Below are 104,984 nucleotides of genomic sequence, written 5' to 3'. Positions count from 1 at the left end.
TGTTTTGGATTTTACTTGTTTTACTTAACGGGCCTCTCCACATAAAAGCATTTTTGGCAAGCACACTAATAGTCATTCAAGTAAAGGACTGATTTAAAACAGCTGATTTTCTTTTCACCACCACCTGCTGCAACAGTGCAACATGATACTGACAAAAAAGCGCGCAGTTTGCAGCGCACGGGGTGAAGTACCCACTACTTAAATTTTTATTATCCTACTTTTCTAGTTGGTGTCAAAGGTTTTCCAGAGCCACTCAATAAATGAATTCACTGGATTTTCTGGCAAATAACGCTATCTATGAGATACAAGGGAAAGCATAGGAAAAGGGAGAAAAGATTTATTGTGAATTGTTGAACAGTAAATACTGGGAACAAGGAGAAGTTGAAAATGAAGTTGTAACAGCTAAGCCATGAACAGGTGTAAGAATAAGCTGCTGGGAATTCTTTTCAGCTGTGGTGGGAGAAGGAGCTGGTTGAAAATTTCAAGAAAAGGCTGTCGGGTTGGCAAGCTGAGCAAGCAAAGCCCGTAGCAGCCAGGTGCGTGCTCGGAGGGTTTGCACGGTGCAGAGGGGCTACACCTGCCTCCCGGTATGGCGATCATTTCCCACGCTGCTCGTCAGCACTCGCCCGTCACCCGCTCCCCACCTGCGTGACCCAGCCCGGGGCCGCTCCCCCGGCTCCTGCCGGGCTCCCCGCGTACGCTCCGGCCCCGCTTCGCCCCAGGGAACAGAGAAGCCGCGTTCCAGCTCAGGCAGCCCCGGTGCGGGCGCGGTGCCCGGCCACCCGGCGGCTGCGGGCAGGGCTGGGGCGGCGCACAGGTGCGCCCCCTCCCTCCGCCGCCCCCGCCGCGGGGGCGGACCCGCGCCCAGCCCAGCGCGGGGGCCGGGCCGCCGCCGCCCCCTGGCGGAGCCTCCCGCCGTGCCGTGCCGTGCCGAGCCGCGCGGTGCCGTGCCGTGCCGAGCCGCGCCGGGCGCCGCCGAGGCTGGAACTGGTACCGGTGTCGGTCCCGCTGCCGCGGCCGCGCCCGCCGCTGCTGGGGGAGGCGGTGTCCGCGCCGCGCCCCCGCGCCCCGCCCGCCCCCGGCAGCAGCAGCGGCGGCGGCAGCAGCGGCAGCCTCAGCACCTCCAGCTCCGCCAGCAGCTCCAGCGGCAGCACCATGGACCTCTCCTTCATGGCCGCGCAGGTGGGGCGCGGCGGCGGGGCGGGGGGTGCCGCGGGGCGCGCAGCCCCTCAGCGCGTTCTCCGCTCGGTGTCTCTCCCTCCGCTCCCAAGTGGCGTGGGCAAACCCGGGGGGCGCGGCGGCCTGGGGAGGGGGCGGGGAGAAGAAAGGGAAAACTAAGGAGAAAAAGGGGGGAGGACCGGTTAGAATGGGAGGCGCAGCGTGAGAACTTGGCGGGCGCAGCACCTGTTAGCGCCGAGCGGCGGGGCCCCGGCCCGGCCGCTGCCCACCCCGGCCGCTGCCCATCCCGGCCGCTGCCCATCCCGGCCGCTGCCCGCCCGGTGCCCGGCTGCGCGGGCGCGGTCACGCCGCCCCCAGGCCGAGGAGCGGGGAGGCAGCGGCCCTCCTTGCCTTCGCAGGCAGGCGGTGAATAGAAATCGGAAATTTCGGTTCTTTTCCCGCACTCCATAGTGCGTTTTTTTGTACGTGCACCTGTGTAAGTTGTTGTCTTTGCACGCAGAAACTAGCTCAGCGTATACAGAAATACGCTTCTATTTGCATGAACAAATAGTTTAAATTGCAGTGAGGCCCTGGATTTCAGCTCGAGGCGCAGTCGTGGGTGTTGTTGTTCAATGTGTTGATGCTTAATACGGTGGAAAGTGTGTAATGGCTGTAAGCCACCCAAAGCCAAAACCCGTCCTGGTGGATCCAGGTGAATTCAGTTATTAATGACAAGTAGTGCTGTGCTTCAGAAAAAGCCATTCTCACTGAGCATCCGTTTCATGTTTTTCCGGGATAATTTCTTCTGTTTGTGCAGATACCTAATTCTATGTACTTAATAGGGTTTTTCAGCAATAGTTTGGATCCCAGTTGGAGCTTTTGCCAGGGAATGCCACCCGCTGTGTAGCGGGGAGCAGGGCCCGGGAGGCCCCTCCGCGATGCTGCTGGCTGCAGCCGGGGTGGCAGGGGGAAACCGAGTGTCATCCTTGCAGAGGTGTTCTGTTCAGTTAATGCTATGGCTCTTCTGTCTTGTTCCCTTCCTAAAGTCTGCTTCTGAGGGGGTGTCAGGCTCTGCCTTTCTGCAAGTAGCCGTCCGAGAATCTCTTCTATTTGGAGGTATTTGTAAGAAGAATATATTTTTAAGGAAAACCACAATGGAGAGGAGGAAAGCCTCGTTTCTATCAATCTGAGGTCTTCCTGGGAACTGGAATGTTCAAAGGAAATTTTGTGTGTTTCAAATAATTTTCCTATGGTCCCTCTCAGCGTGATCAGTGAGCTCCCTGTGTCCATCTTTTGTTCCCTAAGCACTGAGTTGGAAGTGGGATGCCCCTGTTGCACAGAAGCAGAGGTGCCAGCTGGCAGCAGGTTTTACCAGTAACCAGTGGTGTGTGCCAAAGCTGGGACTAGTGCTGCCCTTTCTCTTCCTTATTCTTGCTTCCTATATTCCATGTGTCTTCTACCCTAATTCTGTGCATTGGAAGAGTCACAAACCTGGGTGCTTTAGCCCTCTCAGAAAAGTTCCCTGTACAAACATGTCTTATACTTACTGGTGCAACAGTTTACAGTGAATTGTGTGCTTTTCTTCCTGATCCTCTGGGGTTGGTTTATTTGGCACAACAAGTGACAAAGAATAATTTTTTTCGATGTTACTTTGGTGAGTTTGGGGAATCTGCCTTTCCTTGGGTGACATCTTTTTAAGGAAGAAAAGCTTTTATGTTAAAACCCTGCCTCAGGGAAAGCTATCTGTGAAGTGAGGTTCATGCTCACCAACATGGGTATGCACCTCCTGTCCCTGAGGCAAAGAGACAGAAACTTCTGCTGCATTTCCCCTATATCTCTCTGGACGCTAGCGAGCAGCATGGAGGTAGGGACAAGCTGCAAGAAGGCTGGGGTGCAGTTACACACAATCCTCCTTCCTGTGGCCCGATTGCCTTGGGAAGAAAGGGTGCAATACCTTGGAGCTGTTTCTGCTACAAAAGCCTTTGGGTGGTGATGGGAAGATGGGAGACAGTCAGGGCTCCTGGGTGGCTCTCCCAGCAGGGGCATGAGGCTCATTGGCTCTGCACAGCACCTCTTTCTCGGAGCATGTATGAGAGTCTTCTGGGGGACATTTGTGTAATTAACCTTTAATGAACTGTAGGAGAGGATTTCTTGGGCTCCTCTTCTACTGAGGGAAATTAATCCAGTTGTTAGGTTGCTGTGTACAGTAGATGCTATGCTTACCTCTGTTACTCCCCTGTCACATGTCTTTTGTACCTTTCTTTCTGAACTGGGCAACCCTTTCCATTCCTGTCACCACAGTGGCATTTAAGCCCCAGAGCGTCACTCCTCTAATTTAGGTATTGCTTTTCTTCATCTTTCTTTTTCATGCTATATCTTTTTGTCATCTTTTTTTTCTTTTCTTTTTTTTTTTTTTTTTAATCATCTCTGGTGATGTGGTCTGTTGAGATGACCTTCAGTAAGGGGTATGTGTAAACAGAAGATAATTATTGACCAGGGCTTTTGGCTCATAACTGCTTTTAAAGATGCTCTGCTATCACTGTCATTAACATCCTTGTGACCTACTGTGGGGATTGAATTTTACTTGATGAATACCAGGTACATTAATACTTAATATGATGATAGGTAATGCCTTAACTGAAATGCTTAATGATGGTAAAAAAAAAAAAAAAAAGTTAATTTAGTTTCTATAGAATACTGTAGACTCTTTATATTTCTATAAGTTGCTTTTGTGTATTATTCTTATCACACCTTTGCACCACTAGTGGACTCAGGTTGGCTCTGCTAGATGTCTTGTGAGACACCATACATGGTCTGTACCTTAGAGCCCCTCTGATGTATGCACAGGGAACAGGGACGGAAGGTGTGTGTAGGTTAGGTTACCACTTCCAGCCTCAGTGATACTGTAGTGTGTTATGGAGGCTTAAAATCAGGCCTCTTCTAAAGTGCACAGGGTGAAAGTGTAACGCCGTAGTTAAGTGTCTTACGTAAAGATTTGGCACATTTGCTAAAACATTCAGTGGGTGAGAGTTTGCACAGCTGGATAATTGTATTGGAATGCTCACCTCTTCAGATACCTGAAACAAGGAACTCTGCTTTATGGAAGCATTGGGTACACAAAGCTATACAAATACAGTACAGCTTTCATAATCAGTAGCTCCTCTCCTTCTTATGATGTCAGTGAGATGGTTTATGCCTTCGAGGCCCTGAAACTGTTACATGTGCCATCAGAAAGATAAGTGAAAAGCCCCCCCAAATCATAAATTTGATGCTGTAGAAAGGATAACATTTTGCTGATTAAAAAATTGTTGTGGAACAGGAGATTGTCAGGTAGTAATGCTAACAGGTTTGTGCAGTGTAGATACAGCATGAAGGTTTGGATGCCCAGCTTAAGCAACCACATCTGAACGTCTCAGCTGTACTACAATTATTAGCAATGTTATGAAGAACAGCTTTCAACTGTGACAATGACATCTGTTGTTAAAAAAAACCCACCCTTTTTGCATCTGTGTGTTTATTGGTAGTTGGTTGTGCAGGCTTGGGTGTTGTCTGTTCTGTGGGTGCTCTAATTGATTCTGGTTAAGGTAATTTGTGCTCGCACCTAGTCAAAGCCTATTAGCTAATACTTTTTTTTTTTTTCATTTTAAATCTGTATTTTAATTAAAGCAGTCCTGAATGCCTCAAGATGCTATGCCAAAGATGTTCAGCCGCTGCTGAGCTGTATGACTGGCTCATTTCTGTGTGTTGCTCAGTGATTTCAGAGTGCTCTTGTAGTCTAGGTAACCTCAGAAATAGCCTCCTCTTATAGGTAGAGACTTTTGCTTCCAGCATAAAAGACTGGGTTTGGGGGGTGCTGAGCGCTGGGTCCAGACTAAGAGCACTTGGTGCTTTTCAGCAGGGGTTAGGGGGTTGCTGTCAGGCATCCAGCAGTGAGCTGCCCCGCTTCTGACACACTGCAATTCATATCCATTTAACAACTGGCTAAATAAAGCATTTCTGGTGGAAAAAATGGTAACAATGAAAATTGCATCTGGGTTAATGGGAGCAGGGTTGAAATGTTTATTCAACTGGAAAGAATAGAGGCACATAGTGGGAAAAACTGGGAAGCTAGAGAAGGAAAAAACTTCATGTTCTTCAGTATGATACAAATCTATATGAGCTGAACAGCACCTGCCATCATAATGTCAGTGATGTATTTTTCAAGATTTGTGTTTGCAATATAACTTTTCCTTAAGTGATTGCTGTAACTTTTGTTTCATATTGAAAACGAGGAATGGATTTCTTCAATTTGCAATATTTTTATGGTTAGATATATTATCTTACAGTAAAAATATAATTTTAATTGTCAAATAAATGATCTTTTCTTCCTTTAGATATAGAACAGGGGAAAGCTAGTAAGAGCCATTTCTGTGGATTTTTTTGTCTTAGTCATATATAGTTTGCATATGAATAATCTGTTGATTCTACATGTTCAAAAGCTCTTTGTAAACAACTCCTGAGGATTTGAAGTACAGTAAGTTGAAATCCTTGTGTTTAGTTTCAATGAGTAAAAGTTGTGGGTTTGTAATCTTTAATTTTTATTGTAGTGTTGAGGATTTTTTCTTTTTGGTAAAGCTAGGTAAACAAATGAACAAGTTCGCCACAGAAAGCAAAACCATTTCAATGACAAAGATAATTGAAATTTCATTGGGGTTTGTGTTCTGTATTACTATTCTAGGATTTCAGGCCTGGTCAGTGATCGTTCAAGTCACACTAAACCTTTCATTGCATTGGCAGTAGTTCAGGTAATTTTCCCCAAAACAGGAGTGGTCCTTGGTGTACCTTGAAAGAACCCTATAGCTACCTATAACCATGTCAGAATAACAAGTCCAAGACTCCCATGCCTCCACATGAAACATATATTATTAAGACCTATGTAATTTCTGGAAAGCAGTGGAATACACAGAGTAAACAGAGTTCATTTAGGACATGTTTGACTTAATACTCATATTACCCAGAAGACGCGGACTGCCCATGTCTGTGCTACGAGGCTGGTGTGTGCATGGAGGCTGTTGCTTGGCATTTTTTGACAAGCAGCCACCAGAACAGATCTGCTGCGTTTTCAGAAATCCCAAACACAGGTGCAGTGTCGTCTAATTCTTTTCTAATGTGATTTCTGGATGCTAGAGGATGCACAATTAGGATCCGCTGTACTCTGTTGTATCAGCACAGAGCAACCAGAGTTCAGGATAATTCTGCATCTGTTTTCTCACTTTTTCTTTGTGTATTCTCCATCTCAGAGTTCAAGAGGGATTCAAAGCCCTTATTAGCTGTGTTCTCTTAGTACAGCAAAGTTTTGTCAGTAAACTGAAGGTACTAAAAGCAAGAAGGTGTAGGTTTGTGGTTTTGGTAGGTTATTCCTGCCAGCTCAAAACAGAATCCAGGCTACTTGCTCAACATGAGCTTGCATGTGTGCCTGCACACACTACATGTGTGCCAAGAAAGCTGAATTCATTGCCTGCCTCTAGAGAGGGACAGGGTCGTGTTTATACTCTGAGAATCTATGCGTGACAGTGCTGGATAGGGTGGTCGTTTGGAAGCTTTGACATTGCTGGTGTAAGCTTAGGAATGATTTATTCTACTTTTTTTCCTTAAAAAGCATGATTGCCAAAAAATAAGCTCCAAGCCAAACCACATGGAGAATCGGGATTTAAAGATGCATGAACCTCTCTTTGTCAAAAGCAGCCTTGATTGTAATCTAAGAAAAAAACATCTCCTGTGGAGACAGGCTGAGAGAATTGGGGTTGTTCAGCCTGGAGAAGAGAAGGCTGCAGGGAGGCCTTACAGCGGCCTTCCAGTACCTAAAGGGGGCCTACAAGAAAGCTGGGGAGGGACTTTTTTACAAAGGCATGTAGCAGTAGGACATGGGGGAATGGTTTTAAACCAAAAATGGGTAGACCTGATATTAGGAAGAAATCTTTTACTGTGAGGGTGGCAAGACACTGGAACAGGTTTCCCAGAGAAGCTGTGGGTGCCCCATCCCTGGCAGTGTTCAAGGCCAGGCTGGATGGGGCTTTGAGCAACCTGGTCTAGTAGAAGGTGTCGCTGCCCATGGCAGGGGGTTGGAACTAGATGATCTTTAAAGACCCTTCCACCCCAAACCATTCTGTGATTCTGTTTCTCTTTGATCCATAGCATGAAACATTAATAATGTTAGTTAGAAGGATGTAGGCATTCTCTTACATGACCAGTTCAGTGCTCACTTACGTACAGCATAATAGGGCGCTGACCATTACTCTACCAGCTCTGCTTTCTTTCAAAGGTTAAAGTAATTTTTTCTGGCATCCTTCATTCCTTCTGAATGTCTTTACGTATAATAAATAGAATCAAAGCATCGGGAAGCTCAAAGAGCAAAGCTGAAGCTTAGAGTCCTTATGCCTTGTTATGGTATGGCACAGCCACAGGGACTAGCTGCATAATCCAGATGTTGCAGAAATTCTGTGTGCATAAATCAGTGGTGTCATCATCCAGAATGTTGCCAGAACTTTCTGGAGAATTTTCTGCTAGCTGCCTGGCACAACTGAATTAGATTAGGGGAACATGAGGAATCCCTGTGCTTTTCTTGTCACTGCAGTAACACTGCAGACTGCATTTCCAAGTCTTGTATAGTAGAAATTTCTGTTCCAGTGAAGCTTTTGACAATTCTGCAGAGATTTGAGCATACTGGCTTTGTAAAGTGTTGATACTGCACTTTGGAGGAGGCTATTGTCCCAGGATTGTGCTTGTAATTGCTGTCAAAGATGCTAAGAGCAGTGATTCCCATCCAGCAAAACACTTAAGCACTGACTGTACTTGGAGCACATGTATATGGTTCCAGTAACATCAGCAGGACTTTCCACTGCTTAAAATGAAATATCTCAAAGCCTGGCACAGATGGGATAAGAATGTTCTGCAATTCATAGGAAAAAGTCCTAGAAGAGCAAGAGGAGACTGTATTATTAATCCAGGAAAGGCTGAAACTATATGTTTTGGAGTGACTGTATTTCCTATCAATTAATAGCATGAACAATTTCTCATAGGAGCTGCTGAATGTTAGAGGAAGACGACGTGGTAGGAGAGGAGTCGTAGGGAAGGATGTAGTTTGTGATGCATGTGTGTGTGTATGCAGTCTAGTTATGTACACCCTTGCACAGGGAGAGTTAGAGGTACTGGAAATAATTTTTTTGTGTTTCTTCTGCCAATGAACTAAGAGTAATTCTGTGAAGTGCTAGTTGGATTTTTGGTCTGTTTTGTTGTGGGGTTTTTAATTACATGATTTTCAGCAGATACAGGCTAAAGAGTTCACAAAGGGAGCAGATAGCACATATTTCTGTCTGCTGAATGTGGAAAGGAGGTTTGTAAAATGACTGCAGACAGACACATTCACATGCTTTACAAAGAGCCTTTCACAACACAGTTAATAGCAGCAACAGTTGGGGTCCTACTGTACACAGAAAATGACTACAGATGGCAGGTAATAGGAACAAAGACTGAAGCAGCTCTATATTTACGACAAACATCTTGCTGGTATTGAGTAGTAAGAGCATAACACTGTTGTATACTGAGCAGTAATGCTCTTGGCAGAGTTGATGAGAACTGAGTTTCTGGGTAGCAACTGGGTAGCCCAATGGTACTGGGTCCTCAGAATCCATAGGCTAGAAAATCTAGACTGGTTATAGATTATTATTTTTATTTAAAGCTTGTTTTTGGCTAATCTAGGCTGAATTTCTTAATTCATTGATCAGCTGCAAACATGGGGGTGGAGGTTCTGTTTTAAGTTTTGTTGGAAATGGGATGGATGCAGGCCATTAGGAAACTAGTTTCACCACCTTCCTCATCTTATTTCCATACTGGGCAAAAGCCAAAATACTCCAAATGATTCAAAGGCTTGCACAGGATTTAGTAAAGCAGCGTGATGTTTTGGTGACCATTGATACACCATCAAATTAAATAACTTTTAATGTTTTCTTTGATCAGAGCATTCAAATGGAAAGCAGAAGATTAGTACAGCAACTCTAGTAAATTCAGCAGTGACCAGCTCTGTTAGCTTGCCACGTCTCTCTGCTGGGGCTTAACTTCCCTTGAAGGTATTCTCTGTCATGAACTGCAGTGTCTGCCTAAGCCATCGAGGTCTGTTGCAGTCCTCTGTTGTTTTGGCAGGCTTCTTGGTTTGATGAGTGTAGAATCCTAAATGAGATTAGTGATAACCTCTTCCACTGTTTGCAGGAGTGATGATTTTTAAAGCTGTCTTTTGAAATAGTGATGGCTCTCCATTGTTCTTTTAAGTGCTTTTTTTTCAGATACATGCTCAAGTGTGAAAGGAAAGTCCTTGAAAATTGGCTGTAAACTGATTGTAGTCATGTCACCCATCAGTGGCTTGATCTGCTTCTCATGCCAGTGGATATGTCAGGAGTCGCTCAGTTTCCATGGGGTAGCAGCAGGATAAATGCAGTGAAAGCCTTTGGCAGACAAGATCATGACCTTGCATATGCAAGTTGTTAGCACTTCGGAACAAAGAGGGTCAGAATGAAGTGTGTGAACTCCTTGTCACCTATTTTGAAGGTGCTGAGTGGCCAGGGTGTGCTCTTCTGTTCCCTCTGGTGCTGCAGTGAACAATCGCTGACCCTACACTGGGCACTGAACAGGAGAGAAACCTATGGCCAGCTGTGACACCAAGACCAGGAGCACTGAACACTTACTGAATGTACCCTCTGCAGCTTTGGAAGCGTTACAGGGAGCAGAGGCAACACTGGGTGGAAGATCTCTTCCTGTAAATATGACCATGCAGCGGGTACCCGGCCACCAGAACTTCTGCTGTTAGTAGTCACCAACCACCCTTTCCCTCGCTGGCTCGCACACCCACACAGTGCTTTCAGGTCTGTCTCGGAGCACTGGCTGTTTGAAATGACACGTACTCGTAGGCTCAATCTTCAATCTTTTTATTCTGAAAGCTGAATTCCATACTCCTTGTAGGTGCCAGAACTAAAACCTGCCAAACAGTAGCTAATTAAAAAACATTAATGTCACAGTTGCTTCAGAAAAGCTCAGTGCCTCTTTGCAGCAGGCTGTTGGATACAGGGCCAATTCCTTTTGTTTTGCAAAGAGATTATCACCAGTTTGGAAATGTTTTTCAAAAATTTTTTAAAAAGCAGCTTTTAACCTCAGCTGGTTCTGTCTGTTGCAATTTTGCTTTTAAGCCTTTTAAATGTTGGGAAAGGGGGAACAGTCTAGGTAGGGATGAGCTGTGCATGGCTAAAGCAAAACCAAACTTCCATCAGCTTCCACTGTGGCTTTTTTATCCTTCCAAAACAACTGGATGAGCATTTGCAAGATGTGGGAAGATGTGCTGGGCTCTGTGGCCGATAAAAACTACCAGCCCCACAAGGCTGCTGCATGGAAGGAGAAAGGACAGCCATGTCTCTTCAACACCTGTGTAGATGTGTTGAGGTGTATATTCAAGGAGAAAAGTAATGGTCAAACTGATAAGGAAGCAAAAGGATTAAAAAATAAAGTTTCAAATTATTTCTGAAAGTTCAGCTGAACCCAAGGACTTGGAGCAGCTGATCATACTTAAATTCTCTCATCATCCAATTAAGTGTATCCTTAAAGTATGTGAGTAATCCTCTGAACTACACCTCTGTTTAAATGAAGTATATAATTAAGTGCCTTGATAATCTGCAATAAGTGGCAAAGCATTTTGAGGTATTGTAACAGCTTTCTTAAAAGTGAGCTCCACACTCCTGTTGTCTTTCTGCCTTACCCTTCTCAATGCACCACGTAAGTTTTTATGGACCTTTCTCAGGGCTTTTCTCCCAACTTTTCCCTTGTATGCTGCCTTTTTGGGTATCTTCTTTCTATGTCTCTCATACCCTCCATCCTTACCTTCTGTAGATTGAATCAGATGCTATAATTTCACCAGCTCAAGTCCAAATCCTACAGATACTTAAGCTTAGACCTCAAAGATGGGGACCAAAGAGTGAACGTTTCTTCTGTTCAGGGACAGGAGATGCATGTGGGACGGAGCAGCAAACTAAAACGCTACAGTCACTGAAAGCGTAAGCAACACAGCAGAAACTTTTTCAGTTGCCTTACTAAGGACAGAAGCATGTTAGTATGTCTGCATAGTCTTTGCTGGGCTGCAGGTTAGTAAAAACTGAGTGGTGCTGTATGTAGAATCTAAATCCCCAGGAATGGAAATGTCACTCCTCTCTGCTTCATGTTTTGGTTGCTCCAGCGGGAGCAAGAGCAGTTTGCAACCTCAGTCTGAAAAGTTCTGAAATCTCTTCTCAAGATGCTGAGCCCAAAGTCACATAGGAGAAAAATATTGAAAATGCGTTCACAAACACTCCCCTCTGGCTGTCCTATGGTATCTTTCCCCCCACAGATCTGGAGGAAAACTTAATCAAATATGTGTTTATTAATGTTAAGACATGGCAAATGGTGGTTGTTCTGTAATAGGATCCAGGTTGTGAATTGGTTTGTTTCTATGTTGGTCTCTGAGCTATGACTGAGCACATGGTGAAACTGCAGGTGGGCAAGGCGGTAAAGTCCTGCACTGGTTTGTTGTCAGGTGGCAGATGTTTTGTTCTCCTGGTGTGTGTTTTTGGCATTTCTCACAGACATGAAACAGAAGCAGAAGAAATTGAATTGCTGTGCTCTCTCCCCCTTGTTCTCCAAGGTACTTTCACAACTCATTTCTCCTGTAATCTTATGAAGTGTGAGAAGATGTATGCACCTCCTGGCTTCTCCTCCAACTGCACTTTATACTTTCACGGGTAACCTTCTTTACCCAGCCAGCTGTGATTTTCAGCATTCATGGTGCATCTCTTGCTTATCACTGTAATGTACTTAATACCCGTAACAGTACTTTAAGGATGAGCATTTGGATGTCTAAATAAACAATCCTGCCTCTAAAACATTTGTCTCCTGACCTCTAGTCTGCACATTACATAGCTGGCAGAAGACGAGGGTGTGGAGAAGGTAGAAGACAACACACTGATGTAACTGGCCGTCTAGGCTGCCATGATAGCAACCCCTTGCTGTTCCTGACAGCCTTCAGGTGCCAGCATATGCCAGCAGGGAATACTGAGGAAGTGAAGGGAAAGGGGAGACAGCTAGCAAAGGTAGTTTTGGCCAGGCTCTGATGTCTTCTTTGATGGTGTAGCATGGTATGATTTGAATTGATGTAGAGAATGCTCCCAGGGGCCAGCTCATTATTTCTAGAACTCTTGGCTTTGGAAATGGCAAAGCCAACAGTTACTAAAAATTTTAAATTGAGTTCTAGGGGAGAATAAGTGGTATTAGGAGGGTCTCTTCTGATTGTCTTGCTACCTGATCTTTGCCATTAGAAAAATAGTCACATAGTTTTACACTACAAGTTTCGTCTTGCCTAAGCAAGAGTATAATTTCACTGTTTCAAACAGATTCAGTAATTTTTTTAGTGTTAGCTTTTTTTAATAATAAAAAAAAAAATATTCCAGACCTTGTATAGCACATAGACTATAAGGGTAATTCAGCTGGACTCCACCACATCCATGGTATCTTTTTTTTTTACAGAAATATGTAACGTTTAGGGTATGGGTGCATCTGTGTGCTTATTCTAGAGATCTCTGGAACCTTACAATACAAGCAGTGGTCAGGCATATACTGTCCATTTGGGTGTGATGACTGAGACCTTGCACACAAACGCTGTGATCACCAGTGGTGCCTGCACTCTGTCCTGCAGGACTGTGGCATGAGCAAGGGGAGAGGGACTGTAACTGCCAGCTGCTGTGTGTGCAGGCTGGGCCAGCACAGGCATGCGAGCTTGGCGTGGCTACCAAAGGCAACATAGCTGTGTCTGTTGCATATGGGTGGCTCCGGGCTCCTGTGGTATTTCAGGGTTGTTGTCCAATTCCTACATCCAGCAGTGACTTAACACTAACTCAGTTCAACTTGTGATGTGATCTTCATTCTCAGAAACTTCAAAACCTCTTACAAAGAGTGTGAAGTTTCACCTGCAAATAAAGGATACAAAGAGGGAGGCAGGACTTCCCCGTGATGCCGCAGAGGAGATAAGGGTTTTAGTGGGAACTGATTCCCAATTTGATGCTTCCTCGGTGAGGAAACTTAAACCAGCCGTGAGCTGCAGAGGCAAAGTAGCAAATCCTTCTTATGCCACATGCACACAGTCAGATGGCCCAGCAGGTGATGCTCAGAGCATCCCTCAAGTTCTTCTGGATATTTATGAAGTTACAGCTTTAAGCTTACAGCCTTGCCTTTTGGTACTAAGTTCATGATTCTCAAGCTCTGACATTTTTACTATTTAAACTATGGTGTCATTTCCTTCAACATAAATCTAGCAGCTGATCTTCCTGAAGTTCAGAGAACCAGGACTGTCAGACTGTGAACCATTTCAGTAAACCTTGGCCATCTGGCAGAATGGGGTGTGCTCTTCCCCCAAAGTAAACAGTGTCTCTCCAAGTGCTGATTTTGACAGAAACCCCAGCATCGGTTTAAGAGTAATACAGCTCATGTGTAACTCTGCCTGAGGATCGTACTATGATCCTGTCAGTCCTAGTAGCCATCCCATTCACTGCCTGTCTCGCAGGAGGAGCTGAGCGGTGACAACGGAGGAGATGCTGCAGCTGTCACACCTATTTACAGCTTCTCAGTCACTGATGTGAGAATAAACAAACATGGTATTTGTGCAGTTGCATGGTTAGCAATTTAAAATTAAAATCAGTCACTTGAAAAACATCAAGGCACAAATAAAATAGCTCTGTCAGCACTTTGTGTGGTTTGCAACCTACTGCTTGACCTGAGGGCTTCCCTCCATTTCTTTTAATTTAATAGAACAGTTAAGGTAAAGGCCACATTCTTACCTGGTGAAAGCACAAGTTTCTCCTCTGAGTGAAGTTGTACCAAGATGGGATGTGACTCTCCAAACACAGAAACATACTGATTTTTGCCTGCTGCTGCCATTTTATTCCCTGATTTTACTACCTGCTCTGCAGCAATGAATAATTATCTTGCATGTAAGCAAGTGATATTTACTGTAAAAAAGGCTGAGTTAATTCATAGTTGAGTGAATGTTTGAAGAAATAACAGTCAGAGATTGCTTTCCTGTTTTGTTTGAAAACACTGGGGGGGGGGGGGGGGGAATTGAAAATATGAACGTTTTCTCTTTGATAGACAAAAAACAAATGTTCAAGCTGATATCTTCCAGCATTGCATCCCCAGAAATGTGGACATGGAAGTGGTCGTATTTAGTCACTAAATCTTTATTAAAGTCAAACAATGGCTGACAATAGACTATTTCTAAACAAAGCAGTAAGGTAGAAAAGCTGACAGGATTAAAATCTGTGGTCTGTTTTTGGGGGCTGAAGTGGGACAATCTGAGATAAACAGAAGGAGAGTGAGCCCCTAATAACCCATGCAGACACAGTATTTGGGGACATAAATGTTGCACGCTGGTTTTCCTTCTGTCTCTGCTTTCCTTCTCCTCCGAGCTACGGAGGGGACCACACAGAAAAAGCATCTCATGGCAGGAGCTGTATTTTTGGCTTGGAGATGAGAGCAATCATCCCTTGAGCGCAGCAGATTGGTTACACGGTCTGATCATTGGTAATCGGCTCCTAGCAGCTGGCTCTCAGAGATGTACTCCAGTCTGCATGTTTTGACATTTTTTTTTTTTCTCCCACTTACATATTTTCCTCCTGTTTTTCTAAATAATCATAAAGCAGACTTGCTTTTGCAAGTCCAGGGATTGCTGGAACCAGTGCTTCAAGCAGCACAACTCCCATTCATCTGTCAAATGTGCTACCATTTTTGCTGTAGGAGCATTTATTTCATACACAATCTGGGCTACATTTATTTTTGTATGTCCAAATTCAACCGTGGGCTGTGCTTCCCAAACCCAGTGCTGGATTGGTGTTGTGGGAGCCATCAGCAAACCCTTGAATCCTCCAGAACTGGGCTGTATTTTTTACTTTTTTTTTTTTTTAATCTGTTCTACAGAAGTCAGTAAGTAGCCTCCAAATCTGTTCTTTGGAAAATGTGACAAATTCTCAAAGAGACAGGTTGATGGGAACAATTGCTGTTAAAAGGCAGGAGGCAAAACAGCAGTAAGGGCATGTGTGCATTCACATCATGTAAACCTGATGCCTACCAGTGGGAGCCCCTGCATACTTTCCTCAGTGCCCCCAAAAGCCCCGCAGCGACAGGATGCCACCTGACTTTGTTGCCACTTAAGGACAGGGTTAGCCCTGGCCATATCGCCAGTGTGCAGGAGCAGACGGCTCCCTGTTTGTGTGTCTCGGGCAGAGCGGTGGCCCCTGAACACTGAGGAGCATGTGGGGAAGGAGGAATGGTTGGAGGGTGGCATTGTTCTTCTGCTCCCCATCTGCCACTGCCTACCAGCACGGCTGCCAGACCAGAAGTGCCTTTATCTGAAGAGCAAAAGGGGAGCCCAGGAGAACGGGTGTTTACAATACATTTGCTCCCAGCTCCACATCATTGTGCATGAGTAGTGAGTGCTCAGTGCTGAGGGCAGCCGTAAAGTATTGGTGGGGATTAAACACATGCCTTGCTTGCGTGACGTATGTATGTCCAAGGGAAAACAATCACGTGTTAAAACTGGCACGTGCTGAAGACATATAGTAGAGCTGAAAAAAATACACACAGAAATCACAAGTAGATGCAAATTCCCCTGCTATTGCTGTCTTCCAGGCAGTGTCGGGGGTGCTTTGTGGATAGCTGCTTCTGCTGTGGAGCAGGCCTTGTGAACGCAGTGCCCGCAAACTGCTCAGCAGTGGCGGAATCTGTAAGTAAAAGGCAAATTAGCCTTGCACAGACCTGTGGAGGGAAAAACACAAGCTGGGGAAATGACAAGTGACTGATGAGCACTCTGCTCTTTGGCTGGATGCAGGGCAAACTGGGAGTGCTATGAAGATTTGGAAACCTTAAATGATTAACCAAGCAAGCTATTGTTTTTTCTTGGTCTCTGGCCTTTCCCTTGTCTGTCTCAATTAGTTTCCTGCTTTCAGATGAGAACCACTTGTATCATAAATAAACCCTTGTATCAACCATCTCATCCATCATTCTGTATTTCCTTTCAAAATCTAATCTCCCAATTCCAGCTGGCCTACAATGATTTCCTCCATGGTCTGCTTTTTAGATTTCAGGGGTGCCTTTTCCTATATATCCCCTTTCTCACATACAGCAAAGTCATTTTATTGTTTTTTTCCTGGAATACCTTTTGAAAAACACCTTTTTTGAAAGTCGCCAAAATAGTGGGCAATGGCTGGACTGCTGGTGCCGGTAACCTTCTACTTGTAGTTCTGGCTTGTTACTATCTTTGCCCTTCTCCCATTCCTTTATTCCTGGGCTTTGTTCAAGACCTTTTTATTTATTTTCATAGTGCTTGTGGGATCTTTATGCTTAATTAGAATGATTAGTCCCTAGAGTTAGAGAAAAAAAATGAAGAAGTGTATCTTCAAATCACAGTTATTGGAATATTCAGCCCACTGAACACCATTTGGAAAGAATTTTTATCTTTTTCTCCACATCTATGAAGAAAACTAGTATTACTATCTTCCCATACATGCACCCATATATATATGTGACAGTATATATATACTGTCAGCCTGCCAGTGGTCCTCCCAAAACACGCTCCGTAGTCACTGGCTGTTTATCGTCCAGCTACTGCATGTCAGGTTGCTGTACCCTTTTCTCTCAAACAAGGAACTGGGTTGCACAGGAGCCTAATACCATCCTGGGTGCATCTTATTTTGGCCAGCCCTCTTCCATGCCCTTCAAATTAGGGGTAAAGCCAAACAAATAAAGGGCAATCAATGAAAAAATGGAGATTAATTAGTTTAAACAACTAGGTGGGATAACCATAGAACAACTTTGAAAGCTGCTAGTGGTGGTAAATCCTATTAGTCCTTCAGTTTTAATGCTCTCACCTCAGCAGCAATGTGAAGGAGCCCTCAAGTCAGTGAAAGCTGACAGAAGTGTAATTGCTTTGTGGATATCCTTCTTTGTACACAATTTATTTCAGCAAAGTGGTCCAAGTTCACATGCTTCTTCATTCACTTTCAGACTGTCCTCATGAGCACCCATGTCAGCCCTGGGAGTAGGGAAGGGCAGCCTGTTCGCATCTGTTCTCAGCTGTTTGCCAGTATCCCCCTCCTTTTCTGTCAGTGCATCATTTTTTGTAACCAAGATAAAAACAATCTTGTGCTATTGTGTATGCATCTTCTCTCAGATCTGGATTTCAAAAGCATGCATTTAGATCCTGTTTTCATGCACTGCTACATTACAAAGACTCTGCATAGTCCATTTCAAGTTGTTAGTCTTTGTTTAGATTTTTCACGCTGTCGCTGAAATTACATTACATCTTTATACATGTGCATCAAGGTGGGCTAAAGATCCCACACACACACTTCCAGGCCTTCTCTGATCAAATAATAATCATTTAGAGCTTTTCTGCACCTTTCCCTTAATCTTTTCAATCAAGTCCTCAGAGCAACAAGTTCAAGTTAACCAGTAGGAGTTTGCAGTTGGCTATGTGAAAGCTGAGGTTGTCTGGCATGTTTTCAACAAATTCTTCAGTCCTGAGGATAGGATTTGCATGTCTATGCTGGCTCCATGTCTTTGAAGAGGGTAGAAAAAGCTCATGTGTGGGGATACAAATGAGGGTGCCTCAAAAGAGGTGGTTGTTGCCCTGAACCGAGGTCAGCACCTCCATGCTACATGTCGGATATACTTGGAGTGGTTTGAGTCCAGTTAGCATTGGTCTGGTTTCGATTAATTTCTTTTCACCTTCAGTATCTTATGGCAAAAACAGGCAGATTTAATTCCTCTAAATCATAATACAAAATAGCAGTACATGTTTTATTAAAATTACATTTAGTCTTGCTGGTAGCATCTTTTCCTTCGTAACTTTTTCACTTGACAGAACGAGATAGCCAGCAGATGTAAAGGGTATCACCTTGGAGAAGCTTTCTTTAATGTGCCTTTCATGCTGATTAATTTCTGAGCTGTGAAGACTAGTGCATCAGTCTTGCACAAATCAGGCATTTACTTTCATACTATGATACAGTGCAGCATCACTAAGGTCATAGAACCCCTGCTTTGATGAGAGAAGTATCCTTTCCTTATCTTACTCAACACTTAGTGTAAAAACGTTTGAACTTTCACGGAGAGATGTTATTAATAGCAACTGAAGCATTTATCTGAGTAACATCATGTCTCTTAAACAACAAAAGATCACAGTAACCTTTTGAGAGAGTACATCAATATCCCTATAATTTCACCAGTGTCAGACTTTTAATGCACAAAATACCTCATTTGCATTCCTGCAAAGGGAAGAAAATCATCTAAATTATAGGCTTTACTGAAGGCCCAAAATGAAAATAATATGGATCAGATGATATTTTAAGGCTGTCAGCTCATACTTGGTTCGTTTTGTTCTGTCTCTAGATGCCCAGGTACAGTTGGTAGATGCTGATGCTGCATTTTCTTGCTTTTTGTACTGTCATAACAAGAGGTCAACGGGGATCAGCTGGGCACTTTTCAGCCCCAGAATGCCAGGCAGCCTTTGGCCAAAATCACTCATGGTCTAAGTAATTGAGATGGATCAAAGGCAGGAGAATGAGTACTAAATAGAGGAATTGGAGTGGTAAGAGGGGAAATAGAGTGGGATGGAAAAAATCAGGGAAAATAGAAGTGTGATGGGAGCAGAGAAGGAGAGATGAGAGTGAGATGGGTGAAAGGATGCAAGATGAAATGTAACCGAAGTGCAGATAATAGAACCATAGAATATCTCAAGCTGCAAGGGACCTATAAGGATCATCAAGTCCAAGTCCCTGCTCCTTGCAGGGCTACCTAAAGCTAAACCATGTGACAAAAGCATTGTCCAGATGCCCCTTGAACTCTGACAGGCTTGATGCTGTAACCGCTGTCCTGGGGAGCCTGTTCCAGTGGCTGACCACCCTCTCAATGAATAATCTTTTCCTAATGTCCAATCTGAACTTCCCATGATGCAGCTTCATTCCATTTCCTTGTGTCCTATTGCTGGTCACCAGAGATCAGCACCTCCCTCAGCACTGCCCTACTTGAGGAAGTTGTAGACTGTGATGAAGTCACCTCTTGGCCTTCTCCAAGCTGAACAAACCAAGTGACCTCAGCTGCTCCTTGTAATTCTTGCCCTCGAGACCTTTCATGATCTTGGTCTCCCTCCTCTGGACATGCTTTAATAGTTTGATGTCCTTCTACTGAGACACCCAAAACTGCACACAGCCTTTGCTCTAGTTCCTTGGTTTGTTTTTTTTCAGCACACCCAACTGGAGTAACTTGGGGTATATTAGCTATGTCTGCTGGTCTTCACTGCTTGATCATAAGGCTGTTTGTTCTGGTACAAGTCTTTTAGGGAATGGTGTCTTCTTTTTCGTCTAGATTAACCCTGAGAGAAGACAATGGTCTAAAAAATTGACATGAGGCAATTACTTTTTGTAAGAAGGGCTTTTCCCCTGCTGTAGCCCATACATGGTGTTTTCTAAAGAGAAGAATGAGCACACTCTTGTATTTTAGGTGCTTGATGAAAAGTGTTCAACATCTGCCTTAGACGTGCCAACATCTTAGAAAAAAAATCTACAGGAGTTACTGTTTAGCAGAAGTAGGAGAACAACTTGCTAGATTTTGAGTTCATTCAGTGTTGTGAAGCCACTGGTTCATCAGAATTGGTGAAACAATCTATAGATAGGAATGATTAAAAATCATCAGAATATCACTAGTCCCTTATGGATCATAGCAGCTTTGGAGTTAGAGGTGGGCTGAATGCCAGTAATCCTTCAGAAATCCATCAGAGATCTGGTCTGGTGGCGGGCGCTGAGCAGGTGCAGAAAACCCCGAAGAGCTTACAGTCAAAGCAGACAAGGCGAGAAGGGACTTAACATATGAATCAGAGGGAACGATTAAGGTCCACAAAGAAAATCAGTTCCACTTTTCTTTTTTTTCCTGCTTCGTTGTGCAAATAATCAGATCTGTAACACAGATCTTGTGCCACGAATCCTGACTAGCTCATTTTGCTGCTGTTCTCTGCATGTGAGCAGATTCTGGCTCAAAGCCCATCTTGTTTGGAGCCTTCATAGGCCAAGAACGATTGGCAGCTGGGGCTTGTTTCCAAGTAATAGATAAGGATTTTCTCGATACAAGATGTGCTGTACTTCTTACTGAGAGGTGCCAGTTCATTCTGAAGGCAGACGTAACCCAGTGATATTTCCTCAGCAATGAGTCATGTACTTATGCTTTCTAGAAATCTTTCTCTTTTTTTTTTTTATTTTTCTTTTTCTTTATCAGGTCAGTAAGACTTGGATGAATTGTTAGTGTTCCTTTTTATTTTTTTTTTCTTATGGTACAACTGTAAGGAGCTTGAAACAGAAAAGGATGGGTATTGGCCAGATTTACAGGGAGTGTGAATATCTATGGACAAGGAGTACTGGTGGTATTTTCAAAGCAGAACCTCAGCTTTTCTGCAGCTCCTGAAGAAGTTTTCCCTTTGGGGAAACACAAGTGGTGCCTGCAGAGTGGGATTATAGAGGGAAATGGTTCTCAATGGAAGGAGCGAAGTGGAAGCTTGCTCTTCTGCTACAGCTTGGGCAGGCTGGTGAACAAGTCTTCTGTCTCTGGGGCTGGCATGCAAAAATCCAGCTTGGAGATGGTGGCACTGGTTTTGTCGTATCAGTGCTGGGGGGTAATTTAGTGCCCTTTGGGTAGAAAAATGCTGCTGTGAGCAGAGCTGCAATACACAGATGGGATCCCTACTTGGTATGTGAAGAACATGGTTAACATCAGTCACAACCCCCTGTGTATGTGTGTGTATGTATTAGTCCTCCTTTTCTCACTGAGGCTCTGTCCACCCCCAGAATTGAAGCAGAGAGACAGAAGTTTTTGCTTCTCTTTCTTCTTCATTCTCTATTTAAACTGTAAGAACAAGAAGCTGCTCTTGATAAAATCGGATGAAATGAGGTTCGTGACAGCAGTGCTGCATATCTCCAGGCTCAACCCGCATTTTGACGTGTTCTCACTTGAGCTGGGAAGACCCAAGCTTGAGAAACATGGCCTCAGACTGGGGAATGAGTGTATTCGTTTCCCACACCATTCTTTGTAGATCTTCCAACAGAAAATTGAAGTTGGCCAAGGCCCACTGTAAAATCTTATGGGACTCATATCTGAAGTAATTAGAAAGACTCTTAAATGTCATGGGAAGGGAGTTTACTGCAGGCCAATGTAAAGTGCACAAAGCATATATGACTTCCCAAGAGATTGCCTTCGCCTGCACGTATTTGTGATGTACCTCTTCCTGCTGACCCTCTGCCTATCTGTGTCTGCCTTCTTGTATCGCAGCTGCCCATTATCCTTTCAACAGTATGTGATGGTCCAGAAGCCCAGACCAGGTAGTGAAGAGCAGGAGCACGCTGTGGCTTCCCACAGGAGCACGCAGTTGTGAGGGCCATTGCTTTTACATGCAGAGTGTGTCACGGGCACCAGCACAGTCTGACGATTATGCCTCTTCTTGAAACAGCGTGGCACATTCTGGTCCTCTTTTCTCCATTGCAGTATCTGAATATCCCTGTTGGACAAAGCAGGGTGTCGGATTTTGTGCATATTCTTTAGTTGTGTCTTGTCAGTTTTGCCTGCAAGCGTATAAACCCTGCAGCCCTCTGAAATCGGTGACATGATTGTGTATGACAGTTGTTAGTGGATGAAACAGAAATCTGTCTGCGAGCATCTGTTTTGAGGGAGCCAAATATAATTAACATTTAACCATGCTGCATTTGCTCTTTTGTTTATTGGGATCCAGCCCTCCTTCCTAGGGATCACAGTCACATTTCTTGTGGTCCTTCTGAGGAGCTGACTTACTGCTTTTTGTCATTGTATGTGTGTTTCACCTAAGTGTCTTTTGTATCACAGGCTGGGGCAGACAGATTTTTCAGAGACTGACCTCAGGATAATGAAACTCTGAGTTCTTGAATGTCTTCAAGATTTTCCCCAATCCTACCTGGTTTCAGATTGTTCTGAATGGGCAGACTCTACACTGCCGTGTTTCCTAACATAAATCAGGTGAAAAAATGACAGGTGTGATTTTTTTGCTTTTAATACCCCCCAAACTGCTTTTATGTTATTGCAGCCGATGTCAATAGAAAACTAATACAAAGGGGAGAACTGGGTTCGGTGATTTCACTGTTTTGATTATCTCATGTATATAGCAGACATGGATATGCCACACATAGGTAAAGGTTATCTGACAGCAGGTGGTTGCTTACACTGTATTGGCTCTTGGTAGAAAGAGCCACTGATAATTCTAATTACTAGTTATAGTTGTAAATGAATCACACTGGTCAAAGTGCCTAGGCAAGGCTGGGACCTTACTGTGACAGGCTTTGTGTGAACCAAAACTAAGTGAAACCTCAGTGGAGCTCAACCATTCTGCCAAAAAGCCCATGAACTTTTATGGAGAAGTGACAACAAAACCAAAACAAATGGAAGACGCACAGAGAAATGTAAATTTATGAAGGTACTGACTCAGGCAATAGCAAGGGTGCAGTTAAGTTTCGTGATGAGCACCAGCCTGTTTGCCCATGGCGCTCAGTACATCTCAAACTATTCTTTTGAAGTTGGGTGGCTTGTCTACAGTCACTAGTGTTTCTGCTTTGAAACCAGTAGAGTTTTTCTACCGGCTTCTGCAAGTGCTCTGGATTGTACTGTAGTGCGATGTGGTTTGGATTTGGCCTGAAATCGCATCATATTAATCTCAAATTTGGGTTGTTTGTTTCACTGACTTAACTTGTATCTGTACCAGCAATTGGGTAATAAAAAGTTGAAGAGAGATTTGCACGTTTCCCACACAAGCCATGCCTGGAAGATTTTTTTTTTAATATTGCATAATTGCCCACTTCTCTAGATCACTTGTTCCTGAACTGACCTGGAGCTTATTTTTATGTGATGAGTCTCTAAGCTGGGCAGTCATCTTGCATTGCTGTGCTGCATTTCATCAGTTATATTTCCATGATGCTGTTTGAGCAACAGGATGGATTTAATGTGGTTTTATTCTGTAATTAATTCTAGGAACTTGCCAATAAATAAATAATGTCTTTCCTTAATGTCAAGTAATGGTCAACCACAGATGAAAGGAATTGTCTTCTCCTTTAAGGATGTCACGCAGAAATCAATTATGTACGGTCTCCCCAGTCAGCGAGTGTATTATGATACTATGGCATGATTTCCAATTTATTTTCAAGGGACAACTGGGTCACATATTGAATGTGCTAGGAGGAAAGGAGTCAGGGCAGCATCCGTTGTTTTACGGAGTTTGACTATCTTACTTAGGCTGTGGAGAAACTTTGCATAAAAGGTCGTCTTGAATTCAGGCCTACCAACAAATATGGAGAAAAAGTAGTTTCATTTGGAATGTTTTAAGCTTTCTAACTTGATCACATTTTAACTTGGGTGAACATGGTTGTCTGTTTACTATGGTTATCTGTTTGCTATCTGATGTTGCTTTCACCCCTTTGACTATGCTTTCAGCATACAATTGTTCATATTATGAAAGGTCTCATTTTTTGCAGGGCACTTTCAAAATGACAACATGCAGAATTGCTTTAAAGAAATGATAATTCCTTTTCAAAACTTCCCTTTATCTCTGCTGTTCTGCTATTATTAGTTTATTGATTTAGTTACGTTTAGTATGGGTCTGTGAAGATAATTTTAGATGCATGTGTCTGTCACACTTTTACTCCAACTCTGAAGCCTTAAATGTAATAATGGGAGTAGGAAATAAGTTCCTACCAGCACCTAACAAGGTCAAAGTTTCTTGTATAAACTTGCAAATGACCATCGTGTGCACTCCTTCAAGATTAAGTATTTGCATTCCTGTATGTTGCCAATGGAGAGCAATAGGTGTCTTCCCAAGGGAGATCTTGATGCACGTAACTCTTCTGAAAACCTCTGTCAGCCAGCAGTAGCGTGATTTCTCCTAGCAAGTTACCATATTCCTACTAAAAAACCAAGAAATAATATTTTTCAATAGGATTTTTAAAGTCTTTAACTATAGTCCTTAGGCAGACAGCCTTCTTTGGGATCAACAGCTATACACATCTTAAAACCTTCTGTCACTCCTACTTACGCTAAACAGTAGTGAAGGTATGGATACAACTGGAATCTTGATGCAATTTAGGTTTAAATTCCTAAATTTGCCTCCTTTTGACTGCAGGGTGAGTTTGAGAATGTTTTTATGGAGACTGCTTCTGAGGGTGCAAACTAGATGGGGTGAACCTCTCTCTGTGGTTTTTTTCTGATGGTTTTATTTGTTTCTTGGGGCATCTGTTGCAATCATTTTCACTAGGGACGTTTCTTCCTGAGTTCTCAGTACCTCATTGTGTTATAGGTTTATTCATGCAGGACACAGAACGGTGGTTTGGGATTCATAAATCTCTTTGAGATATGAAATTAAGATCTTGAATCCAGCTTTTCTAAATATAGGTGATTAAAGATGAGCAGGATGCTTGCATTTTCACAAGTACTAGATATTTGCACTGTTGTTGCAGAAAGATTCTTACGCTGTTTTTTGAATATTGATGTATTGCATTTTTGACGAGTGATGCTCAGCTTGGAAAAGGCTTGAGCTGCAATTTTGAAGACTTCAGCATGGCTGGGGCAAGTCCTTTTGTGGGTAGATGTATAAGTGTCAGGCCGCCAGGGTGAGGGAGAGACCTCTTTCTCCCTAGGAAGCAACAACCTCCAGAATGTTATAGGGTTAGCTCCAGTCAAATTTCCTTCGCCTGTTACCTTTCTTTAAGAGGTCTCCCTTACTAGGCAGTCCATCCCAGTTCAAAGGCTGCACTAAATAAGTCACTGAGCTGTGCCTTCTCAGAACCAGTGGCTCCCCAGTGAGAATCTTTGTGACCTCTCCAATTTTTATCTCCTTCGCTGTTTAATCTTTTCACCATACACTCATTGATGCCACAAAAAAATGAGATCATGTTATTTTACTTAACTTGGCTTCTGTGGAGTCATAAATAAAACCCCAGCATGGGTAGAAGTATTCTAATCTAGATCAGTGAGTTCATTATTTGAGTATGTAAGCTTTGGACTGAAGACCCCAGCCAGCCCTTCTGCTGCGTTGGGAACCACGCTGCCACGCACGTGCTGAGGTTTCCTGTAGCCATGGCTATGCTTCTGCCAGGCATTTTTTTGCAACTGTTTTTGTAGGACTTGTACTAAGGGCTTAACAAACCAGAGTTTTGGATTTTGGTGCAGTTCACTTGGGTAATATTTTAGCTTTATGCATTGCAGTAGTTGGAGTTTATGCTCTTTAGGCTGATTTTGCTGGATGATTTTAAAGTGTCATCTGTAGGTGCAAGATACCATGACAAAATTGTGTATGTAATCACGTGTGTGCATGTGCAAGTGAGTATAAATCTAAGGGTATGTGGGTGAACTTCCCTGCTTCAGTCTGAACCTTGTCTCTTCAAGCACGGAGGTATCCCTCAGCTGTTTTGTTGTCTTGTGGCTTTGACCATTGAGAGACCTCAGAACCTCAGGTTTGCAGAAGAGCCTGTGTATTTGGTTTGGCTGGCAGGCTGTGGGGAAACCCTGCTTGACCTTGGAGCCTGCCCTTTTCTGACTGCTTTTCAACACCCTTTATGTGAAAGGCTTTTCAACTGGTGTGCTGTTCTGGTGGTGGTTATTTCTTACGTACCTGAATTGTGTCAGACTCGGGAACAGCTGTCAAGCTCAGGAACAATGAGATTTCTCTCCTGTTTATGTACTTTCCAAATGTTGCTCCAAACTCCCTAAGATCTAAGACACCAGGGGAGTGCAAACTTGCATCTTCTATAAGGCATGGGAGGATGTTGAATTGCTCTTTCTCTCTGAACTGTTCCAGTCTCCAAGCCAGTAGTGATACCATAATTTGGATTCAACTGAATAAGATGGGAGGAAAATGCAGATATAATACATTTAGACTTTATTTTCTTTGTTCCCTGCTCAGCCTTTCATAACACAAGAATAACTGAACAAGCTTTTACAGAAATCACTTTTGGGTAGGAAAAAAAATCATTCCTAAGGAAAGCTGTTACATATTCAAGTCTTTAATTATCCTGTTCAGCCCCAGCAACTGCAAGAGTTCAAAGCACAAATATCAAATTACAAATAGAAGTATAATAAATTATACATTGATTTGTGCCCATCCTGTCCATATGTCAGCCACTAAGAAGTACTGTTTTGCCTACACATATATAGACATGCTTTTTTAGAAAGAATCAATGTATAATTTATTATATTTTTCTGTCATGTGCTCTGAACTGTTTGAACAGTCTTAAACACAAACACAGATGGCTTAGTTGTTCTGGTTTTGTTTGGCATGGTAAAGATGTCGTCAGCTGCTCTCTAGTTCAGCCACACTTAATCATCCCTTGATGGTCTTAGTACAGGGGCAAGACCTAGTTGTGAGAATCTGAGTTTGCGAGAACATATGGAATGTTTGGCTCTGATGATGGCTGTTCTCACACTTTGATGAAGGTTTCTGCCCTCTTCCAAAAGAGCCAGTGAAATGTCCTGTATGGATGCTCCTCTTATACTTCAAAGCAAAGTGATCCAGGCTTATTTTAAGCCATTTGTGAAATGTGTTCATGTTATGCCTGCTGACTTTCCACTGAAGTAGATGAGAAACACGTTACTTCTCTTCCTTGGGCTCAGCTCTGGGGACAGTAAATCCTAGAAGACGGTTGAAATAATTGCCTGGTGGCACTGAGTTCTTAAGCACTCAAGATTTACATGTGATCAAGCTTTTAGTCTCTTCATGATATTCAACAAATAGTTATGTTGGAAGAAACTTTTCTTAGCATGTTTCTCTTCAAATACTAGAAATTAACAAATGGTCAACATTTCTTCACACTCTAATTTTTATTCTCTTGTGTATTGTGCAATTAGCTCACTCATGAGACAAAATTGCAAGAGAATAGGATTAAATTACTTTAAGCAAATTGTTTTTCTTCTTCTTCAGGTATAAACCTCTACTGAAGCTCTACGGAATAAGTTGAGGGGGATGTGCAATCTATGGGTTGTTCAAGCCATATGTTGAGCCTGATTTGCCTGATGGGATCAAGAAGTATGGCAACCTGCCAGATGTTGGTATTCTATCAAGTGAAGTGCGTGCAGTAGGGATAACATTTGGCAGTCCACCCTTCTTCCTAGAAGCTGTTCTGTATGCTTTACTTGACCTTCATGCCAGCCACTACCCTTAAGGTCTCCAGGCATGAAGAAGGCTAAAGCTGTGTCGCCTTTTTCTCCTTTTTTTTGTCTATCTCAACTGGAATACATTGTTTTTGTTGACTCTCAGGCTTGTTGTGTGCCTTGAACTGGTTGCCGGCTAAGCAAGCAAAAATGTTTACAAAAATAGCCTTAAATAAGATGTGAGAGGTATACTTTAAATATTCTGTCAATGTACCTCAGCCCTCCCCCCTTTTTCGTTTGTGAGAAAGTAATGAAACGAGAATGAAAGGGAAAGAAAAAAATTAAGAGGAAAAGAATATTGCATTAAAATGATGTATAGCCAAAATAAAATTGCATCCATCATTACCAGTTTTCTCTCTCCTCTTTTTTTTCAGGGAGTCTGACAGCATATATAAGCTTAAGGAAAGTAGTCATTATAGAATAATGACTTATTAAATTGTTTTAATTTCCCTTCTAAGGGTTTCTCTTGGATGCCTGCAAGTATTTTCCATGGGAGAGTTAATCTCTGGAAGTCATCATAAAATAATCTTTTCCCAGTGGGCTTGCATTATGTTGGGAGGACTAACCAAACTCTTACGTTATCATATTTGAAGACAGATTCCAGGTGGCTATCTCAAAGATGCTGGAAATGAGGCATTCGTAGTGTATCATTAGGTACAGCAGAGCTGCAGTGGTAGCGATTACTGCCCTCCATAGGCAAATGCATCCTGACTTGTCTTTGTAGTACAACCATCACTGTGTAAAATATATCATATGTATAGTTTGAAAGCTTTTGAGTCTGCATGGAATAGTAAGTAATTTCTCTGAGGAAATCGAGCTAAACTATATTATGCCTGTAGTGTGGTTTAGTTAAACCTCAGCCAATTAATTTTTCATGGGCTGTGTAGCAGGGATCGGAGCTAACATGCACAATTTTTTTTATTGCTGTTAGGTTTTGGTTTAAACAGTGGTCAGCATGTGCAACATAGAGGAATTTGTAATTATTTTTTCTCTAGAGGAACAAGATGATGTCCAAAATGTCACATCCTTCTAGGTCTAACCCCTAACACCTGCCCCTTGAAATTCTTTTACCGTTTGTGAGAAACATCTTGATTACTGAATACTGAAGGATATGGTGATTTACAAAATCACTGCTTTTGCCCATGCCTGACGTCTGGTGACTTAAGCAATTTTTCAGCGGGAACTAGTTCTAGTTTTGAAATCGTGTCATTGCTTTCATTACTGTGAATGGCTTCCAATTCCCATCCTCCCTACCCCTCAGGAATAGCCTAAGCATCTTGTTAGGCTAAGGGAGAGGGAGCAGAAGGAAAATCAAAACAATACGAAGGTTAGCCTTTCTCTGCTACCAGGATGCCTTGGCCACAACAGTAAATTGATAATGAGGCATTGACATTTTGTCAGAGATGAACACGGTTGCCAGGGTCATGATGCAGGAGGGCATGTGTAGCCCTTTTTCACTTTGGGAAATGGGATTAGGCTTCATTCAGGTTTCTCCTTACACTCACTCTTGAGCTCTGCTGTGTGGTTTTCCACTTACACCTCATCATTTGACTTTTCTATTTATGGTGGGAATATCTTTTCCTCTTGCAGATATGAAGTGCCATTACAACCAGCTTGTGTTACTCTTCTTTTCCTCCTTGTCCTCCAGCACATGGAGAGCCACTTACTCTCTGCGTAAGAATAACCAGAACTTCCACTGATACTGTGTAGCTGTGTACTTGCTCCCAGTCAGTAATAGCACCTTGCATCTTTCGAGCAAAGCTGTCCATTGGGACATCAAAATATGCCCTAGGCAGTGTTCCCCCAGGTTTTTCTTTTTTTTGCATTGTTATGGGGTTGGTTTGTTAGTTTTTGTAATAGAGGATCTTGATACCAGAAAGGAACTGGTCACATTTACATGATCAGACCATGTGAATCCAGTTAAACCCAGTAGTTTGGCTTTGAAGTTACCCATGCCAAAAATATCAGAAAGTTGTGCGAGAAACCATCCAATAGGTGGTATAATCAGCATCTTGTTCCTCTACATATGATTAAAGAGTTTAAACTCAGAAGTTTGGTGTTTGAAACCCATTCAGAATCGTGTTCGAATTTAAACCGATACAGCTCTGCACATTTTATTATGTGTAAAGGAATTCCTGTTCTTTGTGAATTTCCCAGTATGATTATACATGGTGTGAAAAGGTCTTCTGTTTTGTCAGCTTTGGAAATTGTAAATAGGTTTGAATAGCTCCTACTCATGATAACAATGATGGTTAGCTTTATAGCCCCCTGCTGAGTTTCTCCATTTTGATAAATACCTTTCTGGTTCCCTCTGTATTTTTTCTTCTATGTGCATGTGTCATGAAAGCTGTAACTGTCTCAATGGGACCTAGACATCTTCTGCTTCCTCAGCACGGAGTGCACAATGGGATGCTAGCCTCAGTTTTTATTAGTTATGTGGAAGGTCAGCTAGTGCTGCTGCCTGAGTGGTTGTTCCTGGCACATCGAATTAGCTGAAAGCATGTCTGCTTGATTGCCCTGGACACTTGTGGTATTCACCACCCTCTCCAATTTAAAGTATACACATTAATGGTTTAAACTACATGTGACTTAGAGCTGTAGCTCATACAGCTTGTTTGCATTTCTGTTCAACATTGGAAAAACTTGCTCTTTTCCTTGGTGCAGCATTGCTGGCATTGGTTGGAAAGAGAGGAGGAATTCTTGGGGCCAGGGGTAGGATGAGAAACTCCTCCTCTGTTTCTGTTTGAGATGTGTCGACAATAAAAAGGCTTTTGTTTGTTCTCACTCTTCCACACTTGGAAGATGAAATCCAACAGCAGTTGGTTGAGAATAATAGCTTAAAAGCAGTAGGGTTCTTTGAAATAATGAAAGCTATCTCAAGAAGGCACTAGGCAGATGTAAATTGTGGGAATGGAATCACAGAATGTTTATCATTAGGGTATCTTGGATGCTACCTATGCAGAAATATGGGAGTGAAAAAACCAAGGTGAAAACACCTTCGTGCCAGTTATTTACACTGTTTCTTGCGGCTGATTCAGCAGAAGAGCTCCACAGAGAGGTGTTCCAGTCTGCACATGGCATGTGCTCGCATAAGGCACTTGAGGGGTAGCTGTGCTTAGGGACAAAGATCCAGCTGAGTTCGCTTCCCTGTGGGAACAACTTAGTTAAGGGAAACCAGTTTCTACAGCCAAGAGCAAACTCAGAATTGAAGTGTCTGCTGCAGGGTCCTGGAATGTCTTGGAAGATCTTTGGATGTTCCTTCCTCTGAATAACTAGACACTTGTTGGTCAAGGCAACTCAGTGTGGTTCAACGGCAAGGCTGAAACTCTAACCTCTGGCATCTGAGATGCTGCTAATAGGGAAGAACTTTGAACAGTGAGCTTGTCCAAAAGGACATTGTATCTAGCCTAGCATGAATCAGGAAAGCAGAGGAGGAAGTAATACACAGGTCCTGGGAGTATCATGAATTGGAAGAGATTGATAGAATTGAGAGGTTTAGACAAGATTAAAAATAGCAGGTGAAATCATGATGCTTTCAAGTTAAGAGTGAAAACTTTCCATTGCCACTGGTAGGGTGAACATTTTGATAACTGTATTTTGAAAATAAGCTGCTGGTTTTCCTAGGCTTGTCAACTTGAGACATTTCATTGTGAAGCAAGGATCTGAATTAATTAAAATGAGAATTTAAAGTTAACTGCATAAAGCATTTGCATGGATCCTCCCTTTTCAGAATTAGATCTATCTAATTAAATTAGATTGCCTTAGGTGCCCTTTAATTTTGGTTGTGTGGGGGTTTAGTGCATTTAAACTAATGCACTTGCAGTGAACATGAAATAACTCTCCTGATTGTCACTGTGTACCCAACGTTTGCTTTGTAAGTAGTAGCGTGATATTCTGGTGGATGGAAGAACTTGGTTCCCTAGATATTACCAGTAAATAAATATTAGCTAGGATGTCTTCATTTACATAATAGTGCATGCTTTAGATGAAGAGAATATATTTATCTGCATGTTTCTGTGAGACACAAGAGAATTAGTGTGGGGAGAATATTGGTCATGTGAGGTACATCTTTAGTGCAAAATATTTATTTAAAAAAAGCTTAAGAATAAAAATGTGGTTATGGTGCTTTTGCAAACCTGTCTGTTTCTGCCATCTTTGGCAAGTGTGTTAGATTGTTTTGTGATTGCAGCTAGAGGGTTTTCAGGCACAAATAAGCACTGCAGCGATCACACACCGCCAGGGCAGAAGGAAATAATAATTTCACTTTATGTGTTCAGAATATGCCATCATATAAAAATATGCTACCTAAAAGTTAACCAAAAAGAATCACTGAAAAATTAGATATTCGAAAGTAACAACAGGGATTTTACAAAACAACTGAGCCAAGGTGACATTTCACTTCTCAGCATCCCATTCCCAGAGTGGTGTGTGCTGAAGCCAGGGCCAAGGTACCGCACAGCCATGAAAGCTGCTGCTGAGGTTTCCTAATTTCGGGAAAGTGGCTACTGGAAGATTTGCTTTCAAATCTCTGTGCTAAGCCTGGGTTCCCAATAAGGTAGCAGGAACATAGTGTTACGCTTCTGTAGCTGACTATGAAAAAATGACAGACACCTGATTCTCAAAGATGGGGAGCGGTGTTACTGCTGAGTGATGGATTTTATGTGATGCTGCTTAAGAAAGCTATCATGTTTAGAGTATCAGTGACTGGCATCTGACATGTTGTTTTTCCTTGATGTGAATCATTTTGTTATAAAATAGGATTTTTCTGCTAACTAGAAAGTGTCTCACTTAACTGTTCAAGTCCCTTGTTCTCCTCGTGACCCTAAAGCATCCCTTTGGATGTCAGTGGGAGATATTAGCACAGTAGGTGTTCTCATTATCACTTGACATTTTGCTGTTTGGTTTTCTGCCTGTTGCTATTTAATGATTTCAGTTCTTTCTTTGCCAGTCCCAGAAACCATTTAGCAAGCAACGTACTATTAGCACTACTTAACATTATTGACATAGTCACTAGGAAAAGAGTTTCATTTCCGAACAGTGCTCAGCATTCCCCCTTGCCATCTGTTCCTGCTGTGTCACTCACTGTCGCCTTTCCCAGTTAACCCTTTGTGCTGGCCTCCTCACCCAGTGCTCTTGGGGAGGGTGGCACAGGCTCTGCACAGCTTTGCCTGAACTGTAAAAATCCTCTGAGGCTAAACCAGACTGCAGGTCGCTGTAATGGCAGTGGCATGGGGGCAGTTTTTGGCTGATGTAAATTGGCATCTGTTTGCTTTTTAGAGGCACAGACAGAGCAAGCACAGAAAGCACTGCAGGCTTTCTATCCTTAGCTGACTGTTCATCACAGGCACTTTGCAACTCCCATTAGTGTCGGGTCTGGATGTCTTGCAGCCTGTAATGTAATATCTTGAATAAGACTGCAGAGGGAAGATACAGTACCTTTTGGGAGAACAAAGACATCAAGACTGAGCGATGAGATTCATCTCACTGAAGTTAAACTACCAAAAAGATAGATTGCCAGTTGATATTAATCGCCCGTGCTTCCCTCTCTCCAGTGGAGAGATGAGCATATCTCCCAGGGATGATTTATGTGACTCTGATCACTGGGCAACCCTGACTGTTAGACGGCAGTAAGAGGCCAGGCTGAGAAGGATGATCAGCTTTAGATGAGCTCAGGTTGAGGCTGGACAAGTTCGTGGTAGCAAAATTCTTTGCGAGCTATTAAATCCATTGTAAGAGCATCTGGCTTATGAACTTTCTGAGCTGAGAACAGTTGGAGGCGGGGAGTTGGTAAGGGGTAGTATCAGACATGCTTGTCCTGGCGTGCTCTGGCTTTCCTAAGCATCTATTTATGGCCACCGTTGGAGCTAACACACAAGGGAGATGGACTTTCTGTCTGACACCATATGGCCATTCCTGCGCTCTTATGTGAGGCCATTTTAGCAGTGAGAAGCGGGGAATACACATTTAGTAAGAGACAGTTTCTGCAAATGGGAAATTGGCAGTAAGGTTTATTTCCAGATCTGTGGCAAAGTGCTACTGACCTACAAACAGAAAAATTGGAAGTGAATTTTACAGAAAGAGCCTGTGCCAGGTGCTGCTGAATGTCAGTGCTTTGTATCAGGTCACCGCAAGCCTTTCGGAGATTCAGATGAGCTGTTCCACCATGTGTTCCCCTCAGATGGTGCAGACAGCTTGCTTGAGCCTTACACGGTATGAGGAGATTCAGTTCTGACATCATTTGCAGTGTGGTGTGTAGCTGTGCTGCTACATGGATGCTCCCTGCGTCTGCAACAGCACCAGGTGGACTAACAGGGTAGAAGCTTGTCACTTCAAGTAACTGGCTGAGAGCACAGAATGGATGGCCCCAAAACCAGGTATCACTCACCAGAACAGTGCTCATGACCTTCCACTGTCTTGGGCACATGCACATATATGTGCACCTCTATATTTTGGATGATTTTTCAAGTTGAAAGATTTTGCAGAATTGACAATCTTAAATGCTGATACCCTTAAAATGGTTTGCTAAGGAGGCATGCACCTCAGACTGAGCATTTTGCTGCCCTTGTGGTAAACGTATGCCTGTCATTTGCTGCAAAAATCTTTGACTAGTGTCTCCATAGCTGTTAATTGGTAGCATCACTGCATAAATACACTTCTGTTTGAAGTCAGAATTGCTTTTTATGGCAACTTCTACATTAAAAAAATACTGATTAAACTGAAAAATGTTTTCCTTATCAAATTCCAAGAAACAAAAAAGGCCAGTGGAATTGGATTCAAAACATTAAGCTGGGCTTGATGTGAAATAGAAGCTATTGCTCTCTTTAAAGCACACTCTGGTGTTGAAACTGGCAGCAGAAGTCTTTGATGCAGGGAGAATGTATCAAATTTTACTTTTGCAATTTGCTTTTGCAATTTCCTGTTTGGTTTCTTGCAGTCTCCTTTTGTCTAACCATATTTGACCTCAAAGCTAAGTTTATGTAAGGTGGATTAGTTAGTATGACATATCCATTGTGGTCTTTCATCATTCTCTGTTTCCTTTTGAATGTGACATGATATTTTCTAGTACAGGTGAAATTCGTTCAGCAGTCAGCTTTGAAAGGCTCCGTGTTTCATAGCTCTCTAAAATGTTGTGGATAGTGAGCAAAAGAAGTTTTTTATTTCCTTTACCCTCGAGCTTCTCAAATTCTTTGCTCCAATTTGTAGATTGCAGCCACCACTGTGGAGAGGAGAGGTGTTGTATCCTCAAGTCCTGTGCTGTTCAGCACCCTCCATAGCACAGCTGCACACAGCCTGGAGGGGTGCGGTTTGGTACCAAAGGGAGAGGTTACAGGGAGAGTCAAAATGTGATGCGGGAGTTGAAGGACAGGGTGTTAAAAGAGATTAATTTTTCAGCCCAGTAAGTGCCGGGCACGGTAAGTGAAGGCTGATGGTACAGCAGCCTTCTGTGATGTGGCTGAACAAAGACAAGACTGATTCCTCTGTTATTCATAGGCCACGGTGACTTCAAAGTTACGATGGTACTACTAGTAGTGTAGTAGCAGGAAGGATTTTTATTTTGTTGTTACAGAGACAGGGTTTCAGTTGTAGGAGGAAGCCTGTTGAGAAAGGTGAAGAGTAATAATGCCAAAACCCCAAAAGCACTTACAAGTAGGGTGTAAACCAGGAGATTAAAATTGCATCCAAAGGTTGGAAGGTGACAGCAGCAGCATGGAAGGAGAAGAAAAGGTTGGTTGGTGTTGCAGCAAGAGTGTTGCTTAGCGAGAGCATTCTCAGAGTTTTTTCAGCTTTCCTTGAAGCTCTGGAGTTCTACCAGATCTGAAAGAAAAGTGTAGGTAGGATGCACTGATGTCTAGGTTTTACTTATTGCTGAAGATCAAACCAGTCATCAATGCTATGATGGAATTTTTTCCTTCTGGTCAGGCTGGCAGAGAGATTTGGACATATGGCTCTGGGCTTCCCATGTCCATCTGTCGTGTGTAGTCTTGCTCTCACCCCCCCAGTAAACCTACCTACTACAGTCCTCTGGCAATTTAGAGTACTGAAGAGACTTCGGGCATTACAACAGCCAGGAAGAGCTCATGCTCTCCCAGCAGTACATAACAGTTGCTGTTCCTGAGGTTGCTGAGCAAATCTTTGGCTTTTTACATGATATTCAGAAGTGTGTGCCCTGAGTGTTTATAGATATATGAAGATGTTCTGCAGCTTTTTCTGAAACAATGTCCTCTACTTGGGTGAGACTGGAGTTTGCACTCGGTGAGCTGGGGGAGACTTCCAGCTCTGCATTCTGGCACATACAAGGGACAAGGATGGAAGCAAAAAGCTTTTGTGTGGACCCTTTTTTAGTACTAGATGATCTTCATACTGCAGTAGGTATCCTTCTCTTGCCTTAATAAGGAACCCCCCATACATTTGCAGAAGGATGTAATTTTACACCTCTGTATAGAGGTTAAAATAGTTGTTGACTCGTAAAGAATATGTGCTGTGATCTAGGATGAAGTATTGGAATGTGTATAAGGACAAGGTTAAACATTTCCTTTTTTCTTTAACTTTACCATATCCCTGTATTGAATAACCGCTGTCTTACTGATAACTTTTCCTGGTATCACTGAGAAATCCACTAAAAGTACCAAAGAAGTTTTGTCCTTCCCAGTAGGAGAAGCCTGGGGTGGAAGAAGTGTTGGAAATCTGCCACTTACTTCACTGCTATGGAGCCTTTCAAAATCCAGTTTGCAGTTTTCCACTGCATAGGTTTATAAATCCTGAAGCATTGCAATGGTGTGTTTTGCAAGTGAAGTTAGCTTTACAGTAAGAACTTTTGCAATTCATATGTTTTTGCATGATGTCTATGTAAATCAAGGGTTCACTGCTAAGTGATACTTAAAAGGGGAACAAATTCTTTGTATCATGTTTTTGCGGTGCTTGCCTGATGCCTTATGGCAGTATATTATTGCTTGTAGTCACCAAACAGTTGTGTTGCTGTAAACTTACATTTTGGTGTGTGAGTGCTTTGGGGATAGCTGTATCTCTTCTTTCTAAATGCATATAATTACTTAGGTTGACTTGGAGCCTGCGTGCTAGCTCTTATGTGTAGCCCATGGAATATACATAGTTTTTCTGCAATAATATTGATTCTAACAGAAATGCTGGAAGGTGTGTGTCTGTGGTATTCCTGACAGACTAGTACCATGTCCATGAAATCTCAGTAGATTTGCAGGTTTGCTGTTGGGCAGTCTTTTGTAATGACTTTGAGACAAAGCAAATACAGATACTAGCTTTCATCTAATTTTTCTGTATCTTTCTTCACAGCTTCCTGTTATGGGAGGAGCCTTTATGGACTCACCCAACGAGGACTTTAGTACGGAGTACTCCTTGTTTAACTCATCAGCCAACGTCCATGCAGCTTCTTCCATGCCAAATCCACCAGAAGAGACATCTCGTTCTTCAAATGATGCCATATTGTTATGGATTGCAATAATAGCAACAATTGGAAATATTGTGGTTGTGGGAGTGGTGTATGCCTTTACCTTCTAGGATGACTATCACTCCAAACACTGGAAGAGAGGATAACTGCAACAGTATTTGTCACGTGTATGTATGTGTGTATATATACATGTATATCTATATAAATACATATAGGTAGGGACTTGTTGATTAAGTGCTGCCACAGTGATGAAAATGAAATGCAAGTTAATCATCTTGAATCTTGATGGCAGACAGCTTGAATGCAATTGCGAATTGTATGGAAGAGAGCTTTAATTGAGAACAGAGCCAATACCAGTTTTGTATAGAAATGTAATACAAAGACCACCAACGTGGGTATAGTAAATACAAAGAGAAAGTGAGATGTATATAGAAAGTGCTTATTTTCTACCGTTTAGATTTTTCTAGCAGCTCTTCCATATTTTGTCAGCTTTTTTGTGCGGTTTTTTATTGTGGTATAACGTTGTATGAGATTGTTCTGTCATGTTTGCTGGACGTCTTAGTTTTCCAGATGGACTAAATGGTCAGCATTGGCTCGATTCTGATGAAGTCCAGGTTCATCATGTGTGAGTCCTCAGCATGTGCACACACTGCTAGGCTGGGTTCAGAATCGTGAGTCTTAAAGCTGTGGCAGGCAGATGCATGCTATCCAACACTTGCCTTCCAGTATCAGCTACTGGATCTGATAATCTGTGAATTGATGCTAAACCTGCCTGCTGTTTTTAGGAGGAGGCACAGCTGGTGTGAGGTGTGGCTGGTCTGCAGACGCTCTGCACTCCGGGGAGGAAGCGTTAAACAGAGCAGCAGCCCAAGCGCCCATTTCTGGCTGGAGGTATTGGATTGCAGGTTTGTAGATGTGTCCCTTTCAGGAAACAAAGGCCAAATACCATGCTTTTCAGCTCATTTCACTGCAGTCCAGATTTCCTGCAGAAGCCATGGACTTTCGTAAGCTGATCAGTGTATCAGAAGAATCTGGAGAAATTGCGAAGCCTAGTTAACAGTGAATGATGTCTGTGAGAAAAATAAGAGTTGGAAGAAAGATTGGACACTACTGTGCTCATGAGAGAGGGACTGCAAGAGGCAGGTATGTCCTGGGATAGAAACAGCACAAGAAAGGTAGTAAGTGACATACACAAGTGCTTGTATTTCAGTATTAATATGTCTCTGGATTCTGATGAGGCTCCTGGAAGTGAGTTTCTTGTAGCCTGCTTTAGGCAAGTGATAAACTCCAGTTAGCACTTGCATTTTTTCTGATGAGAGACAATATTTTCACTGCATTGTTCCTATGAGTGATTCCTTTACAAGAGCTGTATCTTTTCAAAAGAAGCTGTAGCCTTCCGTACCTCAAAGATTACAGAATCTTGAGGGATGGGGGGGGGGGGGGGGGGGGGGGCGGGAAATCACCTCTGTTGGAAATTTCCCTCTTCCCCTTAAAAAATAAACACAAATACATAAAAAGTCTGCGCTTTGAGAATAGTAGACAAATCCTTCCTCTATGTCTGCATATACTGTATAGGTTTTCTGGCTCATACAGTTACTACCCTAATTCCAGAAAGCCTTGTCTGCAGGGACAGAGACTATTTTTGACACTTGCCTGCCACTGGACTAAGAGCTACTGAATGTGTAGAGAGGTTTGAATTTTCTTCTTTTCTCTTTAAACTAACTTTCCAGCAGAGCTGGTGGACAGTTACTTGAATCAAAGCAGCATACCCCAAATCAGTATTTATAACCGCTCATAGTCATTGTGTATACTTATTTTTTTCCCTCTCTATGAACTGGCCTTTAAAGCTGGGAAAGATGCAAACAGAGCTAACAGGGGGGAGAAAAGAAACAAAAGTTATTTTGAGGATGGGAAAAACAATGACAACTCACTTGAACTTACCTGCTTCTGTGTGTGTAGTTATTTCCCTGTTTGGAGGCAAAATTTTGTGAAAATGGTTGAGGACAGATGAGATCTGTGCTGGAAAAAAGTATGAACAGCCCAATTCTGGAAGATCAGCAGGACAGAATGTAGATTCTGTTTAATAAAATAGCTGTAGTCTTAAGACTGATACCAAAACGATGATTTTCACTGCCCTAAAATAGCTATTCATTCCTTCACAGGCAGAGGAAAATAAAAAAGAGGGGAGCTGCATAAACTATGTACTTTTCATCTTCTTTCACTCCTCCCGATTCTCACTGAGCAGAAAGCAAGCTGTTAAGTAAGACTGGAAGGCTACAGAGAAGTTTCCAATGCAGAATTGGAAGGAATGAGCAGGACAAGGTCTGGTGTACAAACACGTAGGACCCATGGAAATATTGCTTAATGTACTGTACTGTCCCCAGCCATTTTCTGATATCCTATTGCCTTTGTAATTGTACCAATTACTCGTGGACTTTTTTTTCTTCAGTGTTTGCATAGGGTCTTTAGTTAATCCAGATCTTACAAGCACTGTTGTTGCATGAAGAGCAAAACATTTCCACCATGGTAAAAACCAGTTTGGCACTATGGTATTTGTCCAATGGCATTATTCTACTGCTTAATGAATTTGCCAATGGTGTGCTTTGTGTAAATTCCTAGAATATTAATCTTAGTGCAATTAGCGATGTTTACATCTCTCTCCCAAAGCACTGGACTAAATTTTTCACCCATGAAGAAGAGCATTAGAGCGGGAAGAGTAAAGAACCACCACTCTGCTAAAGAAACAGAGAGACGGTTTTGTGTTGCTTTTTCCAAAGAAAGTGCCCTACTTTCATGTGAAATTGATAATAATAGCAGGAGTGTTGGAAAACAATGAGTTCTGCCTCCCACATCCAGATCATTGTCATACATATTTTCACCATTAGAGGCTAAGCTGTCAAGAAGGGCCAGACAGAACTTCAATTAAAGTAATTGGCTTGACAGTGTGACATGGCAAAATGGGTGCAGGCAGCAAATGCAGGCTTTCCCTGTCTCATAGCTAAACTGCTAAACTGTGCACCTTTTCTGCTGGGAAAAAAATAGGTTTAGGATGCAGGCACACGGATATTGCGTGCGAGACACTATACAAAATATTGTCAGGTGTATTAAAGATTCCTAAATGAGAGTTTGAACCAGTTCTGCCCACTACGATCTGCTTTGATAGTGGTAACATGCACACTGTGTTTCTGGATGTTGTGTTCTGGCTTCATCCACTACAACCACTTCCATCTTCTGGGAGGTTAGTTCTGGGACGTTAGGGAAGGTTTAAAGTCAACTGTTGAAAAAGGGGACTCATCTGTCATTAAGTTCAGAGAAACTACAGAGGGGAATGGAGAAGTGGATGAATAGTGGATGTTTCATAGGTGTTGTCTGTGAAAAAAGTTACAGCTTCTTTATGCAGGTATATATTATACCCTGAACCATCAACACAGCTAGACTTGGAGTGCTGTAGCTCCTCCTTACCTTGGAGCAAGGATGTCCAATTGACAGTAGTTAGATGACTACTGTCACTCACTGAGGGGTGACTGGTAAACCCAAACACGTTCCCCAGACCTGTTCTCTGAAGCTGTTCGGTAAAAGCAGAAGAGAGCTCTGTGCTTTTGTATCAGCATGATAGCAGGGTTCAACTTGTAGAAGATCTGTGCTTTAAATGAAAGCATCTAGCACAGATACCACTTAGAAGATCCTGATTGGAGTTTGCTCTGTAACAGACAAAAAACACTTTCTATCTGCAGTGTTAGACCTCTACCTATGTTGTAAACTTCATTGTATGAACACATGAAGCCATACTCTATGTGCTCTGCAAAGTTGTTAAAGATCCATGGGAAGCAGGGAGACGAACTGGATGCCCTAACAAGTTTCTTCTAGCCATGGCCTCTAGGGATCTATGGCAACAAAAATTATCCCTTGTCCTATCACTACATGCCTTTGTAAAAAGTCCCTCTCCCATTTTCATAATATAAAGTAATTAAATGCTAATTGTTTTGCTCCAAGCAGCCAGCAGCTTGACATGGCAACTCTGCAGCCAGCACAGCAAAGACTAAGTGCTGAACAATTATGGAGGAAGGTGCAATAGGTAGGAGAACTGAGTGGGGAACAGCTATTCCTGTTATAGTTTTATCTGCAGGGCTAGGAGTCTGTGCTTGTCCACAGCATTAACATCTTCCTAAAATGCAGTGGAGGAGGAAGATGCATTTATGTGCATATTTGCAAAACCGAACAACAAATTTTGAAACTGATGCAACAGTAGCAGAGAGACTTGTCTGCTAGAAATAATGTATTTAGCCATTTGAGTGGGCAAGTAAGGTAATAGATATCTCAGAAGTAATAAGATCCCCTCTCCAAAATCCTTGTTTGCAATGGGACTTGAGGGCAGTCAGCATCCCACCCAACTGTGGAGCAGCCTGTAATAACAAGTCCCAAATCAAGAGTAAATAGAAGCAGCTAGCCATTATAGTCTTATCCTGTACATCCATTTGAAGATAAAGGGGAAAATACGCCTTTGTCTCTGGGACCAAATGAAAACAGGAGGCCTTAGTCTATTGGTTGTTATATATTTTGCCTATTATTAGAAGCTTTTGGTTTTTATTTTCAAACAATTCCAGTTGTTAATATCCTCTTCACATTTCTCTGCAGGCTGCTGAGTGTTATTAATTTCACGTAGCTCTGCCCGTTTATCCAGTGTAATTTTACTGGGTTTCCTGTGGCTAATCACAGAGCAGAATCTGGAAAATTACTCTTTTTTAAAGGATGACTTCCATTATTGCAATAAATAGGCCAAAAACCAGAATCTCAGATCAAAACGCTTCTGTGCTTTTGGAGAATTCAGAGCTCTGAGAATTGGATTTCATCTAGTTAATGCACAGAAAGGAAAAGGGCAGGCAGGTCCCTGGTGATACTGTCAGACATCAGGGTTCTGACAGGCAGAGCTGAGCATTCATGAACTGCTCTGCCCCTCTGAGCTGTGCTGGCTGCCTGGATGCACCACCTAAGCTGAGTTTAAGTGAACTAACCATCAGGTACAGCATGTCCCTCCCCATCTTACAGTTTCTAATCCTCAGGGAAACAAGTGCATTTATTCCATTTGCAGAAGAGCCAGAGATTAATATTGTTTAGGTACGCTGTTATTGGTACATTGGTCAGCCAACATAAGGTAGATATAGGGACGATATAACATGCAGTTAGCCCTTTGCTCCTGATCTGGGAACTTCCTAAATAAATTAAAGCAACCTGAGGCCTTAAAGTCTGCTACTGCCCTTAGACTGACACTAACTTTTTGTGTTTCCTCATACAGCCCCTCTTTGTGTCTTACCAACTGGAAACAGGGAAAACAAAGTCACCGCTGTGCTCTTCTCTGGGTGCGTAGGGAACTGCAAACAGCTAGGCACCAGCCATGTCCCGTTTTAGGTTTTGGTCCTTCAGGCACAAAGGAGGAAGGTGTCCAGTTCTCTACCTCGGAGACTCCAGGGGAATACGTGCCTTTGAAGAACAAAATGGCATGGCAATTTTATCTCATTCTGGCCTGTACCAGAATATTTACACCAAGGCAATATGACCAGACCTACTTTTGCAGTAACATATTTTGGGAATTAAAGCAACACAGTCAGGAACTGGAAAAGAAAGTAACCCTGGTAACACAAACCTGTCACATATGTAAACACCTCAATGACATGCCTCTGAAGGCAGGTTTGCCTGAGTGTCATAGGCAGACTTGATCTGTTGGTACTAAGGCAAATGTTCTTTCATATGAGCACAAATGGAATGGTGTTTCCATCTTTTGAGAAAGTCTTAGGAGCATCTTCCCACTCATTCTATCCTTCCTATGCAGGCTGCTAGTGAAGATATTTTTCAGTTGTAGAAAATACTCAAAAAGCTTCCCATGTTGGCAGTATACATACAAGATTTACCTTCCAAGGCTCTGCTTATTCTCCCTGCAACAGCAAAAAAATACCTAAGTTTCTTAAGCATGGAAAGTTAATGAGTCAAGTATCATCTGTACAGTAGTAGCGCCTCATTTTACTCTACAGCTTTATGCCAGTAGGTCTCAAAGGGGATCTTACTACCCAGACATTAGAAAGGCTGAGGACAGAGACAAGTTGCTTCTCAGGAATGTCTCAAAAATCACTACCCCGTCCTTTAGGCTGCATCATTCCTCCTTAAAGTACCTGGTGTGAACTTGCATTCATCCTTGTAAACCCTTTGTCATCACCACGTCTCTCTGCCTTTATTTTATTTCTCCCCTTGTCTTCTCTGTGTTCTTTTTGTTCCCTGGCATCAGAGCGTGTGAGCATTTGGAAGCCAGCAATGTTCTTCAGCCCTTCTTAACCACCTCCTTGACTGACTTTCACTGACAGTAAGTGATAATTAAGGACTTAACACAGTAAGTGCAAAGATCAGCAATATAAGGTCTCTTCCTGTAGGAAGATTGTAATCATTATCTGCCTTAGCAAACCGCAAAGTGTTTCCCCCAAGCAGAAGAGTAAGGTGTGGCCATGAAGCATCGTAACTGTATTGTCAATATCCATACAACCCAAAGCTACCTTTTAGAAATTCAGATTTTACAAATACTACGCTGTTCTGCAGTCAGCATTTACTGAGCTGTTCCCAACCCCAAGTCCTTGGTTGTTTCTAGCACATCAGAATCAGTGGTAACACACTTGGGGTAAGACAAGGGGAGTAGAAGAGGGTAGTAGTAAGAACAGAAAAGCTTCACGTGATTTAGTGTAGGGCCAAGGCCATTAAACACTAGCCTAGTCAGTAAAGAAAAACAACAACAATGTGCTAAGCCATTGCAAATGTAATCATACCTGTAGTTCTCAGATGCACGGCCAAGCTGCTGTAGCCAGACCGGGCATTTCTGAATCTCACGGTGAGCAGAAGGAAGCATATGTCTTGGCCAGGACCGAGAGCGCTGGGCAGCCTCCCTCACAGCTCCCTGCTTGTTCTGGCACTGCTTTGGGAGTTTCCTGAGCTGCAGTCATTAAAGGTGGTACCGCATTTCCTCTGGAGTTCAGTCCCACTAATGAGAAAAGATTGAACTGTTTACAGATTTAGGCCTAAAACTCGTCTCAGTTGCCACCTTCACAGGGTGATCAAAGTCCCTGAGCCTGCAAGCTGCTCCATCCAGAGGGACCTTTGCCTCCACCTGGAGTCAACTGGATTAATAACACTCTTCTGCACTTCTCACGTCTGCTTCAGTGGATCAACATGCAGGACTAGCTCTGGGGTTGCTGGGGTTTTGTTTAAAATATATCTAAAGATGTCCGTAATTTCCTAATCAAAAGAAAGAAAGCATAACTGTATTTTTTTTTTTTTAAATGAGAAGGTAACATAAACCAAGTCTGAATATTTTGATAGATATGCTCGAAGGGTATATAATGTAGCAACGGTTGCACTATTTTTTCTATTGTCTGATCACCTAGCCTGAGAAATATTTGTTCTTTCCTTAACAAAGAGGTCTTTCAGTTCTGAAGTTACGAAGTTTGAAAGGAGTGGAGTGCAAAGTCTCAGTGAAATTTTAAACGAACGTAAATAAATCCAGTAGCAGCTTTGTGAGGTAGCCTATAACATTTGTTTTTCAGTTAGCTTAAATATTGCCTAATTTTTCTTTTTTCTTCAAAAGTAAGCTAAATAGTGACACTTCTGAAAGCATCTGTACTTCACGCAAAAACACGGTCATATGGAAATGACATCTTTCAGCTCACACAAAACAGCTTTACAGGAGCCCTTGTCTGCACTGTTATTTTTCTTAATAACGCTAGACAATTTAATTCTCTTGTGCTTTCTCTCTACCCTGTTTTGTACACTAACAGGTTTTCAGGGCTTCTCTGTATTATTTTTTTTGGTTTTAGTATATGGGTTGGTTTAAAGAAAACCCCTTACTCTTGTAATCATTGTTCTTGAAATGCGAATCTCTGTAAAGAGAAAAACTTTGAAAATGCCCTGTTTTCTCTAAGCCTACTGTAATTAGCAAATTTAGTCAACAGAAATGTATTCTTTTAAGCTCCTGTTCTGTTCTTTTCCAGTTATTGACTGCTGTCACTATGTGTGTATTTAGTGCTGGTTCTTTAACTGTGGTGAAAATGAGAAGTTTTGTTAACATCAGATGGAAGTTGTGTTTTTGGATAAAGTTCTTTAAATTGATGGCAGCGTGTGATTTTTCATTTTATTCTAAATTTAATTGAGAGTATTCCAAAGTCTAATTTCAGTTATTTAATTATTACCTCCAGTGGTACACTGACACTAATAATTTGTTGCAATTTACAAATCTGCATGATTTGTCAGCCTTGGGAAACCATCTCTATCGCATATATGGCACAAACCAAACACTGTGGCTATTTCTACAGAAATAGATTCACCTCCTCTCAAAGTTTTAAGAAGCGTCTCAGCACATCTTGGAGCCAAAAATAGATGTCACAACTTCTTCAGACATAAACTCAGAAGCCCTTATACCACGAACCATTGTGTTACTGCTGTCTCCCAGTTCTCTCTTCAGTTTAGCATGACCATCCTGTCCCACAGTGCAGTGTGGATGATTTTGTGACTGTGACCCCAAATTCTCATCCTAGGACAGCCATTCCAAGGGCTTTTTGGGAATTGAGGGGGGCATCTCTCCTTACTGTAGGATGTTCAGCAGACTTCATAAAAGCACACAGTGGCAACAGGAAGGAAAACCTTTGGCTTTCCTAATACAATACACCATGTAGATTATCACATGCCTTATGATTCTCCAAAAGGGATCCAATGAGGCAAGTGTGAACAGATCTACTGAAGGAATGACAAAAGGATATACTAAGTCACCTCTCATGCATAATTTTAAATAAAATTTTGACTTACCTTTGAATGAAGCAAACTCAGAACATCACAAAGATGCATATGCCAATCCTGATAGCAAGTCTGAGAAAAAATAATTAAAAAAAACCAATCATATACATGTTTTCTTCTAGTCCCAATCTTTATCAATCTGGCAACATACCATATTCCAGAGTTCACTCATCAGAAAGTAAGGCAGTACAGCGGCTGCACTACAGCCATATCTAATTATATTTCATTTTTCCATTGCAGCTATGGAATCATAGAGATCTCAGTTCTGTTCCTTTCTAAATTCTGCACAATAATTAGAAATGAGAATAGTTTAGAAATGAAGAGAATTTTCTGTTGAATAGTCGTTAAAAGATTTAGCTATGTGTGATCAGACTAATAAAACCAGCTGAAATTGCTGGCACTATTTATTTGCACAGCATTGTCTATATAAACAAACTGGATGGTAACAATACCTGGTAAATGTTAATTACAACAAAGAACATCAGCCTTTTAGCCCAGGAGAGCCTGTCCACTACAGCACTTCAACTGACATATTTTCCTTTGCCTAATGCTATGTTACAGTTTTCTTTACGATAAAGAATAATTAATTCAAATACTTTGGAATGACTGAGCAACTTCATCGTGTTAACTGGAGCATGCACACATCTTACACGGGGGCTGATGAATTACCTTTATAAACAGCCTGCTATCCATTTCATTGCCTGCTGTGATAACAGAAACATTGGAATCAGACAGGAGCTTGCCTTTTGCTTTGAGTTCTTACAAGATGCCGCAGTGTTTGAGAGGCGGTGGGCTGAGAACACCACGCTGTGAAGTTGCCAGCTCCCGCGTGGTGCAGGTATGGCACTGCGACTCAGCCCTGGCGTGGGGATCACAGCAATGACAGCTCACCTGTCCTCCCGCACCTGCCAGCCGGACTCATTAATGCTGTTCCCTAGAAAGGCTTTGTTTTGAGCTAACTAAGGCCCTTTTTTTGTAAAGGCTTTATTTTGAGCTAAGCAATGCAAAGTTTGTATTGCAGTTCATAAAGATGCACCTTATAATCCTGAGTACATGAAATCAGCTGACTGCCACATTTAATTTACATATTCAGAGAATCCTTGCCCATTAGAGGCATGAAGGGTGCTCCTTTTATGAAGATTTTTCTTCTTGTAATTTGTGTTTTGAACTACAAAGGTTTATGCCTGCAGATGCCAGCTGGGTACAGAAGCAAGGTTTACTGGGCTGTGAATTTCCCTAGCAATTCCTTAAAGGATAAGTAAAGTGATTTATTACTCCCTGGGCCTCCAGTGTAGCAAACAATTTTAAACAGAGAATTTTCTCAGAAGCTCAGCTCTTCTTCTGAGCACCGGGGTGGTTTTGGTTGTTTTGGTTGAGAGTTTTTTGTGGGGTTTTTTTTTGTTGTTGTTGTTCGTTTTGGTTTTTTTAATCTTTCTACTGTTTCCTTTCTTACTCAGTGCTAATACCCAAATTCTTTTGATCTCTGTTAATATTTATTATTTGAAAAGACTGAGTATATATTCTCCAAATTCCTCTGTGATAACAGCTGATGCAAAGGAAGTACCTATAAAATATTTATTTCCTTCACCTTCCAGTAAATCAAAATACCCACTAATTTCTTTGAAAGCCTCATGATTTTGGGTTTTTTAAAAGTTTATATTACCACACCAGTTTCTCTTAGCCAAAAGAAAAGAGTTTCTATCTTCTGTGCAAGCTTTACTACTATTTTCTGCTTGCTGTGTATTGACTTGACTTTGTTTTAGTTGGACCCATCTTCTGAAGTGCAACTTGATTGGAATCTCTGAAAGTCAAAATACAAACTTGGATCATTTAAGAATTTTCCTTACCTTCCTGTTTCCTTTGTAGTTCAAGGATACTTAGGACTTAGTTCTTAAAGTTGTTGTCCCATTTGCCTCACTTCTGATTGTAGGACACTACATGAAACTTTTATTTTTCCATCTTCCAATCGCAATCTAGAATTGCTATTCTTCAGGCAGTTTTGGGGAAAAAAATCCATTCTAAATGTGGAAAAAAAAAACCGACAAATGAGCAAATATAAAACCCACAATATTTTGTCCTGTTTCAGAATAGTTTTGTTTAGCTTCAATTTTATCTATAAGATGTTGCGAGACCTATGATATGACAAGAATCAGGGCATTTTTAGTACAGTACAACACGACAGCATAATTGTAAACAGCTTTCACACGCTAAAACTTACGATATAATCTTGTAATTGAGGAATGTTTTAAATTTATCAATACATGAACAGCATTCTGTGTCAAATTACACTGATTTTATTTATATAAACTAATATCTCTTCTGTGATAAAAACAGTTCAGACATGCTCAAGTGCTGGGATTAAGAATGCTTTCCCCAGTGTGGCTGATTTAGGTTAGATGAGAGCCACCCTTAATTTAGACCTTGAGCATTCCCGTGCTCACGTACTTACCATACATTAATTCATGCTAAGTGGGAAAGAGCTGTCTCAGGAACCAGCTGTGTCAAGAAAAAATGACTTAGGGGTCTAAAAAGCTCTGCTTCAAACCGGTTGATTATATGAACAGCGTAGGAAATCTTCACAAATGCTCAAGAAAACCACAGCAGGGCTAGTCTGATGAGAAACTCCTGCACTTTCCATGGATTTGTTTGCAGCACGGGGCTGGGAAGGAGGGCACCGTGCCAGCTCCCACATGGGGCTGCTCATGGCTTGCTGGGACAGAGACTGGCTGCATCCCTTCGAAGTGGAGCACACACAGCTGACCTGGGAAACCACTGCAGAGTAACTACTGGTTGTAGGTTACCCCATCTTCTCTGTGCAGATGGACCCTGTGAGTCACTACAGGGAAATAGGAAGAGCCTCCTTCAAACCTGCATGGTAAGGGACTTGCATTGCAACACGAGTGTTTTAACAGGAAAGAACCATGGGAAAAGAATAAACTTAAAATCAAGTGGTGAAGCCCTATATTATATTTTAAAAAAAACAATGTAAACCAAAAACAATGGAGCAAATTTGGCATACAAATGAGGATAATGTTCTCTCTTAAACCACTTGACTATTTCCTCTTATGGCATAATACGAGCCAGGGAAAATGCCACTACATCACATCAGCAAAGCCAGAGTGCAGGACCATTCCACAAATGGAAATAAAAAAAGCCTCTAACATCAGGGGGAGATTACTGTACTACAGGTGTTAATTGCCTATTCCATGCACATCCCGCAGACAAAACTGTAGCACAATAGCGAGATTTAAAACAAACAAAGAAAAGAAAAAAAAAAGCCTCAGAAAAACTCCAAACAGTTCCAGAGTGCAGAAAGGCAAATTTTGCATGAAGGCTTTATTCTGACTGACCCCTCGAAGGACAGATTGTGCTTTTTGTAGGCTGCTGGAAAGGCAGCTCTGTCAAGCCTAGAAGCAATTCTATGACTGGCACTTCAATGGCAACAGTGACTTTGGCATGACCCGTTACTTACCCTATGGACACAGGCAATGGACTTCACTTGGCTTTCCTCGTGCACCTCCCACTTAATGTTGCGAGCTTTTCACAGCACCAAAGACTGCAAAACATGGCTTAATTTTCATAACCAGCTTAGTATCTTGTCATGCAGGCATCTGTCTCCTGCCACTTTATTTAGCAAACCTACAAACACGTTAATTTATTCCTCATGCATTTGGCTCACACCAGTGTTGAAATTCCACTGAAAAGCTGCCAGAATGGATATCTCAAGTCTCCGCTTTGCTGAGAAGAGCATACAAATGGTATTCAAAACCCTTCTCCCTCTCCTGTGTCTGCCTTTATTTTCAGTTCGAGCACAGGAGCTGATAAACTTCAGGCTATCCTTTCTCTGCATGAGGGTCCCTGTCCAAGTGCCATCTGAAAGCCCTTCTGCCTTGTTTCCGCTGCCTGGCAGAGGTGTGTAGAGTGCTTCTGGGCTGAGAAACGCATTACACCTGGAACAGTCCTGGTCCTCACCTGGCCAGACTGGGGACATCACTAGAGTACATCAAGTTACTTTTTAGTTTGCACACCAGGGCACTGCTTGTTTAGGAAGAGTGTTATACACCCTAGTCTTGCTCAACTACTTGGTTAGGAATTCATCCCATCCACCTTCACCCAAAACAGCAGAAGCGCTCAAGGCTGACCAGTGATGCAACCTAAGGACTGATTATTACTTTATCACCCTGAAGTTTTTGCAGATGGGGTTTTGATAGCATAGATTGCAAGATTCAAATAATGATGGGACCTGTGTGGTTAACCACATGGGTTAACAGCTCAGGTTAAATGAAAAATGTAGTAATTAATGCACCAGGTCTTGAAACTTGATGCCAAGGTGAGTCAGCTGAAGAGTTCTACATGCCATATCCCACCTTAATGGGTACTACAGTGTCATTTTGCAGTCCCATCTCTCCTGGTCAACTTAAGAAAGCATGATCACTTGGCTCTAGGTATTTGAAATTAATACTTTTTTTCAATGCAAAGAGAAGTCTCACTCTTCTCTCTGCTGGCTTCTGGCTTTGAATCTCACTTCAACTCAGGGAAGGTATTTAAAAGTCACCCAATCCAGTCATTCCTATAGGAAAAATTTGCTAGGAGAAGCCATGAAAACCTTTAAACTACTTCAAATGCATATTCATCATTTGAACACCTGCATGGCATTTACTGGGAAACTTAAAACAGTTGCAGTGCAGCCATAGTTCAACATAGCCAAAGCTGCATATTGGTACTTTTTGTCTTACCCTTCTCAAAATATGTAATTGGTGACTGGAGGAGCAGTGTAAGACTCAACTTCTGTACTCCCAGCTGAGTGTCCTAACTGCAAAGATGCTTGTATTCACTCTCTCTCAACCAGTTAATCTTTATTTAGTGCCTAAACCTGAAACGGGAGTATGGCAAATAGTATTCTACAGCTCAGTGAGTACAGCCTTCAGCTCAGGAACGCAAGTTCGTTTCCCCACACGCAGTAGAGGAACCTGATCTCCTCTCCTCCACATTTAGGCAAGTGCTCTGACCAATGAATGCTGGCCATTGTGGGGAAGAAGGAAGGAGAAAGAATACAATGTTTTAGTCTTGCATTGTTTTCAAGTTCTAGTGGTGCACTGAACCTCACAGAGTAAATTTGTGGTTTGTGGAACACGGGCTGACTGCTTGTGACCATCAGAAGAGTTATCCTTTGAGTAATGTCCCAAAGCAGACCTTAAGAAACCACAGATGCTTGGGTAGTTCCCAGGTCAGACAGCTTCCAAGAGAGATTTGGGAGGATTTGGTGACTTGGGTTTGGAGGTTTTGGTTGGTTTTATTTGTTTGTTTATTTATTTGGTTGGTTGGGGGTTTTTTTAAGACAGAAACCCTGATGACAGAAATTAGAAGCTTAAATTTTTTATGGAACTATTCCTAAGTCATTTGGAAGACTAAGTCTTATCTATTGATTGATTTATACACTTGAAATTCATTAAAAATCAGTACAACTACAGAATTGGTTTGATTTCTATCACTGTTAGGATATATAGCCTTATGTTGTTTATAACTGTTGACCTGCGTTACCTTTTCAGGTTGGAAAGCTTTCTAATAATCAGATTCAAGACAGTATGCTTTTCGAGTAACAACTTTTAGTGCCTGTTCCGTAAACCATAGGGTTTGTTTGATGTTATTGGTTTAGTGCAATCTGTGAGGCTGTGAGAGGATGATATCATGGTTTCTTTGAGTGGAGTTTCAAGGAAGTGAAGGACATTTCTGAAAGGAAGCTGTTCAGTTCTTGTCAGAACAAGATTTTTTGAAGTACTTGATAGATTTTCATTTATCAAATGCCCTTCTGTGTAAACCTTGCTGTGTCTGCATCTTTTTCAGCTCCTTTAAGTCTTAGAAAAAATGTTTAGCTTTAATTTGAGACACTGATATGTATTAAGAACTGTTCTTCCCTATGAAATTAGAAGCAAAACCTTATCTGCTTGCATGGAAAAACAGCCTCTAAACCTCTCTTGCTTAAGTTTGCAGATGTGAGGATCTTCATGTTCCTTTTTTCCCTTGACCTACAAGTTTATCTAAACACAATACCTAAGAGTTATTTTTGTTCTACAGTGATTTGCTTCCCTTCCTTTTCTCTCCTGTCTTCCTTGAATTATGTCAATGTACACAATGCAAGTGCCTTCCATTCTTCAGACTGTTTGACTTTGGAAAAGTACATAGATTTCCCCAAACAGCTGCAAAGTTGAGACACAAGATTGAAGTATTATTCCTGATGAAAACTATCTAGGATTACATGATATAAAATCTGAAATAATATTTTTCCTATCTTGTTTGGGAGACCAGTAGCTTTAATATAATCAGAACCAAAGTATTTCCCTTCTTTTCCATCAGTAATGAATACGGTTTAATGTAATATTATAGCCTTGAGACAGCATTAGAGCTCTCTACTGGAATGCTACGTTATCTACTGCAAACTAATCATTATATTGTATCACAGTTACAATGAATGATGAGTCTTTTTCTTTATAGTGTATAAAAACAAAATTATTTTTATCCCATTTGTTGATTGGTATATGAAGAATTCACAGAAAGCTTTCCCCAGCCCCCCTTACTGCTTGCTTTAACCTAAGTAACACAGGATACAGTCATGTTAGTTACGTAGAGACAAATCACAAAATTAAAACAGATACTGAAACAAAAATAAGCCTACTTCTTCTGTCAACAAAATGTAGCTTTAAAAAAATACTCCTTCTTAATTAATGGAACTCAGTTACAGAAAGGATTCATAAAATCTAAGTGTCGAGAAAGTGCTGTTTGGAAATGTGTGGTCTAATTATATACAAGATCGAGTTAAATAATCAATATCTTTTAGCTTTGGAATCCTTTTAAGAATTCCTCTTAAATATTATTGAAGGTCTAGATCACAACCTTGAAACTTTCTTGTGTGGTTTAGAAATACAGGTGAAAGTTATTTTTTATGACTTTCTATGTATTTTGCTGAGAAACCTTGGAAACAAATACATTAGTATTTCATTTCCGTTACTCAAAATAGCACCATCATTTATTGATTGGAGCAAATTAAGCAATATTTTCAGCAGATCCCCAAAAGATAATCTTACTCATCTTTTGCACACACATTTTTAATGACTCTGCCTAGAACAATACTGGCTCCAGTAGGGTCCTTCTTGATTTAGACCACTAACAGTCAGCTCTGAATCAGACCCTTTGTTTCACATATGTCCCAGAAAATGCCCAGTGGGATAATTGCTCAGTGCAAGACTGGGAGGAAAAGGCGGCAACTGTTTCTAGTCGCCCAAATTATCATTCTTTAACAAGCTGAAAAGCCAGGGGAATTTGAAAATTCTCCTTTATAGTGTTGCCATGATACCCGTCAGTATTTCTATCCTCAGAATGAGGACTGAGCTTTCCCTTTTTGAATCAGCAGATTAAAAGAGTGGATCTGTTCATCAGGTCCTACCAGTACCTTTCCTCCTTTGCTATGGGAACCTGCATCCCTGAAGGCAATGAGGGGAAAGTTCTCTGCATAAGTATATAAGAACTGCTGCTTGGCTGATATGTAAACGTCTACTGTCCTTCAGTGGCTCCAAATTTTTAAAAGCAACCTACCCCAAGACCAGCGGAAAGAAATTTGCTGATGCTATGTTTCCTGTCACCACTCTTTGACACTACTTTCCCAGTTTTCCATGAGTGATAGCCTGTCTCACTAAAGCATGCATTAACTATACAATATTTCTTTTTTTTGTGGCGTTTCCTACCAAAAGAAATAGCGTATTAATGGGCATCCAATTTCTGACACACATTTCTCCTTTTTTATTTTTATTTTTTTCTTTCTAGATCATATGCAGTGCATTTTCTATGGTGCTACTACAATTGATTTTTTTTTTCCTTCTGTTAGTTTCTTACATGATGCTTGTTTTTAATTTTGGTCCCTTTCTATCTGTGGGGTTTCTTTATACAGTTTGGTAGTCCCCATTCAGGAAATCTCAGAAACTCAGTTTAATGAGTGGGAGCTCTTACCTTAAATCTTCACTGTATGAATCATATACTGCACGTTGTAGATGTTCAGAGCCACTTCAGCTGTTTTGGGGGTTTTTGTTTGCTTGTTTGTTTTGAAACCTACAAAAAAACCCAAAAAAAAACTTTTAAAAAATTAGGACATAAACAGGATTCAACCAAACTTGCACAAAAACCCAATAGCATTTCTCTGATTTCAAGGATATGTCTATACAATTCAATGCAGCATTAGGCCAAAACACCTGAAAAACACTTTCCTATCTACACCCAGCAGTAAATTCACATTAGCGTGGTGTTCTTCTGGGGTCATCGTATTCCTCTCTCAGGAAGGAGGTCACTCTCACTTGGGTGCACCAAACATAACTTGCCCATGCATACATCAGTCATCTTACCATAAGGCACTGCTGTACCCAAAACACATCCTTGTGTTGTCAGGCACTGACGAATAAGTGTTGCTTTGCACAGCCAGAACTGACCCCAACCTGAAATGTATCCAGAATGTGTGCACCCCCTGTGGGCCTTAGTTTCTTGTATTACACCTCATCTATTCCCTGCCCCCAGAGGCAGCTGTGAACACCACTCTATCATCCCTTCATGTGCCTGCAGGTGAAAAAGCTGACATCCTTGACCTTTTTTCCATTTACAGCCTACTACTCAGAGCACTCTGAGGAACTGAGAGACCAAGCTGAACCTCTGCAGAGTCTACAGTGCCTATAGCCATCAGACGCAGGCGCATCTTATCCCAGGACCGGCTCTCTCAGATCTAGAAAACCAATAAAGCTGTTACATGACAAGAATAGCCATGATCTGAAGCTTAATTGTACAGGTAGGCAGAAGCTTGCTTGACCTAGAGTGGCTAGGTGGGACACCACCCTGAGGCTATTATACGCCAACATTTGGAGTGGTGTATTGGCACAATAACACTAATTTTAAGTTTAATGGAGCCACACTGCTGATCTTGCTAAAAGTAAGTGAGATCATTTAAAAACACGAAGTAAATTTTTGAGCAACCCAGTATTTGTAGAAGGTTGTGATTATTTTACTTGATCTACAGAATCTGCCCTCTCCCAAATACTTGAGCCATGAACAGAGCAGTCACCTAACATTTCAAGATATTTCAATGTGTCCAGAAGAGGACAACACAGCTGGTGCAATGACTGGAAAGCTTGTCCCATGAGGAGCAGCTGAGGACTCTGGGTTTGTCTAGTTTGGAGAAAAGGAGGCCGAGGGGTGACCTTACTGCTCTCTACAGCTTCCTGAGGAGAGGGAGGTGCTGAGCTCTTCTCCCTGGTTTCCAGTGATAGGACTCCTGGGAGTGGTTCGAAGTTGTGCCAGAGGAGGTTTAGACTGGTCATTAGGAAATACTTCTTTACCAAGACAGTCATCAAACACTGGAACAGGCTTTCTAGAGAGGTGGACAAAGCCCCAAGCCCATCAGTGTGTAAGAGGCAGTGCCCTTAATAACATGCTCTGGCTTTTGGTCAGCCCTGTAGTGGTCAGGCAGTTGGACTAGGTGATTGTTGTAGGTCACTTCTAAGGGAACTGTTCTAATATTCTGAAAAAGGGAAGAAGACAGTATACTTCGGGATCTATTGATTACTGGTTTGGGTTTGTTGGGTTTTTTAATCTTTAATTTATGGAAACACTACCTTAAGAATTTCAAGCAGTCTGTGATTAAATATGTTGTACATTAAAAAAATAATGATTTTGCACTCAGCAAGAAGACTGCAATTTCCACCGTCAGTGAGAAACCTGAGACTTTCTGTATATTCCAACATGTGACAAAAGTGGAATGGGAGGCAAGCTTCTTTAGGCAGATGTTGGCTGTAAAGAACATGACTATATGGAAATATCTTGGTTAAATAATCACGAAACGGGCAAAACAGCATTAGGGCAACAAAGCCACATGCTATAGCTCAGAATTAACTAAAAATAAATTGCATCTGCAGCACAACAAATTATCAGCAAGGCAGATGGCCAAGAAGAGGAAAACCATAATTGTTTCCTCTGGGGCTGGATTTCTGAAAGTAAACACTCAATTTAGTCCTGACTTTGTAACGGAAAATAGAATTCAATAGCATGGAGGAAACACCGGAGAGTCATACAATGGCAATGCAGTACTCAAAAAGACTAGCCATGAGAGGGAAGGGACCGATGGTGACAATTGTTCTTTAAGTCAGTGCTGAAAGCAGACTGAGAGGAAGTTTGGTCTGCCAGGGAGGCAACAGACTGGGTGCTGGGAGACTCTGGCCTCCCCCGGCTCTCCTGTTTACTTCTGAGCTCCGAATCAGGCATTGAATCCCTTTGTTTGTATGGTGCTTCCCAAGTGACACTTCTGTCTGGGAGGGAGACATGATCACGGGTTTCATCACACTCTAAACTAGATTCTAAACAGAAGAGCTGACAGATATTCAAATACCATCAGAAGAAGTTGAAGTAGTGATGTAATAAATAGCCCAAGAGACCACTCTATGGTGGTGGTGCAGAACATGGCTATCCAAGAACACGGGACACCTGCCAGCTTCATTTTAGATGCACCAAGAACATGCCATGAATTTTATGATTTCTGTAAGAGGCTGCCATTTGTTTTTTCAGATTTCCCAGAAAGTCTCTGCCTAAGTTCCCCATGCTTGTACAGTCAACCTCTGACCAAGTAAGAGTCTGTCCAAATTAAAAGAACATTTTGTTAGCATACATGAGATGATTGCTCTGGGAAAGTCTCCAGCCCGAGTAATTTTGAGCATACCTAATTATATCGATGGAACTGCCCAAACGATTAGTTGGGTCCCTGCCTAATTTGGAGAAGTTTCTAGGCCTTCCCATATAGAAAAAAAGTTCATCTATGAAAGTTGAGGTGCAAACACAGTTTCTTAGGAACAGAGTTTGGACATATGGATCCCTAATACTCTGATCCCAGAGCTTAAATTCTTGCTACAAAATTCAAACGCATGTCGATACTTCTCCACTGTTTCCAGTGGAAATTCTGATGCCAATGAATTCCCTTTAGCTTTGCTGAGCAATCATTTAGCTCTTAGTAAATAGCTGCCAAAAGAAGGGATTTGGCCAGAGTACCAGTTGTTCAGATTGGCCAAGTACCACCTCTCATCCGGGGACAAGATATGCGGGCTATAAACAGCTCACAAGCAGCCACATGCCACAGCATAACCTGGTTTTATTCTCTGTGCTAAACCTGGGCAAGGAAGAAGCAAAGGAGCTGGATACCTCAACTGCATATCATACAAAAAGTCTTCTCAAATCCAACTGTTCTCCACCATCATCCTCTTCTTTGCAGATAATTCAGAGATGAGAAAATACATAGCAATATGACCCTATGCCACAGCCTCATTCACAATCACATTATTTTAGCAACAAGAAAAAGACTTTTGTCCCATCAGCACTACCAATTACACCAGCGTGGTACAGCCACAGCATATGCATCACATTCAACTTTAGCCCCAAGATCCATTCTTGACAAGATGGAGCATCTGCCTGGATCAGAGAAGAGGTAAGTGGGACAGGACTGCCCAGTCACACAGCCACCACCACATCATGCAGCCAGGAGCAGACTTGCTGAACTACACTGAGCAAAGGGGTGCGAGCTAAAATCCTCATGAGGATGGTCACTGGCAGTACCCATTGTGCCTGTTTTGTGCAAGTTTCAGACACATCTGACCCTCAATGGCAGAAGCATGAAAATGAAAAATCAATTACTAGCTGTTTGGTTTCTCCGTACCTAAAGGAATTTATGGAAAAGAATGTCACTTGCAGAGACAGCTAAACATAGCTTCCTCCACATACTACAGACAGGAATTTATTAGGTTAGCTATGCCTTTTTCTCACATGCAAAGGACGACTTCCCGCTCCAGTCCCTATGGAGGTGAGGAGGAGGCCATCCTCTCCCTGGTGTTTTTCCTGCTGTGTCCAAACAGCTGCTGCATAGCATCACCACCAGACGGTCACACTCCTGTCTGTGTGTCTGCCCCGTCACAGTGACCAGCATGTCACCCCAACTGATTTAGGTCTCATCCCCGTGCCAGAGAGAGTGACAAACACTCCTCTCCTGCTGCAATGCCTCTTTTTCCAGAGGAAGCACCCCGGGGCCGTGTCAGAAGTGGGGAGGTGGGGTCGGTCATTTCCTCTGCTCCCTTTGTGCTGTGACTTACACCCAAGTACCAATATTTCCTGCCAGCATGGAGAGCTCTGCGCTGCATTGTGCTAAAAGAAACCTTGAGTATTCACTTCAGTCATAAATAATGTTCCGAATACTTGAAAATATGAGCTGGTGAAATAGCAAAACTCATTAAACTATAAGGCCACTTTGCGGGGAAAGGGTTTTGTACACTTCCTTATAGTTGCTGTAAATACTTCAAGGCTCCTCGGGTCCTGGATGAGGCAAGGGGAAGCACATACCTTTCTCACAAATGTACATTCCTTGGTTCACCGTGCAATGAAACACCCTTCCTGCTGAGCTGTTTGCAGCAGAAGTTGGAATTTATCCCATGCTTTTAATCTGACCATAAACAACGGTGTTGTTTTTGTGCCTCTCATCTCTGAATGTTGTTTATACTCAGTTGGATGTAGAGAACTCTAGCTAGTCCATCTGGATTTCTTCCTCTGCTGCTTTCCAGGCTAATTAATATACTCCGTCCTGTTTACTGGTACCACTATGCACCCACAGCATGGGGGAGGTGTGTGGTTCACATCAGTTGGCTTGAAATCAGGGAGGGGAAAAAAAAAATTACCTGCACACCAGTACTTTTTAAAGAGGTATAAAATGGCACTGGCTACCAAGGGGAGTCATCACCATTCCTCTATGAATTCAGCAAGGGCAATATAGCAGGAAAAATGCCCCCCTGGCATTTAAGAATATGTAGGAAACTAAGAAGAGCTCAGGTCATGCCCAGGCACTTCAGGCCAGAAGTTCAAAGTCCTCAGCAATGCCACTCGGGGCACTTGGCAAGGGCCTTTTCTGATAGAAAGCCTGTATGAATATCGGCGTATACACAAGCGTACGTGCCAGGAATTGCTGCAAACACAGAAACTGTGATACTTCTGAACTTTATTTTGAGCTGTGTAAATAGAAACAGAAGTCAGAGTGCAAATCACTATGTTAGGCTAAAAACCTGGTCCCACATGCCAGTGGTTGCTGCCAGGCACACCTGCCTCTGCTTACTTTTATAGTGAAGCTGCCCTGTGAAGTATTTTTCTTGGCTAGAAGTTATAAGGAAATAACCATAGTTTTTTAAGTAAGAGGAAGCAGGAGAATGGGGTGGTAACTTTCCTAATTTGCTAGGAAAAATACCTAGGCAAAGGTCTATCTGTCCAGTGTTACTGAGAATGGCTAGGGTTTTGGGTGATCTTTAGATCAGAAAGCAATTCTAGAAAAGTTTATACGTACTCCAGGACTGTCACAAAGACTACTACAGGCTAATTCATCCCAACAGTCTCTCTGAAGGAGACTGCCATGATAACTCCAGACCATTCAGTCACATTTGTGCTGCACATTACAGGGTTGACCTCAGGCACAAGCCACTACTAATTCCAGAAACAGCCTTTGAAAATTTATCTGTAATACGTCTCACTCTAGTACCACAGCACAGCATCTGTTATATCTGATTATTGTTGTTATAGGAACCTGCAAGATTATATGCTGCATGGAGGTATGTGTTTACCCACCTGGTGTCCACTGGAGAGAGCAGATGGAAACCGCATCGTTTCCTGGAGAGACTGGATGGAAACCACACTGCTTCCTGGGCTAGGCTCTACTGGACCATCGGCATTCACTGGGAGCACATCTGCCCACGTTGTGCCAGTCACCTCTGATTACAGATTTACACTCTTCATTCTGTAGCATGAAGACAAAAGGGGAAGCTTCAGATGGTGATTCAGTGGTTTAGCAGAGCACTCTGGGGTCAACAATACGTGACTTCATTACAAGTCCCTTATTTCTCTAGCTCCAGTTATGTGTTAACTGCTCGGCAGACAACGGAAAAAAAACCCCACCAAAAAACCTTGGACTCAGACACACACAGCACATGGCTTCTTGTTCTCATTTGAAATGGAAAGCTTAAGTACAGATGTTTAGATATATGCTCCTCTAGCAGCGTCTTGCCTGCTGCTCACTTTCAAAAGAGCCTTTTTTAATTTAAAACATGCTTAAGGCTTCTGGAATACTCAGGAATGCTTTCCATTACAGCTGTCCTCAAGCTCTGCCCCTCTGAGTGTTGCCAGTAACCCCACATGGGCTGTGGTTCTTATCCCTCCTGTTCTCCCCCATTACAGGCTTTTCTTCCCAGTCTAATTGCATTGCAGAAACAGCCTCACTCTCCAAAGCGGGACAGGACAAACAACCTGACCAGGAATCTCAAGCTAAGCCCCTGAAGTGTGATTTCAGGGAGCTTTCCAGCCCAGACAGACACCTCTTAATGTCAAAATGCTCAGCACAAATAATAAAGGGTAAACTTTAAGTGTCATTGATTTGGATTTGTCCACACAGAAAATAAAATATTTAGCAAAATAAAAAATGTTTCTGCTCTAAACATGGATTGCAGGAATTGTAAATAAAAAGAAAATACAACCCCTGAACCCTCTAAACAATTCTTAGAAATAAATTCAAGTCAAAAACATTTACATGGCTTGGGTATAATTATTCTCCCCCAATGTCTATGCTAGATACATCTCATGGGCACAGATTTATTTAGAGCTGTTCAGTAAGTTTACATAGATAACAGAGTCCAGTTTAGAAAATCCTAAAACTGCTGATGCTGGGAAGAATTATCGGCACGTTTACTGCTCATATTTTTTTCTCTAAGTTGAAAACATCAGCTACTGCTGTGGACACAGTAAAGGTCTAGACTGACTTTTGATTTGAAGCTGTACACCACTTTTCACGCTCCTGCGTGCGTCTCCTGCTCTGGCTGCTTCTTGGTGCTCACAAGCTGTGCCAGCTCTGTGGGCACGTAGCACTGGCCCTTGCTTCTCAGGAGAAATCACCAACACAGTCCTGCTTCTGGGTGTTGGCAAGACTAATTTCACAGTGGCGTGGAAATGCCAAGCTCTACATGGATACAGTCTAACAGTTCAGTCAGATGGTTTTAACAGAGACCACCCTAATGAAGACAGGCTTATCCCTCAAGATAGAGCCCTGCTTATTTTTATTTTTTTTTAACAGAGCACTGTTGCTAAACTCCATACTGTAGGTTCTTCTTACCCAGAGTGATCTCAGTTTAATTTATACTGAGCTGATCACCGATTGCTTCACTGGAGCATCTGGGTAGCCAGAGGCTGTCAGCCTGGAGGTGCCCTGCCTCAAAGTTTCTTTACTGCACATGAATTGCCTTGGGTCCAGCCTGGAAGGGCACAGCATACCGAGCACATCCCATAGGCTTTATGGGGATTGCTGCCAAATCTGCCAGGGTAGCTGAACCACCTATGCCTTTCTCACAGACACATGGGAGTTGCATGAGAGGATATCAAAGGTTTTTTAAAAAAACTCAAGTGTGCAGGAGATAATCAAGAACCATCCTCAGTTTTCAACAGCACAAAGGAGGAGCGAGCAGCTTTCAATTGCAAAATATCAAATCTGTCCTTATGACCAGCCATATCTGAAGTAAAACAAGATTAAGTGGCAGCTAAATTTTTATTTTATTCCATAAGCCCTGGGGGAAAGTATTCGTCTTGGATGGAAATGCAAAGGGTAGGAGTATAGATCAGTAAAATGAACTAGGTGAATAAGGGAGCAGGGAGAAGACAACTTTCAGAAAAGGGAATGGAAAGAAACCACAGACTTTTTCAGCACTTTGGATCTTCTGTCCCAGGACAGATAAACCCCTAGCTTCAGATGCTAATGTTGGGAGCACAGTTACCCTGGGGTTCTTATTTTATTGGGGTGGGAGATAGATAAGGTTGAAGCATAACAGCTCTCAGCTAGCAGCAGCACTGAAGCCATGCTCAGAACTTGCAGATCACATTAAGAGGCCTGCGGTTAGGGCCCTTCATCTTTTCAACCAGGATCTGTGAATCTTCAAAGCAAGATAGCAAGTGTTTATATGACAGAGCCTGTTAGAGGCACTCCTTGTGTTCTTAGCATAGTATAAATGTACACCTCAGCTTACTGGGCAAACACACACAAAGATGCTAGGAAAGCAAAATAATAATGTTTTTTAAAACCACAAAAGTCAACTCAGAAATCCTAATTTTGGGGGGCTTAGCGGGAGGAAAGACATATTTATATTCTGATCATTCTTACCAAGATAGGAATGGTAAGGGTAAAGGTGATTTCCACGAGCAGCAAAGGCACAAGTGAAGATGCAGCTATAGTGGTAAAAGCGCTTTTTCTACAATAATTTATTCAGACAGTATGGTGTAATGAAAAAGAATCACTCTAACATGCTCTTTTGCTTCTATGAAGCAATTTCACAGGAAGAGGGATTGCTAGCACAAATGCACCAAGCAGGTTTTTTTCTATCAGGCACCCAGCTGTAGATGTGACACAGATTTCCCTTTGGCTGCAAAGCATTTACAGTTTGCTCTTAATCAGATTTTCCTTCCAAGAAAGAAATAAGGAACAGACAAAAGTTCATGAACTAAAATCAGTGGTACAAATCTAAAACCAAAATAATCTGAACTTTGCTGAACTTCCAGATTTGAAGTTTAATGTATGATTTACAGCACTGCTAAGTGCAGCAATGACGCTGACACAGACCAGAGCCAGATAAGTCTTAAGCATTAGCACTGATGGTTGCAGAAACATTCAGCCCACGGGTACACACAAAGCATTATTTGGGGGAGCACAAATACATCTCTAGCAACTGTGATAGATAAAGCTTTGCTTTAATTTTTTTTACTTTTAAGATGATTTACTGTATATTCACAAAGACAATTTTCCATTCTGAAGGACTAGATGCATATTGGTCAAATCCCAGAGGACAGAGAACCACTGCTTTGGCTAGTCCTACAGTGGAATCTGATTCAGTGTTGCAGACTTTACAAGCAGGCTCTCAAGGGAGTCTGAAGTTTGAACACCAAAGTCCTTCATTTTGCATTCCGTAGTGACAAAAAGCCATGTATTTGCCCAGGCCAAACACACCAAATCTAAATACAAACAGGAGATAGGAAAACAACTCCTCCCAAAGAGTCGTAACAGCCTCAGGCATTAGTGCATCATATCTACTGGAACTGAAGTTTCTAAAAATCACTATTTTAAGCTAAAGGACAGATTGAAAATGGAAGGTCAACAACTGGCTAGGCTACACAGAGAGGATTTCCTTGTCCTCAGGCTCAGCTCTAGCATATCAAGTATTATCAACTTTGAAGTTTTTCCCTGTGTCTCTGACGGAAATAGGAAAAGATTAAAGATTTCATAGCTGTCATTGACACATAGCATGATAAATTATTTCTACAGGATTCTGTGTCAGTCTTTTGCTTATATACATGCAAATTGATTTATTTTGAAGGAAGCTAGTTTTTCTCACTGTTTATGAGGGTGGAAATGAAGAGAAAATTTGTTCAAGTGACCTTTGCCAGTGCCTACCCTTCTTAGGACAAGCATTAAAAGGTGGTATGGCATTTTACCTTTAGCATTGCTTTTGAAGCAACCTGCTACACAATTCAAGTGGCAGCATGTGCAGGTGATTCACCTTGTAACAAAGCAAAGAAGTGTTGAGTGCCTACCACAGAGAGGTTCACAGCAAGACACCTCACTGCCCCTGGAGGCTCTGCAGTTGCTCTCTGTTAAAAATACAGCTGGGACCTCTCGTGAGCAAAATGGGTACAGGTCTACACCAGAGGACAGCTCATGTGCAGCACACTATTGCTGAGCTCTCGGTGACAGAGCCCAGGCAAAAGTAAGCTCAAAAAGAGAGAAATTTCTTTTAATAAAAAAAGTAACTGAAAGGGATAACAGTCACAGATATGACTAAATACCCAGGAGACAGTAAAATACCATACCCATTACAAAGTTCTTCACTGATAATCTACAACAAAAAATATATAAACACCATACAGGAAGCCAAGATGATCAAATCAACTTGTAAAACTTTAATCTCTGCATTTGTACTGGAAAGTATTCTCTTTGAAGTTAATTCTCTTCCATTTTTGCTTCTCACTTTTGCACACCTACCTTCTTCCTAGTCACCTTTGCTACCTGGGCTTGCTTGCACACTTGGACTGTAGGAAATCACTCTGCTTTTAGACCCTGACGGTGCTGACAGGCATATACACAAACTCAGCCGCAGCTATAAACCTGCCCCAGCATTTCAGTGGGACTATTCATGTGATGGATGCTGAGCACGTGCTGTGGAAGGGGGGTCCCTTCAAGGGAGATGGGAACTTATATCTGTCACTTGCATGGTGAGCACTCCCATTGTGCTGCAAGTCCTACCAGCTAAAACGTGATTGCTGAGCACCATCAGCAATGTGTGACATAGCATTATTTCCATCACAGAGATTTTTTGGGAGTGTTACATTATCTAATGTTTTACCATACGGACGATGCACAAGGAATATACAGAGCACCGAGGAAAGCTGTACACAATTTGCTACCAATTACAGATGATGTACATTGTGATGGTCAAATGTCAGCAAACTGAAAGACATTGGCAAGTCTCGCATACTTCTTCTAGAACATGCCAACCATCCAGATAACCTAATTTCCCCCTATAGTTACACTATATTTACTTGAAAATAGTACCCCAAAGTACATACTTAGGATTAACGCTTATAGAGGAAGTCACAAGTAAGACTGAAATAATCTCACCAGACTCTGAGGGTGTATTTAAACACAATAGTGTGACCAACTCTCTCTGTCTGCTGCCAATATCTGGCCTACATTAGCATAGATTAAACCAAGTATCACAAATCCAGCTCTTGGAATATGGAAATTTCTGTTATATACAGGAAAATGCAATGAAGCAACATATACAACGAATAAGCTCAGAAGCTAATGAAGCTACAAGTACTGGAAATACACGTAATGGGTAAAGAATGTTTCTGTTTTAACTTTTGCTGATATGAGTAACCATGCCCTGCAGAAGAACTCTCCAGTGCAAGGCACAAAATAATCTTTAGCACTAAATCTGACAATAAATCATGTCATAAACATTCTTCTTGCTCATATGAGAGATTTCTGCCTGAAAAATCTCTGTCATAAAGACTGTATGTTTGAAAGTGAATACTGAACCTGTGGAAACAAGGAGTCAGTGGATAGCTATGCTGTGGGTTTCACTTTAACACAAAGCATTGGAAGAAGAGAGCCACAGTTAGTTTTGCAGTTAGCATAAGTAACAAGGGCTGCACCAGCCTGGATCGGACTGTTATTATCTACACTTCATCTTGTCTTCATCAGCAGTTATGCTATACAAAAACCTGACCCTAAGTGTAAAATAAATTAAAAAAACAATTTTACAAATCTGTTTCATACTCATTTACGGTTATGGATTAAGAAATTTTTTTCTCAGCAGCCGCACTGGGACAGTTTCTGAGCAAAAATTCTTTGGCAACATCAAAAAAACAAAGAAAACAAAAACCTACCCAAAGTCAGGTTTTGCCCCTGGGAGTAGTGGAAAGAGCTGATGAGACACAAATTTTAACTGTTTATAAATATGACTTCTTAGTTCTAACTATTTCAACAGTTTTCTGAGATCATAAATTATGCATAAGTAGATGTGAATATTTTGACATTAAAGTGACTGATCCAGATCAGATGGAACATACAGACAGTAAGTTTCAGTTCATTTGTTGGGGTTATTGTCAATGCAGATTATTAAAGGTCATCTTAAATAGTAGGACTGCTAAAAAACAAACAAAAAAATACAAAATAAAATTCTCAAATTCCAACTACCCTGAGACAATATAATTTTAGATAATCAGTTTAAAAAATTGTATTTGAAATTTTTAAAATTCAGAACAGTGTTTAATGTAAGTAGTAGTTTGAAATAGGATGTTTTAGCATTTTGGAAAACATCTTTTGTGGTTTTTTTCCTCCTTTTTCAAGGCAAGAAACTCCTCAAAGATCAGATTCTGATCTGGTTTTATTTCTTGCAATTTTGGTTTGAATCTAAAAATGTAATGGGGAGCACAACAGCTGAAGTGAAACACTCTAAGCCTGTTCATGGAAGAAAACAGGAGTCCATCAGATAACACCAAGTGACCATTTTAATCTTCAATAAAGTACTCTTCATAGACAACTGAAGATTTATGATCTGTACTTTAAACATTTGCTTTGCAACGAAAGCTACAACATGAAGACCCTTGCTTAACATGAAAACAAAATGAATAAGGCACATGAAGTCATAAATCAAATGCAGTAGTGCCAGTAATCCTTAGGTTCTTCAAGACTCATGAGGAAGTCTTCATCTCTCACTCTCATCTCACTTAGAGCAGAAAAGCCAACAAACACCACACTGAACACAGCAACAAGCACTGCTGCATCAAAACAGCTGGAAACTGATTTTTCCAGGGTTGAATTTGCATATGGAAGTGCAGTTCTCAGCTCTCCTCAGCATCCCAAAAATAGACACCCAAAATCCAGGTCACATTTCATAAGGAGGTAGATACATGTTATCCCCAGGTTTGGTAGAAATCAGAAATTTTACACATGACTAAACTGCCAATATTTTGTTGTTGTTCTCTGGGTTCTGTGAGAAAATAGAAATGGATCAATTAGGAAGGAAACTCCTTCAGAATTTTAAGCTCTTAGGAATAAAATTTTTCTCTTTAATTTTTGTTTCCCTCCTTGAATTAGAACTAAATGTCATGTTGGGGTCACTGGAGCAGAGAAGAGATACGTGAAATGAGAGGAGACTGCCATTCCATCTCACTGACCTTCGGACCCTGAGCAGGACAACCCCCACCTCCCTGCAGCCATTGTTTGCCCATTCCAAGCCAGCGGGCAGGTAGAGCCTGAGCCACGAACATCTCTCCTTTGCTGTCACCATACCCAGCACTCTACTTCACAAGGGTTTGTATTTCACATGGATTATGAGGTTAAAATTATTTGAGAGGTGAACAATAAACAAAACCCTATTTTTCTCCCCCTCACCAACACACCCACATTCTGGCTTTTTCCCTTTTACACACCTTTCAGGACTATTGACCATAAACATTTAATATTTACAGAGTGTTATAGAAATACCTTTTCATGAGGTTGTTACCCATCGCTTAAATGCCATTAAAGTTTCATTGTGAAAAATAAACTTGATTTAGAGCCATGCATTTTCTCAACAGCTACGTTTAACAAGCTTTCACCACCAAACAGATCTCTTATTAAAAGTTATGGTTCTCTGCACAAGTTATATTTTCCATATAGTGTTAAAGAACAGAGATGGGTTATAGACTTCCCATTATTCACTGAAAAAGCCACAGTTACTTAAAAGCAAAGACACAAAACCTTAATGGAAAATATGCCCCAGTCCTAGTATGCCAGTGGATTTGAAGGCTTCAACACTTTCCTTATCACAGTCAGGAAGACTTGTTTCACCTGCAGCAAAGCAGGGGATTAGGAGGCTAAGATTTGTACCCTGACAGCTGGACTCGTTTACCTCCTCCTAAAACGTCTTTGGACAGGACAAACATCAGCAAAGCTACAAGGAAGAGACTCACAGGCAGGATATTTGAGTGCTCAGACTGTCTGACCTGGTGCCTCATCCCTCCCACAGCTTGCCAGCCACTACAGCCCGGATGCCCCTGCGTGCAGCAGGCAAGATCCCGACCAGCACAGGGTGAGACCCTCGCCTGCACAGCAGAACCAGGGATCGCACACAAAGCTCTCATATTCGAGGCTGTGGAAGGCGTTAATGCCTGTGCCTAGGCTCAGGAAGGCAGAAGCATCCGTCACGTACTTTATACTGCTTCCAAACATCTTTATTACTACAGCTTTTATAGCCAGCTCCCATAACTGGGTACTGGCAGAAGCAGGCAGGGAATCAGGGAGGCCCTGTGAGGGCAATCATGCATCATTGTTTGAAAAGTCAGATTTTAAACATTTCTAATTTTCTTTCTCTGTGCCCTTGCTGGAAGACATCTGCTCCTTGTCCCCCAGCTACAGACCTCTTTGAGCTATTTAAATTGTCAAATTAGGACAGGTGCCTATAAAGGAAACTGTGTATCAGAAGAGGGGTACAGAAGAAGAGAAAAAAGCCAAGAGTGGGAGCTAGGAGGGATGCACTTTCAGTAGTAGAGGTATCAGAGTAGACAGGATGAGGAAGGGAGCACAGAACTAGAAGACGTGGGATGCAAACAGATTAGAAAAGGAGTGGAGCACAGACAGGAAAATCAAAGCTGGCAGGAAAAGGAAGGGAAACAGCCTCTTTGTGTGAGTTTTCCCCCCTCAATTTTTGCACTGAGCATCAAGGGACACAACAGAAGACACAAATAAGGTTGTTAGTAGTTCTGGTTTTGAGTTTCTCTGCTATTATTCTCTTTTCTTGCCTTCCCTCCCCCAGTGAGCTATGCGGTTAAATGCTGACAAACAATCCTGCCAAGGCCAACTTCATCTTCACATCAACCTTCTGCTTCATTGCCTTTTAGCCCTCTTATCCCTCCCAAACTATCACCTCACCAGCTAAAGTTCCCAAGGTGTCATCTTTCCTTTGCTCAGCTGACATTCAGTCAAAACCCCTCGAGTTGTTACAGTTGATGCTTATTTGGCAAGAGATTAGAATAAAAATCCTACTACATTAATAGAGGTTTCATTGCTGCAGTGGCTGATGGTTGTTGCAGCTGCCTACACTTGCAATGTTTTACAGGCTTCAGGCATTGTAAAGTACACAGAAAAGAGGCTGGGCTTGTTTCTCCTTAAGAAATGAACATACATAATGCTTTTTCTCTTGGTTTTTTGGATGGTACTGAGATGGGAGATAAAAGGCAAAAAAAATCTAGCAGAAGAATGGAATACAATTTCTAAGCTTGGGAGTCTTTTTGTAACCAATGCTACTGTCTGAAACATAGGGATATTGAGATCAATGCACTGCTATGGTAACACTTCATATAATGGTACTGCAAACAAGGGTACTTTGCTGGGTGAAAAGGATGCCAGAGCTTTCGAAGACTGAGAGGAGCTGTCTCTTCCCTCACCTCCATTAGCTTGTGCCTCCACATAGTATCTTATCAGGAGCGTGGACAGAAAAGGGAGACATCCTGACAAATTTCACTCGAAGATGTGAATGTGACAGGATTTATTATCAAGGTTCTCCTGCCCTCAGTTCTCTTCCTCAGACACAGGTCCCTAGCCTGAAGAACACCACTTCTCTGCATTCATTCCCCACTAGCAGCTGAGACCACCACAGGTGTGATGTTCCACTTTATCTGTGCTATCCCCAGGGAAGGGAACACCATGCGGGGCCAGGTTAGGAGATTATAACACAATAGGTTATGAGATTAGTATGAACAATATCATAGATAAAGCTGTAGCATCTACCTGATTCTGTGTGTTGTGGTTAGACAAGCAGTCCCACAGGGACAGCAGTGCAGTGTCCAACACTGGCTGTGACGCCAAGCTTCAAACCAACCTGTTACTTCCCCTTGACAAGGCTTTCTCTGTCTCTGTCATGCTGTCTTGCAACAGTGGTCTAGTAATAGTTACACTTCCATAAAAGCATCACAGACATTAATGGGAGTTTTGCTATAAGTGTGAGTTAAGTTTGGCTCTTACCCTTCCTAGCTACAAAATCTTTTAATATGTTTTGTGACTCTTATGATATGCTATTGAAAATCTTCAGGTTGACACGTCTATGCAGCTGTGCTGGAGGTGCAGATGTATGTGTGGAAACTTAAAAGTTCAAGGTCACTATTCCCCTCCTAAAACAGCAAAAAGCCCCAGAAACAACCCCAACTTTAACCTGCAGCCAATGGGGATTTTGAGATGTGAGCCATAAAAAGGAGTATCAGTGATTTCAATCTCTTGAGGAAAAGCAAAGGACAGCTTCATAGCAAAATTAGAATTTCGATTTCATTTCCTGAATTTATTTCCCCATTAAGACAGAGATAATTTTTTATGTACTGCTTTTAAAATGTACTTGCAAATATGGAAGAGATAGTAGATAGTGTCAAGCTTTTCTCCAGAGCATTCTAGATGCACTTTCAGTGGTGATTTGCTATGGTTATCTGTTATTAAAATAATATCTTGTGCTTAACCTTTAGATTTGATCAGTGTGGAACAGTTTGCTACTGGCATATGGCAGCACAGTCCTTCCTCTCGTCCTTTTCCTTATCTGGTGGTTAGCTTCAACTGTCTTTAGTGGTAGTGAATCATTTTCCAGGCAAGACAGAACACAGCAGACAAACCTCTTAAATCACTAACTCAGTGGAATCATCAATGAATCCTCCATGTGGCTTCCCACATGGCCCCTTCTCTTTTGATATTAGTGGTTGACAACTGTTACACAAGATCAGCATTGTGGTGGGACTTTCCAAGAAAATTTCGCCAAAATTTTTGAGTGACAAAATGTTTTGAAGGAAGTAATAGTCAGCAAATGTTCCATCCCGCATACACACACCCCCTAGTTCTTGCTTCTGTTCAGAGTCTTTCCCATCTCTCTACAAGTTACTGTATGGCAAAGCTTCAGATATTTTTTCCAATTCCATTCCATTATTTTTTTTCCAAGAATGGAGCAGCACTGGAAAATTAGGAGAGGAGGGTAAAATGGTGGCATACAACACATTTGATCTTACTGGACTGCAGCCCTACAGGGTTAATAGGCTCCACTGACCTCTCAGAAGCCGCAGTGTGGTGATGTACACTGGCAAATGAGCCGTCAGGGGTGAGCTTTGTATGCCAGTATAGCTGCCAAAGACCTCTTAATGTGAAGCCACAATTTGAAACAAAAAAACCCCAAAAGAATGAAAAAAAAAAGGGAAACAAGGCAAGAGGACTGTGAGCCTTTGCCAACAGTCATACAACAGTAAGCTGGAAAAGTCTCAGCAGTTCCATGCAATAGAAACACGCAAAAAAGCAGAGAAACAAGTGGAATATATTCTTTACAGTATACAGTGAACTGAAGCAGAATTAATTGTAATGTGGTCTACTCCTTTATCTCCTAGAACTATGGTGTAACAAGACACAGTTTTGGGGAATCATAATTAAACAACACTACTTTAAAGACTGATCAATTTGCTCCTTACCAGCTGTTCTTCAATGCTACGGAGAATTTCCACCCACTATGGAAAGGACTGCAGAATCTGACATATTGTGGAAACTGAGTTTACCAGTTGCTTTAAATTTTTCTCTGGTGCTGCTGCTATTTGTGATGTTTCTCCAAGGACTAGAGTCATACTGTCTTTATTGCCACATAAGCTCACTGTACTGCTAGGTCAGTTCTCACCCCCTCTTTTAGCATCACTTCTTCTATGAAAAAACTCAAGCCTGACATACAGGAGGAAAGGGATACATTTCAAAGCAAACAGAAAGTTTGTCTGTCCCTTACAGGGACACACACAGCCCTTGTCTGTACTCACAAACATGCCTTAATGGAAAATATGGCCTCCAGTTGAAGTTTGCAGCCTTGTTTCTGTTGCTCAGAGGAAAGACTTAAAGCACATGCCGTTAAAGGAAAAACTGGTCTGCAGCATCCCTTCTTATTCGCCACTGATCAGACCAAGACCAACTCTAGACACAGGCAAAGCAGGCAGTTACTGAGGCAGCACAGCAGTGATGCCTCTTGACCCGCATTTGCCTCCAGCTGAATTGTGAAAAGGCTAGATGTTGCTTTTAGCAACATTAAGCTTCAGGAGTGTAAGGAGAAGGATACTGCTAGCAGTCCCAGCTTCTGTAAAATCACCAGCTGCCACCCTTTCCTGCCCCAAACACAGACTCTGACATAGTGAAATTCATTTCTGCATACATTGCAGTGAGGCAGCTCTGGGGTCTGGCACGCTGAGACAGATATGAACCTGGGGAAAATTCTGCCCAATGGCACCTGATGGCAGGACCTGATCAGCAATACCTGCTATACAGATCAGTGTTTGCTGTGTATATATAGAACAGTGTATATATATACAGAACAGTATTAGGAGATCAGATGTGCAACAAAATTTCTGGAAATCCCAGCACTGGGTTGCGATTTCTAGTCTTGCTGCAAAAACAGCCCAGTAAGAAGCAAGGGAATTCAGCTTCAGTACTGAAAATGTCTGCTTTAAGAAAATAAACCAAAGCAAAAAAACCTGGGGGGTATGGGGTGTGGGGGCATGTGTGTGGGGGCTGTTGGTGACATGGAAGACAACAACAAAAAACAGCAGTAAAGTTACTGTTGTATCTTTTTCTCCTTGCCTCAGTTATCAAGTTCTTTCCGGCTTCTCTGCAATTCAGAGAAGCAGCACTCCCTACCCAGGCTTAGAGCAGCAGCCAGCTGGGCTATGAGCACCCACGGGTGCCAGACGTTGCAGAGAAACAGGGCCCCAAAAAGGTTTGCAAAAGCTGCTTCCTTCAAATCTGGCCCTGCATCATAATTTCTTTGTGTGTGCAGTAGAGACAATACTTAACCACTTCACACATAAGTGAGGAGGTTAAATGAAACGGGCTTTCATAGCTCCCTGGAGTGGAAGGTGAAAGACTGCATACAAATTAAAATATTGCATAGCATTTATTATTATTTCTCTACTATATTAATTCCTTTCATGCATATTTCAAAACCACTCCCTCAAAGCACACCAAGATAATAAATGTCACCTCATTCTGTCTCATAGTTTCTAGATTTTGCTTTCAGCTGCTATGAAGCTTTTTCCTTTCCTTGTTACTGAGAAGTTTTGTTTGGATATTTGCATTAAGTCAAGAGGAAGCATTCGGCCATGACTGCTGCTTGTTCCTCACTTACTGCAATCCTTATTTTTCCCTTGTGGTACAGAAACCAGTCACTTTTTAAATACAAGGACAGTGGGAGCAGTAAAAAAACAGGCAAAGGCAGACAAGCTCTCTACAGGAAAGAGGCCACTCATCAGGAATGACAGATACAGACAAGGAATAGCCAACAGGCTGAAAAGTCATTGAATTAAACACTGAGCAGCAGTCCTGAGCCCCTTTTTGCTCTCACGCATCAGGCACTCAACTGTTCCCAGTGCTTGCATCTAGGATCTTACCACATCGCCACCAGCAGGGACACACTCTTTTCCCGGCCCCAGATCCTCAGCGTATTTACAAACCATTTCTCATTTTTCCACACAGAAAGAAAAAAGAAATTGTAAAAGGGATATCACAGTCCATAGGGACTCTGATTTGCTTTGCAGCAACTGCATCACATTGCCCGGTACCCATTCCAAGTGAAGCTGAGCCCTCAGAGTCAACTGCCCTGTATTCAACAGGTACCTGCAGAGCACACCCCAGTATAAGAGCTATTCCAACACACCTTCATTGGGAACTGGATTGCCTTGTAACTCACAGTAAAACTGGATGACCAACAAAGAAAGAAAATGGTTATGATGAGTGGAAGACAGGTCTGGTTTCTATTGATGAAACACTCATTCTTCTCTCAGAAGGAGACATATTATATTAGATGATCTGAAGCTGACCACTGCTGACATGGTTATTGCCTAGGAACCTGACATGGAGCAGAGCTCTCACTAATCCAAACCTTAAACAGACACAAGCAACAAAAGTAGCTCCTGCCCTGAGGCTGCACAGGACATCAGCGAGATGAACACTGGATATCCTGGAGCAGTCCTTTTCCAGCACCCAGCCATGTGCAGTTTAGGAGTTAAAAATGCTCAGGCATTGCTGTTTCAGTCCTACAGACCATGTAGCTAAACATAGTCTTGACTGCAGCAAAAAGACTCCAGGTTAGGCAGCTGCCACTTCTATATGCAAGCGACAAGACATATATGATTAAGAAAAGCTTTGACAAGTGGGGACAGACTGCTTTCTGTGCACTGCCTTCATTTTATCACAGCTTCCTTTTCCTAGTACTTCAAGTCTACTAATCCTCTAGTCTCATCAACATTGCTCCACGTGGGAGCAGCACTCCTGTAAACATAGTAGTTTTGAATAAAACTGCCTTCTCCCAACATTAAGCACTTAACACAGCACCTCCCAGAATTCTACTAAGTTCTGTATGGCTGAAGAGCATTTTTCATCTTCCCATTCTTTGCTTCCTTGGAGACACTTCTCCAGAACCAGGTGTAAGTATTTCATCCCACCCTATTAAATAGTCTAAAGAAGTCACACATCAAGATTTCCTTCTGAACCACAAATTTATTTGTACTGTTTGTGTAAGTATTCAGTGCAGCTTTATAGATACTGGGAGTCTCATCCCTGGTATTCATGGTGGCCCACCTCCATGGGTGGGCCAGTTGCACACCAGCTCTTCTCTGTGCTATGAATACTATTAAGGTCACCTTATAAATCCTGATTAAGCACACGTGTATGTGCACGTGTGCATGTACGCTCTTGAAGGTCTGGCCATCAGACAAGGGCTGCTGAGCTGGAGAACGACACAGGCTTCTGGGGTCTGTGCTCATAATCCAAGGCAGAGCACACACACCGCAATCGTCTGTGCCTGAAACCAGCTTGCTAAGAGCCAAGAGACAGTGATGACACAGGTCATGATGGCTTCACAGACCTTTAATTTGTAGCTGAGCTACTACTCTGGTATGACATGACATTCTGGAAATCCAGTTGTGGTTTTTCAGTTTAGGGTTTGGTTTCATTTTTTTTAATGATATTTGATGCCTTCCAGAGAAAGCTCCAGTTTTCAGGATAAATAAGGTCTGGTGAAAAAGAAACAACAACAACAAAATCCCCTCTGAACTTGCAGATAGCTTGTGGGTAAAACATATGCTGATGCTCCCTCAAGAGCAGCCTTTATTAATCTTTAGACAGTGTAATAAAATTGAGACATGAAGGGAGTTCCAGTGTTTAGAAATATCCCAATTCTTTGCCAAACCAAGGTCAAAAATGATGGAACAGAAAGTCTAGCATGTGTAATAAGCATTATCTTTGCCAAGATCCTTTATTTGACAAGAAAATCTTGACAAGATTAGTAAGGCATACATCAGGCTTTCCGTAAGAAAATTAATTATGATCTTTGTTTACATCAGAACTAGACACTGGAATTTGGATATGAACAGGACCATTTCCAGAATGTGAGGGAACATACTGCTCTAGTAGTTGCTTCATCTCGCCAGACATGACTTGCTGTGAAGCAGAAGTCAGAATCCAAACTTCAGGGTGCTTTCAATCAATAATTTATTGAACCAAATGGGATAGTTAGCATTCTCAGATTTATTCTGAGAGTTATGTACATACTTTACAGGCCTCTCGAGAGGGATTCTGTACCTGAAGAAATTAAATTTTCCTTCAGAACAGCGATGTACCTCCCGTTCTTCCATGGCACTTGAAGTGTCAAGCAGATTCAATTGTTCCATATATAAACATATGGAGGGAAAAAAAGAAAAACAAACTGAATGCAGGAACCTAAATACCTCCTGAGACCTTTTGTTCCGTCACTAGTAGATCCATCATATAATACTTTTCCTAAAACAAGCTCATCAGACACAACAGCTAGACTGATATGGTCCCCTATAAGAAATGTAATATGAGAAGAAAATAGTATAGGCTGATCATCAGTAGGATTTATTAAGTTACTGATGCTACCAGTAAAATTTATTATATGAGCAAAAGCCCAGTTCTGCTTGGGCCCTTTGTTTTCACAGGAATCTGAACCATTTTTTCTTGTCGAGTTGTGCTTTGAAAGATTCAGCCTCTGCCAAGCCATCATCCTGTGGTGGTTGGTACTGGAGATAAAATTTCCTTTACTCTCCACAGAACCACAAAATGATTTGGGTTGGAAGGGACCTTTAAAAGTCACGTATTCCAACCTCCCTGCAACGAGGAGGGACACTTTCAACTGGATCAGGTTGCTCAGAGGTGCATCCACAACCATTGTGTATATCATTTCTCTTTTAGGAGCTCTTGGACCCACCTAGCTCAACCCAAGGCAAGCAAGGGAAAGGGATAAGGAAAAACAAAAACCAAGCTGTCAGAGAAGGCTCATTTCCATCTAGCAACATATAGGCACTGTATAACATCTAGAAGATTGAATGACTTACCCATATTTTCATATTTACATATAGTAATGAGAACAGAGATGCAATGACGGTCTCAGGTAACCTCAGAATTGCACAGCATAGGAAAAGGAGATGTCTGCACTGGTTTGGAAATTACTGTCACTGATTTAGGTGCAGAAGTAACTGTCTTGACTCTGATGTAACCGTTTGTGTGTGAAAAGCAAGACAGGGCTCAGGAACAAAGAACAGGTGACTATCCAGATGCTTCCTGAAACAAGTTTTATTTTTATTACTGCTATTAATTTCCTGAGTTTCATTAAGTGGCACTTAGAAAAATAACACAGTTTTAATATATTAAAATAAAGTATATTCAGCTGCTATTATTTATGCACTTTCTTTAGATAGTACTAAAATAGCTAAGAAATTAGTACAGTAACTTATCACTTGTTCTGAAATCTCATTTACTACATTCAGGGCATTTATCTATCTTGGTCACTTAGCAGCAAGTGTTTCTAGGTCTCATGGTTGTCTAAATGGAAGCAAGAAGCTTCTAGGAACTTATAGAACTGTGAGGCAGAGCTGCCTGTTAACCCAGTCTCACGAAAATAAAATCAATCCTTTAAAAGCAGTGATTAAGAGGCTGCTAAAAATTAGCATAACTCACAAGTTGCTTTACCCCAAATGGAACGTACCCTTGTACACTCAGAGACAGCACATGGACAGAACTCTTGCCCAGCCTTCTTGTTTGCAGTGACTGCAGGAACGTGTTTCCCTAGCCAGGGCTAGGGGAAAAAAGCGTTTAAGTTTTCACAGTGAGCAGAGAAATTGACTGGGATTAACACCCCAAGTGCCAATTCAGGAGACAGGCTAAGTGTTAACTGCACGACTGTTCCAAAGCATGGGGACTTTGGCACGATTGTTATGGTCTTCAAGAGAGAAGATAATTCCTTAGCCAAATGCTTTCCATGGGTAAGTATACAGCATGCAACTATTTGCCTAAGAAATATTTATTTCTTTTTCTGTGTAAGAAGTCAAGGAAAAAAAGGCTGCATCCTTTAAACCTACACTTCTCTCCATAATCAAAGGTCAGAGCTGATGTCCTTCTAACAACTCAGGAACTTTTGAATCATACCTTAGGGATCCGTTTGCCATCATTCCTGTGATATACCTCAAATTCAATGCTCTCTGCTAATATACTAACACTTCCATTATAGTGGTTTATATAAATAAGTCAAGTAATTAACTGTAAAAAACCCAAGAAGATCCATTAATACCAATTTCTTGTTTGCTGTTCTCTAGAGCATTTTCAAACCAGTTTGCCTTTTTGCTGTATTTCCCCCTTGGCCAAGGCCCATGTGCGAAAGCATTGGGACAATGTGTTCTCTTTAATGTTGGCAAATTTAAAAGCTTGTGATGTTTTCACATATTTATATGGCAAATGGATTTCCATTTTGCTTTCAGCAAACAACTTGCTTCTCTAATAGAAATAAGCAAACATTTGTTTAGATTTTGAATAGATTTGAAAAGAGTTCATTATAAGCATGTTTTTAGTGGAAAGTTAATGGAAGTAAAATATATTTGCTATTCAAAGCTGTAGCAGGTTTCATGTTTCAGAGCTTAAGGCGAACAGTCTGAAATCCTTTCCAGCTGACCTCAACAACCTAAACCTTCATACACCTCAAAGCCTTGTGCTCTATGAACAAAGTGAAATTTTGCAGTAGATCTTCATATCTGATTAAAAAAAATTCCTGATAGTTTAGATGCAAACAGTGAGAGACTGAATTGCAAATCAGCTTTCCAAGCCTCAAAACACATCAGTGGATACTTATACAAGGAAAGAGTTAAGTGAACTCTCCCACCTACCTTCTACGTAAGCCCATGTGAGCTATCTGACGGTGCATACTAGACGGTGCTGTTAGCTACTAGTATCACTTAAATTAACAATTACTTAAAACCTTCCAGGAGATAAACCAGAAGAATAACCCCTTATTTTAATCAGCTCCTGCATCTTTCCACAATGTGTTTGTAAAGGTGATGGTTTTCCAGGAAAATTATGAAGAGCCTGTGACAATATTTCATGTTGTTAGTAATGTGAGTAGTCTATATACCACCTACTCTCACCAAGTCAGCAACAATAAGGCCCATTTCCTAGTTATGCTTGGATGGGTCAAGTATTCCCAGTGCATCCAGAGAGACCATCCTCAGATACTGGTTCAAATTAATGCTTCACAGAGAACTTTCCACATTTGATGTGTAAACTGAGCTTGTTTTGCCCATAACATTGGTCATAAACTGAAAAAGCAGCCCTAATCTCAGAGGATCTATAGGCTGTTCTCCTGCCCTTGTCCTTCCTCCAGCCTTTCAGAGTTTATTGCATGGAGCAGCCTACACATGTGACAGTTATCTGATAGCAAGAAAGAGTTAATATCATAAATCCAACCAAACAACCAGAACTCTCCTACTCTGTATTCCTGCTACAATGTAGGGGAAATCAAGGCAAGAAGGGTCCATCAGCAGCTGTGGAATGGCGATGCACAGTAACCCTTGGTAAACAAAATCCTGCACTTTATGCCTGACTTGTGAGAACTCCAGAACCTGCTGATATTACCAAAAAGCCTGCTTACCACCACATAAATATATGACACGCTTCCACTTCTATCCAATTTGCTTTTTTATTAAAAAAAACCACAACAAAAAACCAAAACCCAACAAACAACAAACCAACAACACAAACCCAACCAATATGTTGAAAGCATTTACACTGTAATCCTGGGATATATACACTTTACTCACAGTTTATACCCAATAATAATAATAATAATAAAAAAATAGTCCTTTAGCCTTTAGTTGGAGAGTATGAGCTATTTGGATGTCAGTTCATCCTACCTACTTAAAGTAAGTTTATCTTCTGCATTGCTATAGCTATGTGTTCTGCACAGCATTGAACACTATTACTTCCACCATTTCCCTCAAAGGCAGAGCCAAGCGCAGTGATGGCAATTATCCAAACTTCGGCTTTAAGCAGCCAAGGTAGCCTTGCATTCTGGTTATAATCTAGCACATGCAGTTGTCACATTTTTGCTTCCACTGTTCTACAGGCAGCATCTTATCTGAAGGTTTGATTGCAGCCCTGATGAAACTTTAATTTACAAGCTCTTCTGCTGTAGATCATTCCATCTCAATTAGTTAGCATCCAGTTATTTACTCTACTAAATTCATTGGTATGAAACATGGAAGATAAACTTAAGCAACCATATATTCACTGTTTAAATTTCAGATCAGGACTTTACCTTATAAATACACAGTAGTATAAAAGTATTTTACTGAGTATCATGTACCACCAGAGTAGTGCTAAAAGCCAGTTCTTTAAGGTCATTTTAATGATTTGCCTCATTGTCATATAAATTAATCGGGTCAAATCACATTTTCAAACACAAGCCACAAAAATAAAGATCATATGTTGAAAGGAGGTGGCTAAAAGACTCACTCACACTGTCTAGTGGTCAATCTGGTACACAGGCTACTTTAAGCAGTATGTCACATGGATTTTTATTTTAGATATGAAAATAAGGCAGGGCTAAACTGTGTCCCATCAGGTTACATTGGCTTAAATCCAGGGTTGCCTGCAGGGGGATGTAAACAAAGAAAAAGGGGTTTTGTAAGAGCCTATTTCCTCTGTCTGCCCAAGTGAGACACTTGCTTAGACATCAGTGATTCATCATGGTTTCTTCATATTTATGTAAAGTACTACCCCATTCACATCTAATATGTTATTTGCTTAAATGAAAGTTGTACTTAATGGATTTTGGATTACTTGACAAAAGAATCTCAATGCGAAGCCCTCTTTCACGTGGAGAGAATCATCCTCTCACAAGTAGCTTCACTGACTTTAATTGTGACTGCCATCACAAAAAAGTTTCCACCACTTGGCCTTGGTCTACAATCACCCATAGACCATCACTTCAGCAGCATCTTCCTAGGTTGTGTGACCAAATGGACCAGCAGCTCTAGCCCAGCTTCCTGTGTACTAGTTGCTGTAGAGTTACACCCTTCTTAGTCCATATTTCTACCCTCCCTGGATGAACATAAGTGACTGAGTTTACTAGCACAACTAATCCGAATGGATCAGTGCAGTAAATGATGCCTTTCTTCCTGTTCCTCAGAGGAGGAAATTTGTGTAGAAAAGCAGAGAAGTGACAGATTTATTGTTTTAAGAGATGGAGATGCCACATGCTAAGGGTCCCAATAGTAATGTCAGAGTCCAGTGGATTTTTTTAGAGAAATGCTCTCATCATTGCACTTTCCTTTGTCCCCTAAAAGCTGTATGAACAGTATGAAGGAGGGAGGTGGATACAGCGTCCCTCGGAACCTGAGCTCACACAAGCTTGGGACAATCCATTCAGGGCAGGTGGACCGTGACCAGCATCAGCATTTCCCTCGCCTCTCCAGCAGCAGTGTCATGTGCGAGCTCTCTCACCCCTCATGGCACACAACACAAGAGCAATTGTTGTGACAGTGCATGTAAATGCTTTGGCTGTTGCTATAGGAACAAGTACTCTGATGAACAACTCAAGGTGTACGTTCCTCAGTGGCCAAACTGACAAGCAAACTGTGCTGTAACAGAACATAAATAGGTCTTACTTTATGTTTTCAGCAGAAAATCCTGCCTTTTTGTAATGTATCAGAGAACAGCTAAACAGCAACACTAATTGAAGTATTAGCAAACCATATTTATCTGACCCATCTGCAAATCGATCGTTACTACTTTGCATTACAGTCACACTGTACTTAGCTGCTAAAGAAGAAACTAGTCTGTCATGACAGCCCCCTGTCGTGTGTACAGGTTTTGTCAACTAATGAGCCCCTGTTCAAAGAGCCTATAGGCTGAGACAATATAAGTGTTGCGTAAGGAAGGAGTGGAATAAAAGAATCCAGACTTTCAAATGCATCAATTGATCAGTATTTACAATGCCTGCAAAGCCAGACAAGTACCTTTCTTTCCGGTAAACTATGGTCTTAATTTGTTTCCCCTCCTTCCCAATGAATTCAGCATCACTAAATTAATCTAATCCCATCTTTCTAGAAAGAAACTTTCTATGTTTCCTGTCTGAACAGAGAATTAACACCAGACTTGTGCTTTTTAACCAAGAACTTTAGAACATATTTTGTTCAGAGTCTGAAATCTGTTTCCCTGATGTGTTTCTCTTTCCTCTCACTCTTCACAAGAAGAGAGAAATAGCCCTGTAGTAAATCTTAACACACACACACACTCACACAGAGGCTAGCTCAGTATGTAAACAAACATGCTTTTCTAGTATATGGCCATGTGAGTTCAACTTTATTTACTGCAACTTTAAACACAAGTCCAGAAAAAGAGAGAGAGATACACACACACAAGAGCAGGTTTTACATTATTCACTGAAAGAAAATCCCGAGTCAAAAAACCATAAGCCTTAGTCAGAACTCCCACATGCAGACTCTTTAAACTGTAGTTACAAATATTGAGTAACAAACATCCTTGAGCAGTCCTGGGTAGGAGGAAATTTTGGATTCAGTTGGTAAGTCTGTATGAACCGGTTCCACCTTATGCTTCAAACAAGCAATCTGATATAAAATAAAAAAGAAATCCAAACCAAAAAATCCCAATCGGGGAAAAATTCACCCACTCTCCAACACACATGCACACACACTTCCCAGTCTCCTCTCATAGTCTGCCTTCTAAAACCAGTTTTAAGACAGCCCTCTTACCTTCCCACCTCGCATTCATAACCTCCCAAATTAGTTAAGTGGGGTATAGTCTAGCTCCACTCCCCATCCCAAGATTACATAGAACAAAAGTAGAATGTACTGCTACTCCAGCCTGCAGGTCCTGCCTCTTCTTATACAATACTTCACTCATCAATAGCCCTTGAGCTATTTGGGGTGGGAACCGTGCTGGTCCCCATTTCTTCCAAACCCCCACCTTTCTGTGGACAAATATTTTCCCAATATTATTTCCCCTTAAATATAACACTGTGAAAGGTGATGGCTACTACGTACTGCAAGTGGTAACAGTTGTCCTGTGAATGAAAGACCACAACCATTTCTCTTGGCACAGAACAATATGTGAAGTAGGGCTGGTATAGGCTTGAAGATCCATTTACCTGTAGACCCTGACAGATTGTGGTACGGTTATGACAGCAGTTTCCTGCTGTGTATGTTGAGTATAGCTTGCTTGCTTCCTTCATTTATTTATTTCAAGCCACTCATGTTTGCGAGTACTGGATAAAACAGTATGTTTCTCAGCAAACCCTAATTAAAGCTCTAGCTCGGAAACAGTGGCAATTTGGATGAAGTTCAAGCACGTAGAAGCAACTGATGAGATACTTATTCACTGATCACCAAAGAGATACGTGTTTGGGACTTCTGTTCTCTTTTCCAGTTCATTCTACAGTTAGCTACATCTTTGCAACGAATTGCCTGTCTTGATCCTCCATGCCACTACACCAAGCATGGATGCTACTCCACAGAACTTAGCAGCTCTAACACATACTGTTTGGAAACACTGGAGAAAGATAATTACCTTTTATTAAATATATATGTATATATTTAGATAGTCCTCACTTCCACTTACTTTTAGGAAAGTCAGTAGAAACCTCAGCAATCCCAGAACAGCACCACGAACTCCAGTATTCAGAACTGCTTCTTCTAGTGACCCACCAAGGACTATCATTACAAGTCAAGGCTTGGGAGGTCTTTAAGTTGTTATGATTCCATCAAGACATTAGATGCCAGGCTCTGAAAGCATTTCTGAAATTCCAACCACCATGCTGGGTGTGAAGCAGACACCCAATTCATAGGTGTGATGAAACTCTTCTTTTGTATCCCACCATACCAGTGAAGCAAATACAACAGACATATTCACTATACAAGTGACTTTCAAATCACTAGAAGTCCAAAGACAACTATTATTTTACTACTATGATGCTATATGATCTTGCTCTATAATCTAAAACATCTCCCCTCCACCCCTTAATCAGATGTCAGTACATTGCCTCCTTACAAAACTGTTTTTAGTCTGTAAAGTTCTACTCACCTGCCTTTCTCCGCCCGGTTATTCTCAATGACTGTCAGCTTAACTGCTGTGCCTTCACCCCATTTTCAGAGAGGCATTCAACTTTCCTCTCCCTCCTCCCCGTAACAAAACAATAACAAAAGCCCAAGATGCAATGTAAAATTTTAGTCACTTAATTTCCAGTACTAGGTCTTATGTTCAAAGGAACACCAAGGAAAACTGAGTAGTTAGCTAGTCTAATTAAACACACTTTGCTCCGATTAACTGCAATTGTATTTCACAGTTGCTTTGTGCTCTCTGTTAACCTCCATTTTCAGTTCCATATCCCTGCTCAGTGTGATGAGAATTTCACTCCACTGACCCATTAGGAGCAGCTCTCTTTTACCCTCTAGGCTTAATACTATTCATTGCCTTTTCAAATTTGACTAGTTTAACTGCAATCATCTTTCTTGCTTATGCCCAAGTAGCACTAACTCTCATCTTTTGCCCATCACAGCATTTTCAACCATAGCACTTGTAACGTGATAGGACATCTGAAGCTTCCCTTATTTAACTAGTTACCACACATGGGGTGAAACAGGCAAATGGAGAGGCAGGATTTTACCTTCACACTTCAGCTGGCTTTCCCTGGGCACAAAGCTACTCGGTGACTTTGGTCTTCAGAGAGAATTAAGCACATAAATCAGCACAGTACAGCAAACAGCCACCCTTACAGCCTTTCTGGTTAAACTAATCGTACGATGTTACCATTTATGACTGCTAAGGGTCCACCCAGGAGCCCTGTTAAAGACTGTCATTTTGGCAGTTGGTATTAAGAACTATTAGGTAGCTACAGTATCTTAATGCAGCAATGTAGTTATGTATTAATGAGCATTTAAGAGCCGTAGTTACAAGATCTTAAAAGGTTAATAATGAGTTTGGCTGGACACCTATTCTTCTCGGTCACCCTAGTCTTGATAAAATTTATAAATTCATGGCCAAAGCCACTGTTCCCAGCTGACACAAAACCAGATCTCCATTTTTGCCTTCACAGAAACACTGTCAACTTAAATAGAAATAACTCAGTCCCTTTGTCCACTGGAAAACCAGCAAACCCATCTGAAATAATTCAATTACAGGCTGCAAGAGGGACTCTAGGTCAACTGTGGATGGTCAGCACAAGTCCCACAGGCTGCAGCTGGCACAAAAGGCAGTTCAGGTAGCCTCCAGGGGCATACAACAGACTGTTTACTGCTTAATCTGCTCTGTGTAGATGGAAGAGAATTTTGCCAGCTCTTTAATTCAAGTAAACATGATGTCAAAGAGCTTGCTAGCAAGTCTCAGACATCTTCCAGATCCAGCATCATATCAGCCGAGGGGTTTGTGATTTGTTTCTTGCTTTGGGTAGGCATGTCTAGTTAATTAATGTTGTGTCCGCTGTTTATAGCCATAGCATTATTTAAAGCTCCAAGATTTATGGAGGGATCAGAAGTCTTTGTAGTGGGAAGATTTAACATAAATTCTTAATTCTATTCCTACTCACATTCTTCCTGATTTCTTAATTTCTCACTTAACTTTTCAATTGGTGAATAAGATAGGTATTCACACTAACTTGCTAAATAGCCTCCCCTTTTTTCTACAGTGAGTAACAGATGTGCAATCCTACAGATAGAACAATTTTATTACAGCAAGATAAAGCAGTTTATTTGAATATGTAAATTTATTGCCTTCCCATCAGATGTTCAAAGGAAAAAGGATGCATTTAAACTGTTTTCCTGGTGGCACCATAAAAGCTCTGAGGCAAGAGAGGCATTTGAGGGGCAAAGGTTACTTACAGCTGTATTTTCAACATACATGAGCCATTGTGCCCAATCTGAGCAGAGGTTTGGGAGCCTGAGCATTACACTCAGTCATTCCCAGTGATTTCTGCTGTGATCTCATGCTAATCTGGACCTTTGTTTTCACAGCTAATCTGCTAACACCAAAACAGTCACTCTACACCCACTGATGCTGAGGGTGCAGCTGAAGTTCCAGGCAGGTGCCATCCACCCCACATCACAAGCAGCCAGAGCTAAAAGAAAGCTTCTGTGTTTGTGAGAAAGAAAATAATTCAGCTCAGGTTAATTCTTTTTTCTATACCTGGATGATGATTTCTTGCTTGCAGCACTAGAACATTTTATATATTTTACATTGAAGTTATGATTAAGCTAAAAAATAGTATTGACTTTATCAAAGTCAGTGCTGTAGACATTAACAGGAGTGCATGGTCACGTTCCGTCTTGGTTTCACGGATCTTGTATTTGTGAAAACTTCTTTCACAGGAAGGACTATAAGTGCATCCAAATACTGATGTTCAGGGAACACTACCAGGAAGGGGCAGATACAGCTTTTAGTTTCTGAGTGGGAGAACTACACTTTGGAAACCTGCTCGTTTCCTAGGGCAATATGTTAGAGGCAAGTCCTTCTTAAAAATTCCCTTGTATCCTTCTGGTAGTATAATTCTAAGAGTAAAATTAACGTAGTTTATTTTACCAGGAGTCTCTAGGATGGGAGGATGTGAAAACACCCAGAGGAAGCCTACCAGGTCAGGCTCTACAATGATCTCCCTTAGACAGTTTTAAAATTTTAGTTGGGCTTTGATGGAAGAAAGGCATTCAGCTGTTCAGGCTGGGCCACAGCTGCTCCTGCAAACAGCTGATGGGTGTTTGGTGTCAACCACTGACAACCTCTGCAAACTCTCAGATGCCTTCTGTGAAAAAGCGTGGGATGAGGAGCTACAGTGTGCAGGTTTTGCTCATGTCATGATCTCAGCCTCTGTGTTGTCTCTCCCTAAGTGTATTCTGGGGTAATATTATCTTCCCCTACTTCAGAATAGTTCCAGATCAAATATTTGACTGCTTACCGACACAATAAATCTCAGTTTTGGTACTTCTGTATATCCAAAATACCTGTGTGACTCCCTTACTTCACCTTTTTTTTTAGATCATCCTAAATTGTCTTTTCTTCTCTGTGTTTATGCTTTTTGAATAAATTGCCTAGAACTATATTTGGCTGCTGTATAGCCAAACTATCCACTGTTAGTTTTTCTTTTAGATTAGCGAGGCCTTCCAGACCCTGCATCTCTCTTCCAGGAATGCCTATAACTTTATTCACAGACAAAAATCACACTAGACTAAGACTTGCAGTAACATATGGTATAGAGAGGCATCATTTCTTTCTGATCTGGCATACTGGTATGTAAGGGGGGAGAAGTCAAGTGAAAACTCATATGAAGGAGCTGCACAGCAGATGTTCTAGTTGTATGTAAGGCCAATTAGCTATAACAACAGATCATCAGCTTTCCCTTTTCATTTCCATTTTATTTCTAGTCACTATTACTGGTATGGACAACCCAAATCCTAAGGTGTGTCTTTGCCCCGCGTCTCCTTTCACTGCCCTCATTCCTGTGCAGTCTCAAAAGGTAAGTCAGTAGCACAAAAACAGAGCATGAGACATTTAAAGGTAATAAGAACTGCAGTTCTGACTGCATCAGCTAGTGAGCAATTCTGCACCTTCATTTCATTAAACGCTTTCCACAAGTTTCCAGGAGCTGAGATCCTACTTTCCAGTGTGTAATCAGAGATGTCTTGGCCTGAAAACCAGCAAATTTCTTTAAAGAGTGTTTAGAAGAGAGATTCAGATCAGAATTGAAATGGAAGCAAAAAATGCCACTTCTCAGCTCTGATTTCAGAAGGCAGAGAGTGCATTCACCTCCCATGTTTCCTGGCTCCTGCCCAGCACCAGTTAGCTCAGATTTTTTTAAGTAAAAAATTGTGCCACTGGAAAAGAATGGGGTCTATCCTTTTGGTCTGCAGGAGTTCAGAATTTCATCTACTTCTTTTGCGGAGATACAGTGGATTAGTTCCGTGGGTAAAGGCCCTTGCTTGAAAAAAGAAAACATACTTCTACAAAGCCTGAAACTACGGCACTAACAGTAGAAAAGAGAGTTTTCCCCCCACTGCTGTTGCTAGTAAACTGTGTCTTTGAAATTCTGGTTGAAACTTAGGGTACCCCCTTCCCAGCTTGCTGCATCTAGCCTGAAGCTTGTGCAGCCACTGAAATAAGAAATAACAGACTACACTGGTAAACAGCTTTAGGCTGATGGAAGTATTTTGACCTCTCTATGAGCAATTTGCTCATTTCTTAGGTTTACTTCTCCCAGGTGCACCTAAGAAATATTAAGATGGCATTAGGGATCCGGTTTATATGCTGTCTCTTAGCCATTCCATCACTATAGTTGCACCGCCTATGAAACAACACACAGATTCAAGAAATCCCAGCCTCACTCTTACTCATTTAAACTAGGGGGGGTTTGTTATTGTTTTCCTTTTTTTTGCCCCTTTTTTATCCTTCTGTGGGTTGGGGTGGTTTTATTTTTTTTAAATTTGACAGATTGTTGTCTCAACTACAAACATCTTAGGCTCCAGGCAACTTTAAGAACAGACAGCAAACTAATGAACAAGTCTAAATAAGGAAACCCGTGTGGTTCTCCAATATGACTACAAACAAATCCAACATGAGAGGGGAAAAAAAAAAAAAATAAAAAATCAACCAGCCTGTTTATGCACCATAAACTGAATAGGGGGTTCCACTTTCCCCCTCCCTAAGGGCTCTAAATGAGTCATGTTAAGCAACTTACCGTAAAGTAGGCTGACATTTTATATCATTCTAGGTTATTTTTTCCCCAGTTCAAAGCTTTATCTGTTGATCTGAATGAATATAAGGCTAAGCTAACTTTGTATTTCCTTGGCATGCTGAGCTCTTTCTGCTTTGGTATCCTGATCCTCAAATCAGCTATGGTACTTTCTTGCTTTACTAAGATTTATTTGAAAGAGCTGCTGCATTAATCCATAATACTGATGAACTAATTCATTTGACTTAGAACTTATCAGCACGATCTCCTTATGGTAGCATTGTTCTGACTGCTGTTTAAGGCAGCAAGAAGAATGAAGACATCCAAAATGGAAGCAGAGTCAATATTAATATAAAATGGTCATGCTGATGATGTGTCCTGTTCCCTATGGCACAGAAGCCATGTGTCTGTGATGGCTTATCCCCACACAAAAATGGTGCTATTAAATGTGTGTCACACATCTGGCTTAAATAGCTACTCCTTTTCTGTTTGTCACCAGGTTTTTCACTTTTGAAGTTAAAATCTTAAAATACAGCCTAGATATAATCTGTCTCCATGGGAGCTAGAAACCTTTTTTCCTTATGAAATTTAAGGTTTGCATATATTTTTGTTTTATTTCCAGGACGTGAGGTTTTCAGGAAAACACTAGTAATTAGGAAACTAAGGAAAGAGTTGTCAACACAACAACAATTATAATGTTTCACATTTCTCCCTCTCTCCCAGATCAGGTCCATCCATATGCCACCTTGGACAGCTGCTTTACATGCTTGCACTCTCTACATTTGCAGGAGAACAGAAAAAGCTAATTCACCTTACACTAAACTGTTATTTGCTGTTCTTTGTGTACATATCTGCTTTTATACACGTGTGTTTGTACTAAGTGCATAAGCAATAGGTGTTTTGTGAAAGTGAAAGAAAGAACTGCCTTCGGTTCTTTGGGCAGGAGGCACCAAGTGCTGTGGTACTTACCCAGCCCTTCAGAAACAAGACATTGCCACAGATACATTACAAGGATAACTGTGAAGCGACTGCAGTTTTTTTGTTCTCCATGCCAAGGGGGCCACTGGAGAGAGTTTGCTAGCAAGTAGACAGCACTGGACACAAAGCCTGCAATCAGCTGCAAAGAGACTTCAGAGTGCCTGCCTTATTTCTAAAGAGATGACAAAAATCTTGTCAAAAAAACCTTGATGGCTGGGATAACGTTGACCCAAGACTGAAAATAACAAAGTCTAGGTTATACCCTAACTTAAGAAAAAAAGTCTTCTTTTTAAATCTACCATAAGTTGTTTTTTTTTAAAAAAAAAAATATAAAATCAATACATTTTTAGCTTATGCAAGACATTTGTCCCCAGATGGAGTTGTAAAATAAAATTAATCTGGAAGCGTCACTAAAAATGTTGCTTTCATCTCTAATATTTTTTGGGAAGTTTAAAGCGGGTTTGTTTTCCTTTCCTCTGTCAAACAGAACTTGTAGAAGGCAGTGCATATCCACTGGAAGAACAGAGAATAAAAATACAAAGTACGCATTTATAAAAAGCGATTATCTTTCCACGTTTCATTATCACTTTTTTTATACAGGTCTCACTGTGCACTCCTTCCCTCCCTTCTCTCGGAAGCTAAACCAGACAAAAGAGGGACCTCAGCACCTGGCTTGCATTTACAAGCCATGCAATCCCACCTCCTCTAGCAACAACACTTATAGCAAGGATATATACATTGACAGTGGGCGCAGTGTTCAAGTACGGCAGGGAAAGCCCTCCGGGGGAAGGCAAAACAAAAAACCCAAACAGTAGTTGTATTAATTAGTTTAAGAAGTTGCAGAACAGAGACTCCTGATCTGCTCTGTACAACTACATGCGAGTTAAGGACTACCTGCCATTCAAAGTACTAAAAACTAACTGCAAACAGGGCGAGCAATGAAGCAGCTAAAACTCTGCCAACGGAGCGCTCATGAATTTAAATGCCGTTCTCGCCTCTCCCCTTCTCCTTGGCTTACTAAGCAGTTCCTCAAGGCCTTGCCACAGGGGAGACATCTAGCAGTCAGGGACAGAGCCGTACAGGTACGGCAGCCATTCGCAGCCCCAGGCGTCACTGTAAGCTGGCACTGGCATTACCTTGGCACTGCCCCACAACAGTCACAACTGCCCCAGGAAGGCAATCACGTCTAAATGCTGCTACTTTGATTTGTTGAACGGGAAGGTAGTTCCTGTTGCTTTGCTTTAAGTCTTCACATCCTCTTAATTTAAGTTAGATAATTTCTACTTTTACTTGTATCAGTTATCCGACTGGCATGTCACATAAATCACATTCAGCTCTAAGCCATGTTACAGATGTCTTTTATAGACTTGGACAAATTGCCTAATTGGAATTCTGTTTCACTTACTTGTAAAATGCAGACAGTAAGATTTTTTTTTTTACAAATTTTTGGCTACACTGTTTATGTGTATTATAAATCCTCTGAACATGGATCATAAAAATTGCACATACTTATAATAAAAGTCTCTTAAATTCTACTGTCCCTAAATGCTACCAGTGTGAAATAGGAATATTACTACAAGTAATATTATTACTACAAGTCTCATTTCTGATGAGTGAACATTAGTGTGAGAGAAAGGATGTCTTAAACTCATATGTTTTCTATAGCAACCACTATACTTTGCATTATTTAGTGCCTGCCAATGGACTAGTACATTCCATTACTAGACATTGTCATTATGTCTCTGAAGACAGAAGTTTATACAATACTGTTTAATGATATCCAGGTGTATGACTAATACACACTTCCATCTGTGACTTAGCATTAAGCACGCAAACACTGCTTCAGCAACGAAGGAGCTAATTACGTCCCCTTATAAAATCTACTTTGTGTTTATTCTGTAATACACAAGTAATAATTTCTGGGATAGATAAATGTTTTGCTATATCTGAGTGCCTCAGAGTTTTAGCCTGAAAAACAACAGTGGTGGGACAGAATTTATTGCTTTGGCTTGTTTCAGATTGTAACTACTTGCAGGGAGGTCAGATGGAAAAGGACAGATGATGAAAGGCAAGTCCTCGACATGTTTGAAGAGTGCAGAACACAAGCAATTAACATGGGCACTATCACAGATTTCATTTGGGATTAGATTTTAATTAAGAGCATGTTACTGGTTCACATTCCAGCCTGCGTTACCTATGCCTGTGTTGGACATGTAACTCATTCTACAGGGGGGGCAACCTCCCTTTGGCTTCTCTTAAGCCCTTGCATTTTCTTCAGTGCAGCCCCTCCATACCACCTCAGTTTTTCCTCACATGAGAAACAGTCAGGTACACTTAGCTCCTTAGCTGAAGAAGTATATGACGTAAAATTTAAGTGAGGCCCAGGTGTTATTTAAAAAAATTCTTCTCCAAAATAAAAGGGGATATAATAATTTAATGGACTTCTGATAATCATGTTTTATTCCTTGAGACCCTAAGCTGTCTTTTGTGATGGGAAAGATGCAAGAGAACCTTAAAAGGCCCTTTTCCTACCAGCATTGTTCAGACATCTGGTGAACATAAAAATTACTTTAGCAGAGCTCTCTCAACAGAGCCATCATTGGTTTACTAAAATCCAATTTCTCAACTGGAACTGAGAAAAACTGTGGAACTTCTGCCAAGAACATACAACAGATAACTGGGGTAAAATTGTCCAAATGTCCATCCACCTGGTGGATGTTGCTTACTCCATTCAACACATGAAAGATGGTCCTATGAGTATTAACATTATTACAAGTGGCACATCTAGCATTTGAGACCGCACCAACAGTAGAATCATGTAAGAAGTCACCCCCCAATTTCCTTTTGGAGTGCTCATCAGTGGGTGATGGATTATTGTTGTCTGCCTCTACCTTCTTTAACACTGGAGGAGCAAAGGTTAAATTAACATCTGACCACAATGAATTATGCAGTAGTCAGTACATTATTAGTGCAATTTCTTTACTGTCAGCTTTAAGAGGGTTACCAAGAACTAACAGAACTTTTCTCTTTCCGGCTACTGATGCAAAGGGTTTGAGAGAGAGAACTACAGAAAATCATATCATCTGGGTATTATAAGCAGTGTATCCTTAAAATAATGCCTGCGGAGATAGATAATGTGAGGGACTAGCACATCAACCTATCTTGCAAAATTTTAGGCAGAAAGTCAGAAAGCAGACAGGAGTAGCTCATTCTAACTCACCCCATATTTCTACAATATATCCTCCAGCCCAAAGATTTGGGTTTTTACACAGAAGATTGATGGATAACAAAATAACTTTAACAGAACTCTTAATGACATATTTAATTCCTTTCAATTAATGATTATACTTTTTTAAAAAAAAAGTTAATTTTCATATCCCTAAGATGATCTGACCTCCTTTCTTGGACACAGATCACAACAGCTCAGCCATGAGCCGGAGCTATCTTGCAGCTTTGATATTATAATTCACTCACCCGTAAAAACCCTTACTTAGGAGCAATTAGTTGTGTTTATTACATCTGTATTACAGAATAATTTCAATAATCTTTTCTCTTGCAACTGCTTAATTTATTTTTTTGATAAATTAGTCTTTTCCATCTAGTTTCACAGTGAATATTTACTAATATAAATTAGAGAAGTAATATACTGACATGACACAACCTAGGCTTAAAATGGCCAGTATATCAAAATATTATTACCTTAGCATTTCTTTATCTAATTCAAAGGATCCACAATCACTTATTCCAAAGCAGAACTTGCCGTTGTTTTGCCACAAATACATTCAAAATTCTAAATCAAAAATAAACTTAATAATTAGATTTGAGGTGAAATATTCTACTCAGTATTTTCCACATTAATTTTGATTCAAAGCAAATTAGAGCTGTCTCAAGAGCTTGTTTAAAAGACAGATTCAAGTCACTTTGAATATGCCCACCCTGACGCTTCTCTGATATTAGAGCTTTGCCCATTCATACTCATTATCATCTTTTCCCAAAAATGTTTTGCAATAGCAATTCACATCACAAAACTTTTCCTTAGGTAGAATATATGCACAACTTCTTTTTATGCTTCAGGCTACAACCAACGTGGAAGGCAACAGTCTGGGAAAATTAACAAGGTTGCCACATCAGCTCTGCCCACGGTGCACAGATGTACGAGCTGCTCAGGCACGAGCCACACAGCCTTTGCAGCTCTATCCTGCCAGACAAAGCCATCACTGATTTTGTTTTGCTTAAACTCTGGAGCTGTGAGCTGCAGCACTTCCAGCTGTGAATGACAAGCAGCTCAAATATTCCTGCGGGATGGGCAGGACAGAACCAGTACACAGCAACCTGTTCCTGACTCAAACTAATCCAATTCTCAATCGGAGACTTAGGATGAAAAATACCAGATATTCTTTTTCATTAACCCCATCTCTTGGTAAAGAAGAGGTATTTTGATTCACTGTTGAATTTGTTCTCTTTACCCATTGTATAATTTTCAAATGGAAGCCAGAAAGAACAATTATCTAGTTGTCTATACGTGAAACAAATGTATTCCCAGCAGGAGCAGATCTCGTGAATTTAAAAAAAAAAAAAGTGATAGCATTATAAATAACACTTGCTTTCACTTTGAGACTTGTGAACTCATTCCAAGGAAAGTGTGAGTTAACTGCCTCTGCCAAAGGGCAAGGGGAAGCTCTAATTGTAATTCACTGTCTGAGAGAGATGAAAATGGTTGCATCCATTCTAACCATGCAAAAGCCAGTTAGAAATCCACCCTGTGCATTCAGGACTCTGACTTGAACCTCTGATGGTCAGCTACTGCTCTGTAGAGCAAGGATACCAGCTCCTATTGCTTCCAAGCCTCATTCTCATTATCCCAGAACAGCAGTACTGGATTAATGTTTGGAGAGAGATTAAAACCTTTATACACATACACAAGCTACATTAATGCTCTCTTTAGATTTCAGGAGAAGGTTACGTCATCTGTATAAATATGATCAACATAAACGAAAACAAAAGAAATCCTTCTCAGTCCTTCTCACTCAAACATTCATCTTCATCCACCTCTGACCCCCTTCTCAAGAAAATTACAAGGAAGCCAACAGAACTCTCTACTCTCAAAGAAAGCCAAGGCAAACACTCCCTGCCCACTCAGCTTAATGAAGACACACGCAGGCAAACTAGTAACTCAGATGCAGTTACCATCATAGCAGGACTCAGCAGTCTGAAGGTAGCACTTCTTGAACCAGTTTAAGCATCTCTGTTGGGCTGAGAGCTGGGTTAGGAAGTACAGATTCAACTGCAGACTCAGCTATACTCTAGACTTGCCGCCAAACCAAAGATCTCCAAATTGAGAGCAGAAATATTACTTTTCATGTAAACTCAGAGGCTGAAGTCTGATCTGGTTCTTAAAGATGTTCAGCACTGCTATTCCAGTAGCAGGTCCGCCTCCCAGTGCTGACTTTTATTTGATTTCATAGTTTATTCCTTTGCAGGAATTCCCACATCCTCAGTGAATACCAAGGATCACTGGAAAAATGTCAGATCTCCAGTTTTAGCAGAAAGAATTCCTTATTTCATACATAAGTGACAAAGATACACCTGGACAAATTACAACAGTGTTCTAGGAAAGAACAGCAACACAGCAAAACATTATTCCTAAAGGCTTTCCTTACCCCTACTAAAATGCTGACAGTCTGGTTAACATGTACCACCCATATTCAGGTCCTTTTCACAGCTTACAAAAAAGTTTCCGGGTGTCCCCTGTGTACACTTTTATCTAAGTGCTTGTGCTTCCCTCCAAAGCTGGTACAACAGGCTAGATTCTATTTTTGCCTTACAGGGAAGTTACTGTGCAAGATGACAAAATTAGTCTAGTTGGAGGAGATGCTCGTATTTTAACAATACTGAAAGATGCTTGAGAATGAGTGTATTGCAGCCCTAGCAATTGTCAGGCCACATCTCTCAGTCATAGCTCCAGCCCTGCTAGAACAGACAGGAGCTAAAGTGGGAAATGCAGTCTCAGAATAAAATTGTTTTCTACTTGAAAGAGAATGCTGAAGAATTCACTTACAATATATAGATTAAAAGATATTGTAACAGAAATACTGATTTTCTTTTCCTTTGAGCAAAGGCTGAAAATTAGCTAGTGAATTCTCCACACGTTCCTCCTGTCACCTCAAACAATGAAACACATGCTTTATTACCACTGCCCTTAATTCCAGCATTATAAAGTAATGGAGGCATAGCACTCTAGGATCAGCTCAAAGTGTTTAGAGGATGGTTCTGATTTTAGGTCAAGTAGCCCACATCCTCTTCATTGTTATAAAGCCAAAAAAAACCAAAATGTCTTTGAAGAGCCATGTCCACAGGACTGGAGGGAACCTCCAGAGACCATCTAGACAATCCTTTCCTTTCAACCAGACACAGCTGGTCCTAAATGACAAAGACTTCCTATGAAAAACATGCCAGCCTTTCACTCTTTTTAGTATTAGAAGGATTTTTCTAACATTCAGCCTGGATCTTCCTAGCCACAATTTAAATCCATGACTTCTTGATAGCCTAAAATTGGAAGAATCTCCTCTGCCTTTTTGCAACACCGTTTACTTATTGGAGAGCTCCAGCTTCTCTTCCTAAAACTGAAGAACACACATTCCTTCAGTTTTCCTGTATAGGCCACTTTTATTTATTTTTTTTAAGACCTGTGATTCTTGTCACTGTTTTCCTCTTGCTAGTTATTCATTTGATCCACACTTCTCTTGAAACAGAGCACCCAAAACTTGACAATACTCTGCTTCAAGCTTTACCACTGCTTGAATGATGAACAATTCTTTTGTACATGTCTTGCTAGATACATTTCTTTAATATACCCCAGGATATTCATGTTTTCATACAGTGTGGTTGTCTTATGTTTCTCTTGTAAATCACTATACTCCCTGCCTTCTATTTTTTCACATTGGGCTGCTGGCTAGATGGGAATAATTGGCTGACCAGCTGTAGCTCCCAACTCTTGTCCTTGCTGAAGTGAAAAGCTGAGCTCCAATTCGGTTGTAATAAGCTGCCTTACTTCCAACATACTGAGGGGTCCTCCCCTGTTTTTGGGTTTTTTTTTGTAACATATATGCATATATATATATAGTGCCTTCCAGCACCAATGTTATTACAAAACACAGATCAGAACTGACTGTAGAGCAGAGACCTGGAGAACCCCACTCAGCTCATCCAACCATTCTGAATGTGCTCCGTTGATAACGCTTCAAAGTACATTACAAGAGTTTTATTCAGCCAGATCATACTCTTCTTGCTTGCTTTTGAGCAAACAGGATATAAGACTTTGCCCGACACCCCATAGTTAAAATATAGTACTACATCATTGCTTCTGTCTGCAAGTTGTGCTAGAGGGAAATGAGTTCAGGATAATTTGCTCTTGATAAATTGACATGGACCATTCTTTTCAGTAGATTGTTAAAAAGGCGGTCCTGTTAAGCAAGCAACACACCAATTTACAGGCAAGGGGGATCTCTTGATCTTCCAGAGGGTCTTTACTTGAGCCTGTCTTCCTTGCCCCTAACAAAGAATGCTACTTCTAAACCAGGAATAAATCTAACCTTTAAATTTAGACTTTAACATCAGACTTAAAAACAAACACCAAAAAAAAAGCAAGCTGGGAAACAGAGCATCACTCAGTAAAATGGCATGTCTCTGTGCACTGCACTCAGCTGACACTACTCTTAGACAACTCAGTGGAAATGGATAACAGTGGTATTACCTTGATTTAGACTCAGAGAGAAAAAGATACAACTCAGGCAATACTTCCCTGATCCAGTATAATACATTTTGGTCTCCCCCCCTCCCCTTAGTTCACACACAATTCACTCACAAGAGAAACAATGCAATCTCTGTATCCCATAGTTACCAGCAGACTTTTTACTGGGTCAGAGAAGGCTACTGTGGAAATCTTTAGGAAGTATTGAGGGTTTACTTTTATTCGATAGAACTATCTGAATGCTGAAACAGGGACACAATAAACAGATGGGAGCGGGATACATTCAGGAAGTGCATGGAAATCATTAGGGAAACTAAGTCCTCAGAGCAAAGGCTGAACTGGAGATGCCATCACACAGGGCTGAAGAGAAATCGTATTTCAGAGAGGAGCTTTGAGAAGTGCAACTCTGGTAAAATCAGCGTAATGCCAGAAAAACGGGTAGAGAAACTGCAACATTTAAAGTCATAGAAAGTTGAGAAGATAATGCATGCCAGCATTTTATTTTTACACTTGTGCAGAATCAGCTAAAGATTCTTCAGACATGCACAGATAGAGGCACACTAGATATTCAAGGATTTTGTGCAAGGCATTCAAGTTCCTTGTAAAAAGCAAAAGGCACAAGCAAAACACTGCAGATATTCCCCCATAGGTAAAAGTTTTTTAGAGTCTCTACTGTTGGACAGAGAAGATGCAAGTAATTGTCCTTTATCTTCTATACATTTGTTGAGCAGGTCATTAAGATTCTCAGCTATCACAGAATTAGGGTGATGCTGCTGTCTTTGTCTATGAAGACCACAAAATCTAAAGGGTAAATATGTTATTTTAAGGAAAACCCCATCCTCCCCAGGGATGCAATATAGCATTGCACTCATTGCTTTTGCAGCATGTAGTATTCCTGCATCCACATGTCAGCATGTCTCTTCAGAGCCAAAGTCCCCTTATATCAGAGAAAAGAAAAAGGAATGGACCCTGCGCTCCCTCCATACAGACATAAGGCAAAGCAGCGTAGGTGTATAAATATCAGCATGCAGCAGGACACCAGGGAGAGACTGCAGCCAGCATACTTATTCCTTCTAAGGGTACATCTCATACCATAGTTGAAAGGCCTCAACTTTGAACTCTGTAGAATCCAAGTGTCATTATAACAACTCAAGCAGCTTTTGTTCCAACAACACATACAAAGGGAAAAGATACACAGATATATTAATCTTCAAATCCTTGTCCTTAAGCTATTAGCAAAATTAGTTTTGCAGGCACCTGATCTTTCTACAGTTTGATTGTGATTTTCTTGCACACGTTTAAGTTTTATTTTTCTCATTGTAGCTGATTACCAAGGTAATAAATCTTTCCTATTTCATTAAGTAAGGGAGGAGTGATCAGAAAGAACTGGTGGAAGTGCTGCAAAGCTGATAACCAATTTTTTAAAAGGGAAAAAATAGCCAGATTGATTTTTTAAAATGGCAGTTTTTCACTTTGCTACTTATACAGATTAAATCATGAAGCAAGGAGAGCTTTATTTTTAACACAAGTACGTGTCTTCCAACAATGGGTTTGTATTTCTTCTTCAAATGCATTTCCATTTAAAAACCTCATTTGGCAGAAAGTATGTATCATTTCAGTTTATACTGAATAGATGGTGATGAATACTACATTTATTGCATGTACCAGAATTCTTGCCACGGCCCTCCAAAAATTGTTCCTCAATTGTGAAGGGTGGCCTAGAGCTAAGCTGGGAAAAGGGAAAATGTTAGGACAGAAAGAGAGCCTGTGGCTACTTTTTCCCCTGAACTTTAGAAACCTCTCCCTCTTCTGACTTGTGCCAGTATCCTCAAAGAAGTGTGGAGTGCTCTATTCCTCTGAAGTTTGCCTCTGAAAGAAAACAACAGCTTATACCAACAGGATCGTCAGCATGGAAAAGCCTGTTTACAAATAATGGAATGGCTCATTTTTACTGATGATCTTTATCAGCAGAGGTTTATGGAAAACTGATCTTTCTAAATGAAGAGGCTTGGAGGGGAGGGTGAAGGAGTTAGTTCAATTTCTGGAGGGAATCCAAAAGCAGAGTTCTACAAGCTATTAAATCTGATCTTGTGCAAGATCATCTTTAACTGACTCAAACAATACCAAAAGGTAGCAATGTGTCACATCTACAGTTGCTTAAAAGCTGGCTGGCAGATCTCCAGGATTGCTGTAAATGAGAAAACTCTACCGGGCATTTATACTTCTACTGAGGTTTCTCACATGCTCTCAGATCACTGACAGAGAAAATAAAGAAAAACTCTTGCTGATAGATTTGTGAAAAGGGATCAAAAGTTATCTAGATATTTTTCCTTTTTTTTTTGTGTTATAAGCAAGGCAAAAAGAAATTATGAGCTTATATTGGTCACGTGTAAAACAAAAAAATGGGATGAAAGTTCTGCCCGCATAACGGCTCCTCTCCTGAATAGCCTTAATGATGAAAAAGATTTTGGGGGGAACTGTAAAAGAGGCCTTTTACAGATTCATTTAGTACTCCCTTCACAATGTGATGATCCAACTGTTTAATACAATCTGTATATAGAGTGTTTAATACACTCTGTAGCCTGCTCATCTAGTCTGTATCTCCCCAGCTCAGACATAAGAATTAGGAGTTTGTATCAAATACTCTGCTAAAGTCAAGCTAAGCAACATCCACTACTCTCCCTTGTGCACCCAGCCAGCTGCCATTTCATCAGAGAAGGCAATTCAGATCATCAGGCCTTATTTACCCTCGGTATATCTGTGCTGAGTATTCCCAACCACCTTCTTATTCTTCATGTGCTCAGAAACGGCTGGACTTGCTCCGCAGGACTGAAGCGAAGCAGCACGCAATTTCTCAGTCTCTGGCTTTCCTTTTCAGTTCTTCTGCTACAATAAACATAACTGGTGCACCCAACAAGCATTTAGCTAGAAGCATTAAAAAAGTATGTTGAAACAATAAACAGTTTTAATCAGGTTTTGTGGCCTTACATAAGATCCAGATGGGTAAGGAAAAATACTATCCTTGATTTTCCTGATTCTAGTCATGTTGGGTACCAATCAAAAAGGAAACAGACAATACATGATGTATCATTTTACTGTGGGCAAGTTTTATCTTGGCTGCTGTGACATCCAGACCATGGATAGACTGGGGAAAACCAGAAAAATAGTATGAAGGTAAATTTGCTTATTTTCTCTTGTTCCTACAATCCCTTTAATCTCACAACTGCACTGTTTCTTCCAGACTTCTTTGCTGTTCCCTCTGCTATTAGCACCTACTGCTTGGTGGGGGAAAATACACAAGTGCAACTGTTTGTGTATCCAGTTAATTCCCTTAAATAAATAAAGAAAGAAAAAACAAAAAACGTGGTATTATAGTAATGAGTGGGAACATGTTTGTCTACAACTGTTTACAAAGAATATTTGATAAATCACTTTTTCAAGATCAATTAGAGTACAGATCTTTAGGATAGAGGACTACACCATCTTGTTTTAGTTGTATGTGAAGGGCACAGCTTCAAGGTCCTACTCTACTGGTTCGGTCTTATTCTGAAGGCAGCCTAGCCCTGGAGATATTTGTAACAGCAATATTAAGGCTGGAACAAATGCAGTATAAATGCAAAGGCATGTTTGTAAAAGGAGGACAAGAAACAACAGAGCAGGGATTAAGCATGACATCTAACAATAGACAGGGCAAAATTAATAGTCATAAAACCGGTCAACACTGAAGAATGCGCTGCTCACAGCAAGATCATGGCAGGGATGACTCACTAGCTGAAGACCTGTACCCTGGTAGCAGGGTGGTGACAACAAGTTTATAGCCATTTCTCTTCCTGTTATTCAAACAAGAATACACTCTGTAGCCAGAAGATGCCCAAAACAAGAAAATAAAACAGGCGGAGACCAAGCCTAAGATTTCTGAAAGGTAAAACAAACAGAACTCCGAGATGAAAGAACATTCCACAATAACTGTTGACGATTATGGGTATAAAAATACATGTTCAAAAACCAGATTGTCTTTGTCAGTCAGAAGGAACCTGCATGATGTAGCAGAAGCTCAGTAGCCAGCGCTCATCATCTTCTATGTCACACATAAGTAATCCAAATCAGACTATTCAGACACAGGTATCTAGGAGTTCATGAATATGGAAGGAAAAGCAGACTCCTCTTTCAGTTTTCTGGCTCAAGAAAGTACCCACGCGAATCTCCCATTTTCCACACTTGATTTTAGCACCATTTGGTAAGTAATTTCCAGGACAGCCCCTTTGGATCCATTTTAAAATCCTCTACTAAGCAAACTGCATTGAAAGTGTTATAAAAGTTAAACCCTTCCCTTCCCCTATAATTCATGTGTTGTATTAATACTTGGTAGTTGTGTGGATAAAACCAACACAAACAGTACACATCACCTTGTGGAAAAAAACATAAAGGAGAAGCCCAACAGCACATTTGGTTCTGTAATTTCTCTCCATACAGGAAATAAAAATGTCTCTCCTTTTATGATAGGAAGTTGGCAGCATCATGAGTTATCCTTTTCCCAGTAAAAGGTACCATGTTTTTTAAACTAAAATAAAAATGTAAGTAGTTCACACTTATAAACCCCAAAGGAACACATTCAGAGGCTAATGCTAACAGCTCCTGTGCATAGACAGTTTGTCTAGAACTGTAGCATATCTTAAAATTTTAACTTTTGACCATGCCACTTAAATGCAGCTCATAAAAAAGAGACAGTAACAAGAGCTGTATCCTTTCATCATCTGATGGATCAGTGCAACCATTAGCTATTGCATTTTGTAGCTGTTACAGTGCTATTTCATTCCACATAGTTGCAAAAATTTGTGTTGATGGAAAATTTGCTGCCAGGAATCTCACAAAACAAGGCTAGAAGAAGGCAACAGCACGTACATACTGATGAGAGCAAAAAAAACCCCATCAAAATAAAGACACGTGGAAAGTTTTACAAAAACAAGTTGCCAGGTATCTTACAGCGTTTACCACAAACAACTACAAAACTACATCAACAGCCTTCAAAGCGCAGATAAACTTGTATTACAATATTTGTACCCAAACCTTAATTTCCCTTAAGTTCAGCATGTATGGACCTGAATGGCTACAAAGACTGCCTTGGGAATCTGCATTATCTTACTAGGCTGTAGTTCACCAAATCTGGGAAGTCAGCAGAGTTTTTATATAAACAATGCAAAACCCAGACATAAACAGAATATACTGTTCCCAGAGGTATGTGGTTTTTGACTGAAAACCCATTAAATTTTTAATATAAAAATACTAAATAAAATAAAACAAAACCAGTCTAATCACTACAGCATCCCAATGGGAATCACAGCAGCCTTTGTTTTGGCAGATTTTCACAACAATTTTTTTTTTTTTTTAATTTGCGCAGGACTTGCACGACACTGACATTTAAGTACATGAGAAAAAGACTCTTGTCCATCCATCACCACCTGCAGGGAAGGAAGGCTACAAAGAATCACAGGGGTTATCACTCTCTTCTCATCCTCCCCCTACTAAATTGCCAGATATTATGACACTCCCTCCTGTGCCACATCCCTTCACCTTCCCCTAACAAAGGGCTGATCATACCGCTACCCTCCCTGCCCTCATATTTGGGGCACAAGTAACCCATGCTGTTATCACAGCCATTCTTATCAGCAATCTGAAACAGATATTGATGCACTGAGCAAACCATGGCTCCTGTGTTTACATTACGTCTCTGTTAGTAGAACTTAACAGACAAGCACTAAAGAGTTAAAAAATGAACCAACTGGCAAAATTTCACCTGGGGAGCTCAGGAAGAGAGCAGTGTGCACCAGCAGTTTTCAACAAAGCCCAGTGCAACTGAGGCGGCTCATGGTGATTAAAAGTCTCCTTAATCTCTAGTTGATAAGTGATGTAGTGTTAATTTGCGGGTGTTCAACCCAAAGAATATTAGAAAAAGGATATTTGCTTAGCTTGTACAACATATGTTTTAACTTGTACACTTGCAGTGCTGGATACAGACAGCAGAATGCATCCTTTGCAGTTCTCTCAGGATACAGAGGAACCCCTGTATCTTAGCATTTCCAATAAGAGCAAAAAAAAGAATCTGATTTTAATGAGGAGAAGCAGCAGTTTCCTTCCTGAGTGGAAGAGCTTAATTTGAGGCACATCTGTAGCACTGTTTACAGGAAAATTTCAGTAACTGTGAGGATAGGTACACTACCCGGTACTTAAGTTCAGGGTTATTTTTGTTATGTGGTTTTGGTTTTTCTGATCTTCTTCCCGGTGCTAAGCAGTTATAACCACTCTCACCTAATGTCTACAAAGGAAAGAGGGAAAAACATTTGCCACAAAACAGCAGAAAAGCAATAACCTAAGCCATAACGTCCTGCAGAGCTGTATGTCAGACCTAGTCCCATGCACTAGCATGCAAGTGGCACCGTGGTGAGAAGCTTGGTCAGAGGGAGCCGTTTAGGAAGCAGGAAAGACACACAATCCTAATGCTGTTTGTAAATGAAATGACAAGTTACAGAGTTACCAGGCAGTAGCAGAGATAGGCCAGACATTATCATGGGGATAAACCTATATAACATTAGACTGCCAGCTCCTTGCGAAGGTCATAACCCCTACCTTGGAGCTGTGGCTAAGGCGTGATTAATTTAGAGAAGGAAGAGGGGCAAGAGTTGCAGTCACGATGATAATCCCTCCCATACTTTTGGACACACAGATAAAAAAAAAAAAAAAAAAATCACTGTTTCCACGTCTTGCAGAGGGACATCCTCATGTCAATAGCATTGCCTGCTACAGTATGAACGGACCTATAAAAGGTGAGGAAAAGCAGGGTCCCTTGCCTGCTCTGTTCATTCCAGTGTCATTTCCTTGGTCTCGTTCAGTGCAGATTCAACTTCTGGCTACTCAGCTGAAGATGGTTTTACTGCTAAGAGAGCACCACTGCACTCAGTGCTTTCTGTATATGCTTGCAAAGGGATAACTTGAGATCCACCCTGCTACTTCTGAAGATGAATGATGCCCCTTTCACAGAATTGAAGAAGTTCAATTCCGACCTTGTACCCGTATGATACCATGTGCAGAGGATCTGGATTTCAAATAAAAGGGTTTGTTTTGCTCTGGTAAGTAAGCTGCAGATGTTTCCATCAGCATTGTCTTTGCTTCTCTAGTGATACTCTGTGCATCTGTAGTCAACCTTTGTCTCCTTCAAGGGTTTTCAGGACTAAACCCATTGTACAGTCCTCAGTAGCTCACACACCTTCTAAATTCTGATTAATTCCACCCCCCTTACAATGAGAAAAAGAAAGCACTAAAATTCTTTAATTGTAGGAAGGAAATAGCACATCTTTATGAATTGGAGAAATAAGGTTTTGAAATAAATGCAACTCATTTTGTTCTGGATAGCCAGAAACAGGCAGAAGAAGAAAAAAAAAACCAACCAACCAACACAAACCACTATTCTTATTCCAGAAAAATGTAACTGACCAAAATAGATGATTGTTTAAACCACAACACATGTCAAGCAGCTAGGGCTCTGTGATGATACAAAAACCTCACAGATGACAGAAAACTGTCCAGATACAATAGGAGGATCAGACTCAGTCCAGGGCAAGGAAAAGAAAATTAATCAACATCCTATGTAAAGAAAGTACCTAAATCTCTTCAGTCACTGATTTTTGTCAGTGAGTCTTGGGAAAACACAAAGTTTGTAGGGGAAGTACATACACAGACTTAGCTGCAAGAAAAGCTTCTTCTAGGACCTGGCCAGCACGCACATACACAGTCAGACTTTAAGAGCAGGTCTTCATCTGAACACAGCTCCTCTCACTCGCATGGTCCATAGTGCAAGTCACCTGTACACATGGGGACTCCTGCTCAAACACTAACACTCAAAGTTGTAGGTCCCTGTCAGAAAGCCAAGGACTACTGCACTCTTCCAAATCCAGGAACACAAAGTCAGCCATAGCTTTGCAAGTAGGGTGGGAAATAGTAAAACACACTTGAAACAGTTCAGCAATTAATCATTAAAGTCACAAGGTAAGATCTTTCTCCCCCAAAAAGTGCTGACAACAGTCCTGATCAACCACCAAGGCAACCAATACTCCCGTTGCATTTACTTTTTACTCACTGTTTGTTGTCTTGAATTAAGAGAATCCAAAATTCAGGTATGTTCTCCTAGCTTCATAGAGAAATACTAACCGAGCAGGAATGCTCCCAAGTAACCCAGTTCGAAGTGATTAAAGCTTTCACAATTACAGGTTATGACTCTCAGCTGTGGCATCTTGCAGCTGTCCAGACCATTATTTTATCCAAAGCCAGAAGATGATGGGGAGAGAAAAGGGGAAATTTCTCTCACTCACTTGAGCTCAGACTGTTCTAGCTTTATGCAAAGATATTGAAGCTTCCGCATTTTATCTCCTTGATACATTTGAAGTGAATATTAACTGAAGTATTACAAATGGCTAACTGAACAGCACATGAAGCCTGGCTCATGTGTTTGTTACCTCCCCCACACTCCCGAACCACTAATGCTTCCTTCTTTGCTGAGCATTGCCTTTCTGAAACTTTTGAGATGATTACAGGCACTTGTTTCCCCTTTCAGCAAGTCTCCATAGCAGACTGGTTGCTGGAAACACCTGCCTCAGCCTCCTAAAAAGGCGGTAGAACACTCCTCACCTGCTCTTCCAGAAGTTGTCCACATTCCTCAGGTGTAACTGAGTAGATCTGGCTGTAGCTGGGTTTTATTACTACAAATAAGCCAGCAAAGTCGCTCCTATGAACACATGAAAGATATCTCAGAATCAAAGCAGAATTTTGCTGTGCTGTATTTGCAAAATTATGTAAAGTTTTATACTAAATC

At 41.3% G+C, this 104,984-nt stretch overlaps 1 protein-coding gene and 1 long non-coding RNA gene across 6 annotated transcripts; one reads left to right on the top strand and one right to left on the bottom strand.

Moving 5' to 3' along the window:
- Window positions 1–945: 945 nt before the first annotated feature.
- C7H14orf132 (chromosome 7 C14orf132 homolog) lies at window positions 946–38,314 on the top strand. Its single transcript, XM_055716702.1, has 2 exons — window positions 946–1,182; window positions 36,763–38,314. Exons 1-2 carry the CDS (start codon window positions 1,156–1,158, stop codon window positions 36,985–36,987), a joined length of 252 nt encoding a protein of 83 aa, XP_055572677.1. The 5' UTR covers window positions 946–1,155; the 3' UTR covers window positions 36,988–38,314.
- A 29-nt stretch (window positions 38,315–38,343) lies between these two features.
- Window positions 38,344–104,653, bottom strand: LOC114015756 (uncharacterized). 5 transcript variants are annotated; one of them, XR_008733248.1, is made up of 9 exons: window positions 104,253–104,653; window positions 59,375–59,543; window positions 53,702–53,800; window positions 49,173–49,256; window positions 47,548–47,718; window positions 45,713–45,772; window positions 43,684–44,149; window positions 42,784–42,807; window positions 38,344–42,355 (listed from the first exon to the last, which is right to left on the bottom strand). It is a non-coding gene; the product is annotated as an uncharacterized LOC114015756 (long non-coding RNA). The 5 variants fall into 5 exon arrangements; XR_003559861.2 differs by having other exon boundaries at window positions 38,344–43,895; XR_008733247.1 differs by having other exon boundaries at window positions 38,344–44,149; window positions 104,485–104,653.
- Between the last annotated feature and the right edge of the window lie 331 nt (window positions 104,654–104,984).

The sequence above is a fragment of the Falco cherrug genome, chromosome 7 (genome assembly GCF_023634085.1).
Source record: "Falco cherrug isolate bFalChe1 chromosome 7, bFalChe1.pri, whole genome shotgun sequence".
NCBI lineage: Eukaryota > Metazoa > Chordata > Aves > Falconiformes > Falconidae > Falco > Falco cherrug.
This window is presented reverse-complemented; position numbering and strand designations above follow the sequence as displayed.

What these genes read in the sequence shown, in the direction of transcription:
- C7H14orf132 (XM_055716702.1), top strand. Translation starts at nt 1,156, where the DNA reads ATGGACCTCTCCTTCATGGCCGCGCAG. An exon ending in TCTCCTTCATGGCCGCGCAG is followed by an intron (nt 1,183 to 36,762) that starts GTGGGGCGCGGC and finishes CTTTCTTCACAG; the next exon opens with CTTCCTGTTATGGGAGGAGC.